Source organism: Cydia amplana, chromosome 11 (genome assembly GCF_948474715.1).
Source record: "Cydia amplana chromosome 11, ilCydAmpl1.1, whole genome shotgun sequence".
NCBI classification, from domain to species: Eukaryota; Metazoa; Arthropoda; class Insecta; order Lepidoptera; family Tortricidae; genus Cydia; species Cydia amplana.
The window spans coordinates 8172844-8289467 of NC_086079.1; the positions used below are offsets into that span (position 1 = coordinate 8172844).

General features: G+C 37.3%; 5 protein-coding genes across 6 annotated transcripts; 4 read left to right on the forward strand and 1 right to left on the reverse strand.

Annotated features, from left to right (window-relative positions):
• The first annotated feature begins 27586 nt into the window (after positions 1 to 27586).
• On the forward strand, positions 27587 to 52234 carry LOC134652034 (uncharacterized). The gene is made up of 9 exons (XM_063507186.1): positions 27587 to 27778; positions 38206 to 38236; positions 40585 to 40820; positions 46012 to 46148; positions 46723 to 46855; positions 47355 to 47500; positions 50251 to 50459; positions 50588 to 50823; positions 52081 to 52234. The coding sequence occupies exons 1-9, from the start codon at positions 27740 to 27742 to the stop codon at positions 52231 to 52233; spliced, it is 1320 nt and encodes a 439-aa protein (XP_063363256.1). The 5' UTR covers positions 27587 to 27739; the 3' UTR covers position 52234.
• Positions 52235 to 53189: 955 nt separating this feature from the next.
• On the forward strand, positions 53190 to 54182 carry LOC134652187 (aprataxin). The gene is made up of 2 exons (XM_063507350.1): positions 53190 to 53769; positions 54007 to 54182. The coding sequence occupies exons 1-2, from the start codon at positions 53340 to 53342 to the stop codon at positions 54162 to 54164; spliced, it is 588 nt and encodes a 195-aa protein (XP_063363420.1). The 5' UTR covers positions 53190 to 53339; the 3' UTR covers positions 54165 to 54182.
• A 393-nt stretch (positions 54183 to 54575) lies between these two features.
• Positions 54576 to 57378, reverse strand: LOC134652423 (uncharacterized). Its single transcript, XM_063507612.1, has 5 exons — positions 57138 to 57378; positions 56693 to 56859; positions 56128 to 56353; positions 55632 to 55958; positions 54576 to 55187 (listed from the first exon to the last, which is right to left on the reverse strand). The coding sequence occupies exons 1-5, from the start codon at positions 57332 to 57334 to the stop codon at positions 54605 to 54607; spliced, it is 1500 nt and encodes a 499-aa protein (XP_063363682.1). The 5' UTR covers positions 57335 to 57378; the 3' UTR covers positions 54576 to 54604.
• A 7749-nt stretch (positions 57379 to 65127) lies between these two features.
• LOC134652425 (transcription factor Sox-9-A-like) lies at positions 65128 to 90794 on the forward strand. Its single transcript, XM_063507613.1, has 3 exons — positions 65128 to 65412; positions 85755 to 85901; positions 89956 to 90794. Exons 1-3 carry the CDS (start codon positions 65300 to 65302, stop codon positions 90347 to 90349), a joined length of 654 nt encoding a protein of 217 aa, XP_063363683.1. The 5' UTR covers positions 65128 to 65299; the 3' UTR covers positions 90350 to 90794.
• A 10049-nt stretch (positions 90795 to 100843) lies between these two features.
• LOC134651983 (N-alpha-acetyltransferase 60) lies at positions 100844 to 110131 on the forward strand. Of its 2 annotated transcripts, none has more exons than XM_063507131.1 (6): positions 100844 to 101000; positions 101429 to 101534; positions 101691 to 101922; positions 103408 to 103579; positions 107236 to 107448; positions 108472 to 108593. In XM_063507131.1, the coding sequence occupies exons 1-6, from the start codon at positions 100984 to 100986 to the stop codon at positions 108509 to 108511; spliced, it is 780 nt and encodes a 259-aa protein (XP_063363201.1). In that variant the 5' UTR covers positions 100844 to 100983; the 3' UTR covers positions 108512 to 108593. The 2 variants fall into 2 exon arrangements, with proteins under 2 accessions (XP_063363201.1, XP_063363202.1); XM_063507132.1 differs by lacking the exon at positions 108472 to 108593 and adding an exon at positions 109627 to 110131 and having other exon boundaries at positions 100845 to 101000.
• The last annotated feature ends 6493 nt before the right edge of the window (positions 110132 to 116624 follow it).

A 116624-nucleotide genomic window follows, 5' to 3' on the forward strand; every position in this document is an offset into this window, starting at 1 on the left:
GGCCAATATTTAGTACTTACACAATACACATCAATAACACGTAACTACTGGACACTAAACTTAATCATAGGTAATTCTGTTTTCTGGTGAATCCTTCGCTATTGACAAAGGTGTCACACGAGAGAGACTGTCCGAGGTGGCATTACGTGTGTTAGCAGATCTACTCGTAGTCCTCGAAATTTTAGATCTAAAACAAGCAAGCATATAAAACATAGCTATATTTATAATAGTTTCTATCATCCTTCATAAAAGCATTTTAATGGAAATAAATTGAATAGCTAGGACACACACCGAAAAAAATATTAAACACAGTCATTACCACGAAAATGCCTTTACCATTATCAAATAAGTAAATGTAAATATATCAAAGTAACGACTTTCCACGTGATTTAATTTTTGGCGCCAAAGTCCCCAAAATAAAAGCAGTTATTATAATATTTAACAAAATTCCAATATTATGACACCATCCCGAATACAACCATCCCGAACACAGTAATTTACCTCACACAATAAAATCCGTTGCATATTATTAGCAGTAAAGCGTGCTATAGAATTAGACACACATAATATTATATACAATAAAATGTTAGTTAAATACATACACACTCTTTGAAAACATGCTCAATACTTATCTTTCTTCAGACGGGTAAAAATATGTATTAGGCTCACGATCCTCACTGATGAGCCATATTGAACCGCACTTGTAAGAAAACAAAGTTGAGATTTGCTTAATCATTTTATTGCGTTATGGTAGTTTCGGTGGCGAGCTGGTAATTTTGTAATAATAAGTGTAATACTTACTGCTGTGACACAACCAATTGCCGTTTGTTTCTTTTATATTTATAGTGATTCATCGTAATTATCACTCAACTAATTTTTATTTTCTAGGACGCAACTCAAAAGCTTCATTTAAAACGTGTGCTATATAGCCACAACTCAAAAGGGCCGTCAGTTCACGTGCGTCGCCAGACGGCAGACTGGCAAGTGGCTGTATTGCAGGGAATCGTCTGACAATTTATGGTCAAATCCATAAGGCCACTTGTGTGAAAAAGGCTCTTAAAGACCTTTTTTGCTATGGCTCTCGAAATAAGGTCGTAAATTGAACAATTTTGAATACGAATCTGCAATAATCCAGAAAATTAAAAATTTTGAATTGTGGCCGTATAGCAGGCACACGGCGATATATACTTGGTCAACCAGATCTTGACAGTAGAAAAAGGCGGCAAATTTGAAAAATGTAGGTGCGAAGGGATATCGTCCCATAGAAAATTTGAATTTCGCGACTTTTTTTACTGACAAGATTTGGTTGACCATCTATAAGTACACAGATCATACTGAAAGTTCCTATTATCTCATAAACTGTACACGTATTTTAGTACCTCGCCCGACATAAAAATCGTGACTAAAATAATTAAAAAAAAGTTTATGTTAAATAGTATGGCTCACGTTTTATTATCGCTTTTCTTAACTCTTTCTAACAATGCGTACACATTTTCTTAACGATGGGATTAAACTGAAAAGTACACGGCCCAGGCCCACTTATCCCAAGACACTTTTTGTATGAAAACATTGCCCTCAGTGGTTTTGTATGGCGGTTTTGGGATCTATTTCGATTCATGTTTTCTGAGTTATAGTATAGCCGTGTACCTACATCCAAGATTTTTTTTTCTTGACTCATGGGATACCTAACGTGGTCTGATTGTGGTGATATGAGATTTATTTTGGAACTTTGTATCATTAAGCTCACAACTTTGATTTTAGTTTAGAGCGTCGCTGTTGAAAGACTTCCTTCGGTTATCCTCCATAAGCGGAAGCGACTAATGGCTCCTCTACACGATGGGCCAGCGCCGGCCACTCCAAGGGACGCATTTATGCGTTAGAGGGAGCAAGTGATATTGCTATCTCATTCTGCCGTATGGCTGCGTCCCTTGGAGTGGCCGGCGCTGGCCCATCGTGTAGAGGAGCCATAAACTAAACTATAAAACCTCCACAAACAATCGCACGAGTAGTGGGCTAATGGGCTTCATTATAAGATTTTTAAGATAGTATTGGAAGCCCGCTAAAACTTTGTTGCGGAATTAGTGCACATTAAAAGTCTTATAAAATTATAAAAACGCTCTATATGTAATTTTCAAAATGCCAGCCTTCCTAAAATACACATCACACCCATATAAATAGTACGTCAAAAAATCGACAAAGAGACTTACATATTTTCGAACAAGAAGTAAACGTTTTCTTTCACTGCGTGATCTCTAAGATAAACTTTTAGTATTACCCATGGACCTACATATTTTAAAAATGCAAAGTTACTTATATCAATAATCAGGCTTTGGGGCCCCAGAGCTTGGTGGTGGCCCCGGGCAACTGCCCCGCCACATAATAAATAATAGTGCCTAGCCCCTTACTCCCCTTAGTAATAGCTACGCCACTGTGTGTAGCTGCGCACAACACGTAGCGGGCCCATAACCTATTAAAACAAATATTACCTACTTTGATGGTCATCATCATCTTCCTGGCGATGTCCCGGCTTTTTGCCACGGCTCATTTAAACCTGGGGTCGGCTAATCGAAGAATTGGCGTAGGCACTAGTTTTTACGACAGCTATACATTGCTAGGAAATATAAAGTGGGTATTTAGTTAGGTAGGTATTTCCATGCGGTTTATTATTTAATGCGGTTAATCTATCGCTTAAGTAAGGCCAGAATAACCGTGATGACCAGTTCTAACATGACCGCGTTAACGGCGGTTTACCTACTTTAATTTTCAATGTAGGCACTAGGGCTTGCAATTCGAATATTCGAATATTCGAATTTGTCGAATATTCGACCTGTTTTGATATTCGAATATTCGGCCGCTCAGGTTTCGAATATTCGAATATTTTTTATTACTATTAAAAAATCTATGTTATCCGCTGTAGTTACAGTTTCTGTGTGTTTTACGGGTATTTACAGTGAATGAGGAACGGTAGGTACCCAAACACGAAGGAAATAATATTTTTACTGTATTCCTCTCGATAGACTTCGTGAATACAGTGAATACAGAAAAGTATGTTATTTTTACGGTGCGTAAGTTTTAAGTTAAAGGGTCATTCTGTTTATTCAGTACAAGCGTACGTTAAGCGAATTTTTGAAGTCTAAACCTTGGCACTTATCGCAATTCTCAAATTTAATCATACCAAACCTGCCCAACTTGGTAATCTAACCATGCACCTTTAGCTGACGAATAATCCACCCAGTACTCAACTAACTTTTTCCCTTAAATATTCCAATATTATATAATTAGCCGACCATTACGAATAATAACTTGCCAAAACAAATAAAGTCAATAAAGATTCCAAATACAATGAAATTAAAGGCCTTTTTACAGGTCTCTGAGTGATTACAAGTTAATTTAAATCGGAAAATAATTACTTACTAAAAAAAATATCTTACATAGGTACCTAGGTGTTTGGATGGTTAAAGTTATATTATTTCACGCAACGACGCATTTATAATAAGTTTTATCTAGAAATATTAAATACGTCTAATTTTGGCGTTTTACTTGTTTTTATAAATGTGGGCATCTTATAAATAGTAGGATGATAAAATCTAGTCAATTAAGTGGATTTCTGCCAAATATCCTTAGTTTTAGCAATATGTGAAAAAAGCTTTTGAATAAAACGATATTAAACCGATTTATCGTTCCTTTTCTTATTTTTTATAATATTCGAATAATTATTCGAATATTCGAATACGTCGTCAGAAAAAGTCGAATATTCGAATATCTGAAAGTTTCGAATATTTGCAAGCCCTAGTAGGCACCTATCTTTAAGGATTTCATAAACTTGGCGACGTTATTTCTTGCTTACCGAACATCATCAACACATTGAAAGTGCGTGCTGGTTTCAGATTTCTGAATAATATACCTATTTAAATATCTAAACAATCTGCCGTATTCGAACTTCAAGATATTCACAAATCACAAGAGACAACACGTACTAGATCTATCTCTATCTATATACGTTATAAGTAGTTTAGATTTCAACTAGATCTCTTTTGCAGCTCAATTCGGGCAACCAATGTCACTTTATGCTAGAATATCGTATGAACGAACGATTTCCATTAGATATCTATTAGATGTGACTTGGATGAGTATCTCCAGAATCGCGTAATTATCAAATCCCATCAAAAACATTACCTACATGTAATATTGTAACATGTAACATTTTCGGGTACTCATACCCATACTATGTATAGGTACACATATCATAACTAAACATTTCTTCATTAATACTCACATCGTACATCGTAGTGTACCTTTACTTTACCTACTATTTGTAGGAACTGCAACAGTAACTTTGTAATATCATATATTTATATGGGATTACAAACTTTCTTATGCAGTTCTTAGATCTTTAAAACGTGACTGATATTGCAATATTTTTAGGTTTACCCTTTATGTGGCCATTAAACCCTAACTCTGTACCAAATTTCAGCTCTCTGAGTTTATGGGAAGTACTAATTCTATTCTGATGATCATGAGTGAATGAATGAGTGTCTAAAATGCGAAACTTTGCTTTCGCTTAACTTCGGAACTAAATGACCTACAGACTTGAAATTTTGGATTTTAAGTATGTGATTATAGCTTACTGGATGACGAAAATTTCTGCGTTCTGGTCTTATCCAGAGGTTCTCAAATAGGGGCCTGAAAATGCGGCGAAATGGTTCCAGTAAAGGATGGTACGGCAGTGTTTGCTTCGCGCTCGACTTGGCGGGGGCACTGCCGTGCCCCCAGATTTGACAGGCTGGGTCTTAAAAATATCGTTGTCGTATCTTGGTGAGGTCTAATAGATATCTAATGGATGTCCATTTCAAAATCCGAATCGGGCCCATCTCTTCGACCAATTCCCATAAGGTAGACTACTAAAACACCAAAGTACTAGACGTTTACATTCCTAAGAAAAAGCCTTTCTCTGTGATCCCTATCTCTCTGACATCTATGTTACTTACTTCATTTCAATTCTAACGTTAAAATTCAGAAAGTACCTACCTAAACGATGACTCACAGTACAGTGGCAATGCCGCTATAAAATAATATGATTTTCATTATATTAGAGACACGTAGTTTATCACATTAAATCCTTCAGCAAACAACAATTTTATCACTTAAACATTGCCATTAAGAAGTCACGTCGGCATTTAACTTACTAAAACTTAATTTTGTAAATACTGTTTTTATTACTTGACAAATTGAGTTAAGTGTTATTTAAACACGTGGGAATTGGAACAAAACGTGTGTTTTCCGTATTTAGACACGATGGTAGACAGACGATAGTTAGAAAGATAAATTAGTTTTCATGATCACTTCCGTATTTTTTAAAATCTGTACCTACCTATATTAAAGACGTTTCAAAAAATAAAAAAAAAACCTTTATTAGAAAGTGGTAGTAGTAGAAATTAGTAAAGCCTCTTGGTTGTATAGGGCAATGATGAATTATACCTACCTAGGTACATAATGCCAGAAAACTAATCTAACAAAAAAAAACAACGGCTGCACTCCGGGAGTGCCGATAGAAGTGAAAACTCACCTCACTATGTTACCGACGCCCGGTAACACGATACAATACGTTTAGCGGAGGTATTCTATTTATTTATTATATATTATTATCATTCTCAAATAAGATCACACTTTTTCATTGACATGTTTATTTACATACTTACTGCCATGACAACGTCAAATTATTTGAACATAGGTAAAGAGTCTTGAAAAGGAGTCCGCAACATAAATGTCAAATAACATTGAGTTTTTCTTTATTGATTTAAATGCCATTTAAATTATGAGCGGCCACCTTACGGGGCTTACGGTCACGTGATCGCCTTACGCCCCTTACGGTCACGTGATCGCCTTACGCTGTCTCGAGTTTATCATTGTTTCCCCACCTCAAAAAGTGCCCAGCGCCGCTAAAGAAGTTTTCACTTCAAAAATCCACAAAGTAGGTACACACACACACACACAGGGTAGGTGAACTTAACAGCAACAGATGAAGATTTCATATACTTAGACAAAATTTACTTAGAATTTATGAATTTGGGTAGCGTTAAAGCAGTTGAAAAAAAAGGTTTACAGTAGGTAGGTACCTACATACTTACCTAAGTATATGATATGGCTTAGAAAATTTAGAATACAGATCGACTGACCTCAAATTTAATCAGGAACGAAAACGTCTACTCTAAATTTCAATTGTTAGCGATAAAATAAGCATTTAATTGCGATGATTCGTTTCTGTCTCATTCTTTCGGACGTCTTAATTATTACCGTTATTTAGATTCTCAGTATAAATGGGCGCAATCCAATTAAATAAACTGCATATTTTACCGTAATATTGGATGAGAAATAAGAGGGTAAGTAGTTTAGAAGTGTAGGTTACAAATACGAGTATAAAGCAGTACTCGTATGATCGTAGCACAACTACAATATGGCTGAATGAGCAAAATACCCGGCCCCAAGCCCGGCTACAAGGCAGAAACCCTAACATATTATTGTAAGGTCTGAAACATTTAGGAGGGCTTATGATGAGGCCACCATTCGACCAATTTTCCACGGGACTCACTCAGATGGTTGTTACACCACTGTGTACCTTCAACAAATGAGACGTCAACATGATTATTCGTGTCAACTGAGTATAACAGTCAATAATATGCGTATGTAGTGCATGTAGGTTAGGTTAGGCTAAGTGGCAGTTCAAGGTAAGGCTTCAATCGTAAGTGCTGGGCTGAGTATTGCAGTAACCATTGGTTGTAGGTAGTAATCGGAGGCGCTACTGGCGTACTCAGGAATTATGTCCCGCTGTATGTGGATTACTTACGCATTCAAACGAGTCTTGGACGAGGGAAGGCCGTTCGCGATTACTCTATTTTCGTGTAAGCTTAAAAGTGAAGGTTAAGAGATGATAATGATTTTGTATGACATAAATAATGACAACTGGATAAGTAGTAGGCGATTCCGATAGAGATGAGATGTGACAATAAGTACCTACCTAACTTAAGTGAGTATAATAATATCTGGAAGACCGAGCTATGCTCGGAAAACACATAAAATCTCAAAAATTAGCGTTTTCCCAGAGATAAGACCTAGCTAGATCGATTTTTCGCCCCCGAAAACCCCCATATACCAAATTTCGTCGAAATCGTGAGAGCCGTTTCCGAGATCCCCGAAATATATATATATATATATATATATATATATATATATATAAATAAATAAATAAATAAATATGCAAGAATTGCTCGTTTAAAGGTATTAGATAGATAAAATTAAGTGGAGCTACATCGAATAAATGTATCAATAAAAAAATGGGTAAGTACTGTGATAACTATCACTTCGCCATGTGTGATATTGCCTCTGAAATGCATTGAGTGATGTACATATGTACAGCGTGCTGATGACATTCATAAAACTGGCAATAGTGGCAATGACCCGATTTATTTGCTAGGTATTCGAATAGGATGTTTCTTGAATAAAGTTTAATGCTTAGGTGTTAATAATATTGTCTTCGGTTACCGGGATAGTTAGGTCATGAAATAAAACTATTAAAACGGATTATATCGCGTATATTGAATTTATACTACATTCCGACGTTTCGAACCCTTTACAGCATTCGTGGTCAACGGCTGACGTCGGGACGTAGTATATAAATTAAATATACGCGATATAATCCGTTTTAATACTTTTTCTACTCCAGCACTTAAATGTGTCAATTAAATGACTGACAGTGATATCTAAAGCAATGTCATTTGAATGCTTTGTCTATAGGCTCATAAGATGACTGCTAGCAGTCATCTTATGAGTATAATACAACTGCTTTATTTTTTTTAAAGATACAAGTTCCGATCATCTTGATTGAAAGAGGTATGTTTTCAGTTACAATAATAACTCTTTTTTTTTTTAAATAATAACTCTTTTTTTTTTAAATAATAACTCAATTTTTTTGAAATAATAACTCTTTTTTTTTAATAATAACTCTTTTTTTTAATAATAACTCTTTTTTTTTTAATAATAACTTTTTTTTTTTTTTTTTTTTTTTTTTTTTTTTTTTTTTTTTTTTTTTTTTTTTTTTTGCTGCAGCTGTCATAGAAAAAGTAATGTATGCAACAGCTCATAATTGGTTCTTAAAATTCTCGGGTCTTTTTTTACAAAACTCGACCCTTGAATTTTAAGAACCCTTATTATATCACTGTTGCATAAACTACTATTTATTTCTTAAGTAGGTGTTAAAATGAGTGCTGATTGTCTAAGTCCTAATCCAACGGAAGGTACTATGACTCTACGTCATGTAAAATCCGACATGATTATCACAAGGCATTGCTCAAACGTCCAGGTTGCCGTTATTCTAAGAAATAAGTATTTTTTTTACAATTATATTTACTAACCTGTAATGACAAGCTTCCGTTTAATTTGAACTACAATTTCTTTGTATCTCAGAGTTATAGATCCTAAGTACTGTCCAAACGCATTGAACATCCGACTTATAGGTTTTGACTTGAGTTACAATTTTGTCCGTATAACGCGTAAACTGTTTGCATAACGGGCCGTTCACACGGCCATCCACCACGGATGACCGCCGCTAATTTCGGCCGGACTAATCGTAATTTCAGACCGCTAGGAAATAGGGCAGAAAGCTGAGGCCGGAACAAGCGGGCAACTGGCACAGCGAAAATTTGAATAATGACGCTCTAGCGGGAGGCTTGAACGCTACGGTGGCTGCGTGCGTCTTTCGGTTCAACTCGTAATCAGCGGGGTATATCGAGCCGTTTTGTACTTGCTATTCATACTCGGGTGGTTAGTGAATGAATTAATCAGTTTACTTACGGCGGCGCGAGGCAACGATCTGCCTACTGACGCGTGGCAGGCGCTCGCGCATGCTAGGTACGCGTTCGTCCCATAGCAATTAATTGTAGTCCGTTGTTATGGCGGCGTTAATTAGTGCGAAGTTGATGGGGTTATTGATAAAATACTTCGATTAACAACGGGCTTAACGGACGTAATCAACGGATTAAAATCTTCACCGCCACTATACCTTCCTTAAACCGATAGGATGATCCCTATACCTACATATATATATGTACAATAAAGTGTTTACATACATACTTACATACATACATTTTCACTTAACTGTGTATCATTACCGGTCGGTTAGCAATCGTCACAAAACCGACGGTCAATGTATATAGATTTTGTCAGGAATGTGACGGTTAGACGTTACTGAAACACGACTTAAGTAGCACAAGTTAAAATTAAATTATGTAAGTCTCAAATTCATTAACTGCGTAACCGTCATCTTACAATTTAAAAGCAGATTTCAAAATATGTTGCTTTAAATTTAAACTAACACGATTTTAACTCGTATGTACATAATTTAAAAAAAAAACTAATCCGGACTGTCTCACTTCGTTCTTTCGATAAAGAACCTAATTGTTTTTCTTTTTTGAAATCTCCTATTAGATTATTAAGGAACAAAGATGGTCAAATTATCGCCAAGAAAACTTAAGTACCATTGACATAGATCTCTAGGGACTGGCTTTACGGGTAATAATAATGAGCCATGACAGGGGCCAGTACAGCCCTAGTAGCACGGTCGCATTTTTATCGTTTATCACCATGCCTGTCACGTTCTAACAAGTATGTAAGTGCGAAAGTGACAGGCATAGTGATAGTCGATAAAAATGGATCCGTGCTGAGCCCGCAGCGGTGTGAAATAGCTACAACGCGATTGGTTGATGAGTTCGCATCACGCGCGCGATTGGTTGACGAGTTCGCATTACGCGCGCTATTGGTGGCAACTAGTCGCGTTAGACTGCACGATTGGCTGGAATTCGTGGGTAGCACCGCTGAACTAGTACGATGTTTAGTGCCCCATTAGCCCGTCCTTAGATATTATACGTCAATGTTAAGTACCTATTCTAGTCTTGGAAACTATAGGAAAAGTTTAAAATTTTGCTTGTTGGATATAACCAAAAAAAAAAAATACTTAGGTTAAATCTTACAAACCTTAGTCACCTCTCTCCTTCACCTATTTAGGAATTAGGTTCTTTTCATTCTATACATGTTGTTAACATTTTTGTGCATGGCTGTCACGGTGTGACTCTCGATTTAGCGTTTTTCTGGCATAAGAACTGTAATTAATACAAATTATATACGCGTTGCAAAGTTAAGCGAATGTTAAGGTGAGTGCGATTTTCAACAATTTACACGCAAGTTGTAGATCTTTACAACCTAGGTAGGTATTGTATGTCACCGGTCTCTTTATCGAATTAAAATACTATAATATAATCGATAGAACAGGTAAAACTAAACATAAAAGTACTTTATAAACCGTAAAATAGGTCATAAACCTACCGAATAAAATCAAATCATGAATTCAGTTAACAGCCTGGAATATACAAGTACAGAATATGTATCAATGTATTTGCTTTGCTTAGGTACGCGTGCCATTTTGAACTTTGTCTCTATTGGTGTGTTTATGTTCCCAAATACTTGACGCCCCAGAAATAGATTGTTATAATTTAGGTAAGTTCACTGGTGTTTGGAGGTACAACTTTAAATGTGCTTTACAGACATCAAAAACGCACCTGTTGCACTTTTAAATCCCACGCCGCGCGCCGATGTGGCTAAACGACGGCGATTGCCTCTGCGCCTCGCTCTGATGTGTGTAACTGCTTTCCATGCACATTACGGCGACGGCGCCGATTACGTAGCGGTGATGTTTACTGTTGCTATTGATTTCGGAGCGCACACGCACGGGATGCGCCTGTGGACATCAGAAAATAAATTGACTTTATACCATAATTGTCTTGCCGGACCCTTATATACCTACATGTGCATGTGTTTCTACTCAGTGGCGGATTTCCCATAAGGCACAGTAGGCTCGAGCCTAGGGCGGCAAGATTTTAGGGGCGGCAAATTGTGACAAAAAAATCGCTGATGATAACAAGAAATAAATGTATTTGTGTAGTTTTAAGTTCTCATATAAGTGAATTGTCAAATTCTTAATGAGAATAAAGAATCTTAAACCTAAATAACTTAAAATTAGGCCAGGCAACGAATTCTCAAAAAAAGGTATAGAGGGAAATGCTTGGAACACAATTTTTGACTTCGTAACTTTGTTTGAACTAGTTAGGAGGTGAACATATCAAAAGTCCCCGGCCGTAGCCCTTGAGCCGGGGGAAGAGGGAGGTTCGAAGGTCCTATTTTTCGGTTTTTCGCTTACATCTCGGAAACTATGCGTTCTAACGACTGATCATTGTACAAAATGAAAGCTGATTAAATTTGCTACAAGTTTTATTTAGTACAGTTTTTCGATATCTTGAGGGCCCTCCACAGTTGTGCGCGAATAGCGGCGCGAAGCCGCGAACGCGAGTGTGGAGTCGATTTCGCAGATCTGCTACACTGTTAAAATCTTTCGGGTTCCTTTCCTCGTGAGCACCGTGAATATTATTGATGGAAATTTAATGCAAAATTATAGACATTCAAGAGCGGCTATCTCAAAAACTAAACAAGATACCTATCGAAAAACTCGACTGTATAAAACTTGTAGCAAATTGTATCAGCTTTCATTTTGTATAATGATCATGTCACAACGACGCATAGTTTCTAAGATATTATAAGCGAAAAACCGAAAAATGGAACCTTCAAATCAAACCCCCCTACCCCCGCTCAAGGGCTACGGCCGGGGACTTTTGATATTTTCGCCTCCTAACGAGTCCAAACAAAGTTACTAAGTTAAAAATGTGTCCCAAGCATTTCCCTCTATACCTTTTCGTTGCCTGACCTAAATGTAGTCAATATGATGGGTGCTGATGCTGAAGGGGCGGCTACAGGGTCTGAGCCTAGGGCGGCAAAGACTGCAAATCCGCCACTGTTTCTACTTTTCTAGAGAGCTCTATTATTTTACAAGCTTTTATTTAGTTTCACCTGTCCCGTTGTCTGTCGGTCTGTAATCAAATCTTGCAAGTTAAATTTTATTATAATATTATTATTTTCCCTTCCGTTTCTTCTACTCGTATTATAAATCCCTATTACCTGAATCCTCCCACCAGTCTGTCAAAGGCGTCAAGCTCATCATAATGAACTAATGAAGACGTGAATTTTTAACGCCTCTGTCATGCCGATATATGTGTGAATCACTTCGGTTGGCTATATAAACGAGTCTCATCTTAGCTACAGCCCGCGGCCCTAGAAACCTAAAACTTCACTTGGTTGCTATTCCACTCTACAATAATAAAACCGCTGTTAAAGTAATGTCAGGCATTTTTTCATTATTCGAGATCCCAAGGCCAGCGTCACTTCACACCTCTAGCGTCAGCCGACGTGTCCATCAATCATGCACATTCACTACGGGCACGGGTAGGGTTACCACCTTACTTCGGATTTCCTATTTTTCAGGACAACTAAATTCTAAATTCGGGATAAAATAGTAATTAGTAATTACCTTTCATTTGTTGAAATACTTAATCATACATTTTCGTTTCCTAAAAACATACATTCAAGATACATTAAGAAATAATCAACTTTAAAAATACAAACTTTAACATTCCGATTAAAAACTTTAGGTTAGCTGGAAGAGATCCGTTAAGGGGATAGGTTGACATTGAATGGAATTCCTTATTTTATTTTATCCACCCTTCTACATTGTTTATGATACACTAGTTTATAAGGGCTGTCTAGATTGTCTGTGGTCCCTCTTTCGATAACCCCGCTACACTCAGCCACACGTATGTTCTGTAATTTCCTATTATTTAATTATATTAATGTCTGAAGACTCCTGAAGCTTTTATTTAATTTCCACCACACCACCCACCACTGCCAGGCTCATCAGGTTATCGACCCAGTATTTTTTTAAGTGGTGTGGTTGGAACGCCGGAATCTTCGCCGCCTTGCCGCATGACAAAGGTAACCTCAAAAATCTATAAGGCTCATCTCAAACAGTGAACGCGTCAAATCATATAGCAACAGCAATGACAGAAGAATTGCGGCTGTACTCCTTCAGCAAATTGGAAGGTATCTCGAATTGGTCAACATGGAAATTCTATATGGAGATGGCGCTTAACATAGAAGGGCTAAGTAACTGTTTATTGGGCACGGAAGTGGAGGCAGCGAAAATCCAGAAAGCATTGGCAAGAATCTGCTTATCGGTGAAACCAGCATGCTTGCAATATGTACGCAATGCGAAGACGGCGGAAGAGGCTTGGAAGAACTTAGCCAGCGTGTTCAAAGATAAAGGTTTCTATAGAAGGGTATCGTTGTTACGGCAGCTACATCGCACACAATATGCTGATTTCTCAGACATGACCTCGTATATAGACGGAGTTACCACGTTAGTGCAGCAACTTGCCGATATTGGTAAAAACATAGAGGATGAGGAGGTCGCAGAGATGTTGCTGAGTGGCTTGCCACAGGACTTCGACATCGTCGTATCGAGCTTAGAGTCGGCGAATATATCTGCAAAACTCACGAGCGATTTGGTGCGTACCCGGCTTTTACAGGAAGAGCATCGACGTGGCAGTCAAGAGTCTCCTGATGCAGCGCTTACCGTTCGATCAAGTGTGAATAAGCTAAGAAAATGTCATTACTGCAATAAGCTAGGTCATATAAAGTCAAAATGCTTTAAACTTAGAAACGACAAGAAGAAACCTAAAAACGACGAACACGTGGTGTTAGTGGCAACAAGTGTGGACAATCAATTTAAGGTTAATCAAGTGTTAATTGATTCGGGGTGTAGTTCCCACATGTGGAAAGATTTCGGTAGCTTTATAAACTTTAAGAATCTGTCTGAAAGTGTAACTGTTGCAAATGGACAAAGGTTAACTTGTAAGGGTAGGGGAGATGTGTTTTTCAAAACCAAGCAAGGTTCTGTTACTCTAACAGATGTTATGTTTGTACCCGGGCTCTCAACCAATTTAATAAGTGTTAGTAAATTATGTGAGAAGGCCCTTTGTGTAAAATTTTTAAAAGATAAATGCCTTGTTTTGAGAGAAAGCACTGTCCTTCTTAGTGCCAGTGGAGTTAACGGGGTCTATAGTGTGGATAGTGAAGGGGTAGGCGTGTCTTATGATTCACAGGTGGCGAATGTGTCGACCAAGGAAGTGCCTGTGGACGTGCTACACAAGAGACTCGGGCACTTGAGCTACAGAGGTATGTGCACCCTCCGAGGGATGGTTTCTGGCTTAGCTTTTCAAGAGCATGATCTGCAAAGCTGTGTGTCATGCGCTGAGGGGAAGCAGAAAGTGGTGGCTTTTCCCAAAGGGGAAGCCACGCGCGCCAAACAGATCCTGGAGCTTGTGCACTCGGACGTGTGCGGTCCGTTCCCTGTATGCAGTCTTGGTGGATCAAGATATTTGCTCACCTTCACTGATGACTATTCTAGACGGGTGGTTGGATACTTCATGAAAAACAAATCTGAGGTAATGTTCAAATTTATATTATTTAAAGCTACTGTTGAAAAGCAAACAGGTTGTGTTATCAAGAGGCTTCGCAGTGACAACGGCGGGGAGTATTCTAGTCAAAAGTTTAGGGATTATTTGCAGAAAGCAGGTATAGTGCATGAAACAACTGTACCTTACAGCCCACAACAAAACGGTGTAAGTGAATCTCAAAATCGCATTCTTCTTGAAAAGGCACGAAGCATGCTCCAGGAGTCAGGCCTCGGCAAGCAGTTTTGGGCTGAAGCAGTGTCAACTGCTATCTATTTAAAAAATAGGTCACCCACAAATGCTGTGCCCGGTAAGACACCTGAGGAAGCGTGGTCGGGCAATAAAGTTGATTTGAGTCATTTGCGAGTGTTTGGCTGTAAGGCATTGTCGTTAATAGATGAAAGCAAGCGTGACAAATTAGATTCTAGATCAAAACATTGCATTTTTGTCGGCTATGCTGATCATTCTAAAGGTTATAAGTTGTTAGATCCCTTGAGTCCCAAGAAAGTCATTATATCTAGAAATGTTGTGTTCTTTGAGAATGAATTTATTAATTTGGGTAAAGATACTAAACCTGTCCCCGCTGGTGTTGTCCAATTTGACTTGTGTAAAACACAGTCAAGAGATATAGTTTTAGGAAATAATGATTTGTGTATAACACAGTCAGGTGATAATAATGTTTTAATAAATGATAATTTGTGTGAAACACAATTAAGTGATAGCAATATAATTTTGAATAATAATTTGTGTAAAACACAGTCAAATGAAAATATTTTAAATCTTGACATGTTGGACAATAATAATTTAGAAAATAATACGGATAATAAATCTAATGCAAGCAATGATATGATTTCAGACAAGGACCTATCATGGAGCAGTGCTGCTGATGACAGCGGGCCTGGCCAGCCCTCACCATCAGCGTCCCCCGATGCCCACATCACTGATGGGCAGGACACGCTGCTCGAGCCAGAGCCTGTGTCTGACAGCTGGAGTGGTCAGCAATCATCATCGGCTTCATCCTGGGACGTGCGTGACGTTCGAGGGGAAGGTGTGCCTACCGACCTGCAGCCTACGTCGGCAAGCGAACGCCCCGTACGGAGTACACGCAACAATAAACCAGTAAGGTACACTGATTATGATTTATCCGATTCTTCTATGTTTGTCAGTTCATCTCAAACTTTGAATGAACCTCAAACTTATGAGGAGGCAATGTCTAGCCCCCATAGGGAGGAATGGCTAGCGGCCATGCAATCTGAATATAATTCTTTATTATCCAACAATGTATGGACCCTTGTAGATAGGCCCTCGGGCCAAAATGTGGTTAAAAGTAAGTGGGTTTTTAAGTTAAAAAATGATTTTTCAGATACGAGGGACGTAAAGTATAAAGCTCGTTTGGTAGCCCGTGGTTTCTCGCAAAAACAAGGTATTGATTATGAAGAGACATTTGCACCTGTAGTCCGACATTCAACTATGCGTTTGTTATTTTGTATTGCAAATGAGTTAGATATGGAAATTGAACATATAGATGTAACTACTGCTTTCCTTCATGGAGACCTAGCTGAAAAGATTTATATGGAACAGCCAAAAGGATTTACCTGTAATAAAAATAAAGTTTGCCTTTTAAATAAAAGTTTGTATGGTTTGAAACAGGCAAGTGGAGTTTGGAACAACAAAGTAAATAATGTTTTGATAAATAATGGCTACATGCAAAGCAAATGTGAACCTTGTATTTATACTAAGAAATCTAATGGTAACTTAACAATGATAGCCCTTTATGTTGATGATTTTTATATATTTTGGAATAATAAAAATGAGAAAGACTTGTTATGTAATTTGTTACAGTCAGAATTTGATTCTAAGCAGCTAGGAAACTTGAGAAATTGTTTAGGTATTACAGTGTCTAGAGACAGAAAAAATGGGATATTAAAGTTATCCCAATCGGATTACATTAAGAAATTGCTTTCTAAATTTAATATGTCAAACTGTAAGAGTGTTGCAAGTCCATTGGCAGCTAACTGTAAACTCGAGAGACCCATAAATGATAAAGACTGTTTATCTGAAGATGTTTATCCATTTAGAGAATTAATTGGGTGTCTCATGTATTTATCTGTTTGTACTAGGCCAGATATTTCATATGCTTTGTCTCAGTTGAGTCAATTTTGTAACTGTTTTACTAAAGATCATTGGATAGCAGCTAAGAGAGTATTGCGTTATCTGTCTGGGACAATTGATTATTGTCTTGTATTTGTTAAAAGTGGTAATTTTAACATTTCAGTGTTCGCAGATGCTGATTTTGCTAATGATTGTGATAGAAAATCTTATAGTGGTTTTGTGATTAAAATAGGTGACTCAACTGTAAACTGGGAGTCGCGTAAGCAACGTTGTATAGCTCTTAGTAGTACAGAAGCTGAATACCTAGCTTTGGGTGACGCTTGCCGGGAACTTTGTTTTGTCAGAAATTTCATGAATGAAATTTTTGAAAAACATTCGTGTTGTATACTTTATAGCGACAACCAGAGTGCGTTGAGACTTCTAGAAATAAGAGAGTATTGTCATAAGAAAACAAAGCACATAGATCTGAAGTATCACTTTGTTAAAGATATAGTTCGAAAATGTAACATAACAACTAAATATTTGCCTACAGATAAAATGATAGCTGATATTCTAACTAAAGGTCTTTCAGGTCTTAAACACTCTAACTTTGTGCATGATTTGAACTTAAGAAATGTAGAATAGTAATGATGTCTAAAAATTTTTTTTATTTAATAGTTCAAATCTTAATTTCTGTATAATGTGAAGTGTGAGGGGAAGTGACATTGAATGGAATTCCTTATTTTATTTTATCCACCCTTCTACATTGTTTATGATACACTAGTTTATAAGGGCTGTCTAGATTGTCTGTGGTCCCTCTTTCGATAACCCCGCTACACTCAGCCACACGTATGTTCTGTAATTTCCTATTATTTAATTATATTAATGTCTGAAGACTCCTGAAGCTTTTATTTAATTTCCACCACACCACCCACCACTGCCAGGCTCATCATAGGTAACTTCGCCTTTGTACACATTTACTGTATTTCCTCTGTGTTATGTATGTAGGTACTTGTTGAGTGCAATAAAGTGTTTTACTACTAGTAAGTATTAACTACTACATACTACTTTAAATGGCAATAAATGCTACGCGGATCAAAAAGCGGAAAAAAATGTTCTGGATCACTCCACCAATTTAGGAGGGATTACCGAATTTAGGGACTGAAAACCGGGTTGTACCGAATTTATCGGGACATCTGGTCATCCCAGCTGCGACCGATGATGGCGGCAAAAACGTCGGCACGCGCATGCCCAGTTGCAGCGGCTTCCCTTGATGCGCGCCGTAATCTGGACCATTTTACTATTACACTTTTTTCGAAAACTTAATCTACGAAACTAGGGAATAATAACACAACCGGATGCTAAGATTTAGCGCATAAGTAACTAGGTGTGTGGTGTGTGGATAGAATCCTGCGCAAAATTCTACGAATCTGAGTTTAGGTGCCTACTTATTTCTTTGGCAGTGCTAATGTAAATGTCTTTATAGTTTATTAATATTATCACGTCGATTAAAGTCGTAAAAACATCGTAACTACTTTAAATGGTGATAACTAAAGGCTATAGGTATACACACCTATTTTATAACTGAGCGGTTATGCCACAGGGTTATATCTAAGTTAACTTAGGTACAGATAGAAAAGCAGTCAGCAGTATCTCCTTATAAGATTATAACGCAAAGTCTGACTGACCCCCACCCACTCCACGTTTCCACAACCTACTGCCGTATTCGAACTTCAAGATGTTCACAAGAGACGACACGTACTATACCCATTCTAGATACGCTAATATAATTTAGATTTCAACTATAGTTCTATTTTGCAGCACAATTCGGGCAACCAATGTCACTTTTACGATAGATCGTGTTAGATATCTATTAGATGTGAATTAGATCTCTAAGTAATATCTTGTGGAAATCGTTAAAAAGTATCTCCAGAATCGCGGAAATGTCAAATTTGACAGGTTAGATCTTAAACATATCGTTATCGTATCTTGGCGATGTCTAACAGATATCTATTACAAAATCGAATCGGGCCCCTAATGTTCGTTTAATCTGAAATTGATGAAGCGATAGAATTCTCCGGTGCGGAAAAAGGTCTGTCGGTGAGCATGTTTCCGTTAATTATTTCCACACCGACTATCTGTACCTAGAACATTTAGATCGTATTCTATTAGTTCTATCTCGAGACTACCATGGCTCAGTAGTTAGCCGTCTAACCTAATAGCATGATCAGAAAATATTATGGTTCGTCCTGATCTAGTGAAAATGCGACGAGTCCGCACTAATTTTTCCTTTAGATTACATTACACGGCCAAATGGCGCAACTTATACATACAAGGCTCGCGTAAAGCGCGCAATCTACAGCAAACTCGTGTGGACACTCGCGGTGCATTCGCTAGATCTGGATCGACGTCATTGTCATTAAACTACTAATGGTAGTCCTTTCAAACTTTACTGACTGTAAAAGTCACCGCCGCAGTTCTTTAAAAGCGTGCGAGTTCACATACGAAGACAGTAAACATGTTGTTCATATTTAGGTAATAAAAAAACTCTACCTACTAATTACTTTTTGAAGCGCTTTTTGATGAATGACGGATAGCTACAAAGGCTCTAGACTTATTTCTGCCTCTTATGTCTGTTACGAATTGTCATATTTATGTTAACAATTAATCGCCGCATCTGTAGGTATACCAACATAATAAATTATATGAGACAAATACATATAATTATTAAAAAAGAATTCTATTCACTTCAAGTACTTACATACTAGAATTAATGCTTGGCAATTGCAAGTTACTTTGAATACATACGGTCATGCTTTCTTGCGTTCAAGCTTGCCATGAAAGCACAGATAAGTATCTAGACGCAGCATATCAAACAAAACAAGCCGTGGTCAACAGGTCACCATCACCAATATATGTCACCATTATCACCAAACGTACGTCCTCGGCTTCAAACGAATTTAGTATCATAGCAACTGTTAATTTTAGTGGTGTGTGGTTTACGATTTGCAATTGGTTACGCATGTAAATTACAAATATCAACAAAATAGTTCTAGAGGTAAACAAGAGCGTAGTTATATAGGTAATATAACATTGTGTGGAGTGCTCTTGCATCGCGAATCTTGTATTTACCAAAGATAAGAGCGCCTATGTATGACCGCGATTATAAGCACTTTATCATTATTCCTAAGTTATACTAACAAATATGGATGCAAATCTGAAATAAATATTTTCAATTTCAATTTCAATAATGCTGAATCTATATGCCGTAGTCTGCGTTTGAAAGCATCTCAAAGCAAATACAATCGGCGACATGGTGACGCGTGTCAGGCGCACGCAGCGCTGACTGTTAAATTGACCTGACTGGCTGTCGCGGGCCACCGGCGCTTCCGCGACAACATCCTGCGGCATTTGTCCGTCTGTCCCCTGTCGTTTTGGAGGGGTTTGTGGGGACATATGGAAAATACGTATCTATTTTGCGAAAAGCTTAATTTTGATAACTGAAAATTATTGTTACTTGTATTTCATTAAAAAAAAGTAAAGAACTCTACCTAACGAATATTGCCTCTTTTGCCTGGAAATGTTACATTACTTAGCGCCACTTGCACCATCCCATTAACCCGGGGTTAAGTGGTTAAAGCGTTAACCCAGTGTCAAACTGTACTGATAGCCATGGTAACGCCAGGTTTAACCGGTTAACCCCGGGTTAGTGGAATGGTGCAAGTGGGACTTAGCTAAATATCCAGCATTTGTCCATATGTTCGCTGGCATTTTGAAAGGGGTTTGTGGGGACATGGACATATAGATGTCGCAGTAAGATAGATAAAGCCGTTATATAGTTATAACCCTAGGGATATAATTATATGTCGTAACATAGTTATACGAAAGCGATTCATTACTATCTTACTAGGAATATAACTATAATACGTCTTTAGTTTAGTGATATAGTTATATTACTGGATTCAGTTTAGTGAAATAATTGTAGGTAGGAGTGCGGCGGTGCGGCGGAGGTATAGTTATATTCCTAGGGATATAGTTATATGCCGTATAGTACGTTTTAAAGTCCTAAAAATTCTGCATAAGAAGACAAAAAGATGATGTTAAGGGGTGGTCATTTTTGCCATATAATATCCAAGTGTGCCCTCTAGAGGGTTAACCTCTTGTCTGAATGTCTGTGTATGTGTATGATAAGGAGCCCAATTTTTAGTTTTTTTCACAATCAGAATTCCGTAAAGGCATTTTTTTCGAGAACGGTTTTGCTGCTACATCCGGCACGACACGACTGAGGTCCACTAACACGTATAATAAAAAAAAACGGAAGGTAAAAAGTGTTGTGAAAATGTACCTTCATAGGCTAATTGAGACTATTTGTCCCAATCGCAATAGGTGGTACAGTCGCCATCAGATATATCGGAGCGACAGAAGTGCTCAAAAATATTTGAACACGCACTCTATCGCATTGACAATAGAGGCTTGTTCAGATATTTGTGAACGCCTTGGCTGGTCCGATATATCTGACGGCGACTGTACTACTACCACTACTACTTTGGCACTTGCGCGAACAAATTAAAAGCCTACCCATGTCAGCTGTGTTGGTCGCATTTCGAAGGTGGTTTTAGTGTCAGAGTGTGTTAAAACAGGGTCAAATGTTAATGGTTTCACTTATCGTGCGTACTGTACCGTAATAGACTAATTACCAACAACTTTGTTACCAATGAGCTTTCATACGGGACATGTATTAACTTATCAGTATCACTCAGGTATTTTTTGTAGGCAGTCAGAATGATGGCGTAGCTTTACTTTTTTGAAACGGCTCAAGACTCCTTTATCGGTCAGTCGTGTCAGTGACGTCAAAAAATAGACTGTTTGCAATTGTCTAGAGTCGGACCAAGATAAGTCTGCAACGTTTTTGATAGCACACGCAGTGCAAGTGTTATTTAACGTCAAACTTCTATGAAATTATGACGTATAAATACCTAACACTTGCACTGCGTATGCTATCAAAATCGTTGTTCTTGGTCTATCTAAATCGAATGCATTGTAGCTCTGGCAAACACGGATGTTCATAGAACTGGGTAGTACTATCCCCTTTTTTTTGATTAGATGACTTCTCTTTTGGTTACACTTTTTCGTCGAAGTACCTGCCTAATCATTGCGGAATCTACATATCCGTCCCGGCGAAAATGAATGATACCTATGTTTTTCTGAAGAAGTGACTTTCGAAAGTGTTCTAAACTTAGAAAATCAGTTAATTATTTATTAATTATTATTAAACAAACCAGCTCTACAGCTGCCCTATTTCTAAATTGAGCTTGACTGATGTTAGTTGCAGTTTCTGTCAAGAGAGGTATTATCATATGTATGAGTAATTTTTATCTGAGACTTAAAATTTAAGAATTGTTTTAAATCCTAACAGATAACTCACGTATTTTCGTAACTGTATACGCGCGACATGCAACTGTAAAATAAGCTTAATGTTTCTAATTATTTTCTCTAACTGTAAACCTCTTTGGTTCTCAAAGTATCCCCATATTCGTTTTACCGGCACTAAAGAGTGATGAAAACACCGCCTTGGTCTAGGTCGACTGCTTACCACGATGCTTTATGTCAATTTTATGACCGTACATTGCAATTTTAAATAAATTACATGCTGTAAAAGAATATGTCTAATGGGTAGTATTAATTAGTTTTTAGCCGACGCAAAAAAATATGGAGGAGGTTTTCAAATACTCAGAATAATTTTTCCTTTAAATATTAATTTTTGGAAAGTAGACGGTTCAAAGAAAAATATTACCTATAGGTACCCTTATTTCCACTTACCCTTCCCAAATTACCTATTCCCTACCCAAACCCTTTGATTAGTGAAGGAAGAAAAAAGCTTTCGAAAACTGAACAATAATTTTAATTTTCTCGAGCGAGTCACACACTTAATATTTAGGTACCTATACTCGTATTGAAACTTCGCCTAAACTGAAATTATATTTTTATTATACTACGTCGTTGACAAACAAGCATACGACTCGCCTGATGGTAAGCATCAGTCACCGTAGCCTATGGACGCGCCGCCTGCAACTCCAGAGATGTTACATGCGCGTTGCCGACTCTAACACTGCCCACCCTCGTTCAGCTTATATTAAAATTCTTATTAGGTATTTAGCTTATTTGTATAGGGATGATGACACATGTTGAATTTTACAACAAAATCTAGACATTAACGCAATATTTCACTGAAAAAACTCAATTTATGAAAATGTTCAATTGTTCATACTTCAAGACGGGAGTCTCAGTGACCGTGACGTCACGTTCACTTATCATTTTGTTCCTGGAGCTTTTCGTGAGTGAAGTACGCCACTACGCCTGTCGGACTTTGACTAGGTACCTATCATTTTTGACTTTTGTATTGCTTTGATGCAATGGGTACCATTTAGACATTTGATCTTAAAAACAAACCTAATCGATATATACCATTAACAAAAATTTGTCATCTAGCTTATTATCAAAGACATACCTGTAAGATGAATAAAGTCTAAGGAAAAAACGTGCCTCGGAAATCAAGAAAAAGTCATTCTCGGATAGATGGCGCACACACCTTTGGCCTATGCTCGGCTAGATGGCGTTGACGACACCGTTTCATATTTATTCCAATTCAATCCCAGTTTTCACTCCACTTAGTGTTTTTAAAGTTCACGATCAGGTCGGTCACAGTCGCGGTCCGCCGCCCACAGCTGCCAAAGCCCTGCGCCACCTGCCGCATAAAATATTGCCCACTAGTCTTGAACCATCAAACTAAATTAATGAAACTTTGACTTAATCACTTCCGACATTGTTAGGACTGACAGGAACAAATGAAAGACCAGTCAATGACCTGCCCTCTATCATCAATTAGACACAAATAAAATATTAATGCAACTCTAGTTATGTATGGGTAGGATATCGTTATTGCGTAAGTCAATGCATTTAATGCACTCAAAAATATCTAGACACCATTGGCTCTGTTGTAACCGCGTATTAGTAATTAGTATATGTAAAGGTAGAGTAACATCTTGCCCGCTAACAAATTAATCTTCATTATATATACATGTAATGTACGATCATCTGTGTACCCATTAAATAACTGAGAACTTGCTCACCGGCTATAAGGTAAGGTAATTGAACACATCCTACAGGTGATAAAGCAGGCCAGCTGACTCCGGCTTGCCCAATTGTCACTGAGACTTAGGTAAATACACTACTGAACAAAGAACAATATAGCATTGCAGTAGAAATTCTGCTTATCTATATATATAAATGCAAGTGTCCTGACTGACTGACTGACTGACTGACTGATTCATCAACGCAGAGCCGAAACTACAAAAGCTAGAAAGTTGAAATTTGCACACTAGGTTGCATTTATAAAGTGTACAAGAGATAAGAAGCGATTTTGAAAAATTCAACCCCTAAGGGGGTTAAAAAGGGGATGAAAGGTTGTATGGGGTACAAGTTTTATTTTAAGCTAGGAATTTAAAACTTTGTAAAAATGTATTATATTAAAAAACAAGAAAACTAATTTCAGCGTTTTTGAAAATTCATCCCCTAAGGTGGTGGAAAAGGGGTTGAAAGTTTGTATGGAGATCAAATATTTTTGTGAGTGTGGGACTTGAAACTTTGTATGTGGGGATATTATTATAAGTCAAGAAAAGTAATTTCAGCGTTTTTGAAAATTCATCCCCTAACAGGGTTAAAAAGGGGTTGAAAGATTGAATCTATTACAAATGCTTTGAAACTTCTTAGAAAGGCATAATAGCCGATTACAAAATAAAGTAATTGCGATGTTTTTGGAAATTCAACCCCTAAGGGGGTTAAAAAGGGGATGAAAGTTCGTCTTGGGGTGCAAATTTAATTTTAAGCTAGGAACTTGAAACTTTGCATATAGATATTAAATTTAAATACAAGAAAACTAATTTCAGCGTTTTTGAAAATTCATCCCCTAAGATGGTGAAAAAAGGGTTGAAAGTTTGTATGGATATCAAACATTTTTTCGAGCGCGGGACTTGAATCTTTGTATTTGGGGATATTATTAAAAGACAAGAAAAGTAATTTCAGCCTTTTGTAAAATTCATCCCCTAACAGGGTTAAAAAGAGGTTGAAAGTTTGTATGTGGTTCAAATTTTATTTTAAGCTAAGTACTTGAAAGTTCGTAAAAAGATATATTATTAAAATACAAGAAAACTAATTTCAGCGTTTTTGAAAATTCATCCCCTAAGGTGGTGAAAAAAGGGTTGAAAGTTTGTATGGATATCAAACATTTTTTCGAGCGCGGGACTGGAATCTTTGTATTTGGGGATATTATTAAAAGACAGGAAAAGTAATTTCAGCGTTTTGTAAAATTCATCCCCTAACAGGGTTAAAAAGAGGTTGAAAGTTTGTATGTGGTTGAAATTTTATTTTAAGCTAGGTACTTGAAAGTTCGTAAAAAGATATATTATTAAAATGCAAGAAAACTAATTTCAGCGTTTTTGAAAGTTCATCCCCTAAGGTGGTGAAAAAAGGGTTAAAAGTTTGTATGGATATCAAACGTTTTTTCGAGCGCGGGACTGGAATCTTTGTATTTGGGGATATTATGAAAAGACAGGAAAGTAATTTCAGCGTTTTGTAAAATTCATCCCCTAACAGGGTTAAAAAGAGGTTGAAAGTTTGTATGTGGTTCAAATTTTATTTTAAGCTAGGTACTTGACAGTTCGTAAAAAGATATATTATTAAAATACAAGAAAAGAAATTTCTGCGTTTTTGAAAATTCATCCCGTAAAGTGGTAAAAAAGGGGTTGAAAGTTTGTATGGATATCAAACATTTTTTCGAACGCGGGACTTGAATCTTTGTATTTGGGGATATTATTAAAAGACAGGAAAAGTAATTTCAGCGTTTTGTAAAATTCATCCCCTAACAGGGTTAAAAAGGGGTTAAAAGTTTGAATCCATAACAAATGCTTTGAAACTTCTTAGAAAGGCATAATAGCCGATTACAAAATAAAGTAATTGCAACGTTTTTGGAAGTTCAAACCCCTAAGGGATTTAAAAAGGGGATGAAAGTTCGTCTTGGGGTGCAAATTTTATTTTAAGGTAGGAACTTGAAAATTTGCAAATAGATATTAAATTTAAACACAAGAAAACTAATTTCAGTGTTTTTGAAAATTCATCCCCTAAGGTGACGAAAAAGGGGTTGAAAGTTTGTATGGATATCAAAAATTTTTTCGAGCGCGGGACTTGAATCTTTGTATTTGGGGATATTATTAGAAGATAATACAAGTAATTTCAGCGTTTTGTAAAATTCATCCCCTAACAGGTTTAAAAAGGGGTTGAAAGTTTGTACAGGGTACAAATTTTATTTTAAGCTAGGAACTTGAAACTTCGTAAAAAGGTATTATAATAAAAGAGAAGAAAACTAATTTCAGCGTTTTGGAAAATTCATCCCTCAAGGTGGTGAAAAAGGGGTTGAAAGTTTGTATGCACATCAAATATTTTTTTGAGTGCGGGACTTGAATCTTTGTACAAGGGCATAATATAAGAATACAAGAAAAGTAATTTCAGCGTTTTTAAAAATTCATCCCTTGAAAGGGTTAAATAGGGGTTGAAAGTTTGTATGGAGATCAAACATTTTTTTTGAGTGCGGGACTTGAATCTTTGTATAAAGGCATATTATTAGAATACAAGAAAAGTGATTTCAGCGTTTTTGAAAATTCATCCCCCAAGGTGGTGAAAAAGGGGTTGAAAGTTTGTATGCACATCAAATATTTTATTGAGTGCGGGATTTGAATCTTCGTATAAGGGCATATTATAAGAATACAAGAAAAGTGATTTTAGAGTTTTTAAAAATTCATCCCTTAAAAGGTTTAAATAGGGGTTGAAAGTTTGTATGGAGATCAAACATTTTTGTGTGCGGGACTTGAATCTTTGTATAAAGACATATTATTAGAATACAAGAAAAGTAATTTCGGCATTTTTGAAAATTCTTCCCTCAAGTTGGTAAAAAAGGGGTTGAAAATTTGTATGGAGGTCAAACATTTTTTTGAGTGCGGGGCTTTAATCGTTGTATAAAAAAGGCATATTATTATAATACATAATAAGTAATTTCAGCTTTTTTAAAAATTCATCCCCTAAAAGGTTTAAGAAGGGGTTGAAAGTTGGTAGAGAGTTCAAATGTTATTTAAAGCTAGGAACTTCAAACTTCGTAAATAGGTAGTTAGGTAGTAGGTTTTACTAAATAGTGGACTTGAAAATATGCTGGGGGTTGAGAGGGATTATATAGAGAACAATTTTATTCAGTTAGGGGCTTGAAACTTCGTAGCCAGGTTGTGTATAATAATTAACAAATGATTAACTGCAGTCCCTACTGCTATCGTTTTCTGCATAATGTTCTAAGCTAATATAGAATATATAACCACCAATATACAAATCCACGCGTACGAAGTCGCGGGCAACAGCTAGTTATTTAATCTGTACCCATCTTCGATTTGATTGACTTTCTATAATAGTGGATCTAATTTTAGAGTGACTCGATAGACTCATTGAGCCCGTAGAATAAAACTATTTAGTTTATCTTATCGTGCAATCGGTCATTGCAAGTTATCGATGAAGAGATTAATTGGGACTCGATGACCCGATCAAGCTTCGTCGGCCAACTTGAAACCGCCACTCATCTGAAATATTCCGCGGTCTCTCCACGCGAATGTCACGGTGCCGAAAGCGTCTGCCGATAGAGCCCAATTCCCCTAATCCGACGCCAATCAACTATGTGGATCACGAGATTGCCGAATTGCGAGGCGGATCGGTGATCGTGTCGTGAGAACGGGTAAAGTACTGAACAGGTGGTGCCCTCCCCAAGTAACTGTTCCACCATCATCAAGCGCGCAAGCCGAGCGCGTACGGCGCAGTCCCGTCTCGAGACGTCTAAGCGCACCACGCGAGCTCAGCTACTCGTATAGCTACCGGTAACAGCACGCGGACGACCGCACGCGCGAACTTATCCAGTGCTCGAGATTGAGATACAGTGCCGAAGTGATAAAATCAAAAAATTGTTTTGGTAATTAAAGTGACCGTTACTGGGCTTTGTTACAAGACTACTCGAGTGCCCAGACGATTGAAGGTTTTTTCACAGTAGCATCAGGGTAATCGGGGCAGATAGCATTAACGGTTGGCTCGGCGCTCGACTGTGGCCGACCGCAAGCATGACGAGCGCCAACTGCGCTCTCGTGCTGCTCTTGCTGGTACATGCTGTTTTTGTTATTATGTATATTTTAAGAAAATGTTGACGGCATTACACCCCTTATAGGTAGGTATTAATATTATATATGCGAAAGTAGTTCTGTTTGTTACCTCTTCAGACTTAAACCGCTAAGACGATTTAGATGAAGTTTGGTATGGAGATTCTGAGATCGATGTAAATCACTACACCTTATAGAATAGAATAGTTTATTTGTGTAAAAAAAGGGTATAAATTGATGTTACATAATATTGTTTCCAATCCTTAATTTACCATAATACATGGCGTACAAATATTATTATTCTTAAATTATGTACTATCTAATATTAAACTTCCATTAAAATGTCACGTTGAGAAATAATAAATTACAATCAATAATAAAATCATAAGTTGACAATATCATTTAAGATTACAGTTTGTCTGGTATAAAAATGTACAGTCATTATAAAACATAGTCAATGTATCAATAATCAAACCACACTTATATCTGTAGCCTATAAGTAAATTATAATTTACATATCAAAAACTCATCAATTGTATAATAACAGCTCTCTATCAAATGGTCAAACAAGTGCTTTTTGAATAATTTTATAAAACAAAATCCCCGCCGCGTCTGTCTGTCTCTACGTTCGCGTTAAACGCAAACACTACTGAATAGATTTTCATGCGGTTTTCACCTATCAATAGAGTGATTCTTTGTTCGTGTACAATTTATTTAGGTTTTGTGTTAGTACCCGTGCGAAGCTGAAAACGGTATGCTAGTAAAACGTTCATTAGCCGTTTACGAAGCCTGTTATGATGGTAATTTAGAAGATCTACAAGTATAGTAGACACTTGTAATGACTTTATTTGTATAGCATTTAGTTTATGTCTTCTATCTAGTAAGGTGGCCGGTGTAAAACACATACAATTTTTTTAAATCATACAACATTACACTGACGATGACTATAAACGTGCAAATCTTAGCTATGATGGCGCTTCAATCGGTTTGAGTTCCACCACACAGGTGGGCGTCCACCAGTTCGATTTCCAGACGGAGTGAGAACTCACTATGAATGTACCAGAAGTTCACAGCAGCAAAAAAAATCATCGCAGTTTGCTTTTATAAATATTTTTTCTCATTGTGTAAGTCTATATCAGATGTCTATCATGTTTTACGAACTTAAGGAATACCGCAATATAAATACCGACATATAATATGTACATGTAATCTAAAAACTGCGGAATATTTAAGTAAATAAACAATTATATGTTTATTTTTAAAAAATCGGTCAACACAGAAATGCCTTACCTGCATTAATTAGTGTTAACTGTGCTTTCAATAAAGTCTTATCGGTTGAAAGAAAGAGTTGTAGGCAGCAATAAAGTAATTGACGAGCGCGCATTAAATGTATCCGTAAATGAATACTTTTAGTTAAAGCAGGAAGCGAGAAAGGCCATTAGGGCGTCCTCCATTTAAGTACAAAGAAGATTCGTTCGGCCCGATTTGCCACCGCTCGTTAAGGGCTTACCTTAAACTGCGGTTTTACGACGACTATTAAAGTATAAGAGCAACTATGCACACCGTAAAATTCATCGTGACCTGCCTAAGCATAAAAGATAGGTACGTGATTGACGCCATTTTAAATTAAATTTCACGCTTGGCGGAGTTGTGTTCAATACAGGCAAAAAGTAACAAGTATGGCTTTGATCGGTATCTTTCGGGAAAGCGTGTAGATATCCAATTTGTTAATGTTACCAAAATAAGTACCTACAGTAGTTTTTACACGATCAAAATTGATTGAGTAGGTGGGTTTCTAGAGTCAGCCAAATCTATGTTTTTGTAAAGAAAAAATAGAAGACCAATATATTAAGTAGGGTAGGCAAGGTCGGTATCATGAAAGTAGTATTTTGTGGGTGTTGTTGTATTGTCGCAGTTAGTGTAAGGCCTGAGTAGAGTGCAGCGTGGCGTCGCGTCGGGGTCAGGAGTAATTTGAGCAGCGTGCACTAAGGCCGCTCCCATACGCTTGCATTTGTTTAACATGCACGCCGCACGCCCCGCCCCGCTGCATGCCCAACTCGAGCGTCCACTCAGGCCTTACACTAAGGCATACCCGAATACCCGATCGAGTACTTAAACTACGTCCATCCAAAGGAGAGGTAGGGCACAGCGCAAAAGTCAGCAGAACTGGGGACGTACCTAAGGCGTGCTCCCGGGAATTCCCGGTTCTCAAATTCCCGGGAATTCCCGGGAATGTTATAGTGTTGAAAAAACCGGTACTGAAGACCCGGTACCGGTACTTCCCGGTTCTCATCAGTTTGCGTATTTATTCCCATTTCAATAGTAGTTATCTTTTTTAGGGTTCCGTAGCCAAATGGCAAAAAAACGGAACCCTTATAGATTCGTCATGTCTGTCTGTCTGTCCGTCTGTCTGTCCGTCTGTCTGTCCGTCCGTATGTCACAGCCACTTTTCTCCGAAACTATAAGAACTATACTGTTGAAACTTGGTAAGTAGATGTATTCTGTGAACCGCATTAAGATTTTCACACAAAAATTGAAAAAAAAACAATAAATTTTTGGGGTTCCCCATACTTCGAACTGAAACTCAAAAATTTTTTTTCATCAAACCCATACGTGTGGGGTATCTATGGATAGGTCTTCAAAAATGATATTGAGGTTTCTAATATCATTTTTTTTCTAATCTGAATAGTTTGCGCGAGAGACACTTCCAAAGTGGTAAAATGTGTGTCCCCCCGTCGTCCCCCCCCGTAACTTCTAAAATAAGAGAATGATAAAACTAAAAAAAATATATGATGTACATTACCATGTAAACTTCCACCGAAAATTGGTTTGAACGAGATCTAGTAAGTAGTTTTTTTTAATACGTCATAAATCGCCTAAATACGGAACCCTTCATGGGCGAGTCCGACTCGCACTTGGCCGCTTTTTTAGTAGTTTAGTTTTAGGATATTATACAGTAAAACCCGCTTAAGACGATTCTGAAGGGACCTAGTAAAAAAGCGTCTTAAACGGGAAATCGTATTAAACGTGAAATTATTTTTTGTATTATTTCATGTCATTTGTTTATTTACAATGGAAGACCCAACAAAGATGATAAATCAACATTAGGCGGTCAAGCAGATGGCATCGCATTCTCAGACCGATAAGGACCCGACAAAAAAGATATTAACCAAAAACTTTAAGGGAGGTAATAAACACATTAAAAAAAGTTAGGTAACGGCGTATTGCATAACAATACGACCGACGGTTATGTCAATAACACAAACGTACAGATGGTGCGTAACAGTAAACTTTTTAAGAAAACATCAGCCAACACTGGTTCCGGGCGTGATGCGATGCGACGTACGGGAGCGGCGCACACCCTCCCACTTTCCCGACTTCCGAATGCACAGAATTGATGTGCGGACCAATTTTCTGATCGCTTGGGTTACAAACATATCTGGACAAGTGGAGGTGTCGCCAGAATCGCGTCCCCTTGCGTAATATTAGTACCTACGGCATGGTTAGTCCCCATTTTTTTCACCCGCATACATAAGTTGGTAACATTTAGATGGCGTATTAAGCGGGTCGCGAGTCGTATTAACCGTGAAAAAATGTATGAAAACAGGCCTAAAGTTGCAGGGACCGGCGTAAAATGGCGTATTATGCGGGAAATCGTATTAAACGTGAACGTATTAAGCGGGTTCTACTGTATTCGAATATTCTTCTAGTAAGTTGGTTTTATATGAAAATATTCCGTTCTCGGGTTGAATTTTTACCTTCTGACCCTTCTATTATATCTTCTACCTACTTCTATAGTATCTGTGCCGTCATAGTGCTAAGTGCATCAACTACGGCCGTGTGGCTCGTACACCTTAAAGCCCAGGCGGAGGCAAAGTGTGCCCGTTAATTTCGTAAAATAGGTTGGAATGCTAATAAAGTGTTATTTTTTTAATAAAATAAGTCATTTATGAATATTTATGCAATTATTTATATGAAAATAAGTCATTAACGCTATTACAAACAATTTCTTAAAAATAATCATAAGATGCCTAGAGAACCGGGAAGAAACGGGAATCGGGGAAATGAAATTCTTGGTACCGGGACCGGTACTGCATGCCCTAGACGTACCCCTCTACCTTACTCTGTAGGTTAGGTAAGTAGTGTTGTGTTACTGGTGGTGAGTAAGGTTTCCAGTGCTCCCAAGGATGAGTCCTTGTAAACTTTTATGGTCGGCAACGCGCGTGTAACCCACCTGCTGTGATGGCTGCTTCAAATCAGGCGGGCCGCACGCTTGTTTGCCATCGTCGTCGTATAAAAAAAGTTCTTAGAACTGATGAATAGATGATAGATAATTAAAATAGATAAAGGGCGATCATGTTTACGTTGCATAGTCGAATCATTATTAACCAACTGTACAGAAGTAAGGTAATGGGGCCCGATTCGGATTTTGTAATAGACATCTATTAGATATCTTTTAGACATCGCCAAGATACGATAACGATATGTTGAGGATCTAACCTGCCAAATTTGACATTTCCGCGATTCTGGAGATACTCTTGAACGATTTCCACAAGATATTACTTAGAGATATAATTCACATCTAATAGATATCTAACACGATCTATCGTAACAGTGACATTGGTTGCCCGAATTGCACTGCAAAAGAGAACTAGTTGAAATCTAAACCATAACGTATCTAGAATGGATCTAGTACGTTTCGTCTCTTGTGAATATCTTGAAGTTCGAATACGGCAGATGGTCTCTTGAATTACTGAAGACGTTGTATGTTGTATATCATTAAGCACGCGCGGCTTGAACCATTAACTCAAAGTGGTGTTGCTTATTAATTTGAGTACTTTTGACCGCTTTGTAGCATTAAAAACTTTACGCACACACTAACATTGTCGGTACAAGCTAGCAAATATGAATGTTTCTTAGGAGTTTTCATTTAGATAATGTACCTAAGTTATATTCTGTTCTAGGCATTTAAAGTTACATAGGTACGGGCATTTATGCCCACATGCAGCTTGGCTTTGGTTAGAGGTAGGTAAATTGTTAGAATATCTATATTCAGATTATTTAGCTTTATTTCATTATTTATTGGTCATAAAAAATCGATAAGCATCTTGCGTAACTTTTAAAACATCATAAAGCACGTTAATGTAGCGTAATCATTATTTTATCAGAGGAAAGCTCGGCACGGCTAGACCAGAACTGCCATTCCAAATGCTCACCTAGCAGTCTAACCACTAGTCTAACAGGCCAACTCGTACCTCGTACGTATCGTACACTGACATCAGAATGATATCTTTTTATTTTTCTTAACCTTTTCGACGCCATGTCATACACAAAAGCTGTCACGCTAACGCCACGTCACCGAACAAAAACTGAAATTGAACTTTATGCATATGCACGTAGGTCTATGTTGCTCTGTGGTCTGTGACCGATTAATCGGTCTTTGGCGTTTAACATACGGTGCGGATATATCGGTCATTGGCGTCCAAAAGGTTAATGATGTCTTTCAGTTAACGTGTCGCTCGTACTTGTCCGTACATCATCATCATTCGATCGTGTTATAGTACATTGTCTTAGAAGTGTGCTACGTAACGTACGTTGGTCATTGCCATTACAAACATCGGATTTCTTATTGCACGCTTATGCGCTTACATGATTTTTTACACTACATATGGTGCTACCTTCCCGAACTAGTGCGGGAAATAGCACTTTCCGTGCGTATGTCGAAAGTTTAAAGTGCCATATGGACTGTAAAACGTTGTACCTACGATACACGTGCGAATAGGTAATTCGCAACTCGTGTCGATTTAAAATACTCCCTTCCGACGTGTTTTAATTTTTCGCCACTCGTTACGAATTTCCTCTTTTGCGCACTTGTATCGGAAATAACTATATTCGCTTCATGCACATTATAGGGCATCACGGGACTCGTACTCGTACATAATGATACACGTTGCACACATGCAATAAAATGTACTAATTTTAATTAAGTAATTGAAGGTATACCTAACGTTACGCTGGTTCGTACGAAAACTCGCGTTGCCCGCGCTTGCGCATGCAGTAGAATTCAGTTCTGGCAAAGGCTTCAGTGAACCGGCCGCTAATTACTGCACGAATGCTGCATAATATTCCACTTGCGGTTAGGGCTGCCTCCAATATTTACTGCATTTTGTTTTGAATACTTTTGTTTCTTTATATGGGTTATAGAGTTAGAACAAAACAAGTCTGCGACGATTTTGATAGCACACGCAGTGCAAGTGTTATTTATACGTAATAAATGTAATAATTTCATAAAATTCGACGTTTAATATAACCGTTGCACTACGTGTGCTATCAAAATCGTTGCAGATTTATCTTGATCAACTCTATTTATGTGAGCACAGGGTTATAATGGATAGGCACGTAAAATTATCCATACCTATACAATAATTAAAATTATTAACAAATTGAGTTTTAGGTTTTTCGCGTTCCATTAATTAACACGCTTATTCTATAGCAATGGTTATTAGGTACTTATTACTTAGTCTGTAGACATAGTTATTAGGTACTTATTACTTAGTCTGTAGAGTAGACATATGTAACACTACTTTTAAATGTATTATTCCCAACTGACCCACTTAAAATCCTTTTGTTGACGACCTATAATCAGATAATCACCCATTTACGATTGTTAAAAAAAGGTATACATATTTTGCCAACCCTAACCGATACATTCGATCAAATTGATCGACACGGCCTCTCCGCGCACGCGCGCGCGCACCTAAAAAGCACGCGCCATAAAGCTCGTCACGTAGTAATTCAATTAAATACTTGCACCTAGTTACCTACTCATTCTTTCACCAAAGTATTTACATTTTTATTGTCTCGTACACGTAATGTTTTATTTAACATAATAATTAGACCTGTTTTCAGTTGTTAACTAAATAATTTACGAGGCAATAAAATCATTAGAGATTTTAATTTGATTATTAAAAAAGTTAATGAGCAACCGTTATCAATTTTATTTTAAAGCAGTTTTAGAATAGTTTATTTACGTAATCGGACAAATATAAGGTACAAAAGACTCTGCGCATGTTTTGAGATGATAATTAAGTAGGTACTAGAAGAGAAGATTAGGGATTATTTTTACAATGTTAGAGCTGGACTAAGCTAACCTGACAATAAGGACCTACTTGGTTCTTGTCAGGTTCATTTAGGTTAATAAACATTTTTGTTGGAGTAGTTTTTAAAATGTATTGTAAGTTTAGAGCGATCTCAATAAAAATATTCAACGTATCCGTTATATTAACAGTTCTTAACGATTAAAACGATTTGTAAATCACGCAACTACTTCATTCCCAGCGCTATCTAAATGTCCTATCTGCAGATAATGCAATTACGGAATGAAATGGAACTGTAGTACATTTTAACTGAACAGATTTCTTAAAGAGTTAAGAGGTTTAGCTGCTCCATAAGGAGGCACAATGGTATGTAGTCAGATTGTGGGCACTATTACTTGTCGACATCTAAAGTGACGACCGCCGTAATGCTATCTTTTTAAACACTTCCATGTTCTTGCCAAGAGTGAAAGAGATAAGAATATATTCATAAATGCGACAATTTCCGCGGTGCGCACGGTAATTAGCTTCACAATTATCTCAAACGGCCTGGGAATGCGATAACGTGCCGTGGGACCTCGAATTAAGATCGGAGACATCTAATCTCTGATTGAATTGAAATGCGCTATTTATTTGTGACACTATAAATTAAATTAATCCAAATCAATATTTAACGCTTCGTGTTTAAATAATTCGGGGGGGAGTTATTTAGCCCCTGTACCTATATGAGTTATGACCTCATGACTTATTCCATTGTCGTGAGTTTTAACATAGAGGTACCAAGAGAAGAGATACCTATAGATACTATAGTTACGAGAGAATCATTGGATCGTTTCAAGAATAAATACATTACAATATACATACATAGTGACCATTTTAATTTCTGTACGAGTATTTAAAGAAAAGTAAAAGTTTATTTTGCAAATTATTCGCCATAACGATAAATATAGGTACTATATTTATCGTTATGGCGAATAATTTGCACCTATATTACCTATATTTATGTGGACAAGGAGAAATATGCCCATTTTTCTTCACGATTCGCATATGTAAGTATGTTACTTCTTTAAGTAAGTAGCAAGGCAGCAAAATAACCGTTGTTGAACTTGACGCACGATCAATTCATTCAGCGCCTTCACGCACAATAATCAGAGTAACCCCGTTTAAGGAACCGTTTACTCGACTGAACGCGAATTTGCATACAAGCATCCGTAACAGATTATCTGTCTGATGTTTCCGCACGGACGTGACCTCTCGGAAATATGGTGGGAGAGTTATATTAGTGTAATGACTCTATTCTAGAACCTCGATAAGCAATTTGAAATAGATTAACGTTATTTGGAAAATGTAGTGAGGTTTTGGTAATTCTTTAAGAATAGGTCATAATGTCATTATTGTAATATTCTGCTTCCCTTAAGTTTATAAACAATACTATAATAATTAGCAATTTTAATATGAAACAATGGGAATTCAATGAAGTTATAGGAAAGAGTTAACTTCACAAATGTACTTAGGTAAGTAGTTCTGGTTGTGGTATATATTTGCGGAAAAATATATATTAGAAAACCGAAAACCGAAATATTACGCTGAGAGATTTAGAGTATTTATTGGCCATACCACGTCGTGCTATTTTAGGATATTTTATTTATTTAAGTACCAAGTTTGATCAAGTACGTATATGGATTAAGTCGTAACATAGTTATTTTTGCCCTGCTTGTGATTGGTAGCATCAGGAGGGCAGAGTAACTTACTTTCAAAGAACATTCATTTGACCTCACGTCCGTGAAGACCGTGAACGAATTTAAAACTGCCTCGGAATCGAACCGCAAAAAACATTGCCGGCCAAATTAAGACGAAACTAAGATTATAGGTAGCTGATAAGGTTGAATTAAGTATAAAAGAAAGTTTGCAAGTCACATTTTTGATTTGGCCTTTAACCGAGATTCGGTTAAGGAGGACTTTGATACGCTGTCAAACTGTCCACATGACCAACTTATCGGATTTGGAGTTATTTTTACGGATTTTATTTTCTATCTACTTAGCTGATATCAGAAATAGCGTTGTTAAATAACCTTACATTACAATGATTAGACTACTTTTTTAAATGATGATAAACTAATACTAATTATTACGGTGTAGTATTAATAATGGGTGGAAATCGTTTTCAACATACATAGTTTGACGATGGTGACGAAGCGGAAGCAAAGAAAAATGGAAAGGCACTTTATGTAAAAGAAATTGTAATACTTCTCTCTAACAAATCAGTTAGTTACCTAGTTTTATTGAAAAGCAGGTACTGAACATTAATTCTATGATAATTTCGTATAGTTAATTATATACAGTAAGTAGGTATGTGTATTAGTCCGTAAGAATGAATACTCCTACGTATATATTTAGATGATTGTGTTAGAGATAGATATAATGATATGAACAATTTTGGTTTGAAAGAAAGTAAAAGTCTAAACCTGTGGCTACCGTATAAAATGTAAGTTTAATTATATAAGCCGGTATCCAATTCTAATGTTTTGATTAAGAGAGTGAAGATGGATCATAACGTCATAAGATGCGGACTGCGGTTAAGAGGCGTCTCTCAGCGGTCAACCAGATTATCAGATTCAAATTATGTCTCAAATTGCAGAACTTTCCCACAATCTACACTTTCTATTTACTAACCGAAGGACGCTGAAACTCCATTGTTTTTGTTGGAACTCATTTACAGTTAGCGACCTACTGTGATGTACCTACATAATAATAAGCATAAAAAATAAGTAGGCCAATATCCAGAGTGATATCTAAAATAAAAATGCCTCATGCTTTCTCCGTTATTTAGATAATTAAAATAGTAAAAGTCGTCATTGCGGTGCCGTATTAGATAGCAACTTATGTTTTATTTTCTAATTTATCAGCTATAGTAGGTACCTAGATCGATAACTTTTACGTGATAACTGATTCGTGGGATAAATTCCTTTTGTTAAAAACATCTTTGATCCAAGTGCGGTAAACCCAAAACAGGAGTGTTTGCTATTTGACGTAGGTAGGTATACTCGTATATGTATGATAACGATCCAGACCGATTTTTTAGTTATCTTTATGTATTTTTTTGGAAAGCCATCAAATATTAGTATAGAAGTGACCCAAAAAGTAACAACCCATGACCCTGGTAAATACCGGTATAGTCAAACTTACAACATTATCGTAATCCGGCCTTCCTAACATTATCAATTCTCATACATTGTGTTTGTGTTGGCCACAGCCGCATCTCTAGCGATTCCTCAGATAACCGACTCTTAATTGTTCGCTCTTCCCTTTGGCTAATTGGAATGCCTATTGTTGCAGGTTCCCGCTGTACTTACACAGGACTACGATGGTGAGTCTTTTTATTATAGGTATATACTTAACGAAACTAACTTAATTATAACGAATACGAGAAATCTATTTTCTCGCAAACAAATGCAGTTGTTTCATTATCTACATTATTTTACAGTGGGACTTAGTCAATCTGTATAAGAATATCCTATAATGTCACCCAGATATTTATCTACATTTTATTTTAGCTAAAACAATTATATAATGCATCATAACAATGATGATGCTTAATTTACCGTAAAATGTGCCTACTTTGTTCAAAACTCGAAATTTATTCTAATTTTAAAATAATTAATGAATGAATGAATGAATATATATTTATTTCGTGTAACACATGGACACATTTGTATTAGTAGTTTAATAATATTGTGTAGTATTATATATCCCGATTTAAAAAAGACCATACCATATCTACTATCATGTTGTAACACTTAAATGAGGTTGTGATTTGTGATACAATTTTCATATAATTATGAAAACTGTTGAAGCACAATTACCCAGTGGGGAGCAACGAAGGCACATTTTACATGCGTTGTTGTAGTTCGAATTTTACTCCAACAGTTGTTTAATTCGACTAATTATATTCGAATATTTGTTATTTATCAGTCGTTTTCTAATTCGGAAATCCTAAAACTCAGAATTTGACAAATTGTATAAGCACGTGGACAATGGCAATGGTACCTACATCAACCCAAAAGATCTAAATATCCCCGCCGCCCTCAATACACTTGACTAGCTATTGATTAACGCCTATTAGAAGTCATAAATCATATGTCTAATAAGCGCTTATAACATAAATACTCTCAAGCCTACACAAAGGTAGCGATCCACTTTTGCTTGACACGTAGTAATAATAACACTAGCAGTCTTAACGGCCTGGCATGGTATTCCTATTGCTTTCCTAGCAAAACGGCAAGGGAACGTGACGTCAAGGTCTCTGGGAGCCCATCTTGTAGTATGGACAAAACAAGAAAATTGCGTTTTTGTCGGTGAAATATTGCGTTTATGTATATAGTTGCTATACAATATTTTTTTGGATGAAATGTAAGGAATCGAATGGTACCCTTACTTTTATCGTTTTTGGAAGTAAAAAAAAACTTAAATTTTGAAACTTTCAGGTCTTGTATTTTTGTACCTAATCGTTCAATATTTTATTTTAATATCCACATTATTGTGATAAATTGCTCGTTTGCTATCTATTTTACTAGATTTTGTTATAAAATTCAACATGTGTCATCATCCCTATTCGAACTTACAGTAAGGTGTATTGGGATAACTTTGAAAGCGGGGCTTGAAAATGGTAAATATGTCCTAAACTAGGAGCACTTTCTACAGTAACAACACTACGCAAGGTGGCATGGTAAGCGTGGCAGTAATAGCTAAAGTAGTATGAATAGAGACATTTGCCATTTTCAATATTACCCCGCTTTGGAAGTTGCTAAAGCATGAAGTGCTTCGGGTTTTATACCTTTGCCATTTGCTAAATTACTCCGCTTTCGTATGGCTGAGTCATGAAACTAAAAGTAAAACACCTTTATCAATAAAGCAGAGACGCTTTCCATATAGATTTTCGTACATTGACCCGCCTGTTGACATCTCTATATTGCACTCGCATAGTTATACCTATTGCTGTCCCGCTTAATTATGATGCCGTTGACAGCATGACAGCGTCTCTTCTTTACTAACAATGAAAACTTACGAACACTATTGCGTTGCGCGGCCATATTTATAGTGGTCCACCTGAACCTGGTTCACTGGTTCGTTCGCTCGGTAGGTATGCGGCAGTAAAGACATGGCCTAAACACGATTATCTTCTAGGCTAACTCGTAATTTGAGATTTGAACTTGAACATATCTTATCAGATACAGTCATATTTATTGCCAATAAAACATAATGTCAATGCTTAAAGAATATCGTATCGTATTGAAATAGGTTAAACATTCTTGCGGAGATCCTTCCTTGCTTATTTCCTTTGAAGTGTGACTTGATGATCTATCGATTATTCAATTCAGTAGACATTCGAGAGATAACTCTGGCCTAGACTACGATTAAAATAAATTGAATACATCTAAATTCATTTACTATCATAATGGTCATAAGCCGTAGATCTGCGTCACATTACATGTACCTACCTAATACCTACATGAGTACATAGTAGGTACACAAAAAAGACGTCGCGAGTAAAGAATACAATTCGAATCTAATATCAATAGACCAATTACAATTTAAATTAGGTTACCACTGAATAAATAAATAGGTAATATCTATGCATCTGTTTAATCTGCGATCTAGTTCATAAGTAAGCTAAGCCCCATTGAACGGCATTTAGATCCCACTAATTGATTACAGTAACGGACATCCAATGCACATTCTCGAGCGGCGGCACGGGCCTGCGGGACTCAGTGACGGCCCTGCTAAGGAAGCCCGAGGGCTTCCGTGGAGCCCCGCTGTTTGCTGATGACCGCGCCACGGACCCCGTCGCCGACCTCGTCTGTCAGATCCGGCCGGAGCCGGAGGACCCCACGGGGCTCCTTTACAGGCTCCGGATAACGGACTTTACGAGATGCGGAGTACTGAAGCGGAATGTAAGTTCATCTATTTTTAAGTGTATAGTATCGCCTATTTTTAAGTGGAATTTAGTAGCGAAAATATATATTATAGAAGAAAATACCTAAGTTATTAAAACCCTGGGTCGTTCTCTCATTTCGTGCAAATCGGTGATATTCTCTCGATTTGTAATTTTTCTTTTAAATGGTAAACTTTTGAGTTTCATCAATGTGTGGATTCATTTATTAACACTTTTCTGCTAAAGGCACCTTTGTAACCTTATTACTTTTCATTTTATAAGGCTACTGGTAATGAACTACGCGCTGGTAATGAAATCGGCCGAGATGGTAATTTTATCAGTGGACGGTAATGAAAAAAACTTATGAAATCGGACATAAAAAGCTTTATTTCAAGAAAATTAACACCAATTAAAATCAACAATATTAAAAACATGTGTCTTAAGCACTGCGTAGATGATCAAACCGACTTGACATACACTTGGGGTTTACAATCCCGTTTCAAGCTAGATGGTACATTGACCATTTACTTATCATTATAAGTCGGGATTGTCAACCCCAAGTGTTTGTCAAATCGGTTTGATCATCTGCGCACCACATCCCATAAGACATAGTTTTCAAATTTTCAAAAATTAGCATAGAAAAAAACATTAACTCACATTTATAGACGGGTCTATCGCGATTTATTTTATTAACTTTATTTACCGACGTTTCGACTCAAGTTTCACTGGTCGTGGTCGCGGCTAACTGATGTCCCAGCAAAATGTCAAAACAGAGATTTGTGCAACTACCCGACGAAAAGTGTATGAAAAAGTTTGGGGTAAACAAACAATACAATAATTAACATTATGTGTTTGAAAATCTGATGTCTTCCCTAAACTTTTTCATACACTTTTCGTCGTGTAGTTGCACAAATCTCTGTTTTGACATTTTGCTGGTAATAAAATAAATTCACGATAGACCCATCTATAAATGTGAGTTAATATATAGACAAAATAGTTTTACAAAACTATGTAACAAATGTAATCATGAAAAGTTGTCATAAAACGTCTTCAAAGAAGGGTTTATTGTATAGAGGATAGGGGACGATGCATGAAAAACCGAATTACAACATTACGAAACACGAAAAAATTTCCTCTCTGAATATCAATATTTTAGAAAATAGTTTTAAGGGGATGAATATTAACCATATCTAAATAAATGTCTAAAATTGTGCAAAAGCCCTTTTTTTAATGTTAATGTTCTAAACCTCTTAAGAACCATAATTATTTTGTTGTAAGTAACCGACCATTGTGTGACATAGTTCTATACAACTTTTTGCATTATAAGATTAAATAACAAACATTTTTTTTTATTTAGGAACTACACAAAGTATTAATCAGTCTTTGATCAGTTCGTTATTTTAAACTGTTACATAATTATCATCTCTTGCATATTAAGGTAAGGTTAACCACATACTTAGAAAGAGTATATTATAACAATCTGACAAGTAGGCTTGTCAGATTTTTTATAATATACTTTTTCTTAAGATTAATATTTATCAGACGAACCCCACACATTCAAAACTTATGTATCACAGAAGTACTCAACACATGACCCAAGTAGAGGTAACAGAGCGGCAAGTTTATGTCAATCTACTGCGCTCGAGTAAATCCAAAAACTCCCCGGTTGGGCTCCCCTATTATCACATACAGTTTTAAATGTTTATAACAACGTAATATTTATTATAAATAAGCCTCTTTCCATAAAATGCACTGCCTCGAATATTATTATCATTACCTTCTTAAGTCGTTCATTACCTTCCCCAGTAAAATTGTAAGGAAAAGAAGTGAATGAAACCGATATGAATGAAGTTTTGGAAGTTTTTGTCGCCTACATCAGTTGGCATCAGATCTTAATTTTGCAGAATAAACCATCTGAAAGGCAACACTAAAACACTTCATTACGTATAATTATAATAATGTACACTTGGTACTTACTGTATAAATCACGCGATGGCGATGAAGACTGACGAGAACCACACTCCTTCCCGACACGAGAGATCGTATATATTTTCGCTAACAGCGACATACGGGCGTCCGCTACGAGAGCACGCGGCTAACTGATTGACGAACAATGTGTTGCATCGGCGGTAAGCGCTATATACCCTTGCTATATACCAAAATATAGCTAATCCATTTCTCGCGTCGGTAATGAAGAAATTACTTGAACCATCACTTATAAGGCTGTATAGTTTTTATTATTAACTTTTAGCTTCTAATATTATACGATTTAAAACATAACTAAATTAGTCATTTATTAAACAAACAACGAGTTTCCTATTTTTAGTATCTTAAGGTTAAAATGTAGGTCAAAGTTATACCTTCACGCGTTACATGTAGAGATGAATGAAAAAATTGGGTGTTAATTGTACATATAAAGAAAATACCTACCTTTTTAGAATTGTTCATTGGAGAGACATATACTTTAGGCCCTATGTTACAACCTTGCATTAACAGATATTCGAAAAAGCCAACACATTTTTGGTAAATTTCCTAAAACACCGATTTGCACGAAATGCGAGAACGACCCCTTTATGAAGGAAAACAATGGTGATCATATATACGAGATTTTTTGTTGTGATACGAATGCCCATGCATTTATGTCTCAACCGATGCCACTAAGTTCCTAAAGTCTAATTATACTGATCAATCCCCCTAACTACCTACCTACGACCATCTACGACGCTATTTAGCTCTGCTATACTCTACAAATAAGAAAACTCTCATTGAAGAGAAAGGATATCTCCCGCGACCAGCGTTCCCATCAGTCTGCATCATATTTCTGCCTACCTGAATCCCTCCAGCTTGATACTATACCTACGAGTATATAAACCTGCAGCTAGTAAATAATAAAAGGGATATTAGAAATGTTAGCAAACAAATGCGTGAAAATCACCATACCTCCACAATTTTGTCAACTCATTGCCATAACTAGTTATATTTATGTGTCACCACAAATAATAACATTTCCCGTTACTAACAGTATGGATGTGAGTGGCACCAGTACCAGTACTCTCCACTGCCTAACTATACAGCCTCGGTACCTATACTATACGATTAACTAGGCCTAGACTAACGCTATTGAGGTGAAGAGAAAACGAAGTGGCTGTGTCGATGCACCGATTATATGGAAATGTAGTTTAGTTTTAACCGAGAACATGTCTCTTAGAACTGTTAACCTTTCTTTGAACCCGTTGGAAATATATTGAGCGATTTAAAATAGATGTGGATGTGATTATTAGGTGTCTATCCTAGTAACTAAGTAGGTACTTATAACTTAAGTAAAAGCACATTTCAGCTACAGGGGATTACTTATTACCGAAATTAAAATATTCTACTTAGGTATGTCCTGTTCTAAAATTCGAACTACCTCTACCTAAAGTCCAGAACTATTATTTATAACTAATCTCATTACTTAAATCGATTTGTCAATTTTAAGCATGTAAGCAATAAATGGAAACAGGTAGACCATCAGTCATTTCATAATATGATAACGAATAGGTACTATTTATTACCTATGGACAAGAATGTGTCTAAAACTACCGCACACACCGCTACCCGCGCGGTCTTTAATTTCCTCACGCGCGTATCGTAAGTTTGCCCATTCTTCTCATGCTCTATCAATTTTACAGCTACTTACTTTAATTCTTTTATATGAAAAGAAATGATATCAATGTGATGTATTTGAAAGCATTTATGTTGCGTGCCACTTTTTCTTTTAACGTGGTATACAGTTATGACGAGTCCAACGCGGCTAACGAATCGAGACAAGGTGGTAAAATTGGATAACATTAACACGAGAACTGATATCATGAGGCCCGTTAACATGTTAAATTGTTATTATTCGTTTTTTTCTTAATTTACTTTTAAGTAGTTTTTAACAAAAGCGTAAAGGTACAGATTGTTTTCTTTATGTAGGCTGTTTTTCACTCTCGCTGGAAAATGAACGCATAATAGCAATCGTATATAGGTAGTTAGTCCGCATAACCAATATAGGTAACCATTTTAGGAAGTCGCAACAATTAGGGAGGTAACTAATCTATTTTTTCTACCAAATGATTTATGGTAGGAACAACAACTACATTAAACACAGAGCCTAAAAGGAATTCGATATAGCGATAACTATAAGTAGATGTATCGTAACGAATAAGTAGGTACTTTAATTTAAATACCTATGAGAAGCTCGTCTGTACCACAGCCAGGGCGCTAAACTTGCACGCGCAAAATGGTTTATCCTTCATTGTTCGTAAATTCCCATATTTATATGTAAGTAGAGAAATTGTTTAGTCTCTTACCGTATCTGCAGCATAACTAGTAACGTCTTTATATCGAGACACCACGGTGGGATCGATTTAATTCATGTAAAAATAGGTCGATAAATTTCTAAGAAAAAACACGTGAATTTCATTGAACCGATAATTACCCATCAGTAGAATTATTGGACCGCAAAGTGTAAGTAACATTAAATTACTACGATGAGGATGACAGACAACATTTTGCAGCAGTGGTTAATTGATAGAACATCTAAGTAGATCTCGGATGCCTTTACCTAATAGGTAGGTACTTGAGTTCCCTACTTGTTTTATTTTTTCGACCTGTAAGGGCTGTAAGTAATACTATGTAATGGAATCTAAGGTACTTAACTAATTTAACCATCTTCCAAGGATCGTAGCGTCATGAAAATTGGCAGCTGTATGTAGTTCTGATGACAATACAATAATATGGTACTGTGGAACTGATCTGATGATGGAGACAGGAGGTGGCCATAGGAACTCTGTGATGAAACAACGCAACCTAATTGTGTTAGAGGTTTTTAGAATTGTCTCGATGAGTATTAGTTTTCTGTCGTAAGAAAAGTACAGTCAGCGATAAAAGCTTGTACCAAAAATTATTTTTTTTGCCAAAAACTTATTTTAAATAAGGTTGACAATTTTAAAAACACATAATTAGGTAAGGGATCATAGTAGATATATTTTGCCAAAAGCAACAGGAACACTCATTAACCGAAACCACCACTGGCACGACAATCGTAGACAATACCTAATTGCCTCATTGGAAAAGGTGCGTGGCCAATGGTCAGCACTTAAATGATACTGATGATGTTTTTAATACTAATGAATTGTAATGACTGAAGAGTTACCTACCTTAAACGTCGTGTTTGTTATTTCCAGGGCTTCGTGCACGTGCGCGTATGGTTCCCGCAGTTCCCGGGCGTAGTCATGCAGTCTGACCAGGAGCTGATCATCATGTGCAAGCCGCCCGAGCCCACTATCATCGAGAACAAGGCCGCCGGCTTCGCTGGGAGCTTGTGAGTACCTACAAAAAAGAAATAGATTAGACGTCTCTGTCGGTCTTTTACAAACGCTGCTTAAATCATCATACAATTGATAGAAACGGCCTAAAATGAGGAGGCAGATCTTCAAATCTTTACTAGCGTCTCTTTCGGATCTTTACTCGTAATAATGGCAGTCTCACTCACGTCACACTGGTGCCACGCATGAACCTTCAGGTGCATTGCTCATACGTGGCGCCAGTGTTACGTGAGTGAGACTGCCACCACAGCCTCACCAGATGACAAAGAAAAACCGTACCGTTTGTCAGCTAAACTAGATGGCACTACACAACGGCATCTACTTTACCACTGACTTTACCTGTCAAATAAGAAGCACAATTTATTCTTATATTAGACTTATATGATATATCTATATCATTAACTTTTTGACCGCTCCAAAAATGTTAAGTAACTGACGCGCGCGGCTACAGCCCAATATAAACCTTCGTGCGTTCCGACAACATTCACGATGACGCGCCGCATACGATATGCGTTCAGAGGAGCGTTCAAATAACAACCTATTTTATTTATATCATCTTTCATGCCCCAGCCCACACGGCGCGCGAGTGTCTGGCGTAGTGGAGGAGACGCCCGGCCGGCTAGAGTACGAAGTGGCGCTGTACAAGGAGGCGCCGCCGGTGTCGCGGCACACCAACCATTCCGTCGACCTGCCCGTCGATCAGGTAACTGCTGTACGTTCTTTTATCACTTGTTTTATTATACGCACTAAAAAATTGTTGGTTAATTATAGCCCACGAGCCAGGAACAGTCTGTTCTGGCATCATGGTAATATGTTCCGAACAGATATGATGACCAATAGCATCCCGGGTGATAACTCATAATGTGGTTAAGAGCCATGTGTAAATGAACTCTACCTACAGGACAGCTACCCGAACACGTAAAAAATAATTAGTCAACGAACCCCGATTGAAACTTAGTCCTTGACTTAATCCTGAAACTTTATTCTGAAAACATGAAATCACTACATAGTGTAAAACAAAGTCGCTTCCCGCTGTCTGTCTGTCCCTATGTATGCTTAGATCTTTAAAACTACGCAACAGATTTTGATGCGGTTTTAATAGATAGAGTGATTCAAGAGGAAGGTTTATGTATAATTTGTTAACCCGTGCGAAGCCGGGGCGGGTCGCTAGTAAATAATAAAAGGAAAATGTAATGTTTCAGGCGGTACCCATCGGCACGAAGCTGCAGCTGCGCGCGCGCATAAACCCGGAGTCTGCATGGCGGCACATAAAACTGCTAGAAGTGGCTGTGTCGCCGGACCCGGACCGGCCGCACGCGCCCGGCGCCGTGCTGCTCGTCAAAGAGGGGTAACCTTATATTACATGACTTATCAACCGTAAACACCAGTTTTTTTGCGTCCCAGTGCTGGGAACAGCTCTCCTCTCATTATGGAAGCGCTTTTGCCATAGAATCGTCATACAAACTCATACAGTTCGGTCCCCTGCATTATCAGTACGGTCGTTTTTGGGTAACCTGTATTAATAAACACAGCGAAAAATTAATCAGCTTCGGTGTCCTAAACTTTCAAGAACACTTCAATCTAGATGTCACTTGTTTTCTGCGCGTGTATGACGCACCCATAGAAGGTATTAGCATCCTATAGAAGTGGTCTACGCGTGCCTCCGTGAGGGACAAAACATACGCAATGCGACGCTATGATTGGTCGAATTTATTTGTTATGGTGGGCAACAAATCAATTCGACCAATCATGCATCTAATTTACGGTGGGGAATAAAAAAAAAGTGAGACTAGGACAAACAATAATAGCGCTTTCGCTGCTACTCCTACTGAAAGATTCATAAGATAAGTCTGTCAGTCTATCCCGTTCTGTCAGTTATCCCCACCACTCATGCCCAATCCAATTTAATACTAGATTCATGGACGCACCTCAAAGTACGTAGCCACCGTAAAGAAGTAAATAGAACTGGTAGAAGTCAGCCGTGTTCCATTTTAAAACCTGTTGTTATTGTGATGAATATCAAAGTCGACAAACAAATTGTGCTCAGATAAAGAAAACTGCATCTGAATCATTAAATACGAGTAGCTCAACAGATGTTATCACGCCAGCTGACCTTGCTTGCAGAACACCTTAAGCACAAGTTTTGGATGCACTTTGCTTTCACACTTTATTACCTCTGACCGGTTTAATACTACATGCACTTTACCTAACTGCATGTGATCCCAAAAATGCGGACACCTTTCGTTTTAGTGCAGAGCAGACACATTTACAGTTATGCATTTCACAAATCAGTAAAATTAAAATTTACGTTCGTTTTCACACGGGATCTTTATATGGTGTTCATAAATTGTATGTACCTATCCACGCATAATTGTAGTAGCAAGTAGTAGGTACTTACCAGCACTTACCTATTAATTGGATTTTCATAAGTTTCCGTAATTGGGGACGGAAGAGGCATCTTTAGTTTTTTCAGTATGTAAGACCCGCTAATACGAGGGGCGTTCAAAATATTCTCGGTATTGATATCTTACGACCTCTTCTAAAATTTCTTTCGTTACTGGCCGCTAAGGTTTATTCATTGACATTAAAAAAAAGTATAATTCGAACCGAGATAGTCTTTTGTTTTTCTGCAATTGCTGAACAAACATGAACATCATGTGCGAATTGACAATGTTAACTAAATTAGAACATCGATGCGTGATAAAATTCTTGACAAAACAGGGTAAAAATCAAAAAACCATAAAAGAGGAAATGGATTGTGTTTACCGTGAGTCTGCTCCTTCTTTATCTACCATTCAAAAGTGGTCAAGCGAGTTTAAACGCGGACGGGAGAGTATTGAAGATGACCCTAGACCTGGCCGGCCTGTAGTAGCTACTTCACAAGAAAATATTGATAAAGTGGAAAAACTTATATTGGAAGATGGTCGAGTGAAGGTAAAATCTATAGCACAAGTAACCAATCTCTCTATTGGTACCGTACATGATATTATACATGACCATCTTAATATGTCAAAAGTAAGTGCAAGATGGGTTCCGCGAATGCTGACTCGGCTTCAAAAAGACATGCGTGTAGCTTGTTGTTCCGATTTTATTGACCTGTGCGGTGAAAATCCTGATGAGGTGCTGCAAAGAATAGTTACTGGAGATGAAACCTGGGTTCATCATTATGACCCAGAGAGTAAACAAGAGTCCATGCAGTGGCACATTAAGGGTTCAGCTCATCCCAAGAAGTTCAAGGTCATCCCTTCAGCTGGCAAGGTCATGGCCACGATATTTTGGGATTGTGAAGGAGTATTACTAATCGATTATAAAGAAAAAGGTGTAAATATCACAGGACAGTACTACGCTAACATTCTACGTCAATTAAAGGATGTAATTAAAGAAAAGAGGCGAGGAAAGTTAACCAAAGGTATTCTGCTTCTGCATGACAACGCCCCCGTCCATACTGCTCATATTGCCAAGGCAGCTATTGTTGAATGTGGGTTTAAAACTGTTACTCACCCACCGTATAGTCCGGACTTAGCCCCCAGCGACTTCTTTTTGCTCCCCAATCTTAAAAAGGATCTGCGTGGAAATAAATTTTCTGACGATGAAGCATTGAAGGCGGCAGTGGAGGAGCATTTTTACACGAAAGATAAAAAATATTTTTACGAGGGATTAAAAAAAATAATTGATCGATCTTTTAAGTGTATGAACATAGGGGGGGAGTATATTGAAAAATAAAAATATCAAACTTTTCGTACTTGTTTGTTTTCATTCTCATACCGAGAATATTTTGAACACCCCTCGTATGCTACTATCACTAGAAAATATTCCTATAAAAGGAACCGAAATTTGAGTAGTCCAGACGAGCTGGGCAAATCGACCGATTTGATCAGGAAAATAATTGGCGCCAATCTCATCTAGCGTCCACATACGTACACAATTGAATCACCAATTTGCATTCCTAACTTCGAAAATTGGCATGTTTGTTTACGCACCTGCTGATTTGATCGGCGTTTGCGGATGCACGGCCTGATTCGATCGGACAATTTCATCAGATTGGCGAAAAATTGTCTCGTATGGACTCCACTTAACACGCACGATTGTATTTTCCAGTTGCCGAAACCGCGACTTTGCGTCCATCATCCCGCACCAACCGGCGAGATATCGCGAGCGCCACAATGAGGTGTTTCTCGACTTTGAGGCGTTTCTCCTTGCCTCCATGAAGGAGCGCTCCACCCTGTGGATACACTCACAGATCAAGGCCTGCATGGACGCTGCAGACTGCCAGCCGGATTACTGTCTAGACTTGTTCGAGCCATCTGGTAAGATAGTCAACTATTGCTTAGCAATAGCATCAAATAATACCTATACACTTTTATAATAAAGTGTTTTGTACGGAAACTTCAATTTTGCGAGACACACGTTCTTTAACAATATTGTCATCCCTCAGGTCATGGCCGTCGCCGCAGATCGCTCCCTGACGCGTCGCACATACACAACATAACCAGCGCTGCCATGGTCGCGGACAACGGGACCACGCCGTTCACGAGGTTCAAGGAGAACCTCGAGTACACGGTCGTGATGCCGGGGGAGCTGTTCCACCGGACGCCGCTGGAGGGCACGTGTGCCACCTCCATGATGGTCGCTGCGGCGTTAGGCGCCTTGCTATTCATGTCAGCTTTGCTGGTAAGATCATTTCACAACAGTAAGACTTAGTTCACGAGGTTCAAGGAGAACCTCGAGTACACGGTCGTGATGCCGGGGGAGCTGTTCCACCGAACGCCGCTGGTGGGCACGTGTGCCACCTCCATGATGGTCGCTGCGGCGTTAGGCGCCTTGCTATTCATGTCAGCTTTGCTGGTAAGATCACTTCACAACAGTAAGACTTAGTTCACGAGGTTCAAGGAGAACCTCGAGTACACGGTCGTGATGCCGGGGGAGCTGTTCCACCGAACGCCGCTGGAGGGCACGTGTGCCACCTCCATGATGGTCGCTGCGGCGTTAGGCGCCTTGCTATTCATGTCAGCTTTGCTGGTAAGATCATTTCACAACAGTAAGACTTAGTTCACGAGGTTCAAGGAGAACCTCGAGTACACGGTCGTGATGCCGGGGAGCTGTTCCACTGGACGCCGCTGGAGGGGACGTGTGCCACCTCCATGATGGTCGCTGCGGCGTTAGGCGCGTTGCTATTCATGTCAGCTTTGCTGGTATAGTTATTTGTACAACAAGAGATCAAAGTTTGATATTTCTTCGAGTGCTTATTTTGAGTCCCGTGCAAGCGAAAGATTCTATAATAGATTCACGAGCGTAGCGAGTGAATCTAATTTAGAATCTTGAGCATAGTAAGGGACTCAAAAGCGCACGAGATGTAAATAACTTTGATCTCGTGTAGTACACAACATTTTTCACCTCAGCAGTGAGAACATATTAGAGAACCCGAAAAATGTATTCCTTCTTCATCACTTACCTCTATTCACTCATGTTTTCTTAAGATATACCAACAATTAAATTTTCACCTCAGCAGCTTGAACAAGGGTACTTTGTTACTTAAAAACAGTGAGCAAAATCGCATTTTGCTCACTGAGTGAGCAAAATCGCATTTTGCTCATTTTGTCTCACTCAGTGAGCAAAATGCGATTTTGCTCACTGTTTTTAAGTAGCAAAGTACCCTTGTTCGAGCTGCTGAGGTGAAAAGATCATTTCACAACAGTAAGACTTAGTTCACGAGGTTCAGGTGAACCTTGAATACACCTTCGTGATGCTTTTCCACCAAACAGCAATGGAGGGGACGTATACCACGTCCATGATGGTCGCTTCGGTCCTTGCTGGTAGTTCTGAGTTTACATACACATGAACCTATGATACTCCTACGAGTTTACATACAAATTCTACTCAATGAAAAAAAGTATTCCTCTAATTATAATAGTACGATTGCTTTTTCAGATGTGTTACCTGGCCACACGCTTGAACTCCACAATGCTCAAAAACAACAGTTTACAAGCGCCGTCGGGCAAAAGCTTCGAACAAATTCTTAGGGAGCTGGCACACCACTCACTCCCTGACTCTGGATACACAGGGCGTCCCACCTTACAGTGAAAATAGTATTATTTTATACATACACGACTTAAAAAATAATTATTTAAAACTACATACCTATCGTCTAAGTTCTTTAATTCTATTAACTATATTATATATAATTAGGTTACCTCTTAGCGCTTATTTTATTCGATAATTATTTATTTATTTAAAATGTGAACTTATGACTGAAAAACCACAAGTTATGTAAGATAACTATAAAATTTTTCAGTCATGACTGTTGCTTATAAAATAGAATAAGTATAATGATGTAGTAGATTTATTAAGATACGTAGTAATGTGATTATTATAAGCTTTAAAATAAAATTAACTAAAATTTAAGTAGTTTTATTTTAAAATAGTTTTAAGTTTCAAGGAAAAAGTACGGTATAATTTATAATATAACCTTGTAACTAGTTCCTGTAGGTACTTAGACTGATCTTCCTACGTACGATTACCTCATGAAATGAATAATGAAGCACTAAAGGACATTGGCTCGTTGAACCCAATAGAGTTAGACCAAGATACGTTGGCAACGATTTTGATTTGATAGCCCAGCCTGTGCAATTGTTAAAGTCGTAACACAATACCGCACCGCACCGCGACCTTGGTGCGCCGCACCCATATAAATGAGGGCGAAAAACATGATCTCTTTCTCGCTCTCACTTATGGGTGCGGCGCACCGTGACTTTGAAGGGTGCGGTAGTGTGTTAGGGCTCTTACATTATACGTCAAACTTAAATAAAATAAAATTATGATGTTAAAATTAAAACAACACTTGCATAGTCTGGACCCAAGAGTAAAGTAAGTATAATAGGTAGTCTAGGCTATCCAAATCGCTGCCAACTTAGCTTGGTTGTGTACTGTGTGGACATTTTAATTACTGATCAGTATGGCAGTTTTATTGTACCGTCTGGACGCGCCTTAACTTTTAATTACGAACGCTTCACTTGGTATGTTAGTTTGACATTGACATTTAACTAGAAATTAAAAACAAAAAAGTGTATGAATCGATTTCAGAATAAACTTAATTGTTCAGAGTTAATGTAGTTATTGTATTGTTTGCTACTAAGAAAAAGAATTAGTTTATAAATCGTAAGGTTAAATACCTAATATCAAGACTGAAAATGAGTAAAAGGAGCGCAAGTATGTTAGGAGACGCGTGTAAAACGACCAAACAACCAAGACACTGGTCGCTGGGACTATTAGGATCCATGAAAGACCCAGAGTTAATCGTGAAACAGTCTGACCGAGTTGTAATTATTCGAGATAAATATCCAAAAGCCAAAGTTCATTACCTTGTACTGCCGCAGGAGGACATAAATAGTATTTACAATCTCAATAAGAGTCATATTAGTCTCTTAGAAGAATTCGGTGATTTCTATGAAGAGCTAAAAGAGGAACATCATGGAGTCACCCTCAGGGCCGGTTTCCATGCTGTACCAAGTATGCAGCGGCTCCACATGCATGTTATAAGTACTGACATGATTTCACCATGCCTGAAAACAAAAGTACATTGGAACAGTTTTGTTACAAGAAACTTTATACCTTACCAAGGCAAGTACCCCTTAACACAATCACTACCAGACAAAAAACGGCGCACTACCCCAGCAACCGGTCGTCTATAGTTACGTATAAAACCAAAACAACCCGCCCAGCGGGTTGTCGCTCTGAGCAAAGTTTACGAGCGCCCACCAGGCGGGTTCCTGGTAGTGAATGTGTTAAATGACGATTAATGATGTTGTTTTGTTTTCCACATGTTGAGTATTAAATATCTGTCATTTTTCTTTACAGATGCACTAAGTGAGCTAAAAGAGAATGGAAGTATTCAGAAAATATCAAATGAGGCCCACAAGACTCTAATGGCTATGGATTTACAGTGCAACCAATGTAATTTTAAGCCTAAAAATATGCCACAACTTAAAGAACATTTGTTCTCTCATGCTAAATAAACAATATCTTAGATTGAACCACTTATTTCTTTCATCAATGTATTCTCACTACCCACTTTTACAAATAAGACAGTATATGCTTCTAGTCTAGGGAGAGGCTGTCTGTGTTTTCATTGTTGGTAAAGGGTTAACTTTACACACAAACACAAGCCACATAATCTTGAGCCGGTGGGGCTTGGTATTTAGGTGGGTATTTGTGTAAAATTGTCCTATAGAATTTGTTTTAATTTTATTGCTCAAGGGTTTCTCAAATTGATCACAAGTAGTATTTCGTAAGCTAGGGTGACAATAGAGAAACCAACGTTCTATACACTGAATTGCACTTTATTCATTGCCAAATAGATTTTCATAGTCATGCCTTAATTTTACAATATTTATTACTTCTGTCATTACCTATACTTTAGAAGACAATTAGCTACTGTACAATAGTACACTTACCGTTAACTACACTTATTATCATTAAACGGTACTTTGCTAGAGCGAGGGCTGTCATCTAGAAGTGATGTAGAAGTATCAGGACTTTTATCAGCATCTGGGGTGTATAAGGACTGATTTCGTCTTTTAAATGTCTTTTTTCCTACTGACAAAGGCGTAGCACATTCATTAGTGCTGTTTATCTGTGAAGGTGTCTCTGGAGAGAACAAAGAGTTTGTATGAGACATCTCACTGTCACAATCACTGGGTGTCACTGGTGCCGGTAATGACATTTTTGCTTTGACTGGTGTTGTTAAAACGCTCACCACTGGCTCTGGACTAGTAACAATATTGCTAGATGTAATTACATTTGGTTGTTTCATTACTCTACCGGTTCTTGCTGTCAATACTTGTAAGGGATCATCAATACAAAGTTTTTCACACAAGTTCACAGTTTGTGGGTTCGCAATGGGGTCAGTGGGCACACCACGGCGAGAGTTGGGATCATACACTGGAGCAGTCATCACAAAAGCTTCCTCCTTTATTAGCATGTCTCCCATTAGGTTAACAACTGCTTCTTTTTCTTCTGTTGTTGGTGTAAAATCGTACCTGAAAATGATCAAATGCATTTATTTGAAGTGTGTTTTAATACTGTCTAGTAACAAAACAAATAATAAATTTGCCCCACTACACATAACTTTGTTACATTATGCTGTTATATGCACAAAACACCAATTAAAGTATAATATTAATAAATCTACTTTTATGAGTTGTTGGTCTGGCAATCCAATTTTACGTGTTGAAATTATAAATAACGCTTGGCAATTTTCATACTGAAATAACTAAAATGTAAAAATAACATTTGCTAACACAACATGATAATTCTCGCAGTGTGGTATGTGGACTGTCAGACCTCTTTATTTACTAGACTCTAATAAAACTCATTTAATTTAATCTTGCTCACATGTTAAATTATGGATTGGAATTGATTTTCTAATGTGACATCCTGTTGTCATGCATGAGACAAAAATGTTAGTTATTTCAAATAGGCACCTTTCATTGCCTCCTGGTCCAGGCATATGACAGTCAATATTTTTAACTGACATGAGGTGGTTTGTATTCTTCAGCACAGCCAACCACTCCAGATCATATCTCAGTTGTTTGTCACCATCATACTCTGAAGGTAAATCCAATATCTGAAGATGCCTGCGCTTGGGCAGGCATTTATCAAGTGCCAGGAATTTGGTTTCCCCCTCGTCATGCTTTACCAGAGCTACAAAGAGGCAATGCAAGTGCGCAGCAAACCAGTAGTCTGGCTGTAGCTCTTTCAGCAGTCTTGTGGCAGGAGGGCTTCCCAGTTGGTTAGATTCAATGTCCTCCCTGAAATACGAAAAAACAAATAAACACATTTTAGCTGTTCAAACTTGTTGCTTATGTTATTGGCAATACCCACTACCCAGACACAACTCTACATAATAAAAATATTTATTTATTTAGAGTTACTGTAAATATACAACATAAAAGAGATAAACATAACAACATTATATACCTGAAAAATGGTTTCCTTCTTAACAATTCCTCTTTATTCCCGTAATCAGTGATACCTTCCGGCCAGTCGTGAGACAGCATGACATGCACCTTCTCCTTCAGCTGGCTGAGACGGAACACATCCAGGGCCCGGATGTGGTACACAGATCGCAAGGAGTTCTGGTTATAGGGGGGACACTCCCAAAGGCCCTGGAGATAGTCTCTTCCTTTGAAGATTCCAGACATACCTGAAATAAATTGTGCAGATTTTATGATAAAAAAAACAACATGTTTTATTTACAACATTATTTAACCTCTTCGGTATATGTTACATAACAAATTTTGGTTTCAATAAGTATTTTACTAATTATCCTTGTGCCTACAGTAAATAGAAGTTGGATGTATTTATGGTTAACCAAGCAAATTGACAAAATAAGTCGCAGTAGAAAAGGTGGATGTGTCAGGTAACTGTCCTGTAATATAAGTAATTGCACATCCTATGTCACTTTTCTCAGAATGTACAGTAAAGCACAATATTTTTGTTTTAAACAACTCAAATGGAAAAAATAATAAGGATTTAGTATTACCTCCAATTCTCAAGTTACCGAACTTGACCACACCAGCTCTGCCCACATAGTAGATGTTCGGGGCCACCCATCCCCCATATGGGAGCTCTTGCAGATAATTGGATGCTTCATGGTTCCCGCCAATGAATATCGTCAACACTGGGGCCTTTTCCTCGCCACTATAATACCTGAAAAATAAATATTGTTTTATGTTTTGATGTTCTTCTCGTATTTTCAACATCATTATAATATTATTATTACAATGACATCACTACACCTTATAAAACACAGTCCCCTGCCGCGTATGTCTGTCTGTAAGTTCGCGATAAACTCAAAAATTACTGCCCGGATTTTCATGTGATTTTCACCTATCAATAGTGATTCTAGGGGAAGGTTTAGTTAGGTGTATTTGTTAACCCGTGCGAAGCCCGGGCGGGTCGCTAGTAAACATTATAACATAACCTACTTGTAAAATGTGCAGATGTGCTGGTATTTCTCAGGCACTGCCATTGCTCGTAGATCATCTTTATTCCGCACCGATTGGAAATCTCCGCAACATATCAATAAATCAATCTTTATTCCTTCCCTCTCCTGTAAAGTTTTGATGCATTCGTATATTTTTTCTAATTCGCCATGGGCACAACCTTCGACGGCAATTTTCATGTTGACAATTTTTTTTTAGCTTTACTTTCAAAAGGGATAGGTTTTACCCCATTCATTCAACAACGGTAAATAAAATTAAATTAGAAATATGAAGAAATCCCAAAAATTGCGCACATTTATGAGCAATCGTTTGACAACAATCAAACTGTCAGATAACTCGATAACTGTCACAGCACAGTCTCATGCCACAGATACTATCAAGCACGTTACAAATGATACAATTTGACTTTGATGCAAATGATTTGTACCAACATAAGAAATCTTACTGCTATAGTTTGGCCCAAGACTGTCTCATTTTAAATATAGACAGAGAGAATCATACTGCCTACGCAGCGCGATTCACGCACATACATAGTCTGGAAGGGGCTAAAGAGTAAAGAGAATATAACCACTACGTTTTAATACTGCCTTTGTCTTAAAGCTATAACACACTATCGCACCGCACCGCGACCTTGGTGCGCCGCACGCGCCGCACCAATAATTGAGGCTAGACAACAGATATCTCTTTCTCGCTCTCACTTATGAAAATGGTCATACACAATGTATGGACTGACGTTTATTTGACATAGCGAAATTCAAATTTTCTATGGGACGATATCCCTTCGCACCTACATTTTTACGATATATTTTTACGTTAGAGCCGGTTTAGACTCTCTCGGTCTCGTGGCTCGCCTCGACACACTCGCGTTCGGCTTGTCAAAACCTTATGCCATGCCGTTAATGTTTAAATTATATTAGCTCGACGAGCTTGCGAGCCACGAGACGAGCCGCGAGCCCACCGCTTACACTCGCGTCTCGTGGCGCGGCTCGCGGCTCGTCTCGTGGCTCGCGCGAGAATGTAAATCGCGTTTTACGTATACATTTGACGTGCCCATCGACTAGGAATACTAGTCTATGGACGTGCCCCTCCCCGCAAAAATCGGCAGACTGTTGTGTACAGAAAATTACAGACATGGCGTCACCGTTTGCTTATATCCTCCAAGTTTTTAACCAATATTTGACAGAGAATATCCCTTCCTATCCCTTCGCGCCCACATTTTTAGGGTTCCGTAGCCAAATGGCAAAAAACGGAACCCTTATAGATTCGTCATGTCTGTCTGTCTGTCTGTCTGTCCGTCTGTCTGTCCGTCTGTCTGTCCGTCTGTCTGTCCGTCCGTATGTCACAGCCACTTTTCTCCGAAACTATAAGAACTATACTGTTGAAACTTGGTAAGTAGATGTATTCTGTGAACCGCATTAAGATATTCACACAAAAATAGAAAAAAAACAATTAATTTTTGGGGTTCCCCATACTTCGAACTGAAACTCAAAATTTTTTTTTTTCATCAAGCCCATACGTGTGGGGTATCTATGGATAGGTCTTCAAAAATGATATTGAGGTTCCTAATATCATTTTTTTCTAAACTGAATAGTTTGCGCGAGAGACACTTCCAAAGTGGTAAAATGTGTGTCCCCCCCCCCCCTAACTTCTAAAATGGACGTAGTTACAGGTAAAAGATCCAATCCACAAAAAGTTGAACAAAAGTTATGGCAGTTTAAAGTTTGAATCGGTATTCCTCTATACTGGTAGATATTTTTTATACTATGTGTTTGGATGAAAAACGAGCCAATTCGCCTTTTATATATTTATACATACATTGTTCAGTTTCATGCAACATTTGTCGAGATATTTGACCAAATGTGGGTTGGATCCTTTTCATAAAAATACACTTTTCATGGACTCTCGTTTTTTTAAAAATTATGCATTAAGGATCCATTCAATAAAATTGGATAAAAATCCTAAATATATTATTATTAAAAACAATTGAATTAATTATTATGTATTATTTTACCATAAAAAATGAAATTAGTTTTGCTAAACAGTATTAAACCTAATAATGATCACAAAATTTCTTAAAAATTACCTATTACCGTTGTAAATTTAGAGTTCATAATTAAAATAAGTCCGACTCACGCTTGACTGCACATTTCTAATAGGTTTTCCTGTCATCTATAGGTAAAGAACTATTTTGTGTATTTTTTTCAAAATTTTAGACCCAGTAGTTTCGGAGATAAGGGGGGGGGATGGTCATTTTCTTGAATAACTGCTAAAATATTAATTCTAAAATTATAAAAAAAATGTATTTGAGATTCTAACAATGAGCTCTTTCATTTGATATATAACACGATATAGTTTGAAAAACTTTATTTTTTAATTTTCTCATTTACCCCCCAAAAATGGCCTCCATATTTAAAATTCATTTATTTACGTTACACATCCATCTTTGGGTCATAAACTTACATATGTGTGCCAAATTTCAACATAATTGGTCCAGTAGTTTCGGAGAAAATAGGCTGTGACAGACAGACGGACAGACAGACGAGTGATCCTATTAGGGTTCCGTTTTTTCCTTTTGAGGTACGGAACCCTAAAAAAAACATAATTACTGTCTCACGATTAAATTTGTCAATGCGCAGCAACACTATGACACGAACAGTGTTGCAAGTTACCAAAAAGAGAACAAATTACCAAAGTTTGTGACTTTTATAGCCATTTCCGTCAGTAGAAAAAAGCGGCAAATTTAAAAAACGTAGGCACGGAGCGTTATCGTCCCATAGAAAATTTGAATTTCGCACCGTTTTTACTGAGAAAGTTGTTTGACATACTATGTATAACTTGCTAAAAACGTAGAAGACGAATTCAAAATATATTTAATTATTTTTGCGTGTTTTATTATTTATAAATGATCAAAAACGATTCATATGTTTAAAATCCTATTTTATTATTTTAATGATAATTTAACAGTTATAGCTGGTCAAACAAATCTTATCAGTAGAAAAAGGCGCGAAATTCAAATTTTCTATGGGACGATAATCCTTCGCGCCTACATGTTTTAAATTTGCCACGTTTTTCTACTGACACGATTTTGCTTGACCAACTATAATACCGCGTTGGGTCGTTTTTATGTTTACCGTTAAATAAAAATTGTAAGTAGTGTCAATAAAAAAAAAATGGTTTGGGTTGTTGCACATTTTTACAATTATTGCATATTGGTCCAAGCCAATACTTACAGTAAAAAATTAGCAGTGAGGACTTGATCATAATAGTTAAAAATAATGCCATTAGAATTTAGAAAGGAATCTTAAAAATATAGCTGGTCAAAGTGATCAAGCAAATCTTGTCAGTAGAAAAAGGCGGCAAATTAAAAAAAATGTAAAGTCAAACCGTGAAAAGTCTGCAGCGATTTAGATAGTCCACGCAGTGCAAGTGTCATTTTAAACGTCAAACTTCTATGAAATTATGACGTATAAATAACACTTACACTGCGTGCGCTATCAAATCCGCTGCAGACTTTTCTTGGTGCAACTTTAGACGCGAATGGTTATCGTGCCATAGAAAATTTGAAATTCGCGTCTTTTTCTACTGACAAGATTTGCTTGATCAAGTATACCTACATGGATTGGCTTAAAGGGGTCGTAAGGGGCCATAATTGTTAAAAAAAATACTTGCATGGATCGTTTGTGCTGATCATTATCACACCAAAGTAGAATTGACAACATCTCTTAACTTAGTGATCCAAGTGAGATGAATTCTTTTTGCTGTTTATCTGAAGGATTTTAGTGTAGTAAATTTTATTTCTCAAAAGGATCCAAATGAATTGGATCATTTTCGTTAATAATATTTAGGATAAAAAGTGTGAATTACATTTTCTAAAAAATGATCCAAGCAGGTTGGAATTCTTTCGATAAAATAAATGTGGAGCAGTTCCGTAATTGATCGAATATAACTAAAAGGTTCCAAGAGAAATGGATACTTATTAGCGAATATATATTTTAACCCGTCCTACATGTGGGATGGTATCCCATGTTGATTAAAATATGAAAACGCAGTGTAAACTGGGCCTGTTTTTGCTGAGTGAAAATAGACACCATAGAGACCTCTCTGGTATACTTAACTCATGTTTTGGTAATTTTGTGGATTGGATCTTTTACCTGTAACTACGTCCAAATAAGAGAATGATAAAACTAAAAAAAATATATGATGTACATTACCATGTAAACTTCCACCGAAAATTGGTTTGAACGAGATCTAGCAAGTAGTTTTTTTTTAATACGTCATAAATCGCCTAAATACGGAACCCTTCATGGGCGAGTCCGACTCGCACTTGGCCGCTTTTTTAAATTTGTAGTTTTTTTCTACTGACGGAAATGGCTTGACATACTATAATATTATATGTACTTGAATATCTAAATACAGCATTTGGTCAGCATCAATAGTTAGCGAACAAAACAACGCGCCAAATATACAATCCTTTAGAATCGTATCAAATAGAGTCTTTTCGGAAAGAGAAGAGTCGTGGAATGTATTGGGCCCCGTACATTCCACGACTCTTCTCTTTCCGCACGGACTCTACAGAAAGAAATCACGTTGAGATAATATTTATTATACCTACATATTTTTACAGTTTGCGCTCAAAAGTACTTATACCTAAGCAGGGTTGGGCAGTATTTCAATTACATGTATTTGAAATACGTATTTGAAATACAAATTAGTATTTTGTATTTGGTATTTCAAATACTGCACTCACATGTATTTAGTATTTTGTATTTCAAATACTTCAAGCTTCAAAATACATTTCTATAAATACATTTTATTAAATTCTATAATCCTAAAATGTCTAATCTTTCGCACAAGCTGTGAGCCGACCGCGAACCTCCGATCCAGCCGAGATACAATTTTCATTGGCTGGATACTGGATCTATATTAGGTCAACTTCTGCGTGGAACTTTTCGTTTAAATCTAGGGGATAGGGTCATTGCAGTAGTTTCCGTCCATGCACTAGTTTTCGACGACTTGACGGATTATCAAATATATATTTCATTTTTAATTTACTACTTTTTGCGAAATCTTCATCTTCCTCGCGTTGTCCCGGCATTTTGCCGCGGCTCATGGGAGCCTGGGGTCCGCTTGGAAACTAATCCCAGTAATTGGCGTTGGCACTAGTTTTTACGATAGCGACTGCCATCTGACCTTCCAACCCAGAGGGTAAACTAGGGCCGTAATTGGAATTAGTCCGGTTTCCTCACGATGTTTTCCTTCACCGAAAAGCGACTGGTAAATATCAAATGATATTTCGTACATAGTTCCGAAATACAAATACTATATAAAACTCATTGGTTCGAGCCGGGGTTCGAACTCGCGACCTCCGGATTGCAAGTCGCACGCTCTTACCGCTAGGCCACCAGCGCTTCCTTTTTGCGAAATATCATTGTTATATGTAGACAGATATATTGCTTAGACGCCTTAGACATAAGGATTGAAATCAGTCCAAATTTGTGCAGGAATGTAGGTATATATTCAAATTTCGTCAAGTGGACGTAAACTAGAGCTGGACGAAAACTAGCGCAATGACCCTATAAGTTTATATGAAAGGATATTCGTTAACGTTAAAACTAAATGCTAAACAAAAAAATAAATAAAGGTATATTTTGTAATTGAAATACATTATTTTAAACACTGTAATTTGTATTTTGTATTTCAAATACTTTTAAAAATGTATTTTGTAATTTGTATTTCAAATACGTGGAAGCCAGTATTTTGCCCAACCCTGTACCTAAGTACCTATTTGCCACACTCTTATCACTACAGTGTATAAAACAAAGTCCCCCACCGCGTCTGTCTTTTTTTAAGGTTTTGTGTAGGTAATCTAAACGAAGCCAGGGCGGGTCGCTATAGTTTGTTTTACATATAAATTATTAGTGTAGGTAACTAGATAGGTAGAGTCAGACCAAGATAAATCTGCAACGATTTTTATAACACAGAAAGAAGGGAAAGAAACACAGAAAATTATATTGTCGTGTAATTGTGTTTGGTTGGCCCATGATATTGACGGCATCGTTCCGTAGCAATGAATATCGTAGATGTTGCAAGGAGACACTACGACGTCGCTTCTCGTTCTACGACATGACGTCACCTCTTGTATTACACGACGTATAGGTACCTACACCTACCTAATTGTGTTTTGGCCGTTAGGTACCTACCTACACTTATCTACCTAATATGTTCGATAAAATTTAAATACCGATAAATTGACTACCTAATAGTCGTCTTTATTAAAATATCGGACCAGGGCTATAACCGCGAAAATCGAAGTTCGCAAATTGCGGGCATTTTTCTCTTTCACTCTAATTACGCCTTCATTGGAGTAAAGGAGAAAGATCCCCGTAATTTGCGAATTTCGGTTTTCGCGGTAGCCCCTCAGAGTTTCCTCCTTGATAACGTCATTAGCAGTTGGGTTGGGTAAACTAGGTAAAATTAGATCGTGTTAATTCGCATTGGTTAGCAAAAAACGTTAATTGTTACGAATGCCCCGGGAAATCATGCATGATAGCCACCAGTTCTCGTGAATCAATCTATACATACGTAAGTAGTATTTATTAGGTTCCTTTTAATATTGTCTTCTAGGTGGGTATGTACAGTCACATGTAGGTAAGTTCAAATCAAATCAAGGACTTCAGGTATTCCCGTTGATTACGCCACATTACGCGCACTTTGCTTGCACCCAGGAAGATGTACGAGCAAGTGATGACAAAATGGAATCAAATTGACAAGTTAACACTTTTAAAGTTCATGGAGGAAGCTTACAGTTACAGTCGCTTGCAAAACAAGCACGTAGATCTCCGCTCCGTTAGTAGGCACGTATAGCGTGACGTCAGAGCGGCTCGCTGGCGGCCAATCGCGGGCCGAGGCGGCGCCAGAGCACGCGCGCACCGCCCACCGCGCCTCGGTGGGAAAATGCGGAAAACTGCAACGATCGCGCTGTGTAAACAAACACTATGGATATACATAAAAGTAATGCATGTAGGTACCTACAATTTAAAGCTATGTATATGGATTATACGGATCACTGCCAGTGCTTATTTGCATATAAAATAATCCTTTTTCAGTGCACCTAAGTGTATTTTCCACCTAGTAAGTACCTACATATTGGCTAACTTTTATTTCTTGTTCCATTAAAAAAAATAAGTAGAAAACGATACCTATCTAATTACGTACCTACCTAGTTACAAACATTTTACTCCTATAAAGATATTTTTATTTAGGTAGATAGTTTCCTAACTTAAAACATCGAAAATGGGTCACACAGCTATATTTACGCACCTAAGTACACAAATGCGTAGATATAGTTGTTGTAAAGAAGGATAATAAAATAATACGTTTTATGGTTAAGCTGGCTTTTAAATGCCTAGCTGTGTCGTATTACCACTTTTAGCAGGACAGCTTTTGAGAAAACAATATCGGTACCTGTGCGTAGTCAGACACTAAAAAAAGTCACTTTCCGCTTCTAAAACATTTATGCAGTTGTATTTTATTACTAAGCGGTGGTAGCCGAGTGGATATGACGTCCGACTTTCAATCCGGAGGTCGCAGGTTCAAATCCTGGCTCGTACCAATGAGTTTTTCGGAACTTATGTATGAAATATCATTTGATATTTACCACAAGCTTTTCGGTGAAGGAAAACATCGTGAGGAAACCTGCATACATCTGCGAAGAAATTCAAAGGTGTATGTGAAGTCCCCAATCCGCATTGGGCTAGCGTGGGGACTATATAGCCCAAGCCCTCTCGCGCATGAGAGGAGGCCTGTGCCCAGCAGTGGGACGTATATAGGCTCACATTATTATTATTATTATTTATTTTATTACTAACATAATGTGGGTACAAATATTGTTTATGACGTTTATGTAACTTTTATCACAATACCTTAAACACCGATAGTACTTCATAAACAAAAAAAAAACGTTTTTAAAAACATATCAGAGCCATGCGCGCGCGCCCCTTCGGTCGAGCATTTATAGTTATGCGTTGAGCATAAGGAACTCTTTATAGTCCGTGCGCGCGAGTGGATCGCACGCATCTCGCGGCTCTATTCAAACCCCTTTGCGTGTTGACAAATATTAGAAAAAAAAACAATACAGTGTGAAAATGAGTTGGGGCCCCGAGCACGATCGACCTTGCGCTAAGCTGGAAATCAACGAGGCGGTCGGCAAGCTGCTTCAGACCTTCAATTATGAGACTATTGTGCCACAACCCTCCAGGTAAGTTTTTAACCAACTTTTAAAATTCTGAAAAGAGGAAGTTCAATTCGGTTCTATGATTTTTCTAACGGCCTCCTAGCCTAGTCGGTAATAGTGACCCTGACGAAGCAGGAAGGCCCGGGTTCAAATCCTGGTAAGGGTATTTATTTGTGTGTTCCTCATTAGATACCTATTGTTTCTGAGTTATGGATGTTTTCTATGTATTTAAGTATCTATCTTAGAACAAACTTGTACGACGATGAACTCATAGGTAGGTATGTGCGACTGTGCGTTGTGAAGTTCCAGTTCTGATGATGGGTTCCGTGAGGGATTGAGGGAAGTCCTTAGGTACTAAGCATACTTAAAGAACTATTATATTTATTTTTGTATTTTTATCTAAACACCAACAATTTGTATACTGGAGCATATGTATACAGCAGTAGCTGATGAAGACCAGAAAATTGGACTTCTCCATAACAAGCATTTTACATTTTTGGGTTAATTGTATGAACATATACATATATTATGTAGTTCTTATGAGTTGTATGAAATACACTATGGTCGTAAATAATCGTAATGGAATTTCAAACTGTTTTTAAAGTCGGTTTTTAGGGTTCCGTAGCCAAATGGCAAAAAACGGAACCCTTATAGATTCGTCATGTCTGTCTGTCTGTCTGTCTGTCTGTCTGTCTGTCTGTCTGTCTGTCCGTCTGTCCGTCCGTATGTCACAGTCACTTTTCTCCGAAACTATAAGAACTATACTGTTGAAACTTGGTAAGTAGATGTATTCTGTGAACCGCATTAAGATTTTCACACAAAAATAGAAAAAAAAAACAATAAATTTTTGGGGTTCCCCATACTTAGAACTGAAACTCAAAAATTTTTTTTCATCAAACCCATACGTGTGGGGTATCTATGGATAGGTCTTCAAAAATGATATTGGGGTTTCTAATATCATTTTTTTCTAAACTGAATAGTTTGTGCGAGAGACACTTCCAAAGTGGTAAAATGTGTGTGTCCCCCCTGTAACTTCTAAAATAACAGAATGATAAAACTAAAAAAATATATGATGTACATTACCATGTAAACTTCCACCGAAAATTGGTTTGAACGAGATCTAGTTAGTAGTTTTTTTTAATACGTCATAAATCGCCTAAATACGGAACCCTTCATGGGCGAGTCCGACTCGTACTTGGCCGCTTTTTTTCTATTCGGTAAAGATTTTTATTCATAGTTTTGTAGAGTTCCGTAGTCAACTAGGAACCCTTATAGTTTAGCCATGTTTTCGGAAATAGGTAATTGCACTCCAAGTGTCTCCAAGACTCAAGAAAAAAAACAACGGGTTGCACTCCGGGAGTGCCGGTAGAAGTGAAAACTCAATTACTACTGCAAAATGTCTGCAGCACTATGTATAATTAAAGTTAACGCCATCTCGCGTTATCTTGTCGCATTACTTGAAACCCCTAAGCACATCACTGTTAGTACTCGAGTTATATTAATACCAGTTAGAGGGAAACTCCATAGATGGCATTTAAATCAATAAAGAAAAACTCAATGACATTTCGATCAGTTCACGTGTCCGTCTTACGGTCACGTGTCCGTCTTACGGAACATTTTTTCCCCATTATCTAAAAACTAGTAACATAACAATGTATTTATTTATCATTTTGTACTCTTGCCTCGGCATAGAGATTAAGGCATACCGAAACATGATACCCTCAATGAGGTTTAAATTTCGTAAGCTCTTGCAGGGCCGATAGCGGAAACGAAGCTCTCGAGTGCTTCCACGTAGAAAGGGATAAACATATGCAAACTAACACACGCTCGAAAGAGCACGCTGCATTTCCTTTAAGTGGTGTTAATAATTCAAACTTATTTATGGGCGGGTCTTACAGAACTACCAAATTAAGATAAACAAATGAACTGTTGGCGGCATATGAAAGAGATGTGATGTCCACTCAGTCATGTTAGGGCGATAAGACGTATAACAACACAACCGTTTCGCTTAATTTATTATCATATGTACGAAGAATTAATTCATTAATGACCTGTGTAATTATGTCACAATATCAATACTTGAATAAACTTAAAGATATTAATTATTTAAGTACCTATTATACATATCGTTATCTTGGATATTCATTGTTAAATCAGTATTGTCACTAAAAACTGGTAATGGCATAGCACAGTCAGCCACAATATTTATGTTAAGAGAACAAGAGGGCGTCAAGGTAATTTTGAACACCTCGCCCGCTTAGCAACTTCTGCTGCTGACTGTACCTGGGTGAATCAACTTTTTCTTGTCACTTGCCAATTGCCATGGTTACGTTCCCCAACTCTTAAAATTCCTGGTTTTATGGTACTTAAATTTACCTAACATGATTTTTTGTGGTGGTCACAAGCACTTTCTGTAAATGGCCGTCTACTAACATATAGGTACTAACCTACCTACGCTTTGGAATGTATTGAGTAATCAATCAATCTTTGGGTAATATGGCTCCATCGTACTGTCGATGATTTCGCCAATGTCAAAGTGGATCCCACGTGGGATCGAATTAATATTATTTGTAAAAAACTTCAGCCAGTGTACGGTATAAAAGTATAAAATTATGGCCTCTAGGGCTCTAGCCAGCCACGGTTAGAGGTAGAAATACCAAATGCTCTAGAGCACGACGTTGTTCGGTAGTTGATGGGTTATGAGCTCTTGTAAGGCGATAGCTGGACTTTACAAGAACCCGCGTGGGCTACCCGGCGTTGACGCCAGAATGGTGGTAAAACGCTTTTCATGATTAATTTTTCATTATCTGCACACTTCCACATTAGTTTACTGCATAATACGCTATCACACACACGCGCATAATACACTTTAAACAACATTAAAAAGCAAAAACAAAGAAATGAATCACGAGGCGATGTTACCAAAATGGCGGTCGACGAATAACCCTTCATGTATTGAGTAAGAAAATTAACAAATATTAACAATGACAAAGAAATTGTACTTACCTATATTATGCTGTCAACTGTCAAACATTACAGCCTCCGTTGGCAAGATGTGTATCACTGTATCAGGGATGGAACGATTCCATAATTAGCCATTAGCAGATAGATACGCGGCCCCGGGTCACGCGGCTTCATGGAAACTCGACCTGCGCTCTAATTGAATGTCCATATTTTATCTCTTTATCTCTATGTAGGTAGACATTACTTATAAACTTTTTATCTCGCGGCGCTTCAAGTATTCTAATTATCTAATATTTTAGGCGCTTTGATATGTGTCAACATAAACCTTGTTCCTTTTAACCTTATCCGACCTTACATAATAATAAATAAATTGAGAAACTAAGTACTCCTGTTTTTGGTAAGGCCGTCAAATATTATACTTAGTCAACAACTTGTTCGTTAACGTTCTTGCGGATTACTGGAAGTATTTACGAAAGAAAGTCGTATACAATTATGATAAATTCAGGTAGGTAAATTATGATAAATTCAGGTAGGTAATGAGATGTAAACTATAGGATGTAAATGATGAAATATAAATACCTAAACATTAATTATATGTTCATATATTTTCATAATTTGTATTATGCCTCTTTTTGTTACATTTTCTCTAAGTGGCCCATCCTAAAAACTTTCAATGTTGTCTACGTACTTAATTAACGAATATTTATGACCTATATATGCACTTTTGCATATATACCTACTATAAGCATAGCTGATAAGCTCAATAACGGCTGCTGATAAAAGCAGAAAAAAAGAGTCAAATAAAAGTGAATTCCTTGATAGCTTATCTCTTGTAAAGAATTTGCACAACTTCAAAATATTTAAGCAAGACGTAGATACATGTAATCAGTCTACAAAAGACACTACACCTAGAATTAGGTATATTTCAGTAAATTTGTGGCATTGAGAGAGTATTAGGTACTTACTTATTGATCGAGGTTAACTGCATTCCGAATCTTAGATCACAGGCTCACAGCCGAATTCTTAATTATGAATCTCGAATATAGAATAAGATGATCGGTAAGCTCAATAAAATGCCCGTTCCTTTCTAATTTATAATATTAACTAACGGACTTTTTTTTAATTACATGATATCAAAACAAACCTATCCACTTAATTCGCAACAAAACAAACTTTCCGAAGGCTTTAAGACAGTATGCTATAGCCTATTTTTAACCGACTTCCAAATCTAAAAGGAGGAGGTTATCAATTCGGTTGTATGTTTTTTAACCGACTTCCAAATCTAAAAGGAGGAGGTTATCAATTCGGTTGTGTTTTTTTTTTTATTTATTTTTTATGTTTGTCATTACTGGACCGATTTTGAAAAATTTTTTTTTGATTGTTTGTATATGCATACAGATTGGTCCCGTTTTTGTCAAAACCCAGTTCTGGTGATGGGATCCATGAGTAATCGAGGGAACTCCTCAAATCTTAAAGGCATACATATAGTGATTTTTGTGTTTTTATCAACAAATCAAGCATATACATTTAAAAAAGTGACATTTGATGAAGTGGAACTGCTGATGATGATCAGAACGGAACTCTTCAACGACGCATAGTACACGTTTGACGATTTGTCCTCTTCGTTATGTTTGTTAAGCAAGTTAAGTTTTTAAGCCACATTTTTGTCAAGCTCGAGTTCTGATGATGGGATCCATGAGGAATCGAGGGAACTCCTCAAATCTTAAAGGCATGCACATAGTTCACGTTTGGCGATTTGTCCTCTTCGTTATGTTTGTTAAGCGTGTTAAGTTTTTAAGCCACATTTTTGTCAAGCTCGAGTTCTGATGATGGGATCCACGAGCATTCGAGGGAACTCCTCCAATCTTAAAGGCATGCATATAGAGATTTTTGTATTTTCATCAGAAAATCAAGCATTTTCATTACAAACTGTGGCATTTGATGAAGTGGAACTGCTGATGATGATCAGAACAGAACTCTTCAACGACGCATAGTACACGTTTTGTGATTTTGAATTTCGATTTTGACTTGGACTGGGCCCCGGACTCCGGACTCGGACCCGTACTCGGACTCGGACCCGGACACGGACCCGGACCTAGACCCGGAAAACCACTATGATACCTAAACTAAATAAACCACTATGATTACCATAAAATGTGTACATATTACCAAATAAAGTATAAGCGCCGTTAAGTGGGTCCAGGCTAGTAGTTAGAGAAGTCGGTTATTTTTCTATTAAAGATTATTCACATTGAACTCCTAGAAGCTTTTTGTTCTAATTTTATTCATAGGATCTCGGAACCTCGTGTAGGGTAGGGCGCGGCGTGTGACGATTTTTATCGTCTTCCTGCCTCCCCGATTTATTTCCGCATGTGATAGCGCTGCGCAAACATTCCCATTGTGGGGTTCTTAAAGTTCTTATCTGCCCCAGAGGCTCTCCTCACAGCCCTCATAAGGAGCCGGAGGCTCACCTTGTTAAAACATTTAAAAAGATGCATTTCATTCAAGTTATTGATTGTTAATTGAAGTTGTGTTTGATTATCTTTTCGATTTGAAGTACCTAACGATCAAACAGTGTAATGTTTGTACGTTTTATTAACCAAAACCGACGAAGTTAGACCGTTAATTTTGTCAATGTTAAGTGCGGTTAGATACTTACTTACATACTTATCAAAGGGCTGTTCATACAGAGCTATAGAAAACAACAAGCGTTGCTTATTTTGGGGCTAGGTCGATCTGTGTAAGATTGTCCCCAAAATATTAGGTAGGTAATTTTTTTTTTTTAACCTTTTCCACGCAGTGTCAAACACAAAAGCTTCACTCAGACGCCACATCATTGAAATGTCAAAACTGAAGTTGAACTTTATGTATATGCATGTAGTTCGATGTTGCTCTGTGGTCTGTGACCGATTAATCGGTCTTTGGCGTTGAACCTACGGTGCGGATATATCGGTCATTGGGGTCCAAAAGGTTAGTTATTATACGTAAAATGGTTGTAGTGTTTTTACCTACCTATTGTTAAGCATACCAAGCCATATTTGCAGCAAATGTTTCAATTAAACGAAGTAACAGGAGTGCTACGGCAGCTAAATTAATTAACAAGTGGAAACATTCCTATAGGTAGGTATTATGTTTACTGCGCGATTAGCACCGCCATGCTGCCCGACTTGCGGCAACATTGTAGCGCTTCAAAATATATGAACATATATATAATACCTACCTATATATATATATATAGGCGCAATAAACGCATTTTTGAGGAATTCAAGATCACAGCAACACTAGTAAATGTTTTCTTAAGTGGTGGACATTTTTTCAAACTGAATACGTTTTGAAAGCGTTCGTACAGTCGGACTAAGCTGTGTCTGCACCAACTTTGACGTAACAAAGTGTAGTGATGCCTAATAAATTTGGATGTAGGTAAATAAGACTTTTCACTCCGCAGAGCAGCTTGCAGAGTTAGCTTCGTCCGACTCTATTTAAATAATGAATAACAAAACAAAGCTAACACGGTGCCATTAATTTAAGTTTCAATTTTTAATGACTTCTGCTGCTAGCATTGTCTTCCCTGGCATAGAACTGAGTTGATCTAACTACTAACAGTAGCTAGATCAACTGCATTAATGCATTTAAAACAACAGTTAAATGCATAATTTTAAAATTAGGTTACTTGATACATGCTCCTGAACCAAATTTATACTTATACAATTGGTTAGCTTTGTCCTAGAATCTGGACTGTCAATCAAAGACGTGGCACTAATCCCAGCCGCGGCGGCGCGGTGCTTGCGTGTGCGCAGTGATTGTAGCCTCCCCTGTAAGTGGGGGCGCAAACACCGGCTCACAGGTGCCGCCAGGAAGCACCCTGTGTGCTCGCCGGCCACTTCGCGACTTCATTACTGTGTAGCGGTAGCGGCGAACTTGAGATTATCTCGCTTTTAAGAAAGTATGCTTTTTGTCTTAGTTGATTGCAGTAGGTAAATTATTTATTTATTTTTCAATTCACTTTTAAATTAGCATGTTTTAGAATAAACTTTTTTTGTCCTTGTTTTATCACTTCAGAAGGTTAATTTATAATTAACAAGTTAATAAATTAAATAGGTACTTTTTGGGCTCTTTTTGGGATCTTCAAATAGGTATTCCTGTAGAAATATTTAGAATCCAGGTCTAAAAATTAGAGTCCAACCCCATTCCCGATTTTTTGAGTTTTACTGAAAGTGAATCATGATTTTATTGCATTAACATTTAGGTGCTTTATAAAATATCAAATTTATTTAACATTCTGGTATACGTAGGTACCTCCCCTCATCATATAATATTTGATGAATCATTGAAAAGAATCAATTATCTCGCAAAGGCGAGGCGTGTTTGTGCTGATGATGAATTAAAAATTAGAAGCCCTTAACTTTGGCGGTGACCACAGAAAAGACTCGAACTTAAATCTATGAACCTCAAGACTGTGATCGAGTAACGGGCCCTGCGGTCGTGTTACTTAGTAGCGAATCTCCAATTGAAAGTCCAAACGATGACTAAAGTACCTACCCCAGGAAGTCGCTTAAAAGCTCCTTTCGCCGATATTTGCCGAGATTTTACCATTACGTAAGGTATTGAACATACAATTTGTAGGTGCGTGTGGGCAAGTCGGGCCCCAAATATTGACAAAGTGTAATCTGGGCGGAGCGGCGGCGCGGTTAGCGGGTGCGCGGTAATGCGCTCGGGCAACATTAACACCAGCCGAGGCTCTTCATTACCGGAGCCCTACTTATTTGGCCACCGATGCCCGCTAAACGATATTCGCGATGCGGTGATGTTTGCTGCGTAGATACGGTACGTGTTCCCTGGCGGGAATCGTTTATTTTATTTGGCGCTTGAACTGTCTGAAAACTGTGGAAGTAAAATAGTAGTTTGTGTTACAAGGGATCAAAATGATATATTTCCGTCAAGGGCGAACATTGAATCCTGAGCGTAATGAGAGATTCAAGTGTTAACGCCCAAGACGAAATAATTTTTCACCTCAGCAGCTCGAACAAGGGTACTTTGCTACTTAAAAACAGTGAGCAAAATCGCATTTTGCTCACTGTTTTTAAGTAGCAAAGTACCCTTGTTCGAGCTGCTGAGGTGAAAACTTAATTGTTAGTATATCTTAAGAAAACATGAGTGAATAGGTAAGTGATGAAGAATGAATACATTTTTCGGGTTCTCTAATATGTTCTCACTGCTGAGGTGAAAAGTTTTGTGAACTACACGAGATCAAAGTTATTTACATCTCGTGCGCTTTTGAGTCCCTTACTACGCTCAAGATTCTAAACTAAATTAGATAGTATAGAATCTTTCGCTTGCACGGGACTCAAAATAAGCACTCGAAGAAGTATCAAACTTTGATCTCTTGTTGTACAAATAACTATTGATACCGTGTGACACATACTGCTTTTCACATCGACTATGAGGAAAATAAAAAAATCTTAGTGTTGACACAATCTGATGCTTAAACAGATTATTTAACCTAAAAAAATAATGTGCAAAAAAATTTAAAAATAGTGTGCTAGAACAGAAAAGTGTTACTTTGATCCCTCCTAGCAGGGAAGAAAAAGCTCTTTTCCGAATAGGTGGTAGGAAAAGTTTATTAAAATTTGTACTCTATATAGTTTTTTTAACGATTAGTTGGTGTTTGTTAAAGTGACAATTAATGTGTATTTACATCATCAGGCCTCGGAGTTTTTTTAGCACGGTAAGACTAAGGAGAGCTATGGAGTCTTTGTTAACATTAAAATTAAATTCATACTCATACTCATCCTCATTAATTAAGTTCGTCCGAATCGTTTTATAAATACTTAGACTACTTATATGTAATTAATTCTGTTTACATATATTTAATTAAATGTTATATTATAAAAAAGTAATAATATGTATATGTGTATGTTAATATTATTATATTACCCATATTGCAGTGTCATCGCTCCAATATTTTATTTAAGTACTTAACGTACCTACATACTATAATTACTGTTAAGATAAGGATATTGGTGTCTTGAAAATGATGCCCAATAATATAATATGTATATGTGTATGTTAATATTATTATATTACCCATATTGCAGTGTCATCGCTCCAATATTTTATTTAAGTACTTAACGTACCTACATACTATAATTACTGTTAAGATATTGATATTGGTGTCTTGAAAATGATGCCCATGAATGCGACTTACGACGTTTATACTGCCCATTATGTGTGAACGAACTGTTTTGTAGACGTAAGGAAGAGTAACGCATAACTATTCTAAAATATTGTAGCTCTATATCAACCTTAATGGATAATAAACAGTTTTAATATCTATGGAATATCGTTTTAATATGTCGAATACGTATTACCAATGTTTATAATCATAGGTTGCATGTCTTAAGTACTTTTTTAAGTGATAGGCCACTTATGATTAAACCTCTTTACCTAAATATGTGTATGAGTAAATCAGATGTCACATTATGTCATGAATATATAGTTACGTATTTCGTTATTGTGATGATCGCTGATATTTATTAGGTCTAGAGCTGTACATAATTTACTTGTACTTAATTAATGAGGATGAGTATGAGTATGAACTTAATTTTAATGTTAACAAAGACTCCATAGCTCTCCTTAGTCTTACCGTGCTAAAAAAACTCCGAGGCCTGTACATCATACAGTTCGCAAACTTTAAAAAAAATAAATGACTGTGTACTTTTAGTGTTGATCTTTGTTGATATTTTTTTCTTTCGTTACTTGAGGGTGTAGTAACGTCGTTCGTTTCTATACAACCAAATCTGAAAAGCCTCTACACATATTTCGCCCATCTACGTAACTGACTGTTTGGCTCGACGTGCAAAGTGCGGACTATAATTCAATGTTACGCTAAGTGTTCGAGGTTCAAATCCTACCAATTTTGTGTTTTTGTTTTTTAAACTTTTGATTGTGCGTAAGTGCCGAAGGTTCAAATCCCACGAGCGACAAAGAACTTTTTTGTATTATTATAATTTATTCTCATTTTTTCTTTTTACAATCTGGACTTTTTTTTTTTTTTTTTTTTTTTTTTTTTTTTTTTTTTTTTTTATCACTGTTTTATTGTATAACCAAAAATTTGCTACAATGGAAACCAAGAAAGACCAAACAAAAAAAGTTACCTTAAGACCCCGGAAAGGAGTTCAGGAAAAAAATCGTGTACAAAGTGACGACGAAAGTCTTCAAAGCCACTCCGATTGCCTCAAAAAAATCAGCGATTACAACAAAGACATTAGTATATTAAAATCAGAAAATGAAAATTTAAAAGAACAACTTAAATCTTCAGAAAATAAAATAAATGCGAATTCAAAACTATTGAATGAAATTGAGTCACTAAAAAACCTATTAAGAGACAAGGAAGAAGAAATACTTAATCTACAATCGAAACTTAACCGTCCGATGACCTCGGAACAAAGAACCATTCCACCATCCCAATCTTTTGAAAGCACCTCAAAGCATGACTTCCATTCTCAAGAACCGCATTTAGGCGATGATACTGATCTGCCAAATATATCTACAGCAGAAGATCAGCAAATATCAGAACTAAAATCAGAAATAGATGATCTCTCAATTCAGCTTGCAAGTGCTCACGATGAAATTGCTAGATTAAACGAAGACATTATCGACCTCAATAAACAGCTTACAGAAAAACAAAATAAAATTGACATGTTAAAAAAAATTACAACACAGAGCGGGTCTCCTCAGAAAAATACACCTGTAAAAAAAGGATCCACATATTTACGCAGTCCAATCGACCACGCAACCAATAACGGCAGTCCTGCGAAAGAAACTTTAAGCGGTGTGCCACAAACACCGCAGCTCTTTTTTACCCCACAATCATTAAAGGATGCAGAAAATAAATGTAACACCTCTGTTGAACTTTCACCTCAAAAGACTCTCGGTAGCTCTAACCAGATCATAATGCCAAAGATTGGAATAATAAGTACGATTACTAAACCTAAGATGCTACCCATAGTTGAAAACATATTTTCATCAGACGCAAAAATATGCCACTATCTACTACCCCGTCGAGGAATACGAGAATTGTTCAAAGGCATTGACATAAAAACACAATGCTACACCATGAAAGATTACTTCGTCATATTTGTAGGTGAAGAGGATTTTAACACAACTAACAATTATATTGATTTAGTGCACTTCATTAGAGACGAATTGCGTCAAATACACCATACCAATATCATTATATGCGCTCCGACCTATAAATACGATTACAAGGGCTGTGACATATATAATTGGAGGATAGAGACTTTCAACAACCTTCTATATCTTGATAATGAAACCCATCAGTATGCCTTTTTGGTAGACTCAAATGATGCTTTAACTTATTCGTATGATATGTTCGCTAAATTAAATGGAAAAGTAAACAAATATGGCATGATGAGCATATTCAACCTGCTGGAAAATACAATTAAGGCCATCCAAGAAGCGAATACACCATCGTCAGAGGAAGAAGAATGCAATCTACTTAGTCCAGAAAACATTATTGAAAATTCACTTCAGTTTTTTCCATCATAATTATGTATATATCCTACATCAAAATATTGCAGGCCTGATTAACAAATGTGATTTACTGACTGTACATATTGAAAATTTTAAAGCAAAAAATATTGATATAAATGTATTATGTATAACAGAACATTTCATAATGTCAGGCAATGAAGTCCTTCTGTCACTACCTAATTTTAAACTTGCAGCTTGTTATGCGCGAGATGGGAGTAATCGCGGCGGTGCCTGCATTCTTGTTCGACAAGATTATCAATATCGAGAACTATTACATGTAGCTAAGCAATCAATACCGGGGGTTCTAGAATGCTGTGCGATAGAGCTACTTGATCAAGAAATTGTGATAATTTGTATGTACAGACCTCCTAAGCCATGCAATTTAGACATTTTCTATCAAAAACTTGACAATGTGCTTACAATGTTATGCCATAATACTAGGAAAAAGATTTTACTGTGTGGAGATTTTAACATAGATTTATTGAAAGAAAACAGAGTGTCACGTGAGCTTGAATACTTTCTGTCAAATTACAACCTTAAGTTACAGTTACGAACACCAACTCGACTTGCTAGCAAAAGTTGCATAGATAATATTGCGCATAACATTCGCGGTTCTTGTAAAAGTGATGTACTGGACTTAGGGTTATCAGATCATACAGCACAAATAATAAAAGTTCCAACAAAAAAGACTTGCGTACTAAAATGGTGGCATGTGTTAAAGCGAGACTTTTCAAGAGCTAACTTGATAAAATTCAAAACTTTCCTAGAAGCCTTATCATTCTCTGAAATCTATGATACTGAAGATCCGAACAAAGCCTATAATTACTTTATAGAACATTTTAAAATGTTATACGACTTATGTTTTCCAAATAAAAAAGTTCTTTTAAAAACTTTTAAAAGGATTAAATGGCTTTCAAAAGGAATAAAAACATGTAGTAAAAAGCAAAGACAGTTGCTCTGGCGCTATAGACTTTCTCCAAATTCGATAAATAAAACTGAACTAGATAAATATACACATATTTACAAAAAAATTATAAAACTTACAAAAAAATCCCAGAATAATTATGCCATAAGTACAGCCCAAAATAAAAACAAAGCTACATGGAAAATAATTAATAATTCTAAACAAATATGTCCCAAGGAGCCCATACTTAAAGTTCGTATTGATGAAAATAACTTAGCATCGAAACCTAAAGACATTGCAAATACCTTAAACAATTATTTCATAGAGCAAGTAAAATCATCAGCAATAAATTTACCATACAAAAACAACATTCCCACTACATTAAAATCCATGTTCATGCGTCCAACTACGGCTGAAGAGGTGGAGGTTATCATAAAAAACTTAAAAAGCGTTGGGCATGATAATATTGATACGACAGTAGTTAAATTTGTTAGCGGTTCTATAGCTGGACACCTGTGTCATATAATAAATCTATGTATCAGTACTGGCATATATCCGGATGAATTAAAAACAGCCATAATTAAACCTCTTTTCAAAAAAGGTGATAAAGAAGACCCTGCAAATTATAGACCTATAGCGCTGATTCCGATATTTTCTAAAGTTTTCGAAAGGGTTATATACAAAAATTTATACGATTACTTAGAGAAGTGTAATATTTTATGCAATGAACAAAAAGGTTTTAGAAAAAATAAAACAATAAATATGGCAATATTTGAACTTCTTGAGATAATTGTAAGAAATGTAGATAAAAGGACACCGATATGTGCAATTTACACAGACATGACCAAAGCATTTGACCACGTGGATCATGAACTATTGCTTTATAAACTTAACGCCTACGGTATAAGAGGCAATGTTTTGAACTTAATTAAGTCCTACTTAACCAATAGAGTGCAATACACCGAAATAAGTCGAATCTGCACAAAACGGAAATTTGACCACAAATACAGTTCAGATCCTCGGATTATAAGTAACGGCGTTCCGCAGGGCAGTGTTTTAGGACCCTTACTTTTCTTAATTTACATAAACGACCTGCCCAAAGTCATAACCCACCCAATGATACTTTTTGCTGATGACAGTACCGCAATAATACAATGTAATGACATGAGAAATTACGAAAATGATATAAATACTGCCCTTAAAGATATTGTAACATGGCTTAGTAATAATAACCTAATTATTAATTTAAGTAAGACTAATATAATGCACTTTTACCAAAAGATAACGCCAGATTGCCTAAATATAAATTATAGAGGTATCAAGATAGATGACGTCCATGAATGTAAATTCTTAGGCATCATAATGGATAGTAACTTGAAGTGGAAAGCACAAAGTATCGAAATATGTAAAAAAGTCAACAAAGCAGCGTACGCACTTCGCAATCTGTCCAAACTTGTAAATCGCAAAGCTCTAATTAGTGCATACTACGGCTTAGTGGACTCAACATTAAGGTATGGAGTCATTTTCTGGGGCGTCTCTAGCTATACTTATGACGTATTTAAAGCTCAAAAAACCTGTATTCGTGCTATGACAAACTTAAATACTGATGAAAGCTGTGTGCCCGCATTCAATTCACTAAAATTGTTGACATTCCCTTCATTGTATATTTTAGAAATGGCCTTATTTGTTAAAAATAATTTAAATTTGTTTAATCTAGCATCTCATGGTCGACCGCGTCCTGTGCGGCCGCAACATACTTACAAACTGCGAATACCAGCTGGAAACACCGCTCTTTTTAACAAGAGTGTGTTAAAAATGGCCACAATCATTTATAACAGATTGCCGAATGACATCCTACAACTAAATTTGAAATTATTTAAGAGAAAATTAATTAAACTATTGTTGCAAAAGTGTTACTATTCAATTAAAGATTACCTAAACGATCAAATGCTATAATTTAATTATATTTATTTTATTAATTACTTACTCTTAATATTTTCACAGTTGACATCACTATAATTTTTAACTTTATTCATAAATTGATACGGACATTTTTGTAATAATAATAATTCACTAGGTGAAATAATTTATTTACAAACAAGATATATACAGTGGGTGGTATTACTAAAGGAAATTAATAACTAGGTAAATTTTTGAAACGCTTTCCATAAATTGTAAAATTATTTTGTGACGTGACTCCTGTCCTGTCCTAAATATCATTACTTATTTTTAACTTGGTGTAATTTATGCTGTATATAAATTGCTACCCTATAGTTAAGATGCATGCTGCATGCGATCAAATATTTGTATACCTGCATCCGTGGGTAAGACATAGAGAAACCTGTACATAATTTAACACCATAATTGTACCTATGTTTTCACAAATAAAAAGATTCTGATTCTGATTCTGATTCTTTGTATCTAGACACTCATACGAGTAATGATATTAGGTATCAAAACTAAAATCCAAGTTCCAGAAATATAAACGGGGTTTATATATCAGTGTTTTGAGAACATACTAAATAGACTAGATTGTAATTTAAAATTAAAAAAGGAAAAAAACTATGGCTGAAACCGTGATTTTGACCCCCGATTTTCTATTTCGTTGGAGCTGAAACCTCCACAAAAGTCTCGAACTAAACTACTACCTATCGAACTTGCCACCAACAACTGACCAATTTGCATTGTCCAGTACCGGTATATGTAATTCCAATATGCTTGCCTCAGCTAGGGTTGGTATATTTTTGATTGAGGTTACCCTTGTATCTACATATTTTCAGTACCTATTAGGTTACGAGAAATAGATAGTATGACCAACCTACCGCACAGCAATCGGGGCCGAGTGGACGTTATCAGCATGATGTGGACACAGATGTATTCCCATGCGTCTTCACTTCACCCTCCACCACTAATTGAACGTCATATTATCACGCGACACTGCTCAAGGATAACTCATGCCTGCATTTAATCTAAACATGACAAATGGCACTTGAGAATGTATTTATTCCTACCTAAGTATTTCAAATTCATAAAAGATTAGCATGACTTTCATGTTTTTAGTAAATCCGACTAGCACAAAATAATTTTTAAATAAGTGTAATATATGGATCCACGGATTCGAAATAAATAATAAATTTAAATAAAAATGTGTAGTTACTATGGACGAATGCAGTAATAATTACACCGAATGGGCATTAAATCAGTCGGACCAATAGTAATACGCATATACTTAGGTACCTAATAGATTAAAGCCAATTGCATCCGGCATGCATCCGCCAATCGTGTGTCACCACTCAATAACAGAAATTCATCTCGCTTATCGAATGGGTCGCTCCGGGGTTGACCAATGTCCGCACTGGTGGGTCTTGGTCGTTTATCTACGAGTTGGTATATTATATACTTGCTGATAAGTAGGTAATACATACATAACGCGTGCACATCTCCATAGACCATGTTTATTTATTTGTGTAGGTACTTATATTAAATTTGATTGTTAGTAGGTTATGTACCTAAGTAATTTTTGAGTTATTCTATTACAAGTATTTATGTTGCGGACGTGATGTTACTTTGATTAATGCGCCTCTATTTGATTTAGGTATTTGTTGTTTCTATAATCACAAAGCATCCTTTTCTTCCATTCCATAAACCTACCTATAATCAACGTGTGGTCAATGTAGTTAAAATAACGACGACCCTTTACATTACTTACAACATCTTATTATTAAAATGCAAATAACGACCTGTGAGAACGCTTGCCCCTTTCATTTTCACTGATAAAAGTGATAATATTGAAACGCATTACATTACTATAAGGGTATTTACCTATATTACTAAACGTAAAATTCCACAACATGATAGTTTGATAACACTCCCTACAGCACCCCTTAATGTAGATTACAATTGTTCCCAGGCCTCTTGAGCCGAGTCAATTATTATCAAGTTATCTATTATGGCCAGGTGATGTTCAAATACCAACAAATCTCTATGAGTTGGTAGCTTGAGATAGGTAATTACATCGTTCGGATTTGATGAAACATGTTCGAGTGCCAGAATAATGATTACGAACGCGACGGCTGCCGGACGGTTTAACAGCGCTATTAATTGTTTAATGGTCGTTGTTACATCGACTGTAAAGATAACTGCGGCCGAGAGGGATGTTTAGAAGACTTCAAGACTTGGTGATGGAAAGGGCGAGGGTATTTAGTAGCAACCATCTGTTTAGTACGTCATACGGCAGATTAAGTTTAACGTATTGAAATTGGTAAAGCGGATTATAAGTTAAAAATACTTGCAAAGCTCATATTTTTACATCAAAATCCATATGTTTCGAATATTAGAGTACTGAAGACCACATACGAAGCTTTACCTACCTATTTCTGTTAGTACTTATTGTCACCCTTAGCAGCTGAAAATATCGAATCATCCAAAGCGTTTACTTTAAGTGCCATTACTCGTAAGCTTAACAGTTGTAACATTAAAACCAGTGCACCGCGCTTCTGAAACCGTCCGGCTTTCTGACGCTTGCAAATTTATGTAGCTGTAAGTTGTAACGATGGTTGCGCCGGCGCAACTCTGAGGGCAGAAATAGCGTGGGCGGGCACGTCACAGATGACAGCTATCTACGTTACTCACGTTTATGACTTCCTCGGCCATTCAGTCAATAGCTCAAAGCATGTCTAGTTATGTCAACTAGCATAGATTCTGAAAATAAAACATGATGGTTTGATTTGTAAAGTAGACACTAAAATCATGCATCATCTGGCGTCATAGATTTAATGCAAGGTCAATTTTACAAAATAACATAAATTATTAGAACAAAATTATAAAATTCCAGCTGGGATAATTAAGCATCTTTGCGTTAAATCCTTGAGTCAGAATATTTGGTATTTGAATCATCATTTCAAAATTTAACCTTGCTTACGTTGTTAAAATAAATGTTGGTTATGGTTTCTAGTAACAAAAGCTATTTAAGAAAAATGTGTCGGTAGGTAATCGTAATTTTTGTTTATAGCGATTAATCATTTTCGAATAGGTGGCTACGTGTCGTAGGCAAGCTGAGCTTTTCAAAACAAAGCTATGAATTGTGGTAGCTAAAACTAGCCTACCAAAATATCGTATAACATATTAAGTGGGAGCCGGCACGGGTCAAGTGTTGTATTTATAATGATTAATGTTACAAAAGCTACGGCGTTGAACTAAAAAATAACCTATAGGTACAAGTGATAGGTAGGTACTTATATAAGTAAACTTCATGTAGCGTTCACATATTTGTGGTTATAAGTACCTACGGTCAGTAAATAAACTCGTCGGGAGTTTAGGGGTTACATTTTTTTAATGAAAAAATATTTTTCAGTAAGTGTTTTAGTTATTATTGAATAATAAACCCGGACCTTAAGTTCTATGTATCATACGGGGTAGGTAATCGATTCTCTAAACAAGTAGTCGCGATTGATAATGGTGGCATCAAGGACACAACTGCTTGCAAATTTTACTTATGATTGTGTGAGTGACGTTCCTACTCTATCTGTAGTCTTGCACTGCCTCCATATTTAAGTGCTATTGTATATTAACATGTGGCAACTATGGGTTATAAATACAAAAAAATCCAAACAAATAAGTTAAAAGTGTTCACTTGTCGTTGACATAATCGACTCAGAAACTTTATCAAAACCTCTTCAAAACCAATACGTGACCTTATTTTTTGCAAAACACGTGTCTCGTTCCTCGTTTAGTGCTTAGTGCTCAAATCATAGCTAGCACATGCGAAGTACCCTTCTAATCCTTAAATAAAAACTAGTGCTCCCATTAAAATATAACCCATTACCAGCCACATACAGATGTATAGACGAGACGGCTGTGAAATATGGCTGTAAATCATTGCGTTCCACTGTAATAAAACTTTTTGTCAGGCAGTCGTTCAATTATGATTTTAAGAGCTTTGAAATTATAGTATCATCAAAATTAACAGAGGAATAAAAAATAACACGTAATATGATTTAAATTAATTGTGTCATCGCTTGAGTTGAAATCTTAGTTAACAAAATAATTTGTTTTTAGGAATGTTGTACACCTCATGCAACACAGATGAGGATGACAAAAGCGTCATCAGTGTCATCACATAATGGTCTTAATAAATGTAATTGTATCGAATGATACATGCATTTGCTGCATGCCGAGTAGCGTATTGTGTGCACTTAAGTGATTCGAGTAGATCTGTGATTGTCAGTGGCGGAGATGTTACTAACCAGATGGCACAGCGCGGTAGGCACTCTTGCGTTTCTACCAGCTCATGGTGGTTTCACTTCGAACATTCTCATAATCACTACCAGATTGAGCTCTGGAAATCTAAGACGCGTAGTTAAATAAAATTCCCCTAATATTGCTGCGTTGAATTGCTAGAACCCGTTCCCACTAATAAACAAGGAAACCGCCGTAGTTCGCCGAAGCGGTAGGTAATTATTTCTACTCATATTGCTTCCCGAGTAATCCGTTAGAAATCGATCGACTTTTAGTGGCGTGTCAGTGTTTGAAAAAAGCATAATTTATTGTCAGCATTCAGATCGCAAGGAAACCCGAACGGCACTAGAAAATAAAAATGTAATAAAACGAGAGTGGTTTATGAGCGTAAAATGACGGGAGACGGCCGCATGGTTTTACAAAATCATTAAATATTTATAAGTTATGTAGTGTGGTAAATATTGAGTTCTGATTTCAGCCGCTTTAAAAATATCCCGGACGCTTTTCCTGCAGTCGCCATTAGAATTATCTGAACATATCTAAAAGCTATGATCGAATCGAGTTTAAATATTTTTTAATTACCTATTTACTTTCTCCGCTCAGATAGTCTCTTATAGGATAGGTACCTACGTATCGTTATTTGATGCATGGCTTCTTTATTCCCCAATAATACCTAGATTTTTTTCCAAAAAGTGGATGCTTTTCTATGTCTATTACGTTTACATAAGTTACTTAGTTTTTAGTAATAATTATTAATTATACAGTAATTGCCGAATTACACTGGTTATATATTTTCATAATTTTTAAGCCAACTGAAAATATATGAGGTAGGATCCTTCCCCAATAGTGGGTCAGAATTGATTGCACATCTTCGAAAGTCTGCCTTTACGTATTTACGTATAGTCGGATGACCACTAACAATAATATGTATGAAGATTTCGTTTGATTCGCTTCGGCTTTAAGACGCTTTAAGGTTACGAGGACTCGTTTGAATATTAACTTTTCAAGAGTGTGTTTTAATTTATTTTTTACGTCGCCACTTAATAAGTTCGGTAACCTAGTCATTATCGCGCACACGCCGAAAGCCCAGCAATTTAAGTTCGAACGCTCGCCGTCGCGTCAAGTGCGCGTTTCATATTGTTTATGTCAACATTAACTTTTTGTTCGGTTATTTAGAGTCTATACTCGAACTATTTATAGCTTTAAGCGTTACACTTTGGGTTGTATTTATAGGATCTATACCTTCTTAAATGTACGTACACTACATACCTATGAAAAATAAGTTTAACTTCGTTTATATACGAAAGGCTGCGTATAAAAGTGCTATTTTTTCCCTATGCCTATGATACCTAAGCTGTAGAAGCTCCTTTTGCTTGAAATTAGGTTAAAATGTTACTAGAGCTAAAAAAAATCGATTAACAACGTTCGCAAAATTTTCTTGTATGGAGAAAATCATAGTTTACTGCTTAGTGGCGTTGATCAGTCCGTCTGCTGTGATCTGTGATGTGCAACTAAACCTTATGCAACCCGCTTATGCAAATGAAACGTTTGTTACAGAGGTTTAAGTCCACTGCCAGGTGGCTTGGATTCGACAACGGTGTCGCCCTTACACACATCGATTGAAACTCCTTTTCTACCCTACCTATGTATTATCTACCCCTTTGCCTATGTATTATGATTGTTATAATAAATGCTTGTTTTGTTACAGAGGTGGTAGCTACAACCGGCGGCAGCACGTGAAGCGGCCGATGAACGCATTCATGGTGTTCGCGCAGGCCATGCGCAGGCGGCTGTCCGAGCAGCGGCCTTCGTTACACAACGCCGAACTCAGCAAGTCATTGGGCTCGATGTGGAAGTGAGTATCATGACCATCATGGCTTACTTCAAACTTAGGTGATGTTAGAAAAACAGTTGAACTTGGAATTCATTAAGTTAGAATACGGTAAACAAGCGAATGTGTTGACAAGGTTGTGAAGGTTGTTAAGCTTAGAACCGGCGCGGCGGCAGCATGTTAACCGGCCAAAGTACGCTTTCATCCGGCTTTCAGCGACCCTCCTCCGTGCACAAGTGCACAACGCCGAGCTCAGCAAGTCGCTCGGTAATATGTTAATGTTCGGGCGTCGGCACTGCGGATAACCATCTTATTAAATGTTATTGAAAAATCAGGCCCTGTAGACAACATGCCAATCGGTAACGCTACGTAGGGAACGAAACGCAACTGTCACTGTCACACTAATATGGAAGAGTGATAGAGATAAAGCGATTCGATAGCAAAGCGCAAGCGACCGTCACCTTGGCTAGGCCGCCTGTTTAGACTTGGAATGTACCTAATCGAATGAGTTTTCGTATGTCACGGTAGTTAGGACGACGGCCCACCGCTCTGAACTGAGCTTCCGTAGGATTACGATCTCCAGCCAATATTTCAACATTATCGCCTTTAAATCGCGCCTACTATCCTCTACCACCAACCACACTTTTTGGCGTCATTGTTTCTTAGGTATAATATTCTAAAATACAAGCCAAAATCCTAGAAGCAAATATTTACATATTAAAGGATACCTACCTGGGTATAGCTACCCAATCAGATTCGAAACTCATTCGTAAACAGTATAGGTATACGAAGATTACCAACACTATATGAATTAGATAGGTAATGGTTAGAAAACTTAATATCCCGGTCTGAGATCCCGGTTATTAAATCTCTTCATTGCCATTAAAGTATTAACTAAAGTTTACGTTCAAGCTTAGTTTATGTGTTTACGAGTATATGTAAGTCGAGTTTAATACGGCGGCGACAAACTTTATGCTCTAAAGCGGAACACTGACATGTTGACGGACGTAGCAAGCACTTGTTTCAGGGCCCTACCGCAAGTAAACAACACAGTTTGTAACGCAAAGTGCCTATAGGTCCCATGTGTGGTGTATTATTTTCGATTTGATTTGATTGCCTACCCACAGATTCTAGTAATTACTCGTATTATTAGTAATAGTAACTCTTCAGGACCCAGGGAGGATACCTTCTCAGGGAATCTTGTTGTAATCATGTACCAATCAAGTAGAGTAGGTAATATTTAATGGCATTTTAGTCTAGTCGGTAGTGACACTAGTGACTCTGTCTATGAAGCAGGAGGTCCCGGGCTCGAATCCCGGTAAAGGTATTTATTTATATGTTAATCACAAATATTTGTTCCTGAGTTATCGATGTTTTCTATGTAGGTAGGTTTATAATAAGTATATCTGTATATTATATATGTCGTCGTCTAGTTCCCACAACCCACAAGTCTTATTGAGCTTACTGTGGAACGAGTTCGATTTGTGTGATTGTCCCATTATATTTATTTAATATTTGGCAATAATTAAAATGTTTATTTAACGTAAAAAATACAAACTAATAACAAAGAGGAGCGCGTGGGCTCCTTAAGGAGCTTGGTAAGCGGTTAAGGGAGGCAACAGGGGACTCTCGCGCAGGCAGCTTTCTCGCGCAAAGGATTGCCATCGCTATACAGCGCGGGAATGCTGCCTGCGTGATGGGCACCTTGCCGAGGGGCCTAGGTTTAGAAAGTAGGTTTTAGGGATTTTTATTTTTTTTATTAGGTTTAGTTTTAGTTATTTTATTTTATAAGGTACTTAAGTATTAAGTTTGTATTATTTGGCAATTATCTACTAAAATTCCTGTCAAAATGTGTAACCCGAATTGACCGAGAAACTCGGACCCGGCGCGTGCGGCGCCCAGCGGCGCGCGTGCATCGATTGTTTACTCATTAAAATACTATCGCTGCCACAGATACCATCTCTAACTGTCGGGGGCCCGGGAGGTCCAGATTAATAGAAAACTGTATCGAAAACATTCGGAAATGATAATTTTGCAATCGCGATGACATCGTTTTCACCGACGTTTTTGGCTATCTGTCACAATCATATAGAATCGAAGGCTGAAACAATTATAAGGGATTAATTGTAAAAAGGGGTGCGGCTCAATCGGTGATTGGAACATGAAACGTGAATAGTTAAATACTTCTACGTAAGTTTCTTATTTTCTAGGAGCGTATTTATAAGTTTTATAACCATGTGTAGAGCGTATGTGCAGTCAGTCAAGGTGACCGTCACTATTTATTTGATGCTGACTGTGACTGTACAACTTGCTTATGATATAAGATACAAGTAATTAATCAAGGACTTTAGGAAAACCTGGTTTTAGCGACACTTAGCGGGTCTATAGGTAAATCCAAACTATTCTGACAGCACTCTATCTACACACCAAGAAGTTCATGGTTGTAGTGCAACCCACACCTCACACCGGGTCCATTTGGAAATCTGAAACATCCAGGGGCTCACTTGAGTACACACCACGTAAAGATATTAAAAATCACTAAAGTCTAACATAAACAGATTACCTACTCTATAGCCCTACGAGCTAACCTAATAATACAATTCGGTATGTACAAGCTCTAAAAGTCGTTGAAGGGTACCTGTTTTTCACGGACGATTCAACTTTAACCGCACATGCATTCTAATCTAACACTAAAGTGCACTTCTATTGACCACCCGCGCATTATACTGCGCTTATTTTAAAGGCAAAATATGAGATCAAGGGCTTCGTAGACGATGATTCGGCCAGTATTTTGACACAAGACGCAGTAAGGGCAAACTCTCGATCATAAAAGAAAATAGTCGGTGAAAAGAGTCTGATTGCTTTGTTGTGATTGGTCAGCTCTCGACTGTCATCGAGCGATGCTGGATCGCGGTCGAGATTAGCAAGGTCAGAGGTTTACGCGGACCCGAGATCTTACATTTCTGAGTAATCATCTGTTTGTTTCTAAAATGGAATGTGTAACCATTAAGATAATTCATTAATTTGTACAAATTGAGGAATTTTATCGTATGGTGATATGATATTAAAATGTGGTGGTATGATATGGTAGACAGACAGGCTTGATTCTGTTTAGATATCATACTCGTAATTCTTAATTACCTATCTAAGAATAGAAATAGAACCTGTTAGCAAAATTAAACTTTTTTTATTATTATATGTAGATACTTATTAATTCTGGTTACATATCCTAACGATCGATATATTTCCTAACAAATGTGGAGATGAAATACCATACCATCGCTACATATGTCTAGAAACCTAATTAATGAGAGTCGAGTCTATTTTTCAAATCCAGCCTGCCATAAATTATCACTATGAGAACTAATTATAACAGTTGCAGACATTCGCCCAGACGGCCGTAACACGGTCATTGCACAAGCTCCCAAATATTTTCTATTTCTTGAAGAATTTAGATAAAAGATAACAGGGTAGACTCTCCTATTCTGATTAATATTGGCCACCTTCAACAGACATTATACCTATACATAGATTAGAATTTAACCTATGTACGCATGCCGGTATTAATTCCTAAAAAACTCCATTTGAAGCTTATTTTCGGTGTAAATGCATAGAACCCATAGAACATGTTTATATTTAAGTAACCTAACCTACACCACCCTGACAAATCCTAAACATCTAATCATAAAAGGTTAAGAGACCTTTTATGACTATTTTCCATTTTTCGCTACCCCAACGCAACCAATGCTTAGGAATGTGTATTAAACAAAAATACAAACATAAACAAAACCTAGCTCACTCGGGTTTAACTTATTAATAATTGTGTATTATGTGCCTAAGTCTAAGCTAGATTAAAGCTGGCGATGAGCATGGTCGGCGCGGCTGCGCGGGCGCCGTTTGCGGCGCACGGCACATTAGCGGCGGCCGGCGCATCTGGAAATAGTCGCGCCGCGAGATACCATCGCTGCCTCTCCTCGCAATGATTCAGCATTCTTGACCATTCTCACAATACCTCGTGGCCTATTATCAAACATAATTAAACTTGAGAGGTTTTTGATAACTTTTTAATTTGTTACAGGAGTTTGAGTGAAGACCAAAAGTTGCCGTTTGTGAATGAAGCAAATAAACTGAGGACGCAGCATAAGATCGAGTACCCTGACTACAAGTATCAGCCGCGGCGTAGGAAGCCTCCGCCGGCGGCGCCGCCGCGACTCAAGCGCGAACCGTCATTGGAACGATCACAAATAGACTTTTCTAGAATAGAAGTGGACGGAGGTTTATTAGAGGACGGGCCTCCGGATGGTGCGGAGTTGGATCAGTACCTGAAACCTACGCATGCTTCACATTCGGCAGAATACCACGAGCTGCAGCCGCGCTACGTTGCCCACACGCACCACGCTTCCGCCATTTACCCCGCGCCCCCGAACCTCTACCCGCCCTGCCCCGACTGGGTGCCATACCCGCATCCATAAGTCCAAACATTGATTTATGTTAAACGAGACATATATTTTTTTCTACTTTACGATATAGGTCACTTGACACAGTTGCGCGCCGCCGCCACATGCTTTCCGTGGAAGCGCACGTGCGTTTATTTATCAAAGCGCAAAACTAAAATATTTAAATAAACAAATTCGGCATCAAGATCTCTTTCACGTTAGTTACAAATCAACTCGATTTTATAATTGTTCTCGTAACTCGAGATTCTAATACTTCTAGGTATCTGCTTACGTGTATTGTTGATGCTATATCTAGATATTCCTTTGATTCCAAAGTTAAACTCCTAATAGGTTCCTAGTCTAAGTTAATTTGTAATTAAGCCTTTTATCATTCATATTGATTAAGTAAGTTATAATTTGTGATTAAATAGTGTAAACTGAAAGTTGTATAATTATAAGTACTTTGATAGGTAGGTGAGGAAGGTATATCTACAGAGCCTGCAGTCGCGGGTAAAAAATATTCATGAGACCAATTCGAGTACACAGAATTAACACTAATGATCAGATCTCGTGACATTACTATACATATTATGTTGGTTTTGCTACCTGTCCGACCATAATTAAATAATGAGACCAAATGGACATAACATTAGCAACAAAGCGATTTGCTTTAACTAAGCTTGTCACAAGATTTTGAACATTTGCAATGTCGCAAGTAGCCCTAAGAGCAATGTGGAATTGCGCCACAGTGCAGTGCGCCACACGGCGCTATCTACGAGGGGTGTTCAAAATATTCTCGGTATGAGAATGAAAACAAACAAGTACGAAAAGTTTGATATTTTTATTTTTCAATATACTCCCCCCCTATGTTCATACACTTAAAAGATCGATCAATTATTTTTTTTAATCCTGCATAAAAATATTTTTTATCTTTGGTGTAAAAATGCTCCTCCACTGCCGCCTTCAATGCTTCATCATCGGAAAATTTATTTCCACGCAGATCCTTTTTAAGATTGGGGAACAAAAAGAAGTCGCTGGGGGCTAAGTCCGGACTATACGGTGGGTGAGTAACAGTTTCAAACCCACATTCAACAATAGCTGCCTTGGCAATATGAGCAGTATGGACGGGGGCGTTGTCATGCAGAAGCATAACACCTTTGGTTAACTTTCCTCGCCTCTTTTCTTTGATTGCATCCTTTAATTGACGTAGAATGTTAGCGTAGTACTGTCCTGTGATATTTACACCTTTTTCTTTATAATCGATCAGTAATACTCCTTCACAATCCCAAAATATCGTGGCCATGACCTTGCCAGCTGAAGGGATGACCTTGAACTTCTTGGGATGAGCTGAACCCTTAATGTGCCACTGCATGGACTCTTGTTTACTCTCTGGGTCATAATGATGAACCCAGGTTTCATCTCCAGTAACTATTCTTTGCAGCACCTCATCAGGATTTTCACCGCACAGGTCAATAAAATCGGAACAACAAGCTACACGCATGTCTTTTTGAAGCCGAGTCAGCATTCGCGGAACCCATCTTGCACTTACTTTTGACATATTAAGATGGTCATGGATAATATCATGTACGGTACCAATAGAGAGATTGGTTACTTGTGCTATAGATTTTACCTTCACTCGACCATCTTCCAATATAAGTTTTTCCACTTTATCAATATTTTCTTGTGAAGTAGCTACTACAGGCCGGCCAGGTCTAGGGTCGTCTTCAACACTCTCCCTTCCACGTTTAAACTCGCTTGACCACTTTTGAATGGTAGATAAAGAAGGAGCAGACTCACGGTAAACACAATCCATTTCCTCTTTTATGGTTTTTTGATTTTTACCCTGTTTTGTCAAGAATTTTATCACGCATCGATGTTCTAATTTAGTTAACATTGTCAATTCCCACATGATGTTCATGTTTGTTCAGCAATTGCAGAAAAACAAAAGAACATCTCGGTTCGAATTATACTTTTTTTTAATGTCAATGAATAAACCTTAGCGGCCAGTAACGAAAGAAATTTTAGAAGAGGTTGTAAGATATCAATACCGAGAATATTTTGAACGCCCCTCGTACGAGGAAAAAACTTTAAAAACTCTTAACGACGAAAAGTTCTAAATAACTAATTTCTGTACAGGCATAACTGTAATCCTTGTAAATGTCTTATATGTATGTAGGTACCTATGTAAAATAGTGTTCACAAAGTTAATTTTGTTAATGCATTCTCAAAGTAGGTAGGTACATTTACCTATAGTTTATTTAAAATAGTTATGTAAGGCAAACTTTATCATTGTTACATTTTAATCAAAACCAATAAAACTGATTTTTACAAAATATTTAGTTTTAATTAACGGGATAGTAATTAAAGTTTCGCTATGGTAAAACACGATAAAAATAACAGAAGGTTGTAGTAAATATCAAAGTTGAAACCTCAGGTTTTTTACCAGGAATAGGTAGTTATATTCAGTTATTTACACACACGAAATATCGAATCTTCATATGTACTGGACTCTTTTTAGATAACCCATTACCTACATCCTACATGCCTTATGCCCTAGCTAGGCGTACCTATTCGTAGTTAGGTTAATCGAATTAAAACTAGTATTTAACTATTTACGAGGAAAAAAGTACCTAATAAAACCCGACTGAGTATTTATTTTAAATACACTGATAATGATAACATCCTCTCAATGAATATAAACATTTGATAGATACTAGGCATAGGTTAGAAAAGCAGGTGCCTCCTATAGGCCAAAAACCGCTAAGGCTTTACGGTGCAGATGGATAGGGTAAGTAGGTACCTATGTAATTTAAAAATAGTAGTAAGTAGGTAGTGGCCAAACATCGGAGAAAACTTGGTGCTCACAAAAATATATAAACCCGATGAATATTATGTGTAAGTATTAGTACCGACTCTACATAGATAAAGATACCTACAGTCACCTTTAAAAATATCAACCAAAAAAATATCTTTACATGAACTATAATGGTTTTATTTTGACCCTAGAATTAGGACCAGTTGCACCAACCACATTTGACAGACTGATCAACATCACTCGGCAGGGAACTATGAAAATTCCCATACAATAAAATTTAGCGAACGCTTTAACGGTGACAAGCGGTTTGGTGCAACCGACCCTTAGGGGCTATTCATAAATTACGTCATTTCAAATGGGGGGGGGGGGGGGCTGGACATCGGATGATGGTAGCCTGACGTAGGAGGAAACGGGGTCATTCGAAGCATGATTTTTGGATGATTTTAGGCGAGGGGTTGGGTCAAAAACCGTCAAAAATCGATGACGCAATTTATGGACAGCCCCTAAGTCATATAAATATCACCCCTAAAACTGCATAGCTATCACATACCATGCAGCAGTGCATACCTATAGCAGAGTTCTTGGAAGCATTATCCAGTAGCCGCCGACCCGCCGCTTCCGCCCCGCACAGAGCCTCCTTGTGTTCCCCCCTATCTTATCACTCTCATTTTCGCGACCCGCTAATGAGGACAGGCTATCGCAAAATGTGCAGTCTTCGGGACTTCAGGATGATTTGTCTTATTGATGTATAGCCGGTGATAATGATGGATGGATGCTTTGTTTTATGCTTGGAAAATTACACGTAAGTATGATCACGGCTGTCTGCTATTTATTAAGAATCCGAAAAGCTACCGAAATTCGAAAAACATCTATATCTGCATCTCTATTGCTCTTGCAAAATAGGAGTAACAGATGAAGACACGAATCTCGATTTTCGAAGATTAGTTGTCTCTTAATTATCTCCTAGGGCTTGCAATTCGAATATTCGAATATTCGAATTTGTCGAATATTCGACCTGTTTTGATATTCGAATATTCGGCCGCTCAGGTTTCGAATATTCGAATATTTTTTATTACTATAAAAAAATCTATGTCATCGGCTGTAGTTACAGTTTCTGTGTGTTTTACGGGTATTTACAGTGAATGAGGAACGGTAGGTACCCAAATACGAAGGAAATAATATTTTTACTGTATTCTTCTCGATAGACTTCGTGAATACAGTGAAACCTAACTCAATTTAAAAGAAAACGAAATCGAAAAGTATGTTGTTTTTACGGTGCGTAAGTTTTAAGTTAAAGGCTCATTCTGTTTATTCAGTACAAGCGTACGTTAAGCGAATTTTGGAAGTCTAAACCTTGCCACTTATCGCAATTCTCAAATTTAATCATACCAAACCTGCCCAACTTGGTAATCTAACCATGCACCTTTAGCTGACGAATAACCCACCCAGTACTCAACTAACTTTTTCCCTTAAATATCCCAATATTATATAATTAGCCGACCATTAGGAATAATAACTTGTCAAAACAAATAAAGTCAATAAAGATTCAAAATACAATGAAATTAAAGGCCATTTTACAGGCCTCTGAGTGATTACAAGTTAATTTAAATCGGAAAATAATTACCTACAAAAAAAAATATCTTACATACCTAGGTATTTGGATGGTTAAAGTTATATTATTTCACGCAACGACGCATTTATAATAAGTTTTATCTAGAAATATTCAATTCGTCTAATTTTGGCGTTTTACTTGTTTTTATAAATGTGGGCATCTTATAAATAGTAGGATGATAAAATCTAGTCAATTAAGTGGATTTCTGCCAAATATCCTTAGTTTTAGCAATATGTGAAAAAAGCTTTTGAATAAAACTATAATAAACCGATTTCTCGTTCCTTTTCTTATTTTTTATAATATTCGAATAATTATTCGAATATTCGAATACGTCGTCAGAAAAAGTCGAATATTCGAATATCTGAAAGTTTCGAATATTTGCAAGCCCTATCTCCTACAAACGAGTAGGTATACTCGTGCCGATCACCAAATGATAGCTAAGGAAGTATGAATCTAGTTGTATTTTCAACTTCATTTCTTAATTTATTTTTCGAGACAAAAGAAATACTACTTTGTTTCATACAGGTTGAATTGAAATTTCATTGAAACAGAGTGTACGTTGTAATGTACATTGGGCGGCACGAGGTAGAGCGTTTGACAGCTAGCAAGTATAAGTACCCATATACGAGTATATAATTTCGTAATAACAAGCAATACCAACTATTGACAAAATGAATTAGAGAACAATATACGGTCAACTTGATGATTAAGCTGTTTATGAATCTTCATCTTCCTCGCGTTATCCCGCGGCATTTTGCCACGGCTCATGGGAGCCTGGGGTCCCCTTGGCCACTAATCCCAGTAATTGGCGTGGGCACTACTTTTTACGAAAGCGACTGCCATCTGACCTTCCAACCCAGAGGGTAAACTAGGCCCCTATTGGGATTAGTCCGGTTTCCTCACGATGTTTTCCTTCACCGAAAAGCGACTGGTAAATCAAATGATATTTCGTATTCGTACATAAGTTCCGAAAAACTCATTGGTACGAGCCGGGGTTCGAACCCGCGACCACCGGATTGCAAGTCGCACGCTCTTACCGCTAGTGCCGCTAGGCCATCAGCGCTTCTTTAAGCTGTTTATGAATAAGGCAGTTATTTCTAGGTACTTCGTTCCCGAAGCACAATTAATACCGAGAAACCATTAATTGACGAATTTCAGCAAATCAGCTGAAACTAAATGTTCCCTAACGGTGATAAATTTCCCAGATTTGGGCTTCAAACAAAAACAGGCGTCAAAAAAAGAGGCTGTTATGAATCGGTAATGGTGCATCGAGGACTGCGGAATGAAGATTGAGTGCAAATGGGGCGCGCGGCGCGTGCGCAAGGGGGTCGCGTTACACGCGAGGACTGACGGACACCGATACTTGGCTCAATTCGGCATGTTTTAATGGTAACCCCTGACATGACGATCGTAAAGCCATGACGATGTCATTGGCAGTTTCTGTCATTGCAACTCTTGTTTCAATGTCGGCTGGAATGGGTACATTTTACATTGCAATGTGAAATATTTTTTTAACAAGCAGAAACATCTGCGAACTATAAATTTAAAAGTGGAAAAATGACTGCCTCGGGTGAGACTTGAACTCACGGCCTCTGGATCAGAGCGCGCGGAGTATCGATCCAGAGGCCGTGAGTTCAAGTCCCACTCAAGGCAGTATTTTTTCCACTTTTAAATTTATTCCAAGCTTAATTGCAATGTGAGTAGAAAAAGCATGTAGGTATCATTTAACAAAATCTACAGCCTAAGTCCAATTTTAGAAGAATTCACTTTCGCGCCCGTCTCACGCCAAGTTTCGAGCTGATGGCTAAATATTGGAAACCGAAACACGTTAAACGATGTTTGCGATGTTCTATTTATTTCCTTTACAACTGTAAAAGAATAGCTAATAATCTCAACTACCTATCACCTCGCATGATCCGATCGCCCTGACTCTACTTACTTTTTTTTTGCTCACTGAACACTCGCTTGTTCTAGCATAAAATACTCGTAAATAAGTTCTCTTATGACGGACGCTTATAGTTTACATGGATCTCAGAGTCATATTTACACCGGTAAGCTTGAGGCGGTCGATCGGGAAGCGGAGGGAATGGGTCAGGGGACTCAGGGGGCCGAATGCCGAATCTCGGAATCTAGTGGTATTGACTACTCGTTTTCAATTTTAAGTATTAGTCGAATCTAATTTAAATGCCTAGAACTGGACAAAATATTAAAGGGAGCCACACGAAATCGAGCGCTCGAAATACTCGAAATTCAAAATCGGCCCCCAGTTCTGTCGGGTTTTTGTGGCCTGACATGACGTACGTATTAATTACTTGGGCGGGCGGCTGCATGCTCAATTTTACGCTTTAATTTGTCCCAGTTTTTTGTGTTTGTGTAATCCTATACAAACTAAAAAACTACATATATTGTAATATACCTACATCTATAAATTTAATAGGTATAGGCACAAAATATCTTACATTAATTACAAAAACGTATAATTTAATGCTATACTATTGTTAATAATGGGACAAGCGGTGGTACCTACAAAGACTTATAATCGATATTTAGGTACGTTTCCGTTCATTTCAAAGCATATGTTTAATTTTTTGCAGTCCAAAGTCCTTCTGTTTGTATAATTAGGTGGTTAGGTGGTGATATAGGTATCATATTGATAATTTAATAAGCCGGTATTAAGTAACTATGTAAAGATCATGTTATCTTTGGTCAAAAACTTTGACCGTTAGAAGGTTAAAATCTAAGGCTGAAGTAGTTAATAGTTACCAGTGACGCATTAGGTAGGTACGATTTCTGTTCCGGATAAGCAAGGATCAAAGGATCCCAGCAGCTCAAGCTCAAGTGGCCTCAACACCAGCGACAGTTTGTGTGAAACATCAGAGATCGTATTCCCATGACTCACCAAGCTAATCGCTTGAGGAGGACCACTCAAACTGTGACCTCCAATCGCCTGTTAGTTGTTACGAATCTCAAAGTCAAGTTATAGTAGCAACGATTTCACATCAAGATGAGATTCATACGTACCAACACTCAGCAGATAGTGGTAAGCTGACACCATCGCGTCTGGTACGCATCGGCGAATCAAAACGTACGATCGAACATGTGTGGAGCAACCCGGCCGGAACCCTAGCTGCGTTACATCACGTTCGCGCGGTTTTGATTTGTTCTCGTTTAAATGCAAATAATACTGTAATTTCATAGACTCTTACTCTGATGGCAGTATGGTACAGTCGCCATCAGAAATATCGGATATCGCCAAGGTTCACAAATATATTAAGAAAACTTCTATTATCAAGACGTTAAAGTGTATGTCCACGTATTTAAACCTAACCACAATCACCGCTCCGATATTGTATCTATATGATGGCGACTGTACAAGTCTATGGCACGCTTCACGCTGCTTATAGGCCCCAGTACACAATGGGCCATCGCCGGCCACTCCAAGGGACGCATTTATTACTTTTATTAGGGAGCAAGTGATATTGCTATCTCACGACCGGTATTTGACGACCGGTCTGGCCTAGTGGGTAGTGACCCTGCCTGCTAAGCCGATGGTCCTGGGTTCGAATCCCGGTAAGGGCATTTATTTGTGTGATAAACACTAATATTTGTTCCGGAGTCATGGATGTTTTCTATGTATATAAGTATGTATTTATCTATATAAGTAGGATGTATATCGTCGCCTAGTACCCATAGTACAAGCTTTGCTTAGTTTGGGGCTAGGTTGATCTGTGTAAGATATGTCCCCCAATATTTATTTATTTATTTATTTATTTTACCGCATGGCTGCGGCCCTTGGAGTGGCCGGTGATGGCCCATTGTGTACTGGGGCCTTTACGTATTTTGTCCATATTGTATACCTACCTACAACCTACCGACCCTTTGTCGGAAGCCGGTGTTGCTCGAAGTACCGACCTACTCGAGAGGTGTCACATGTGTACGTATTGCCGATCTTTTTTCTGTTTCTGTGTTCGTAAGCGCTTCGGCAAAGAAATTACGAACGAGAATCTACTAAAGCTTGGAGATTGGGAGAGAATAGGTAAGTATGTATGTTATATGGGGCATTATCTATGAAAAGGGACCTTATTGTCGATGGCGCTTACGCCGCACAGCGTCGCGCGGCATTGTATTTATATCGGAGCATCGTTAATAATGGCGTAAGCGCCATCGACAATAAGGTCCCTTTTCATATATAACGTCACATATTTATTTACGGTACCTATTGCGTGAAATCCTAAGTATAGCAACGAAGTGTACCTACATTAAATCGAGTTCAAAGCAATACTTACTTTACTCTTTGGTTCAAAGTAGGTACCGTCACAACGAGTTTGGGCTCATTAAAAAGGTCTCGAAGATGTAAGGATTAAGGATAAGGCCGAGGAGACAAGGTTTCGATAAACACGATATGAAATTTACAATCACAACCAAAAAGCATAATATTAATCACTTACACAACACAACATACGTTCACAACCAAAGTTCACAAAAAACAAGCATCAACGGTTGCACTCCGGGAGTGCCGATAGAAGTGAAAACTCACCTCACTATGTTACCGACGCTCGGTAACACGATACATACGTTTAGCGGAGGTATTCTATTTATTAATTATATATTATTATAATTCTCAAATAAGATCACACTTTTTCATTGACATGTTTATTTATTTACATACTGACGTCAAATTATTTGAACATAGGTAAAGAGTCTTGAAAAGGAGTGCACAGCGCCGATAAAGAAGTTTTCACTTCAAAAATTACGATGTGACATGTCATGTGACAGAAAAACATCAGAAAAACTATCCAAATTATAGTGCGTCAAGCAAATCTTGTCAGTAGCAATGTACTGCAAATTAAAGTAGGGTAACACCATGTAACACTCAAAGAGCAGAATTGCGCTAAGAAAAGCAGCAATGTACATCGAACCAAAACGTGTTTATTTTCCGCCCTTTATACGTCAGTTCGAGTGAATTATCATAACCTCAAATTTTAGTAATGTTTACCGTCAACGAGCATGATTGTACATTGTAGGCACCTTACCTTTGCTTGAGGTCATGCATAATCTTGGTATTTAATGGTGACAGCAGAAATTTCTCTTGAAATAGAAACGATTCAGAATGTAAACAATAAGATGATGGCTGTCATTCACGATCCACATTCCACAGATAACACACAGATGACACGCGATTTCGGAATTATTCGAACACAGTGTTGCTAACCCGCGATTTTTCAAATTTGCCGCCTTTTACTACTGACAAGATTTGGTTGATCCAGTATAGTTATTTTCGATACAAGTGCGAAAAAGAGGAAATTCGAAACGAGTGGCGATAAATTAAAACACGACCGAAGGGAGTGTTTTAAATCGACATCGACACGAGTTGCGAATTACCTATTCGCACGTGTATCGAACAACGTTTTACAGTACATATGGCACTTTAAAGTTTCGACATCGCACGAAAAGTGCTATTTTACGCACTAGTGCTGAGTAAAGTAACTGAATATGAATCACGACGGTGCTTGGAGCTGGATGCCAAGCGCGACGAAATAAAAGCCAGACCACCTGCGGCAAAGCATTATATACTTGGTCAACCAGATCTTGACAGTAGAAAAAGGCGGCAAATTTGAAAAATGTAGGCGCGAAGGGATATCGTCCCATAGAACATTTGAATTTCGCGCCTTTTTTTACTGACAAGATTTGGTTGACCAGCTATAATTACACAAATGGTGTGTCACATGCCCGCAATGTTCGCGAACTTTTTGTAACAAGATCGGCTACGTCAGCCACTTGCGAGCACACCAGAGACAGCAACGGAGTTGAAGCAGTCGCCGTGGCCGAATCGGCCGTGGAGTCATTATTATTATTATTATAAGACAAAGATAGTATGATTCTCTCTATGTTTAAAATGAGACAGTCCTTTGACAAACTATACTTGTATGACTGGCTATAGTTATGCCGTCATGTTGGTACCCTGAATATTAATTTGATATGGCGGGCGTTGCTTTATCTGTGTTGTTTTCATATGTTGCCATAATGAAAAAGTTTTTTTTACCTGGTAGCATCGTTAACGTGCTGTCAAGCTTGCTGTCAAGTGAATTGTCTTGACAAATTGATTGTCAAAAGAAATAAAGATCCAGTCTTATAGTGATGATTTGTTTTTCATTGAAGCTGATGGGGTAAATATTATCCAGGAATGATAACAAGTCGCCAAAGATAAGTTCTGCACTAAAGTATTAATGGCCAAACTACCGAATGGCTGGCTTCAGCTGGTAAGTAATTGTGCAGTGTTGTTAAGAATTTAATATTTTTTGACGGTGTTAGTAATTGTTTATATGCACGTATTGTCTTCCCTGGCAGCAGTAATTGGGTGAAATTGATCAATTGACTGCCCATTGTGCTCAATAGCTACAGCTCGGTAGCCTCGCTTCTTAGATCATGTTACGATGGTACTTATCTTTTTGTTGTATATGTTTAGAACGTTGCGAAATGTTAACGTTCGGAACACTCAATTCGGTCACCGGGTTTATGAGCCATTATATACACTCAACAGTGACACACACCTTGAAGCTTACTTATTATTCCCCTTTATACTGCATATTTCTAAACACCAAACTTTAACCATAAATAAATCAAAATTAAGCAATCCATATGAACAATATTCAATAAATGACTACTCACAATACATTGAATGTTTCAGGTACCTTTCTGAAGGCTTCCAGGTTATAATCGAGAAGTCAAAGGAAGCAAAATGCTCTTTGCAAGATGTACAGTTGCGTTTCTTGTGCCCTGACGATTTAGAAGAAGTGAGTATATTTACCATGTTTTAATAATATGTATTCAATATTTTTAAACTGAAGCATTATTTATATTATGGAATTTTAGAAAATGTTCCAGCAAAACAACTAATACTAAAATTTCTATTACTAAAGTAATATTTTGAAGTAAATTTATTTTCTTAGGTGAGGAGTTTGTGCAGAGAATGGTTCCCCATAGAGTACCCTCAGTCGTGGTATGAAGACATCACTTCATCAGAGAGATTCTTTGCTCTGGCAGCAGTATACAAATCACAGATCATTGGTCTCATAGTAGCAGAAATTAAGCCGTATTTGAAGCTTAACGCTGAAGACAGAGGGATATTATCAAGATGGTTTGCCTCTAAGGACACACTTGTTGCTTATATATTATCTTTAGGTGAGCCTCTTTAATTTATATTTGATGGATTCCTGTAAATTTTCTGATATGAAGGTTGAAGTTAGTCATTTATGTATTCAATGTAAGCACGCCAAGTAATAATTACAAACATATACTATACATATGACTACATATCACATACATGATATATAATACATACAGATGACTGGTCTGGCCTAGTGGGTAGTGACCCTGCCTGTGAAGCCGCAGTCCTGGGTTTGAATCCCAGTAAGGGCATTTACTTGTGTGATGAGCACAGATATTTGTTCCTGAGTCTTGGTTGTTTTCTATGTATTTATGTATTTGTATATTATAATATCGTTGTCTAAGTACCCACAACACAAGCCTTCTTGAGCTTATTTGTTTATTTGTTTATTTATTAGGATCACCAACAGAAGATACAATTTACATACGAGTATAAACTAAGAGGGCACATTTATTATTGATCCCCCACTTAAAGGCAATCACAGCATGCATTAAGTATTATAATGTTTAATTTAAACTGTAAGTTAACTCTCAGAAAAAGACTAACTAAGCATAAATTACAATAATTTAGAAAAAGTACCTATAAAATACTAATTAACAACTTAACATTAACAATAAATTTTCCACACAACGCAACTAAGGTGAGTTAGACGAGCTAGCTGAGGTTGCCAACAGATAATTTGTTTTTAAATAAGGCTTCACTGTCGTGAAACACATCCAATGAGGGGACATTGTTAGCATGCTTGTTATATAGGCGAGGCAAAGGGGAATGAACTAATAGGTTAGTTCGACTATGACGCACATAGAGTAAGGCACAAGGTAACGTGGCAAACGAGACGGCACTTTCAGCCCTATCTGACTAACCATATGCATGCAATCAATCCTGCCGTTCAGAAGCTTGTGCAAGAACATTAGGTCCAGCATAATACGCCTACTACTAAGAGATATTAATTTAAATTGTTTGTCTTGTATTATATCCTTGGCAGCCCGTTCCAAAGCGATACGCAAGATGTCTAGTAAACCGTTTTTGCAATCGTTCAATCCTTTCAATATGTACTTTATAACTAGGATTCCAGATAATGCTACAGTATTCTAGTTTACTTCTTACAAAACAGTTAAAAAGAGTCACCATTGTTGAACATTCTTTAAACTCCCTAGCACATCTTAACACAAACCCTAGAGATTTAAAGGCAGCATTTATTGTCTTATCTACAGCTTACTGTGGGACTTAGTCAATCTGTGTAAGAATGTCCTATAATATTTATTTATTTATTTATATGTTGTATTTATATAATTATCTCAAGAATGGAGTTTTTTAAATTCAGTTCAGTAGGAATCACGAAAAGCATGCGTCTTTCCAAATCAGACCTATGACTGCAAATGGAATTTTGTTATGAAGATCTTTAACAGACTTGTATACACAGATCTACTCTTACCACAAATATTTAAGTGGTTCTCAAGAAACATTTTATTAAATTTAGTATTATCTATGTGTCACAGGGGTGGTCCGCTCATACCGGCGCTCCGGAGTGGCCACACTTCTGCTCGATGTGTTGCTGAGCCACCTGGCGGGCGCTGCGCCACAGCCGCCGCACGACCACCGCGTCAAGGCCATCTTCTTGCACGTGCTCACCACCAACACTGAAGCTATACACTTCTATGAACAAAAGAGGTTAGTGCTGATAGATTTATAACTACTTTTTTTGCATGTTATGGGCTGAATGTAAATACTGCTTGCTACTCTGTAAAGTGGCTCAAATGACAGCCATGCACACTAGCATCAATACGGAGGCATACACACAATATCCTTGCTGACTGCCATGTACACTGCCTTGCCCCTGCGGCAGAGTGTAAACATTTTTTTTAGATAATGAGTTCTACTATGGCATAATTGCTATCTAGACTTAAGTCATTTTTGTTTACTGTAGGATGGATACCAGGGATGTTGCGGATGTGCGGATTTTTAAAGGTTCACATCCGCGGATGCGGATGCGGATGTCAAGATAGGTACATAAAAAACGTCAAATATTACATTATAGTAATTTTTATTTCAAAAACCCGCCCAAGTGCGAGTCGGACTCGCGTTCCAAGGGTTCCGTACATTAAATCCCACTCACGCTTGACTGTTAATTTCTAATAGGTTTTTTTGGCTAATGACTAATTTACCTAGCAGTCTAGCACTTACGCTGATGCTAAGACGGTCCTGTACCGACCTGTTCCACATCCGCATTCGCATTAAATCCGCATCGGATGCGGATGCAGATGCGGATGTTGAAAATAATGCGGAAGTTCCGCGGTTGCGGATGCGGATGCGGATATTCGCAACATCCCTGATGGATACGTCTACACTTCATGTGTGTGTTATGACACATGACTTGTCTGGCTTCTTTCCTTATTTCCTACCTAATGTACCCATAAAGTAGTATAACACACATTGTTTATTTCCCAGCGTAAACAAGTTATCCAGATTTTGCATTGTTAGATTTATTCCCTTGAAATAAGGTCGTGTTTTCCAGGAATCAAAGTGGTGCTTAAACTTAAAACATAGGTACAACATAAATACTTTTTTTTTCTTTCATTTTGCCAGTAATTCATGACACGTCACACTATCGTGGCTTCTACAGACGACAGAACCGCGCCTCGTACGTGAATCATACGAAGGTGGATAATTAAACGGGTTATCCAAGGTCGTATAATTCTCGAATCATATGATACCTATAACCTAGATAAGTTGACCTATAAATGTTTGAAAACTGTTTTTAAATGCAACCTAAATACCCATTACTACTATTTTATCTGTTCCGATTAAAATATTAACGACCGAAACCTTATCTTATTGCCATAAGGTTTAGATTTAGTTAAGAACAGTTCACCATGTCATCTAATCTAGATGAGAAAAGTAGGTAGATTATTTTGTTATCAGACCTTATGTACTCGTATATTCGATTTTTTTAAATCAGCCTTTGATCTTATCACTAGTGTCCGACCGAAACATGTTTTTTTGCCGAAACCGAAACCGAATGTTCGGCTTTGGCTCTAGTTTCGGCCGAAACCGAAACTTTTGTAGACTTGTTAAAATCGTTGAAAAAATGTCATAAAACCGCTTTTACACACATATTATAAGTTAAGAAGTAATAATATAAATGAAATCTATGTGTTAGCATGTAAGGTTTATCTGTTAATGCTAATATTACATTATGAATAAATGAAATGAATGAAATGAATTATGGGGCTGTCAACACCCAATGTCCTTGAAATTGATGTTACTTAAGCAGTTTTTTATGAAAATTACTAGAGTTAGACCAAGATAATTCTGCAACGATTTTGACAAGTTGATAACACACGCAGTGCAAGTGTTATTTTAAACGTCAAAACTTCTATGAAATTATGACGTATAAATAACATTTGCACTAGTTGCACTGCGTATGCTATCAAAATCATTGCAGGATTTTCTTGGTCTAACTCTATTCATTCACCAGTCAAGCTAACATGTAGACACAGGGTCAACCAAAAACGCAGCGAGCGCGAAATTTTTTGTTAACAATATCGCAAGGCCGGGTACCGATCTTCACCTGGGCCGAAAAGTCCGAAGTGCCCCATTGAGGCGAACTTTCATGCGAAGTCAAAGCCGTGCTTAAGGCTTCAGGATAAGTAGTTGAGCACAGACTCCAACCAATGTCCATTGTATTCAAAAGCGAGACCGCAGGCCGAGCATGGCGCAGCGAGGCCAAAGGCTAAGCTGAAGTAGAGGACATGTGGAACACAAACCAATGGTAAATTGAGGTAAAAAGTGAGGCTAGTTTTCTTATTATTATCTTGCCCAGGGCTCAGTAACATGCGACAGTGCTATCTCATTCACTTATAGGTATTGACAGCCTCTTAAGACTGCATCAACCGTCCAGTGGCGCCCTCATTAGTGGAATTGTGTTTTATAATAAACCAATTAATGTCTGTACCTAATATACATGAATTAAAAAGCGCTGATGGCCTAGCGGTAAGAGCGTGCGACTTGCAATCCGGAGGTCGCGGGTTCAAACCCCGGCTCGTACCAATGAGTTTTTCGGAACTTATGTACAAAATATCATTTGATATTTACCAGTGGCTTTTCGGTGAAGGAAAACATCGTGAGGAAACCGGACTAATCCCAATACGGGCCTAGTTTACCCTCTGGGTTGGAAGGTCAGATGGCAGTCGCTTTCGTAAAGACTAGTGCCCACGCCAATTCCTGGGATTAGTTGCCAAGCGGACCCCAGGCTACCATGAGCCGTGGCAAAATGCCGGGACAACGCGAGGATGATGACCTAATATACATGAATCAGTATATGTAGGTATTAATATTGTTGTCCTACTTATTCCCCAACTTTTGGTCCTTGTCCGAAGTACCATTTCGTAAGTTTCGGCCCCGGCCGAAGTTCGGCCGTTTTTTGGCCGAAACCGAAACTACAGCCGAAACATGATTTTTTGGCCGAAACTGGCCGAAACCGAAACCGAACCTTCGGTCGGACACTAACAATTACAGAGTTGTACCTATATGTATGAAACTCTGTAATTATATGACAGAAGAAGAAGACTGTATGGCAGCAAACTAACTTGTTGTGAAGCAATAGCAATAGCTAACCTGCCATACGATTTGTAGTATTTAACACACTTTTAACATTAAAATGTTTGTTTGATTTCTTATAAAAGGTATAGACCAAGACAATAATTTAGGAATTCTTCAAGCCTTTTCATTGGTTCGCATGGTTTCGCATTTTCTTTTTCTTTAATTCGCTTTCACCGTTTTAAACTTTTTATGCGCATACTTCATGCGTTATGTTATTAAAGAGCTAAGGAATTGAGATATTGAAGACCTGCTGGACCGTAAGTCTCTTTGAACTATCGTCTACTAACATTGAGTAGTATGATTTACCTATTTAAACAATGTTGTGTCAGATATTTTTATATTAAAAATAGATGAAAATAAAATATAAATAAATTTCGTAGATGCATATCAAATTTATTCATATCTTTTTGCAAAATTTTAACCCCCTCATTCATAAACGTCTGCTAAGTTAATCAGCTGATGATCATCGTTTCTCTCTCTCTATGACATAACGACAGATAGGGATCAACTGATTAAGTTAGCAGCCGTTTATGAATAATCCCATAAGTCTACGACAAAAAGGTATAAGGGTTCCAATCTACCATCGATCGATTGGTGTGGTACCACCCTAACGCGGATTTTTATTGACGTACTGGCAAATTAAAATAATAAAGAATTCAAATTTGATATGCATCACCACAGTTTTATTATACCCTTTTCCTATACACCGCTGTCTAACGTTTCAGATTCCGTCTGCACTCGTTCCTCCCCTACTACTACTCGATCCAGGGCCGCAACAAGGATGGCTTCACGTACGTGTACTACGTGAACGGCGGACACGCGCCGTGGGGCATCTACGACTACGTGAAGTACGTGGCGCGCGCGGCGTGGCGCGGCGGCGGGCTCTACCCCTGGCTGTGGGGCAAGCTGCAGGCCGCGCTCACTATCGCGTGGCACAGGTAGTTAATCTATTGCTTGGATGCGTTTTTATCACTTACCGCTGTGGATAAATAGCACAAATGAATTCTTGGACATGAAATTTAATTAATTAGACATGACTTGTATAATATTAATAATTAATATATTATAAATAGAGACATTATTTGTATAGGTTTTGCATGATAGTTTATAAGTTTTGTACATATTTTGCATACCATTTATGGTTAAACATGAAACCTACCACCTATCGCATGAACACCGATGTACCTGGTAATGTTTATCGCAAATAAAAGATTCGGCACTCGAAAAACAACCGTAAGGCCTTGATTTTTGGCACGACAACAGCAACATTGGCTTAAAATTTCTTAGAAACGTTAACGTAACCTACGTTATACGGGACGTGTTTTTATAAATGTCTAATACGTGCTAAGGCTTAGGCAGAAGGATGCCTACGTTCTGATATGCATGGAAGGTAAGTGACTTCTTATTCATACGATAAGTGATAAAAACGCGATTATAAAAGGCCGCCTGGATTGTTTTGCGAAGTGGAGAGCTGTGCTGAAGTTGGTCCTGTTCGCTTTATGTATACTGCATACATAGGATCTTAAGAGAACATTCATTGGGTTGTACTGTGTATAACCCGATCGGTATATGTGCAATTGTACATGTATGTACATGACAAACTTAAATGTGATTTCATGTTATGGATAAATTTATTTGGACTTATTCTGAACCATATCCAGTGTTAAAATTCAGTTACAGAAATACATATGTAGTAAAATTTGTATTTAGGCGCCCCCTCATAAGTCTCATAAGTACTCGCGAATCAACAGCTACCTGACATCGTTGAACGACTGTCAGGCCAATTCGAGTTTAGGTTATTCGAACTGTTTCCGATATGATACTGATCTCCAGTGTCAAAAGTGACGTTTTTTGTTGAAGAAATGACACTTTTCACACTGGCAGATCAGTATCTTATCGTAAACAGATCAAATAATTAAAACACGAATTGGCCTATGTAACAACGTATCATTTCCTTACAGACCCGCCGCGAGCAAAACGCCTTTAGTGATAACGCCATAGAGTTGCCTTTCGTGTTTACTAACTTCTAAGATAATATTACCTCTGTACGACGAGCTGTATAATTTTCTAACGTTCTACGACTCTTATCTTTAATGAGATATACCTACAGATAATATCGGCATTAACAGTTAGTCTTCTAATGTATATTTGGTAACCTGCATACTTTACTTTTAAAATTAAATGTGTGTGTATCACTGAAATAGTTTTGACTTGCAATTCGCTTTTACTATGCACTACATTGATACAGACACCAGGAGAATTAGCTAAGCAGGATACTTTTGATCAAAATTATTTTAGGTACAATGTACCTAATTGTTGTTATGAGTATGCGAGCAAGAGAGCGTGAGTAGATTCTTTCGACCAATTTGTCCGCTTAGCAACCTTTGATGCTGATTGTGTATAGAAAGGTATTTAAGATGAAACTCATTTAATTCATGATATGCAATTCTAAGTTTAGCCATAAAACAAGGAAAATGTTACATGGTTTCGTTATTAAATTCCCTCTTGAGTCACTAGCACGCTTACCGATGTCTGGTGTCTATAATAATATAAAATGGTAAATTAGGTATAGGAACGTCGTAATTGAGCTAAGCAGAGCATTTATTTGAATAGAAAAAATATTTCAATACCTCTTGACATCTTAGGCCAATAAGACTCGTGTATAAATAAACCAGTGTACTGTACTAAGAATTTAATGCAGACCATTTTTGAGATTATACCTATATGCCTTCTTCGTGTTTGTTGTTAAATACATCGAATGTAATAACTTCGAGGCAACCCGAGTGTGAGCAGCGGCTATATTTTCGTTTTTTAATCATTATTTTATTGAATGCATATATTTGCTACATTGTGTTTGTTGTATTCGCAAGACCATTTATCGTTTTGTTTGAGTTTTATAATTTTATTGAAGGAATTGTGGTGGTGAATTCAGTTTTAAGTTTTCTTAAATACAATAGCTGTCCAATTTCTGCTATTGGTGTATCAGCTCAAAATGTAACTAAAGAATATCATACCAACGAATTTCACATAACAATCACTGATACATACATTTCTTTGTTAACATGCGCGTGTTTAAGTATAAATTAATATCTTGCAAATATGTATTACGTTTTCAGGAACGCCTACAGATTTTAGTGGCGCGTCGCGTACTCCGCAACCCAGTGCCAGTTTTAGTTTGACGACGAAAAGTCGTATATTTAATATTTAAAAGTATTTATGAATGTATTATTATTTTATATATTTTGACATAAGTATATTTACATCATGTTTGCATAGAAATCGACAAAGATATATGTGATAAATTTTAGTTATACACTGAGATAGGAGATCATTATTTTCTTGTATTTTTGAGATATTTGGCATGAGTTTGTGCAATTACCTACAGTCTTATTGACCGAGAAATGTAAGAGACAAGACGAAGAAGGCATTGAAATGTTTCTGATATACATATAAAGTTGTATGTGTGCCATGGATAACTGCCAAGACATTTAAAGTAAGGTGCCTGTGTGTTCAGTGTAGGAATTGTGAATAAACATTAAGATATGTATTCAATTACAATCAAGAACTACATTAGTACGGTCTATTAAGGGTATTCAGCAATAAAATATACTCATTTTTACTATTTACGATGAGATATCTTAAACGATTTATTTTGCGTATGAAAGTATTATAGGTAATAATATCTTTTGTTAACCCTTGTGTCCCACTGAAAGTGAACACCACCAACGCTTGAGGTAATCAATAATTTGTAAAAAGTCAATTATTGTACCGAAACCGCACTTTTACTAAAAATATATACATCCTTTTATGTTGTAATTACCAACTTGTGTATTAAATACATATTATTAAAATTAAAGAATCACCATACAGCGGCAAACTCTTTGACATACGAATCATAATATATACCTACAATGCATCCTTTGTGACGTCACAAAGTAGGTATATTAAATAAGTAAGTAGTTTAAGTTTATTCTTTGCATCCATATTAAAAATATATAAAATTAATTTAAACGACTTTACTAAATGAAGTGGACAAATTTTATTACAATTTTAACTACTTTAGTATGATTTTCGCCTGTTTCGTTTTATGATTCTGTGCTGTAGAACTCTATGGAAGCACCGTATCAGGCACTAATAATTTTTTGTGCGCTTTCCCAGCGTAGGCTTATTAATTATTATTGTTACTCATTGTAAACCAAAGTATTTTAATTTACATGATTTTGTTACTAGCTGTCAATGTTTTTTTTTTCTAATTATTATTGATTAAATTATTGTTAAGTGTTTATTATGGAAACAAGTATTATTTGGACCACTATTCATTTAGTTTGTATTGATTAGAACGAATTTGTACGTAGTCATAAAGTTATATTTATTACATTATGTAGTACGAGAAGCCAGTGAGAAGAGTTGAAAACGAATTTATTTTTAGTTATCTAGCAGACTTTACATACATTAGTGTAAGGCCTGAGTGGACGCTCGAGTTGGGCGTGCAGCGGGGCGGGGTGTGCGGCGTGCATGTTAAACAAATGCAATCGTATAGGTGCGGCCTTAGTGCACGCTGCTCACATCACTTGGGACTACTTGGGAGCCCGACGCCACGCTGCACGCCCCGCCGAACGCTCCGCTTCGAGCGTCCACTCAGGCCTTACACTTAGAATTATAGTCTAGTCTAGTAAATAAAGAAGACTAACAGCTAGCTCCCATACAGAACCGAGAGAATCGTCAATGTTGTCTGGCTGCCACCTACTGCTACTTATAATTTCAAAACGTAAAATTGGACTTGACTGATCGTGGTTTTAGTCACAAAAGTAGATTTAGAGATTTTAGAGCATAACTAAATAATTTAAAGCCCATAGAAAAAGTTTTAAAAAGTTAAAACTAGATGGCGACGTTAAATAAAAATATGCCAAGAATGCTTTTATTATGCTTAAATTGTACTTAATATCTGGGAGACCGAGCAAAGCTCGGAAAACATATAAAAACTCGAAAATGCGCGTTTTCCTCGAGAAAAGACCAAGCTAGATCGATTTCGCCCCCGAAAACCCCCATATAGCAAATTTCATCGAAATCGTTATATCCGTTTCTGAGATCCCCGAAATATAAATACATACAAAGAAATAAATAAAATAAACAAGAATTGCTCGTTTAAAGGTATAAGATAAGATGTACATATGACAGCGGCCAGGAAATTTAGATTTTACGTTGAAAACTTATTAATAGCAGTAGGTGATAGATTTTATACGTATAAAGGCTAAAATGGAAAAAAAAATTAAAAAGGCACGCGAGGAACGCGGTGTTGTATGGAGGTTGTTCATCTTGTATAGGTATCCTACTAGTCTCTGATTAGAATATTTTGTTTTTTGTTTAAGGTCCACATTTCAATATAACTTACAACAGCCCACACTAAATACCTTATTTTTAATGGTTAATTACAGGGTGTTTCCTGTAACAGGAACAATAAATTCAACTGTTGGCTGTACTGCTGAAACAGACCAACATTTGTTCAGCAACTTATGAAAATAACTCATGTTTTGATTTCTATTACATTGAAGTTTATTCTAAGCATTCTAAGACAAGCAACGTCAAACACACTGATGTCAGCGTACATTGAAGGCAATTTTTATTTTGTACGAAAAAGAGGAAGTCTAAAGGATTCAAAATTTTTAAAAGTTGTTGAACAAATGTTGGTCAGTTTGAGGAGTATTGCTCCTGTTACATGAAGCGTCCTGTATAGGTAGGTAACCTCGAGTCGTTATCCTCATGTAATGTTGTATAGCCGTTTGCTTACGAAATCAAAATGTTTAGCTGGTATACCGGAATCCCGTGGTCAAATCCGCCCGTGGTAGTTATTGTTTTCTTTTAAGTAATTCTTAATATATTTCTTTTTGATTAGGTATATACTTCATTTCAGCTCGGCTCATTGGCTTTTGCCCAGTGTGATACCACGTTCGACATGGTTTTGACACTCAAAATGGTTGCGAACGTGGTAAACTAGATGCGAATCTTGTACCCTCTCTCCTGCTTCGTTATTAACGCATTTGATTGCCGGTTTTTTTTAGCACGCCGGAAAGGGAACCAGTTTGTGATCAGTGCCTCAAACGCATAAAAGCGTACATAGAAGCATTAAGCAGGTATAAGAACTCATGAACCCACACAGTAGCGTTAAGCACTGGTCGAAGTTAAATCACACGTATAATCGGGTCTATCGCTAATTTCTTTTGTTACCTTTCGTTTCGACGATTGTAAATGTGATATAATATGTGTTCAAAACGGGAAAGTTTTAAATGTTATACAGGCCTAAATTCTTAAATTTAAGAATTTGTATATGCGTTTAAGGCACTGAATGCGTTACATTCGCGTTATTTTTATGTAATCTTTAAATTATGTTAATGTTAAGTCAAACAAATGGCGAGGCTTGTAATTTCTTGTTTTCACCCTGACACTACTTCACAGTCACACATAATGTTATACTTAATAAATTTTATGATTGAAACTATTTGTACCCTTATTATGGAGAACATAGCTTCCAAATAAATATCATTGTTGACTACAAATCTGTTTTTCAATCCGGAGGACGATAAAACAAAGCCACCGTAACAATTTCAGAAAATCTTTAATTTTAATAATTGCTTTCTTTTTCATCAACTATGCTGTACAAACTATATCGCTTAAATTAGAATTAGCAATTAATAATTGCACGTAAAAAAACTTAACAAATAGGTACCTTCAACTTTTCGATTGGAATGAACGACTATTACATTAAGTAATATTTATACAATATTTATAACCCTACGAAATGATAATATTCAACAAGCAGTCACAATCGCCCAATGATATGTTAAAATTATTTGAATATTTTCAATATTGTTATTGCGCTAGTAATTATGTAATAGTTGTGACTAGGATGGCGGGACTACGTGACTAGATTCTCTCTCTCCAAGGCGCCCGCCTTGTGGTTCTGCCCCTTGAAGTCTTTCAGCCGAATCGGTGAAGACTCGTTGCCTGAATCACACTGAAAACAACAAATAAATACGTCATTTTAAAGTTGTGGCCAAACCAAGGAAACCGGTTACCAATAAAGGTAGTATCGAGTATATGATAGTTTTTTTACTAACCCCATCGCTTCGACAACGAAACGCTTTGTGTCTCCCTACCCTATCACTCTTTTATATTAGCCAAGATAATTTGAAACAGGCGGATTGTCAAAGTAAATTATGTAGCCATAGTACTGCCATCTTTTGACAGAAGATCAAAACTGTTAGAACGCCATTTGAGTGATCCTTATTCTTTCACTGGTAGGTATGTGTCAATTTGTTAAATGTCAAAAATTTACGCCATCTACTCGAGACTAGGCCAAAGGTATGGTGCAATCGATGGCGACATTTTATTTTATTTTTATTGATAAACATGTTTACATGACTTACAGCTTACAGCTAAACCAAGAGACATACCTTTGGCCTACTGTTCCTTTCGCAATAATAGGGTAACTATATCATCTGGGTAACCATGTAACTTGGATACCCTATTGAAAAGATTAATCACACGAAGGGGTTTTCCGGTCCCTGGTACAAACATAAGTAATCATCGAAGATTGGGCTATTTTTTGCAAAGAGGTTCGGAACTTTCGTAGAACTTGTTTTTTTTTCGTAAATGTTGAGTACCTAAACGAACTCGCTATTCAGGCCGCGTAGCCAACCTGCCAATCGCTAACGCTCCGTAGCGATCGAAACGCAACTGTCACTGTCGCACTAATATGGAAGAGTGATAGAGAGACGCAAAGCGTTTCGTTGTCGAAGCGATAGAGACAAACCAAAGAAAGTCTGCAGCGCTAGATTAAAAGTAGTTTTTAAAAATCAGTATGCGACAACACCACAGAAAATGGATTAAATAGTCTTGATACTTGTGAAATTTCTACCATATTTACCGTCTATGAAAAAATTAAGCTGTATGCACAGCTTAATTTTTATGGTAAAATAAATTTCATTCCAACAATAGATGTCACTATTAATATTTAGACATATACTAATATTGATAAATAATATTGGGAGAATGTGACATTTGGCTTCATCAAAATTAATAAGCTTTTGTAATATCCGCGACGGCGGTAAATAGGCACAGAGGGCCTACCGCGAACACCGAAGTTCTCAATATGCGAGCATCTTTCTCTTTTACTCCCATTAAGGCGTAATTAGATTGACAGAGAAATTGCCCGCAATTTGCGAACTGAAGTTTTCGGAAAAACGAAATAAACCATTAAAACAATAAACATATATTAAAAATTAATTTTAGCTTTAACTAGTAGGTACCCATGCCGTGAGCATAAGCATGGAGGTTGTGGGTTCGAGCTCAAAACCCGGCTAGTACCAATGAGTTTCTCGAAATGTTAGAGGAAGTTCATAAGTATGCCTATACCTATTAGGTGTGTTCAATTTGCTGTGAAACCTTAGTCTAAACCAATATTATATTATCTAAGTAGGTACGAGGGGCGTTCAAAATATTCTCGGTATTGATATCTTACGACCTCTTCTAAAATTTCTTTCGTTACTGGCCGCTAAGGTTTATTCATTGACATTAAAAAAAAGTATAATTCGAACCGAGATAGTCTTTTGTTTTTCTGCAATTGCTGAACAAACATGAACATCCTGTGCGAATTGACAATGTTAACTAAATTAGAACATCGATGCGTGATAAAATTCTTGACAAAACAGGGTAAAAATCAAAAAACCATAAAAGAGGAAATGGATTGTGTTTACCGTGAGTCTGCTCCTTCTTTATCTACCATTCAAAAGTGGTCAAGCGAGTTTAAACGCGGAAGGGAGAGTATTGAAGATGACCCTAGACCTGGCCGGCCTGTAGTAGCTACTTCACAAGAAAATATTGATAAAGTGGAAAAACTTATATTGGAAGATGGTCGAGTGAAGGTAAAATCTATAGCACAAGTAACCAATCTCTCTATTGGTACCGTACATGATATTATACATGACCATCTTAATATGTCAAAAGTAAGTGCAAGATGGGTTCCGCGAATGCTGACTCGGCTTCAAAAAGACATGCGTGTAGCTTGTTGTTCCGATTTTATTGACCTGTGCGGTGAAAATCCTGATGAGGTGCTGCAAAGAATAGTTACTGGAGATGAAACCTGGGTTCATCATTATGACCCAGAGAGTAAACAAGAGTCCATGCAGTGGCACATTAAGGGTTCAGCTCATCCCAAGAAGTTGAAGGTCATCCCTTCAGCTGGCAAGGTCATGGCCACGATATTTTGGGATTGTGAAGGAGTATTACTAATCGATTATAAAGAAAAAGGTGTAAATATCACAGGACAGTACTACGCTAACATTCTACGTCAATTAAAGGATGTAATTAAAGAAAAGAGGCGAGGAAAGTTAACCAAAGGTATTCTGCTTCTGCATGACAACGCCCCCGTCCATACTGCTCATATTGCCAAGGCAGCTATTGTTGAACGTGGGTTTAAAACTGTTACTCACCCACCGTATAGTCTGGACTTAGCCCCCAGCGACTTCTTTTTGCTCCCCAATCTTAAAAAGGATCTGCGTGGAAATAAATTTTCTGACGATGAAGCATTGAAGGCGGCAGTGGAGGAGCATTTTTACACGAAAGATAAAAAATATTTTTACGAGGGATTAAAAAAAATAATTGATCGATCTTTTAAGTGTATGAACATAGGGGGGGAGTATATTGAAAAATAAAAATATCAAACTTTTCGTACTTGTTTGTTTTCATTCTCATACCGAGAATATTTTGAATACCCCTCGTACATATGGTGAAGTATTAAGATGTTTCATTCCACTTACCCGTCATCAACTCCAAATTTTGTAAACATTGTCGTTTTTCAGCTTGAATCGCCTCGTGCTGACTTTTTACAAGTGTAAAATTATTCGTCATGCGGAAAAGTAACTCCCGCACGCCGGTTTTGTAAGGTTTCACCATGTTTATTCCGTTCATCACAAAACACAATGAATATTTAAACGATTTTGACAAACAGATACCATAGTGCATGACGTTTACTGACTGCTTAAAAAACATTGCCATATGTAGTTTTTTAATTCGATGTCAAATTATTGCGCTGCAGACTTTCTTTGGTTTGTCTCTA

What these genes read in the sequence shown, in the direction of transcription:
- LOC134652034 (XM_063507186.1), top strand. Translation starts at nt 27,740, where the DNA reads ATGACGAGCGCCAACTGCGCTCTCGTGCTGCTCTTGCTG. An exon ending in TCGACCTGCCCGTCGATCAG is followed by an intron (nt 46,856 to 47,354) that starts GTAACTGCTGTA and finishes GTAATGTTTCAG; the next exon opens with GCGGTACCCATCGGCACGAA. An exon ending in TATTCATGTCAGCTTTGCTG is followed by an intron (nt 50,824 to 52,080) that starts GTAAGATCATTT and finishes TTGCTTTTTCAG; the next exon opens with ATGTGTTACCTGGCCACACG.
- LOC134652187 (XM_063507350.1), top strand. Translation starts at nt 53,340, where the DNA reads ATGAGTAAAAGGAGCGCAAGTATGTTAGGAGACGCGTGTAAAACGACC. An exon ending in AAACTTTATACCTTACCAAG is followed by an intron (nt 53,770 to 54,006) that starts GCAAGTACCCCT and finishes TTTTCTTTACAG; the next exon opens with ATGCACTAAGTGAGCTAAAA.
- LOC134652423 (XM_063507612.1), bottom strand. Translation starts at nt 57,334, where the DNA reads ATGAAAATTGCCGTCGAAGGTTGTGCCCATGGCGAATTAGAAAAAATA. An exon ending in CACATCTGCACATTTTACAA is followed by an intron (nt 56,860 to 57,137) that starts GTAGGTTATGTT and finishes TTTATTTTTCAG; the next exon opens with GTATTATAGTGGCGAGGAAA. An exon ending in GGACCAGGAGGCAATGAAAG is followed by an intron (nt 55,188 to 55,631) that starts GTGCCTATTTGA and finishes GATCATTTTCAG; the next exon opens with GTACGATTTTACACCAACAA.
- LOC134652425 (XM_063507613.1), top strand. Translation starts at nt 65,300, where the DNA reads ATGAGTTGGGGCCCCGAGCACGATCGACCTTGCGCTAAGCTGGAAATC. An exon ending in ATTGTGCCACAACCCTCCAG is followed by an intron (nt 65,413 to 85,754) that starts GTAAGTTTTTAA and finishes GTTTTGTTACAG; the next exon opens with AGGTGGTAGCTACAACCGGC. An exon ending in TCATTGGGCTCGATGTGGAA is followed by an intron (nt 85,902 to 89,955) that starts GTGAGTATCATG and finishes AATTTGTTACAG; the next exon opens with GAGTTTGAGTGAAGACCAAA.
- LOC134651983 (XM_063507131.1), top strand. An exon ending in GCCCTGACGATTTAGAAGAA is followed by an intron (nt 101,535 to 101,690) that starts GTGAGTATATTT and finishes TTATTTTCTTAG; the next exon opens with GTGAGGAGTTTGTGCAGAGA. An exon ending in CACTTCTATGAACAAAAGAG is followed by an intron (nt 103,580 to 107,235) that starts GTTAGTGCTGAT and finishes CTAACGTTTCAG; the next exon opens with ATTCCGTCTGCACTCGTTCC.